Here is a 144,179-nt window from a genome sequence, read left to right as displayed (position 1 = left end):
CAGAATGGGAAAGACAAGAGATCTCTTCAAGAAAATTAGAGATATCAAGGGAATATTTCATGCAAAGATGGGCATAAGAAAGGACAGAAATGGTATGGACCTAACAGAAGCAGAAGATATTAACAAGGGTGGCAAGAATACAGAGAACTATACAAAAAAGGTCTTCACGACCCAGATAATCACAATGGTATGATCACTTACCTAGAGCCAGACAATCTGGAATGTGAAGTCAAGTGGGCCTTAGGAAGTATCACTAAGAGCAAAGCTAGTGGAGGCAATGGAATTCCAGTTGAGCTATTTCAAATCCTAAAAGATTATGCTGTGAAAGTGCTGCACTCAATATGCCAGGAATTTGGAAAATTCAGCAGTGGCCACAGGACTGGAAAAGGTCAGTTTTCATTCCAATCCCAAAGAAAGGCAATGACAAAGAATGCTGAAACCACCACACAATTGCACACATTTCACATGCTAGTAATCTCAAAATTCTCCCAGCCAGGCTTCAACTGTATGTGAACCGTGAACTTCCAGATGTTCAAGCTGGATTTAGAAAAGGCAGAGAAACCAAAGATCAAATTGCCACATCCGCTGGATCATTGAAAAAGCAAGAGAGTTCCAGAAAAACATCTACTTCTGCTTTATTGACTATGCCAAAGTCTTTGACTGTGTGGATGACAGCAAACTGGAAAATTCTGAACGAGATGGGCATACCAGACAACCTGACTTGCCTCTTGAGAAATCTGTATGCAGGTCAAGAAGCAACAGTTAGAACTGGACATGGAACAACAGACTGGTTCCAAATAGGGAAAGGAGTATGTCAAGGCTGTATATTGTCACCCTGCTTATTTAACTTGTATGCAGAGTACATCATGAGAAATGCTGGGCTGGAGGAAGCACAAGCTGGAAACAAGATTGCCCAGAGAAATATCAGTAACCTCAGACATGCAGATGACATGACCCGTATGGCAGAAAGTGAAGAAGAACTAAAGAGCCACTTGATGAAAGTGAAAGAGGACAGTGAAAAAGTTGGCTTAAAACTCAGCATTCAGAAAACTAAGATCATGGCATCTGGTCCTATCAATTCATGTCAAATAGATGGGGAAGCAGTGAAGAGAATGAGACTTTATTTTTGGGGGCTCCAAAATCATTGCAGATGGTGATTGCACCCATGAAATTAAGAGACACCTGCTCCTTGGAAGAAAAGTTATGACCAATCTAGGCATCATATTAAAAAGCAGAGACATTACTTTGCCAACTAAGGTCCATCTAGTCAAAGCTATGGTTTTTCCAGTAGTCATGAATGGATGTGAGTTTGATTATAAAGAAAGCTGAGTGCCGAAGAATCAATGCTTTTGATCTGTGGTGTTGGAGAAGACTCTTGAGAGTCCCTTGGCTGCAAGGAGATCAAACCAGTCCATCCTGAAGGAAATCAGTCCTGAATATTCATTGGAAGGACCGATGCTGAAGCTGAAATTCCAATACTTTGGCCACCTGATATGAAGAACTGACTCATTTGAAAAGACCCTGATGCTGGGAAAGATTGAAGGAGAAGGGGACCACAGAGGATGAGATGGCTGGAAGGCATCTTCGACTCAATGGACATGAGTTTGAGTAAACCCTGGGAGTTGGTGATGGACAGGGAGGCCTGGAGTGCTGCAGTCCATGCAAAGAGTTGGGACACGACTAAGCGACTGAACTGAACTGAAGTGAAACAGATTCTTTAATATCCGACCCAATCCCAGATGATAGTCCTGGCAGACCACTTATGGGACTTGACCAAAGCAAATCCTTTAGGCAGCTACACCACTGCCTTCCACTGTGGCTTCAAAATGATCCTGTCTAGTCACTGGTGCATTGTCTCAGAAATTAACATCGTTACTATTAAGATATTCAAAATCAGTTCTCTTGACAGGAAAGATAAGTAGATGGAATTGTAAAATATAGTGCTTCCAACATGAGATGACATTCTTCTCATTGCTGTCTCTTTGAAATTAACTGTGAGCTGAACACTTTGAAGATAACGTGATAATCAACTGGGCAAAGATAACATGATAGGCTACAATAAAACTGATTTCAATAAAGAGAGATAATGCCACTGCATTCATTTCCCAAGGAGTTAGTGGGGTAAAATGCATACTTCATGCTGTTCTTTCATAATTCACTGCAAGTTAAAAAATCAACTCATATGTACAAATGTACTCATATGTAACAAATTAACTCATACCATAAAAAGGGTATTTTTCTCACTACAGGCATTTGCTTTTTCATAAAAATATACAGCTATCATGGGCAATCTTACCTAATGTCCATCTATTTCACCGGGTAAGTACATTGATAGCATGATACATGTGCTATGTTATTAGCTTTCCCTAAGTATATTTTAATGAAATATTTAAAATTTAATAAAAATTAGGAAACAGTTTGATTTGGCCTAGAGTGTCTGAGACAGAAAAATATCAACATGGTAAGAGCTTAGAGAGCACAGGAGAGCATCGTAAGAGGTTAAATCTAAAAAGAAATAAAAAGCAAATTCAGTACCGTTTAAAATATTTGAATTTGTCGCCTAAGAAAAAAATTATCTACCATGAGAATGAGTGAAAGAAAGCTGAGTAAGATGTCTTTTGATACACAGACGGGATTGAGCCAAGAACCTCTGACGATGGTAAGCACCAAAGTCACCTGTACAAAAAACAGAGGATGAAAAAGCTCGTATCTGTGGAGCAGCAGAGAATCATCAGAAGCCGTAGCTCATATTCAATACAAAAAGAAAGGGGGAAATCTAGTGTGTCTCCATTTTAAATGTAAAATGTGGTAAAACATTCCAGAAAAATGGAGATTAAAAAGTTAACTAAGGGATCACCACTTTTCCCATCATTTTGTAATACATTTATCATTTTAATATTCACAGGCGTAGGTTTTTATCTAGCTATGGTTGAACCTGTATATAAGTCTGTACCCTGTTTTATCCAAGAAACATTACAGCATAGGCATTTTTATTACAATCCTCATACTTACTTTTAATGATTACATGTTGTCCTCAAATACACATGTCTAAGGGTGTTATTGGGCATTTGAGTTGCTTCTGAGTTTTCTATTTCACAAAATATATCCATCGACATCTTCAAATATATGGCCTTTTCCATATTTTATACTATTTTCTTAGGAGAGATTCCCAGAAGTAATATTAGTGGGTAAGACAATATTTTTATAGTTTTTACCCCAATATACTGCCAAATTGCTTTTCAAAAGGGCTGTGCCAATCTTAACTGCAACAGTTTCTGAAAGCACCAGATTCACTGCATCCTTGCCAACACAGGACATGATTATTTTTAATAGTATCATTTAGTAGATGAAGAACAAGTCCTCCCATTGCTCATATAATTGGCTTAGTCTAGTAGACCAAAGGATAGGAAAGGAGATTCTCTGAAATTAAGGAATAACTTGACAAAGTCTGCCTATTCTAGTGACTATTATTGTGGTCAAGATGGTTGAGCAGATGCTGGAAGATCAGCAAGCAAGTAAGCTCACAGTAAATTGCATAAACACACTGGCAGATGGTGGCAAACCTGGGTGAGGGGTCTCTAGGAAAATTTCATGAATCCTCGTTTTTGGTCTAGTTCAATTCAGCACTATTAATCATGGGACAAAAAATAAGGAAAGCAAGGTAATCAAATGTAAAATAAACAAAGACCCATACATTTTCAAAGTAAATAAATACACATACATTTTAATCCAGAGACTCCACTTCTATGTCTTAAAGATTCTTGCACATATGAAATAATGCTTACAAGATTTTGCATGACAGTATTGGTTGCATTGGCTAAAAGATCTGAAAACCACAATCGTTCATCAGGAGGCGACTGTCCGATAATAAATTATGGTAAACTTTCAACAAATGTAATACCATGAAGTTTAAAAATGAATGAAGAAACAATCAACTCTGACAGTCCTTCCAACATTGCTGAGCTTATAAAGCAGGAAGCAAAACACATATACATACACACACAACAATGTTAGCATCTGTATAAGAATTGGAAGAAAAAAGAAAATGTTGGAAAGCTTAATGTTCATTCGCATGCACTAGGCAAGCTCTGAAAAGACACCAAGAAACTAGTAAGAGTAACCACCTCTTTGGGAAAGATGAATCCTGGGTGTACGGAGAAGTGATATGAAATGGAGAATTTTTACCATGTGTTTTCTGCCATATGTGTACTATCCATTCAAAAAGTACATGCATTAACGAAGGAAAATGACAACGAAATTATCCTAGCCTGTGCCCTGGAAGGGTACCAGCTGCTAGACTGCCCATCCCCATGAGCTACAGGGCAGCAGTGATTATTAGAGGAAACCAAACACCAACCAATTTTCTTTTTCTTCTGTTCTTTTCCAGTAATTGCATTATTTGTTCAAGTATAACTCACAAGATCATCCCATACTTTAAAGCTCCGCCAATACACCACAGTAAACTGCCAGGGGAAAAATGTATGACAATAGAAACACCTTGTTCTTCTAGGACAATTCCACCCATTATTATATCCAGACCCCTCTGTTCTTCTTTGGAAATTATAATCTCTGAGCTGTAGGTATGAACAAGAGGAAAATAATATTCAAAATATTCAGCTATGCTGGTTTTCTGATTTATATAAGGAAGCATGGGTTTCTGTTTTATTACCATCAAATTGTATAGTATATTTAATTTTATTGAATAAACAACCGAGCCAAACTATAGTTTATCTTAAGATGTAATGTCTCAATTTAAGCATGAGCTTATGGGAATGAGCAAGGTAAACAATGAAATACACATATCAATAAAAGTAATTATTTTTATTCTACCTTCCTATGCTAGTAAGAATTCTTCATTTGAATCATAAAATGAGAACACATTTTAAATTCTGTTACATTGAGCTAAAGATTTAAAAAGCAAAGTCCATGATGGCTCCTGAGAAATCACTCAGATAGGAATCTAGCCAAATTTCACTTGATATAGTAACTAACTTAATGTGGAAAAGGGAATGTTGTATTATGCAAAGCTCTTTTCCTTCCAAAATTAAGAATATCAGTCCAATGTTTTGCTTCCAATACAGCTGTCGAGAAGCTCAAAGTCACTGTCATTTCTCCAGTTATTTTTTATCTTTTTGTTTTAGTATTGATTTTCATACGATTATTGAAGCAGTGCTTGTTCCTGCCAAAACTATTTTCATAGGCTTAAACACAAAATCCCCGTAATCTTAATACCCCCCAAAACAAACATTAATATTTAAGCCTTTTTGTATATGTGAATGCATATATTGCATATATGCATAATATTCATATTAAATTTTGTATTCTTTTCCACTATGATTTCATCAGCATTTTCCAATGTTATTACCAGGCTTTCAAAACCATAATTTAATAATATATGCCATAATTTCATTACTCTGATGTTATTGGCCAAGTCGATTATATTTTACTACCAAACTACTACAAATGGCATTTTAATGAAACTGTGTGTTATTTCTGATTACATGGAATTAACTGCTAGAAGTGGTATTACTGAAACAAAGCCGATCCCTTGAGGGCTTTTGATACACACAATATGGATACCTGTTGTTTTTACACAACCAGCTCCTCAGTTAAGAGTCCCTTGATTTTCTTTTGAATGTGGTCGTGACAGCAGGGCAATCAAGGTGTCCGCTGACCTGCTGAGCAAAGCATAGGTATGAAACTTGAGCTAGGTCAGTCATGTTTCTCATTCCAGGAATTTGGGCTTGGAGCAAATTGACACATGGACAGAAAAGGACTGATGCTGATTCATCCCAGTGATGGTTCCTGGCAAAGGTTTCTGCAGTTTCTCCCATTATCTCCGCAGCTATTGTATTTCCTCTCCTTTTGATTCTATAAGCTACAAAATACCTCTTTTCGTTGTGAATCTTATTCCTTAAGTTAGTCATAATTAATTTCTGTAGCATGCAACAAAAGATTTCTGTAAACACCAATGAAAAGCCTTACCAAAAATTTAGGGGAATCTGCAGTTTGCCCCATCTTCATGTCCATCAAATCTGTAAATGAATCAACCTTCACTTAAGGTCTTTGCTACTTTGATAAGCTAAAAAATGTATCTAATTTTTTTCCTTTACTTTTTAATCATAAAAATTTTAGATGTTTATTGGTCTTAAATATTTCCAACTTTTATAGATTATCAATTTATTTCTTAGTTCATTTTTCTGTTGGTATACTTGGAAAACTCTTAGTAGTCAATGACAATGTCTATTTTCCCTGATTATGTTGGAAGCACTAGGGATAAAATGATGATAATCACTTTCTCTAAGAGGTTTTCAATCTAGTGAGTAAGATGGATATAAGCTGTGAATCACAATATTTTGAGGTAAGTCCTTTAACAGAAAAACACTGAAAGGTTATTATTAGAGTAATAAACTGTTATTCATAATGTGCTAAAAATATTCTCTTGACTCACTTATGGCACTTTTAAGTCTGTTAAAATTTATGAGGTCAAATCTCTATATTTTCCCCATTATACTGTGTTTATGAAGTCTATTTTCTTCTAAATTGATTTAGAGTTTCTTCATCTGACATTTATTTCGAAATGCAACGTGACATACAGAGTGTACCTTTTTTCCAAATAATTACTCAATTTTCCCAGAACCACATATTGATCATTTTTTGTTTTCCAACAGATTTGTGATTATTGCATATTATGCTTTATTTTCGGAGAAGGCAATGGCACCCGACTCCAGTACTCTTGCCTGGAAAATCCCACGGACAGAGGAGTGTAGTAGGCTACAGTCCATGGGGTCACTGAGAGTCGGACACGACTGAGTGACTTCACTTTCACTTTTCACTTTCATGCATTGGAGAAGGAAAGGGCAACCCACTCCAGTGTTCTTGCCTGGAGAATCCCAGGGACGGGGGAGCCTGGTGGGCTGCCGTCTATGGGGTCGCACAGAGTCGGACACGACTGAAGCGACTTAGCAGCAGCAGCATGCTTTATTTTCCGTATTTTTAGAGTTTGTATATTGAAGCTCTTTTCATTTCTTCTTCAGGTCTGTCTGCATGTTAATATACTGTGTTAATTACAGCCATTTTTTTATATCATTAGTTGACAGTGCAACTTTGTCTCAATGTTGTGCATTTTTTTAAATTTAAACATTCTTTTGCAATTAAAACTTATTTGCTGGGACTTCCCTGGTGGTTCAGTGGCTAGAACTCTATGCTTCAAATGCAGGGGCCTAGGTTTAATCCCTGGTCCAGGAACTAGATTCCACATGCCACATGTAGAAGTTCTCATGCCACAACTAAAGACCCCAAGTGCTACAACTAAGACTTGTCACAGCCAAATAAAATTTTTTTAATATTCAAAAAAACTTATTTGCTATTCTGTGTGAAATTTCACATCTCTAAATTTCACAACAATCTCTTTGTATTTTAATTTGGATTGCCTACATATGTATGTGTGTATATACACACACATACACATTCAATATTTCTATTTTAGAAAACCCTCTATCTTTTCTCATTTATTGTCAATATCCACCAGTAAAGGTTTGAGTTTTAATTTCCTCTGAGTCTTGACTTACTATAACAAAAAGTCAGTAGAAAATTTCAGGCAGTTCTGAAATAACTCCTTGCAACATTTAGAATATAAAATATCTATCTGTCGAGACAGACAAAGGGACAGAGAGACAAAGAGAAGAAACCAATAAAGATGGAGAAAAATAAATGACTACTTCAGCTGCCTTCAAGACATTTCAGGATTGGCCTATTTTTTTTTTAATTTTAATCAGCATGGTTAGAAACTAAAGATCATCTTTTTCTTCGAATAAAGAATTAGGCCAAAATCACCACTTAAAATGACTTTATCAGTGTAGTTCATTATTTTTTAGTCTTGCTTATCAAATATAGCACTTCTCCTGTCTGTAATTAAATGGCTGTGTTCACTCAGAGAAATCAATGTGTATTACTCACATTCAATTCATCTAACTCCTCAAAAATCGCAATTCAAGTAATCAGCAATGCTATTGTCATTTAATAGACACAGAAATAAAGAAGTGATAGACTGTGGTGAGAACCACCAGCAACGGAGGGAGTTTATATTAGTTCATGTGCCATATCCATGCAGCCACAGTGCAAACGTGCACCTTTAGTGCAATTCTTGTCTAGTAGCACTTCAATGTATAGCCACTTGTATCCAACCCAACTACACCTCTGACAATTGTCTTTGATTGAGTACTAGGGCCCTAGTGGTCACCCACAAATTTTGTTGTTCAGTGAGGAATTGATTCAGCTCTGGTGTCATCTATATAGGTCATGAAAACATTTCTTAGTCAAAGAAGAAACAAAATGCTAACTGCAGAAACTCAGAACCAAGTGCAGTGTATCAGTAACAGGCCATCTGATCAGTTGCAAATCTGCATCTTAGAAATTTGCAACACAGTGTCTCTTCAAACCACTGCCCTGGTTGTTTTCTGATAAAATGTAGCAATAGGGTTTTTTTTGTTTTTTGTTTTTTCCCTTTTCCTTGAGTAATAAGAGAGGTACTAGTCCTTTAAAATCCTCTCCTTATCCACACATGTTCCCTCCCTCTGCTGTGTTCTGTTTCCCTTTATGCTAACTTAGAACAGTAGCTTTTAAGGTTTTCTTAACCATTTCCCCTTAATCTGGAACATTCATGAATGGAAAAAACTTGCAAACCATGGTTATCTCCTGAAGTCCCTGAACTCACCTATTGATCACTTTAAAGTCTACAGATCTCTGGAAGAAAGAAATCCTGTTTTAGAAATACTGGTAAATATTTTAAAGGAATCTGTAGACAAAATGACTGTATTAAATACAAATATTTTACATGCAGACACACCTCTAGCCCTATAAATCTTAGATGACACCTCTAAATGCCTCCCAATTTTTCATTTCCTTGATCCAACATAATACTGCGATATATTATTTCAGATATTATTAGAAAATATTCAGATGTACAAATTGGTAGATGTAGTCATTTCTGCTTAGGTTACTGTTAGGTAGGAAGTTAGGTATGAGCAAGGATGGGTGGCTTAGCAAAAAGGTTGCAAGCTGATCTCTAAACCCCATATCAGACACATCCAGGAGAGCTCACAGATATGCTACAAAATAACCACAGGGGCTTTTCCAACTCCTATACACTGCACCCTAGGCACACAAGTAGATACAAACTAACCACAGGGGCTTCCTCAAGGAATCCCAGATAGCTAGGAGCCAGTCAAGGGTTCATAAATATTCTATACATATATACATTTGATTATAACAGACTGAATTATGGGAAGACAAGTACAACAGTTCTGTAACTTGCAACTGTCAACTGGCATTGGATATATACCTATTTGCATTCCCTTTCTTGATTGGTGGTGGGTACAAGCCCTATTTTGCACAGGGCACACCAGGAGGAGGAGTGTGACCCAAGCTAAGTCCCTTTAGTCATGTCCGACTCTGTGCAATCCAATGAACTGTAGCCCCCCAGCTCTCTGTCCATGGGATTCTCCAGGCAAGAATACTGGAGTGGGTTGCATGCCCTCCTCCAGGGGATCTTCCTGACCCAGGGATCAAACCCATATCTCTTATGTCTCCTGCATCAGCTGTAACTTGTCTGTTGTTTTAAACCCTTTAGTCCACTGTTCCAAATTTATGTTGCTATAAGAACTGAGGGAGAAAAATAAACCAATCTGATGTTACCACATTGTAAATGCAAGGTTGTATTAACAGGCAACAGACATGGAGTCAACTTGCATACTTAGTAGTTGACAAACAATGTTTCTAAACCTGGCTCTACTTTTAGTTGACCTTGGGCAATTATTAACTCCCTGAAGTTCTTTCTTACACATAGGGGATGTTAGACTAATGACCTGAGTTTTTCCTGGGTCTAAATACCTGACTTCTGGTAAGTTTTCATCTGTTTCATAATCAGCCAGAGCTGACTTTGTGTAGTAGGTACAACAACTGTTGGTTGCTTTACTTGCATTTTAAAAACACTGTTTTCCTAAAGTTTTGTATTTGGGCAAAATGGAGAAAAGCCAGGGCAATAAAAGGTAAAGGCTTATGTGGGTGGTACATGGATTTTTGAAACTGAGCATATACTGAAATGGCAGTATCAGAAGACATTTCCTCATCTCCTAAAAATGAATTGCAGAGCAGTAATCTCAAAGATTTTCCTTGAATGATGGAAATCAATTCAGAAATGACCATTATTAATATTGTTGCCCTGCACTAATATATGGTCATAATAAAACTTGTGAATAAGATGGCATTAATTCATTATGTAATGTGGCTTCTTGAGACTACAATTTCAGTTTTCCTCTAATATAAAAATACTGTTCACAAACTAACTTTTGCAAGTCAAGCTAGGGCCCATTCTTTACACAAAGGTAAACACACACACATTTATTTTGAGATGTAAGCTAAAGACTAAAGAAAATAATGAAACAAAAAGCACAGACAGTGAAACTGAAATCGTAACTGCACACTTTCATGCGCAAGAGTAGAGAAAATACTGCAAGGTTTTATCTGTAACTGGACTGACTGGATAACCAAATCAATTTTGAATTAAAGACAAACAATTTTGAAATTTTTGAAGTGTTTTGTCATTTATTATTAGATGATCAGATTGTGAGGGTTTTTTTTGGGGGGGGATGCATAAACTTTAGGAGAACTTTGACCTCAAACTCTAGGGGTTCTGACTGACTTTCACAGAGGTACATGAATACATCACTTTCAATGTGGAAGAAGTAGAACGTTTCTCATTAAAATTATGTATCTGGGTGCTTTATTTCTACTTCTAATTCACTCATCTCCTTTAAATGAGGTTATGTAGATGGACCGTGGATAGTCATAAACACCCTTTAAAATGTTGTTAGTTTGAATGCAATATGTTAAAAGATAGTATTTCCCACTTCAGTTCCTCTGAAAAAATATTATTTGATTCTAAAGAATTTTTAAGGGCAGATATCCTGTCATATTTTGCTTAATCATCTTTAAATTGTTAACCATCTTTAAAGGTTTTTAAATTGTCTTAAGTGAAGTTGCTCAGTCGTGTCCGACTCTTTGCGACCCCGTGGACTACAGCCCGCCAGGCTCCTCCATCCGTGGAATTTTCCAGGCAAGAGTACTGGAGTGGGTTGCCATTTCCTTCTCCAAATCATCTTAAACCATCTTTAAATCATTAATCATCTTTAAACCATCTTTAACTATCAGCATATGCAGTGTTTTCAGTTACACAGCTTCAGAAGTAACATGTATCAGATATTCACCATGATCACTTTTCTGTTCTTAGATTAATGTGAGTATATTTGTGTGGGTGTGTGGGTAGATGTGTACTGACTGAAGACAAAATGAGATGGAAAGAATCTGAGCCATGGACAGTGGGTAGGCTGGTAGGCGATAAATCATTTATATACATATATAAATAAGTTATGAAATATATAGAAAGCGTTACCTACTTATATTTTTTGTTTATGATCTATTTTACCCCAAGAAAATATAAGCTTTATGAGGGCAAGGGTCTTTGATTTACTCCCTAATATAGTCAAAGCCAACTAGAACAATGTTTTGCACACAGCTGGAACATAGTTCAATTTGTTACAATTTACTTGTATCATTATCAATCAGTAAGATAGTACCCAAAAGGATGAGAATTATGCCTTATGATGTATATTCATCACTTAGGATGGGTTGGTGAATTTATTTCAAATTCAGGAGTGGTTACAGTTTTCCTAAGAGCCTTCAGTATGTGTGCATGTGTGTGTGGGTATGTGAGAGAGAGAGAAAGAGAGACAGACTACGAGAGAATGCAAATGAATTTCAGATTTACTGAACTGCTTGAGGTTTTTAATTCCCTGAAACATGTTAGTTTTCAAAAAACAAAATTATTTCACCATTAATTAAATGCATATAAATTACTATTAATTAAAATAAACCACTGTCTTACTTAACAATTAATAAAATTAATCATGACTACTTGACTAATTATGTTTCAAGAAGATCATGGTGTTTATTGTATTGCTATTCACAGTAAATGTGATCTTTTTACAAAAGTTATGCAGTATTGAAATTAAACTCCAGTATAGGTCAGAAAGTGAATTTAGTGGCCTGGAGTCTTGACAACTTGACTTTTATTTGAGTTACTAAATTCCATCTAGAAAATACGGCAGTCTGAGCTCATGGGCTGCCCTTCAACAAAACAAGTCAAAGCTAAAGTGAATTTGCAGAATAGGTATTACTTGAATTGCTTGTATAAATTAAGTTGCTAACTTTATCTATTACTTCCCCGCTAAACCTGAGTGCCCCCCTTCCCACCCTCAGTGACACATAGACATTGCTGTTTATCCTAATATTTCTGCTCATTGACACATTTCTCTGCACTTTGTTACATTTCTGTATGGTGGTTTTGTAAAAGTTTCAAAACTGCAATTACCTGAAAAATACTCCCAAATAAAAGTCTGTCCCCCCCCCAAAAAAACTCAAAACCCCTTAAAATGAATACAAAAGCTCTGTTTCTGCTTAGAAAGTTATGACTTGCCCCAATATATAATGCAGTGGATTTACAAGATGTTATTTGTTTGTAAAGTGAAAAACCACATTCTTAGCCAAGTATTTGAAAATTTCCTTAAAAGTTCCACTTTGATAACTGGATGCTTTTAGTAAGTGGTTTTAAGCTTATTTTAAAACTATTGATTAGTAATGCAACAACGCGTTTATTGTGTTTAATCATCTTAATAAAATCCTAAAAGTTACAACCAAATATTGTAATATTATAGTACTCACCTGGCAACAGGTAAATTTTGTATTGAAATGTAACAGTTACAAGCTATACTCTCTTTAATGATATCTAAAAACTAGCCTTTTAAACCAGATGTGATGACTACTAAGGGGAAAACACTTGCTACCGATTTTGTACTAACCCAAATGCAATTATAAATGTTCAAGTAAAATAGAACGAAAAATTCCACTTACAGTTCATGCATTAAGTGATGAAAAAAAATGTGTAACCATTCTCAGACATAAAATTAACATCATTCCTAGTTCACCAATAAATTATTCATCTGCTTCGTAATTATTTTAAATTTCTAAATTGGGAGGGGGGAGTAATCTTTAAAAAAAAAACTTGTAAAAAATGCTGACATTTTGGACAGCTCCCTTCTGATTTTTTTTTTTTTTTTTTTTCTACAGCATTTCTATGAGGTGTTTTTACTTTTTTTTTTTTTTAGCTTTGCCAAATCAGAAATGAGCCCCGCCAAAGTCGTTTCCGCCGCTGGGGTTTGGGTTTTATTTTTGTTGTGTTTTGCTGCGTTGTATTAAGGGGCAAAATATTCCTCCAGTGAAAGGGATTAAGGATCTACATAACTGGCGAAGTGCTGTTCTCAGCTTAATATCCGGCTCCCTGTACTGAGCTAATTTTTAAATGTTTTCCAAAGCTTCTAGCTGCTAAGAAGGGGGCTGCCCTCTCCACTCCCCTTCGCCGCTACAATTCATTCGCTTCGGTAAAGGACCACAGCCTCTCCATCTGTGCCAGGCAGGGCCAGTTTGTCAGTGCCGAGGTATTTCAAGAACTTTCCAAGCAAAGACTCCTAGGAGACAAAAGACCACGTACAAAGCAATCGCCAGGAATAACTTTGTGCGTCCCGAAGAGAGAGAGAGAAACCCCTGCCCTGAGCTCCGGAGATTTGGACTTAGCCCGGTAGCACCATCCATTTGCAGCAACGGGAAAAAAAAAAAAAAAAAAAAAAAAAAAAAACAGCCTTCTGCGGAAAGGTTTACATCGCGAGTGGAACTCCCAGTGGCTTTACAAAATAAGCTAATCTAATATATAAAATAAAATTTAAAAAAAAAAAAAAAAAAAAAAAAACAGTGTAGGTACTGGAGGAAGCTGGCTACGTAACCCTGGTTACACTTGGGAGGTTAACCTGCCTTAGGTCTACTTGCCCAGACCTCAGCGGGCTGGAACTTTCTCCGAGGGCGGAGCCACCCTACAGTTCGCAGCGGCCACGCGCGCGCCGGGCCGTGTCCGGATCCCCAAGGTATCCACCAAGGGAGCTTGATGAGGTAGGGGCCCCACCTGAACCGGCACTCGAGCCCCGCCCCGTTCCAGTGACACGCGTGCCCCACGCTGGCGCGGGCCAGGAACACCCTCAATCAGCCCCTCAAAGCTGGACTCTCTCCCTCCCCAAATCTGCATCCCCGAAAAGTGTGGCGAGCTTCCTACGTGGGGCGTCCGACACAAAAAAAGTCGCCACTCTCCAAGCCTAGCTCCATTCCCCAACCCTCGTTCCTCTCCCCCTCGCCGTCATCCCTTTTTCTAGCGAAGCGGACCAACCTCTACTTTCCTCTCTCATCTCCTCCCCTCCAAAGTCCCCGGCGCAAAGTGGGACTTTGGGGAGCCTCGGTGAATGTGCCTGTCCCCTGGCGCACTGACAGTTCTCTCTTTTCATCAAGGCAATAAACTTCAATTTGCCAGGCTCTTAAATGAGCCACTGAGGACTTTCCCCGTGCGTTCTCGTGCGCTCTCCCTCCAGCTGAGCCAAGTGCATTCAATTCACTCTATCCCAGCCTGGAGCCCTGAAGGACGTAGGTTCACGCGAGAGGGGACCCACCGCGCTCCCCGCAAAGTGCCCTAAACCGCGCGCTCACACACGCAAATGCACACACAATACCATCCCCGCGCTATCAAAGTCAGCCGGCGCAGAGGGGAAAACGCACGAGCAGGAGTGGCACCCGGGCGATCATCCCCCTAGACGCGCGTCCGGACTCGCTGCCCAGGTCCCAAACACCTTTGTCTGAATGCCCCCGGAACAATGAGCCTCGAAACCCCCGAAGATAACACCAGTGATGCCGGGGGCGGCGCGCGCACCGCCGGGCCAGACCTTACCCGTGGGGCGCGTTGTCTCCCGCCGTTTGGCTGGCCCGCGGGCCACAGGGACGCTGCAGCCGGTGTCCCGTAGATGCTGCTGCTCCGCTGCCGCTGCCCCATCCCCGACGGCAGCATCACTTCGCCGCCGCCTCCGCCTCCTGGTGCTCCGTTCTCTCGGCCGCCCCTCCCCGGCGTCCGCCTGCAGGACCGCCAGCGCCTGCGGCGCGGCGGGGTGGGCAGCAGCGGAGGCGGTGGCGCCCGCGCGAGCTCGCCCAGCTGTACCGGCTAGAGCAGACGCGGCGGCAGCCGGAGCACCGGAGCCCGGCTGCGCTTCCCCGGCGAAGGCTCTGGCCTCGGCGACTGACAACGCTCGGTAGCCAATCGCTGCCTCGCCCCGCACGGCGGGGGGAGACCAATCAGAGCGGAAGGCCCAAGGTTTTCCTCCGCCTTTGCTCAGCAGGCTCGTTTCCGGGAGAGGCGGCGAGGCTGCTCGCGTTTGGGATGGGGGAGGCGAGGGAGGCGCGCGCGGCGGGACTCCTGGCTGGCGAGCCTTAGGTGCGGCCGGACGACCGGGCCCACTGGGGGGGGCCTGGCGTGTCTTTTGGCGGTCCGGAGCCCGCGGCTTGGCAGAAAAGGGCGTGCTGGGGTGACTCAGTCCCCAGAGCGCCGGCTTGGAGGGTCAGCGGCTTGGCATCCCTGTCCCCCGGCCATGGGACCCGAGTGGGACACGAACGGCAGCGCGGGAGAGCGCATCCCTGGAGGTGGTCGCCGCCGTGGAGGAATCTTGCCAACAGTCATCAGACAGCGCCCCCGTCCTTCTCCCTTTGGTAGCTTTGGCATCTGAAGAGTGGTACTTCTGAGCCTCCGAACTGCTCCTTGTCACAGTAGTCAGCCCCGAAGATTGTCCGAGCTATGAAAGAGGCATCTGGAGAAATGTTCCTCAAAGTTGTAGGTGGAGGGACCCTCCAGACGTTCCTTCCAAATGAACTTCCCCACCTTCACCCAGCAAAACAAACAGCTCAGGTAGCAAGAAAAAAAAAAAAAAGCTACTTTAAACACCCCCCCCTTTTTAACCCTTGGGGGATCACTTCTGAATGATTATATGGGTGCTTTACATGGGTGCCTTTTTGTTCGTGTGTGTGTGCGTGCGCGCGCGCTTGACACAAACACGAGAGAAATGATGTTATTTAACAAGGAAAGGAAAAGAGAAAATGGCAAACTTTCCCCACATGACCATCTCCCCAAATTAATGATCTTTCCTTATGCAGCATTATAAGTCCCTTCAGTGCAAATACGACTGAAAGGTCCAGAGTTCTAATAAGTCTATAATCGATTGCAGTAAATTATTGTTGCAGTAAGACAAACTTAAGTTCTGCAGGAAGACGTTAATGTGTGGGTCATTCTTCGAGTAACCTTCTCTATCTTACAAAGTTGTTGCGAAAGTCAAGAATCATGTGTATAAATTAGCAAAATAGTTGTCTGATTATTTGGAATTCAGAATGCTGCTGCTGCTAGTTCTAATTATGTTTAAGTGATCTTTGTCTTCTTGCAACAATCACCTTTCTTCATTTGCCTTCCAAGACAATTCCATGTAACCCATGATACCTCAAACAAACCCTGCCGAAATTTTGTGAGCACTCTAAGAAAAATTTGATTACAGAATAGACTTGTATGTTGCCGTCTTCTAGTACTATATAAAGTGTATGTGTACATATCAGTACCATTCTTCCAAATTTTCTTGTACTCCTTTCACTCCCTCATGAGTCATTTGTCCAGTCTAATTTGGGAGATAGACCATGTCTGATTACGAAAACAGCAGTGCAAATAAAACATATTTATTTTTAAGCCTGAAAACATATATGCACCAGATCACTTTGAATTTTTAATCTAGAGAAGGTTTCTTTTTTTTTTTTTGGTTGTTTGTTTAGCATTTAAAATTTTTTTGTAACTGTGTAACTTAAAATTAACACCCTCACTAACTACATGAAGTAATCAGTAGAGGAATGGAATTTAAGTCTGGGAGAGAAAGGGGAAAAAAGATGCTTTATTCAAACTGGGGGGAAAGGGGAGTTATTTGCAATAACTAGAAATATTAAAAAGTATATCTTAAAATTGTAAAATTTAAATGCAATAACAGTTTAGAAATATTTGTGATAAAAGATAAAATTAAAATAAATTTTTAATGCTGACTGACGAAAGCATGTGTAATATGAAAATGCTACCAAACTTGAGAATGCTAAAAATTTTTAGAGGGGTGCATACAAATATCTACATAATTTTTCTAACTACCCCTCTGTGCCCTAATATAACCTTTTCTAGTATCGTGTAATCTTTTCTATGACATCTGGTATTTTGCAACAGTTAATCCTGAAAATATTTGGGTCCTAATGTATAATATTTAGTAGTGATTAAGATGACCAAACAACTTCTTACAGAGGCAAAAATTAAATTACCTCTGTAAAAAAAAAATTGTTAAAAAAAATTAACAACATGCATACAGATATAACACTAATATTGCCTACCACTAGTGCTATGCATAGCAGCTTTGAGCAAAAGAAACCTGTACACCATTAACAACTTACTAAGAATGAAAACCATTAACTATTTAAAATCATTGAAGATTGAAAATTGTAAAAAAAAAAAAAAAGATAGCTGAAAAGATTGCATGCTGATGCTAGTTTTGTGCATGGCTGTGAATTTCATCATCTATATTGGGCAGAAAGTCCAGTGTTATTTAAATATGAGTATTTAATGAGCTAATTCCTCTTTGTATGTGTGTGTGTTTTTAAGGTTTTTTTCTCCCCATGCGATGAGAGAACTCACTTGTTAGAGGAGGAAGAAATTTGCTTGTGTGCATATGTGCTAAGTCGCTTCAGTCATGCCTGACTCTGAGATGCTATGGACTACAGCCCGCCAGGCTCCTCTGTCCAAAGGATTCTCCAGGAAAGAATACTAGAGTTCGTTGCCACACCCTCCTCCAGTGGATCTTCCTGACCCAGGGATCAAATTTGTGTCTCTTGCATTGGCCAGTGGGCTCTTTATTGTTATTGCCATCTGGGAAGCCCAAACTTGAATATATATATATATAATAATTTTATATTAATTGATGCAAAAATCTATATTTATCAAGAATATAAACTGAATATTTAATCGAAATCAATTCTAAATAAAAGCTACAGTCAGCAGACACAAAACTGAATAAAAAGGAAAGAAATCAGTCTAGTTCCAGCTCTGCTTATGACCGGGTGAAAAATCACAGATCAGTCACTTAAACTTACCAGCATTTCTTATCTGTAAAATAGAGATTAAAAACAAAGTAAACCCGTAGCTGACTTTCTCAGATGTGAGGATTAACTTATAATTGGAACTATAAGCCATGACAGGCTTTTTGCTGAAAAGATCTTCCAGAAAGGTAGCACATTGGAATTTAATGATATTACCCTATTTCGAATGTGACTTAATATAAATCTCACAACAGCCCTGTTCATTGTGGATATGTATTGATAATACCTGTTTCTACAGATGAATGTAAGTTGAAAGAGGCTTTTTTTTTTTTTTTTTTTTACCAATTTTACAGTAAATTGACTGTCAGATACATTTTATTTGTTGTCATCCAGAGACTGTTTTTCTCATGATTCCTTCACTATGCCATTTCCAATATGGTTGAAATATGCATGTTTAAAGGCTGGTTCCTTCATTTAAATAAGAGTCAACCCATTTCATTTAGTATTGGATGTCAGTTGCACCTGGAATAAAGGAATTTCACCCAGTAATGTAATTAATTAGATAACTTCAAATACACAAGTCTTCTTTTTTCATATTTAGAACTCTGAAACATCTATAACAATGGATGCCATGCTCATGTTAAAAGATTACTATGTAAGTTTCTTGTGTTAAAAGATTAAAGAAAAATCAAGACAAGAAAACAAAACCAGCAGAAAGGAATTGTATTCTATTCAGGTCATCATAAGTAGTGTGTGTGTTTTTTTTTTTTTTTTTACAAACTTTATACCAGCACCCCCATGAACACACATGGATACAATAAAGTCACTCATCAAAATTTAATAGGGAACAGGTCTCCAAACCAAGCAAATATTACAACACCTAGCTTTATACTATTCCCCCCATCATACTTTTCTCCTGAGACTTGGGAGTTGTCAAGAGAAAGGGAATCACTGAAACTAAGAGAATGTAAAAGATATCCAAGGACAATGTACAGACAGAGCAATAAACATAGGAAATCATTCTAGGTTTAGTATTTTGAAATAAAGGTGGAGTTATGATTTATACAGAAGGCCATATAAGAATTTTAATTGACACAAAATCTCACAAAGTCTTAAAGTATGAACAGTCTTTATTGTTATCATTGAAACAAAACATTTGCAAAAATACACACTCCTTCAATGAGTGTCTGTGTTATGGAAACCAAGCCATTACCAAAATTGAAGAAAAAAATCTTTCTTTACCCTTTAGTTATCTTCAAGTTTTATAATCTCGAATTAGGTTATTTGCTTGACTAAAATAATCCAATCTCTTGTAATAATGTTTCTTTTTTTCCTGTAACTTTAATCACTAAAGTTAATCTACTTTTCTCTTTCATGCTGAACCTGCATGTTGCATTGATCCAGCCTCAAGTAGAAAAGTGGAAAGGAGATGAGGGGGCTTGTGTTGAGGGAAGGCTAGGCAAGTGAAGGAAAAGAAGTGAGGGATGGAAAGAGTAGGAAGGAAAGGTGTAGAGGTTTTTCTTGGTTATTTGTGAAGCAGTTTTCCAAGGCTTCATAAATCAATACTTCTCTCAGAAGCCACTTAAAGCAAAGGACACTAAAAAGTTAATTTTAAAAAATTAATGACTTCTGTATTACCACAGTAGAATGCTGTTTAAGTGCCTAGCATAGTGCTAGGAGCTCAATAAATGTTTGATCAAGGAAAAAGGAATTGATAAATATTGCATGGGTTTTTGCGGGGGGAAGGGGCAGGCTGCTGCTAAAAGTTAAAATCAACTGATAATATTTAACATGTCTTGTAATTATGACTATTTTACCTTTACATAAATAAAATCTTAATATGTAATTTTACTTTCCAGGTTTCCCCAAAATTGCTGGGCAGATCACATAATGGTATACATTCTCTCCTCAGTCTGAATCTTTCTTTTTCCTTAGCTTCCCAGCCCCTCACCCAGTCAGGTGTAATTCATTCTCCAGGTGATTTTGGATGATTAGGAAGTACGCCTGGAGAATGATCCTTCTTGCTAGGGAGAAAAGTGCTGTTAAAAGGTCAAAGCTGAGTTCCTAGGGACTGGGCAGCTGAAGCTAATAACATGAATCATCATTAGCTTTTACTGATGCCAAGTCATGCAAGTCGGTGGAGTTCATACAGAAAGAGAAATTTGGATCAATAGGACTTTATGCTACCATGCAGCTTGATAATTACTTTCTAGAAATTAAGTTTCTAGAGGTTTTTTCTTCCTTAAAATTTTTTTCTGTTCTGAAAGCCTGCCTTAGTTTCTGTACCTGTAGATAAACCCATATTATTTTCTTTCAGCCCCCTTTTAAATTTTTTTGATGATGCATTACTTTGGAGGTAGGCTGGATATGTCCTTTATATTCAGTAACCTTTGGTGTCTGTTTCACTGTACTGATAATTCACAAGAGGATTGACTTTTAAATTCCACTTCTCTGAATGTTTACAAAACCAAGTCACAAACACAGTCAGCCCTTGTTCTGTCATCGGCTAGTATTATGGCTGTTGACCTGGCAATGCTAGGGCTAGGAAGGCTACATCTAGTTGGTAAATGAAGTGTGCAAGCCACTGCTATGCTGCGCTTAGTTGCTAGGTCATGTCCAACTCTGTGTGAGCCCATGGCCTGTATGTAGCCAGCCAGGCCCCTCTGTCCATGGTTATTCTTCAGGCAAGAATACTGGAGTGGGTTTCCATGCCTCCAGGGGATCTTCCCAACCCAGGGACTGAACCAGGTCTCCCACACTGCATGCAGATTCTTTACCATCTAGCCACCAGGGAAGCCCGCACGCCATTGCTGCTTCTGTTTTATTGCGAGTTGACTGACAAAACCCAGTGAACACCATGAAACGCTTTTACATTCACAGGGAAAACTATACAGACTTGCTCATCTCAGTGTTGAAGGCCTTAAAGAAAAATAGTCAACTAAATCTTTTATGCCCTCACAATGTCAAGAATTTTTGAGGCTTTAAAATAAACTGAAGACTTGAGAGCATGCGTTTATAAGCATAATACCACAGAAAGTGAGCTTCTTTGCACAGACTCATTCAAGCCCATTTCCTTTAGCTGCTAGTGGAGAGGACTTTTAGATATGGTTAGAGAGAAAATTACTCAGTTCAGTTCAGTCGCTCAGTTGTGTCTGACTCTTTGTGACCCCATGGACTGCAGCACGCTAGGCCTCCCTGTCCATCACTGACTCCCAGAGTTTACTCAAACTCATGTCCATTAAGTCAGTGATGCAATCCAACCATCTCATCCTCTGTCATCCCTATCTTCTCTCACCTTCAATCATTCCCAGCATCAGGGGCTTTTCAAATGAGTCACTTTTTCATATCAGATGGCCAAAGTGTTGGACCTTTTGCTTCAGCATCAGTCCTTCTAATGAATATTCAGGACTGATTTCCTTTAGGATGGACTGGTTGGATCTCCTTGCAGTCCAAGGAACTCTCAAGAGTCTTCTCCAACACCACAGTTCAAAAGCATCAATTCTTCAGCCCTCAGCTTTTATAGTCCAACCTCACATCCATACATGACCACTGGAAAAACCATAGCTTTGACTAGATGGACATTTGTTGGTAAAGTAATCGCTCTGCTTTTTAATATGCTGTCTAGGTCAGTCATAACTTTTCTTCCAAGGAGTAAGCATCTTTTAATTTCATGGCTGCAGTCACCATCTGCAGTGATTTTGGAGCCCAGAAAAATAAAGTCTGTCACTGTTTCCGCATCTATTTGGCATGAATTGATGGGACCAGATTCCATGATCTTAGTTTTCTGAATGTTAAGCTTTAAGCCAACTTTTTCACTCTGCTCTTTCACTTTCATCAAGAGGCTCTTGAGTTCCTCTTCAATTTCTGCCGTAAGGGTGGTGTCATCTGCATATCTGCATATTGATTTTCTCCTGACAATCTTGATTCCAGCTTGTAATTCATCCAGCTCAGGTTTTCTCGTGCTGTACTCTGCATATAAGTTAAATAAGCAGGGTGACAATATATGGCCTTGATGTACTCCTTTTCCTATTTGGACCCAATCTGTTGTTCCATGACCAGTTCTAACTGTTGCTTCCTGACCTGCATACAGATTTCTCAAGAGGCAGGTCAGGTGGTCTGGCATTCCCATCTCTTTAAGAATTTTCCACAGTTTGTGGTGATCCACACAGTCAAAGGCTGTGGCATAGTCAATAATGCAGAAATAGATGTTTTTCTGGAACTCTCTTGCTTTTTCGATGATCCAGCGGATGTTGGCAATTTGATCTCTGGTTCCTCTGCCTTTTCTAAAATCAGCTTGAACATCTGAAAGTTCACGGTTCATGTACTGTTGAAGCCTGGCTGGGAGAATTTTGAGCATTTCTTTACTAACATATGAGATGTGTGCAATTGTGCAGTAGTGTGAGCATTCTTTGCCATTACCTTTCTTTGGGATTGGAATGAAAACTGAACTTTTCCAGTCTTGAAGGCACTGCTGAGTTTTCCAAATTTGCTGGCATATTGAGTGCAGCATTTTCACAGCATCATCTTTTAGGATTTGAAATAGCTCAATTGGAATTCTATCACCTCCACTAGCTTTGTTCGTAGTGATGGTTTCTAAGGTCCACTTGACTTCACATTCTAGGATGTCTGGCTCTAGGTGAGTGATCATACCATCATGATTATCTGGATCATGAACATCTTTTTAAATAGTTCTTCTGTGTATTCTTGCCACATCTTCTTAATATCTTCTGTTTCTGTTAGGTTCATACCATTTCTGTCCTTTATTGAGCCTATCTTTTCCTGATAGTTCCCTTGGTATGTCTAATTTTCTTGAAGAGATCTCTAGTCTTTTCCATTCTATTGTTTTCCTCTATTTCTTTGCACTGATCACTGAGGAAGGCTTTCTTATCTCTCCTTGCTATTCTTTGGAACTCTGCATTCAAATGGGAATATCTTTCCTTTACTCCTTTGCTTTTCACTTCACTTCTTTTCACAGCTATTTGTAAGACCTCCTCAGATGGCCATTTGGCTTTTTTGCATTTGTTTTTCTTGGGGATGGTCTTGCACTCTGTCTCCTATACAATGTCATGAACCTCCATCCATAGTTCATTGGGCACTCTATCAGATCTAGTCCCTTAAATTTATTTCTCACTTCCACTGTATAATTGTAAAGGTATAGCTGAATGGTCTAGTGGTTTTCTCTACTTTCTTCACTTTAAGTCTGAATTTGGCAATAAGGAGTTCATGATCTGAGCCATAGTCAGCTCCTGGTCTTGTTTTTTGCTGACTGTATAGAGCTTCTCCATCTTTGGCTGCAAAGAATATAATCAATCTGATTTCAGTGTTGACCATCTGGTGATGTCCAAGTGTAGAGTCTTCTCTTGTGTTCGGAAGAGGGATTTGCTATGACCAGTGTGTTCTCTTGGCAAAATTCTATTAACCTTTGCCCTGCTTCATTCTATACTCAAAGGCCAAATTTGCCTGTTACTCCAGGTGTTTCTTGACTTCCTACTTTTGCATTCCAGTCCCCTAAATGAAAAGGACGTCTTTGTTGTGTTTTAGTTCTAGAAGGTCTTGCAGGTCTTCACAGAACCATTCAACTTCAGCTTCTTCAGCATCACTGGTCAGTGCATAGACTTGGATTGCCGTGATATTGAATGGTTTGTCTTGGAAACGAACAGAGATCATTCTGTCGTTGTTGAGATTGCATCCAAGTACTGCGTTTCAGACTCTTTTGTTGACTATGATGGCTCCTCCGTTTCTTCGAAGGGATTCTTGCCCACAGTAGTAGGTATAATGGTCATCTGAGTTAAATTCACCCATTCTAGTCCATTTTAGTCTGCTGATTCCCAAAATGTTGACGTTCAATCTTGCCATCTCCTGTTTGACCACTTCCAATTTGCCTTGATTCATAGACCTAACATTCTAGGTTCCTATGCAATATTGCTCTTTACAGCTTTGGACCTTGCTTCCATCACCAGTCACATCCACAACTGGGATGCTTTGACTCCGTCTCTTCATTCTTTCTGGAGTTAGTTCTCCACTGATCGCCAGTAGCATATGGGGCACCTACCGACCTGGGGAGTTCATCTTTCAGTGTCCCATCTTTTTGCCTTTTCATGTTGTTCATGGGGTTCTCAAGGCAAGAATACTGAAGTGGTTGCCAGTCTCTTCTCTAGCGGACCACGTTTTGTCAGACCTCTCTACCATGACCTGTCTGTCTTGGGTGGCCCTACCTGACATGGGTCATAGTTTCACTGAGTTAGACAAGGCTGTGGTCCATGTGATCAGATTGGTTAGTTTTCTGTGATTGTGATTTTCAGTCTGACTGCCCTCTGATGGAGAAGGAAGAGAATCTGAGGTTATTGATTTTCCCCGGACAATCTTGATTCCAGCTTGTGGAAGCTTCCTGATGGGAGAGACTGACTGAGGCAGAAACTGGGTCTTGTTCTGATGGGCAGGGCCATGCTCAGTAAATCTTTAATCCAATTTTCTGTGATTGTTGGAGCTATGTTCCCTCCTGCTATTTACCTGCCAAACAATGGTGGAGGTAATGAAGATAATAATGACCTCCTTCAAAAGATCCCAGACACTCAGTGTAGCACTCAGTAAATGTCTTAAAGAGGTAGAAAAACCTACCTTTCTTATTAGCATTATTTTAATCACAAAGTGAAAATCTGGCTTCACATTTCAGAATCTTCTTAAAATGCAGCTTAGGTAAACTAGAATGTTAAAAATCTTATAGTCTATATATTTATTTCCCTGGCTTATAATCCTTTCTAAATTCTTATAACTCTATTCCTGTACTGACTTTTCTTTCCCAAAAGATGTGAATTCCTAACAGTTTATGTGAATATCTCTGAAAAAAACAACTCATTATTTCATTTAATTTTAAAGACTTGTAATAATAATGGATTCTAGGTTTTTTTGTATCCTTCAGTGTTTGCTTGAGATTTTACATGTATACAGTGAATTCAGGTGTGTGTTTTTTTTTCCTTAATTATACTCACCAGTTAGAGCTATATAGTACTTGACTTGAGTACCTCATTCTTAGAGAAGAAATCCTGATTATTATCAAGTGCTTTTCAATTGAAATGTTAATTATAAATATTTATAACAAGGACATTGCAAAACATAACTGCACATAGTTAGATAAGTCAGATTCCCTACACATTTGTAACATCTCTACCAGGTTTTAGGTACTCTATAAATATTCAAAATAGCATTAATATGTATAAGGAAGATAGATGACAAGGTATTTTACCTTTTATTTAAATACCACCCCCTACTGCTTCCTGGATGGTCAATTCTCATATAGCCACTTCCCTGTGGATTTTAACTCTTTGGTGTAAATCTTCCTGAATCTACCCAGTCCTCAGTCACATGTCATCTCAGACCCCTCTAACAGCATCCCAGGATTATATCCCCTAGTCCAGTACACCAAAAATATTCTACAGTACAACCCATTAGACATTGTATATAGTCTCAAGCTGTTGTAGCAACTTGGAAATCCCTTAACAGAACATTTAGATCAGGTACTTTAATGTAACTAATTAGTGTCTTTTTAATCTTTGAAATAAATGTTGTTTCTGGGGATTGAACAGGAGACCCTGAAATCTAAAAGCAACAGATAGAATTTGAGCTGGAACGTAATTTCCAACAACTGGCTCTGACACCAGAATATAGATCCTCTTTGTTAGGCTTTTGCCTCTGGGGGCAAGAGCATCATCATTTTCTGAAGGGTAATAGGATAATTACATGAAGCACAATTGTGAATCAACCACAAGAAGAAAATAAATGCAAGACCCCAAAATGTGCAAGTATTCTTTTTTTTGCTTGACTTTTAATGAGAAGGTAATGAAAAGCAACCACTAACTCATTAATGTGTAATGTCTATATTCATATAATGGAGAGGCTAGTATTCAGTGATACAAACACAAGAGAGGTATTATTTTATGGGATTTTCTGGGCATTGACTGAGTGACAGTGGAACAATAAGATGAGTGCTGGTTTTGGTGATCAACTGAAAATGTACTTAAGAGAGACACAGTTTGAGTCACTTTGGAAAACCCTACCATGAAACCTCAGTCATCCCAGGCATATTATTTTTATTTACATGGAATGGGTAAAGCAGGGAAGTTTTAAAGTGCTTTGCTTTCTATGACATATAAAGAAGTAATTCATAATGGGGAGTGTGGGGATAAACCAGTCTGAGTTAAAATTCTAGGTCTACCTCTTATGAGTCAGTTACTTATAACTCAGTGCCTCAGTTTCCTCACTTGTGTAATGTAAAGATAATAATGTCTAGTTCTCAGGGGGACTTTGAAATTTAAATGGGATAATATGTTCTAAGTGCTTAGGTTAGTACCTGGAAGATAATTGCTTAATATGTAGTAGCTATGTAGATCATTTTCATTATTATTGATCAATATATTAGAGTAGGAGTAATCAAAGTTGGGGTGGATGACTTGCCCCAACTTTCAACTATTCTTTTAAAGATCAATCTAGTCTTATAGTTTTTGCTCATACTTTTCCCACTAAAGAGATGTGTGTCTTCATTGCAAGTAAATTTCAGAGGCCATTTCACTTTTCTTTTTTTCTGGAAAACCTTTCCTAAAGCAGTTGCTGGGATACTACCCTGCAATGGATAAACCCCAATATATTGATGGCTTAACACAATAGACCTTTCTTTCTTACTCATTCTTGTTCTATTGGTGTAGTGAGAAGGACAAGCAAAGGGGTTTGCTCCACAGGATTGTTCAGATGCTTTCATCATCAACATAGTCTTCAGAATGATTCAGGGAATCAACATCCCTGAAGTAGATGACATATGAGACCAGAAGGATTGTTCAGGTGCCACATGTCACTTCTGCTGACATGTTACCGTTCAAAGCTCAATGAAATGGCTATATCAACTTCAAGGGGGGCTGGGAATGCCAGTCTAACTGTTCACCAGTAGTAAAGAGACTCAAGTTTTTAGTGAACAGCTCCTCCATTTCTACCACAGGCTACCTTTTGGGGGGAAGGAGAAGGTAAGATGAATTAAGAAAGTAGCATTGACATATATGCACTATAGTGTGTAAAACAGATAACTAGTGGGAAGCTGCTATATAACACAGGGAAAGCACCCTGGTTTTCTCTGAAGACCTAGAGGGGTGGGGCGGGAGCTAGGAGGAAGGCTCAAGAGGGAAATAAATATACATATATATGTGTGTATATATATATGTGTGTGTGTGTGTCCATCACTTGGTCGTGTTTCACTCTTTGTGACCCCATGGTCTGAGCCCATCAGGCTCTTCTATCCATGGAATTCTCCAGGCAAGAATACTGAAGTGGGTAGCCACTCCCTTTCTCCAGGGGATCTTCCCAATGCAGGCAGATTCTTTACCATCTGAGTCACCAGCAAAGCATAGCATATATATATATCACATATAATTATGGCTGATATGCATTGTTGTACAGCAGAAACCAATACAACATTTTAAAACGATTATCCTCCAATTACAAAATAGAAAAAATAAATAAAATTTCATTTAACCACTACTACGGTCAGAGAGATAAAACAGTTCCCAGCTATTGACAGACGCTATATCTGGCTCACCCCTTTTCGCCATCTGGCATGCGTCCTCATAAACTATAAACTAAAAGACTAGTTATCTACACCTTCTTCCCAATGAACAATGGTAAATACAGTAGCAATTAAAAGCTATCTTCTTAGGAATGAGACTACTGGGAAATGTCAAGCAGATTCTGGTCCACAGTAAACAAGAAAACATTATTGTGGGCTTCTTGAAAGCCCCCAGTCTGCATGATAAAAGTTTCTTAGTGAGGCCCTGTTTCTAGTTTCTGGGAGGACGTCTCTTGTGCATATTTCTCTTTGGCCCTGCTTTTACCTGCAGGAAGGATTCTCTCTTGTAAATTATTCTCCATGATTCCATTTGAAGCTGGTGATGGGACACATACTCTCCTTCTGCCGTCTGCTTCTTGCTGGTTCAAGTTCAGAAACATGATGGTTGCTTTATACCCTGGAGAGTTCAAGTTTTGTTGTTGCTGCCGTTGTTTTTAAATTCTGGACTTCTGATGCCTTTGACAATACAATTCATCAAAAATTTAAAAGGTTCCATCCTTTTTGTTTCCAGATAGTACTGTATGCTCATAATCACATATTCACAAGTTCTTTCTTGACATAATTCTCAAGCCTAATGTATTTGTTTTTATCCTTGTCTCTTGCCCTTCAACTCAATGTAAGCATCTTTGAGATAAATCAACAAAACTGATGGGGTGGATATACTCATAAACCAGCTTAATTGAGCAGGTTTCTCAATGTATTTTTAAATTGACTTTCCTAATATGCAATGGCCAGAGTCAAGTTTGTCAAAACTTTAAGTCACCAATTTTTTAGCCTTCTGCTTTTCATTTCTACTTATAAAACAGTCAATTCTTAACTAATTTTAGTACTTTGCTAAGTTTAGCTATAAGCAAATAATATACACCATTAAAACTGCATTTTCCAAATCCTCTGAGTTCTAAAGAAAACCTCAGTGGATGTTTGGTATTGTTTACTTGATTAATTACCAACAATAATTTTCCCAAACATTTTGTCTGCAAAAGGCATCATTCTACATATTCAAACTCATAGTATTACTTTTTTTTGTAGCCTACCACCCAACTCTTGGAGGGCACAAACAAAACCTTGTACACACCAGGACCCAGGAGACTGAGCCAAATGTCCCTGTGAGTGTCCAGGAGTCTCCGGCAGAGGCATGGGTTGACAGTGGCCTGCCATGGGGTCAGGGGCACTGACCATAAGAGTCTGGGCATAAGTCCTTTTGAAGAAGGTCACCATTACCACCATTGCCCCTACCATAGTTTGGTTTCAGGTCAAACTACAGGGAGGGAACACAGCCCTACTCATCAACAGAAAATTGGATTAAAGATTTACTGAGCATGGCCCAGCCCATCAGAATAAGATCCAGATTCCCCCACAGACAGTCCCTCCCATGACGAAGTTTCCACAAGCCTCTTAGCCTTATCCATCAGAGGGCAGACAGAGTGCAAACCACAATTAGAGGAAACCAGCCAAACTGATCACTTGGATCACAGACTTGTCTAACTCAGTGAAAATATGAGCCATGCCGTGTAGGGTCACCCAAGACAGATGGGTCATGGTAGAGAGTACTGACAAAACGTGGTCTACTGGAGAAGGGAATGGCAAGCCACTTCAGTAGTCTTGCCTTGAGAACCCCATGAACAGTGTGAAAGGGCCAAAAGATCTGAAACTGAAAGATGAACTCCCCAGGTCAAACAGGAGCTGGCAAGAGTGAACATCAACATTTTAGTAATCAGTGAACTAAAATGGACCAGAATGGGCAAATTTAATTCAGATGACCATTATATCTACTACTGTAGGTAAGAATCTCTTAGAAGAAATGGAGTTGCCCTCACAGTCAACAGGAGTCCAAAATGCAGTACTTGGCTGCAATCTCAAAAATGACAGAAAGATCTCTGTTCGTTTCCAAGGAAAACCATTCAATATCACAGTAATCCAAGTCTATGCCTCAACCACTAATGCTGAAGAAGCTGAAGTTGAGTGGTACTATGAAGACCTCTAAGACTTTCTAGAACTAACACCAAAAAAAAAAAAAAAAAAACCCAAAAAACAAAAACCACACACACACAAAGATGTCCTTTTCATCATAGGGGACTTGAATGCAAAAGTAAGAAGTCAAGAAATACGTGGAGTAACAGGCAAGTTTGGCCTTGGAGTACAAAATGAAACAGGGGAAAGGCTAACAGTTTTGCCAAGAGAAGGCACTGGTTATAGCAAACACCCTCTTCCAACAACACAAGAGAGGACTCTACACATGGACATCACCAGATGGTCAATACCAAAATTAGATTAATTTTATTCTTTGAAGCAAAAGATGGAGAAGTTCTACAGTCAGCAAAGACAAGATCAGGAGCTGACTGGCTCAGATCATGAAGTCCTTATTGCAAAATTCAGAGTTAAATTGAAGAGACTAAATTAAATCCCTTACGATTACACAGTAGAAGTGACAAATAGATTCAAGAGATTAGATCTGATAGACAGAGTGCCTAAAGAACTATAGATGGAGGTTTATAACATTGTACAAGAGGCGGTGATGAAAATCATCCCTAAGAAGAAGAAATGCAAAAAGGCAGAATGTTTGTCTGAGTAGGCCTTACAAATAGAGAAAAGAAGAGAAGCTACGGGCAAAGGAGAAAAGGAAAGATATACCCATTTGAATGTAGAGTTCCAAAGGATAGTAAGGAGAGATAAGAAAGGCTTCCTCAGTTATCAGTGCAAAGAAATAGAGGAAAACAATAGAATGGAAAAGACTAGAGATCTCTTCAGGAAAATTGGAGATACCAAGGGAATATTTCAAGCAAAGATGGGCTCAATAAAGGACAGAAATGGTATGGACCTAAGAGAAGCAGAAGATATTAAGAGACGTGGCAAGAATACAGAGAACTATACAAAAAAGATCTTCATGAACCAGATAACCACAGATCAGTCACCCGGAGCCAGACATCCTGGAGTACAAAGTCAAGTGGGCCTTAGGAAGTATCACTACAAACAAAGCTAGTGGAGGTGATGGAATTCCAGTTGAGCTATTTCAAATCCTAAAAGATGATGCTGTGAAAGTGCTGCACTCAATATGCCAGCAAATTTGAAAAACTCAGCAGTGGCCACAGGACTGGAAAAGGTAAGTTTTCATTCCAATCCCAAAGAAAAGCAGTGCCAAAGAATGTTGTAACTGTACAATTGTACTCATCTCACACACTAGCAAAGTAATGCTCAAAATTCTCCAAGTGAGGCTTCAACAGTATATGAACTGAGAACTTCCAGATGTTCAAGATGGATTTAGAAAAGACAGAGGAACCAAAGATCGAATTGCCATCATCCGTTGGATCATAGAAGAAGCAAGAGAATTCCAGAAAAAACATCGCCTTCTGCTTCTCTAACTATGCTGAAGCCTTTGACTGTGTGGATCACAACAAACTGTGTAAAATTCTGAAAGAGATGGGAATACCAGATTGCCTTACCTGCTTCCTGAGAAATGTGTATGCAAGTAGAGAAGCAATAATTAGAACCGGACATGGATCAACGGACTAGTTCCAAGTTGGGAAAGGAGTACATCAAGGCTATGTATTGCCACCTGCTTATTTAACTTGTATGCAAAAGTTAACTTATTTAACTTGTCATGTGAAATACTGGACTGGATGAATCTAAGTTGGAATCAAGATTGCAGGGAGAAATATCAACAACCTGAGATATGTAGATGACACCACCCTTAGAGCAGAAAGCTAAGAGGAACTAAAGAGCTTCTTGATGAAAGTGAAAAAGCTGACTTAAAACTCGATGTTCAAAAAACTAAGATGATGGTATCTGGTCCCATCACTTCATGGCAAATATATGGGGAAACAATGGAAACAGTGACAGGCTTTATTTTCTTGGGCTCCAAAATTACTTCAGATGGTGACTGCAGTCATGAAATTAAAACATGCTTGCCCCTTGGAAGAGAAGCTATGACAAACCTAGATACCATATTAAAAAGCAGAGACATTACTTTACTGGCAGAGGTCTGGGTAATCAAAGCTATGATTTTTCCAGTAGTCATGTATGGGTGTAAGAGTTGAACCATAAAGAAAGCTGATCATTAAAGAACTGATGTTTTTGAACTGTGGTATTGGAAAAGATTCTTGAGAGTCCCTTGGACTGCAAGGAGATCAAATCAGTCAATCCTAAAAGAAATCAATCCTGAATATTCATTGGAAGGTCTGATGAAGAAACAAGTTCCAATACTTGGCCACCTGCTGTGAAAAACTGACTCATTGGAAAAGACCCTGATTCTAGGAAAGATTGAAGGCAGGAGGAGAAGGGGATGAAAAAGGAAGAGATGGTGGATGGCATCACCAACTCGATGGACATGAGTTTGAGCAAACTCTGGGACAAGGTAATGGGCAGGGAAGCCTGGCATGCTGCAGTCCATGGAGTTTTAGAGTCAAACACATCTCTTTAAAGAGTTGGCTGAGTGATTGGACTGAACTGAACCGCCCAGCTGCTAAGCCAGTGCCACGTATTTTAAGTTTTTGCTTTGTAGCATCCCATTTCTGACAGCAATTCTGTGTTAGTCAAGGTAACACCTGTTGCTATGACAGAAAAATCTAGAAATATCATTGGCTTAAATTAGTGGATGTACATGTCCTGCTCATGTAAAGTTAATTAGGTGTGGGAAAAGGGCTGAGAAGGAAAGGAGTATATTAGAAAGGATATAGATGAGGCACTGGGTGCTGTTGAACATGGGAACTCCTAAGAAGAAACCAGCCAGCTCCCTTGCAAAGAGGGCCAGGGTGACTGAGAGTGCTGCCACCAGCCTGCAGAAAGGAACGAAGTTGGCAATACTGAATCTCTTCAAGAATTCAGACTGTTAGAAACCCAGGGGAAAAAAGGGAAGGAGATTACATAGCTGATGTTTATGAGCAAAGCTTGGAGGTAATATGTAGTCATGGCCTATTAACTGTAAGGTAGGCTGAGAAAGAACTTCCCTGGTAGTTCAGTTGGTAAAGAATCTGCCTGCAATGCAGGAGACCCTGGTTTGATTCCTGAGCTGGGAAGATCTCCTGGAGAAGTGATGGATACCCACTCCAGCATTCTTAGACTTCCATAGTGGCTCAGATGGTAAAGAATCCACCTGCAATGCAGGAGACCTGGGTTCGATCCCTGGATTGGGAAGATTCCCTGGAGGAGGGCATGGCAACCCACTCCAGTATCCTTGCCTGGAGAATCCCCCTGGACAGAGGAGACTGCAGGCTACATACGGTCCTTGGGGGTGCAAAGAGTCGGACACAACTGAGCAACTAAGCACAGCACAGTCTGAGAAATGTGGTCCATCTGCCCAGAGGAAAGGGAGGCGGGTTTCCTGAACAGCTTTCTAGTTCCTCACCAGTTTACTTCAGTTCTTACTGATTTTTTATTACACTCACTGTGAGTTTTCATCACACCAGGATCTATATTTGTGTCAGTTCTTCCTCATCTCCATCCCAATGAGAACTGTTTATACACAAACATAAACCATATAGTTGGTTCCTATTTCTGTATTGATAGTTGAGAAAGCTTAGGCTTTTGAATCGCTTAGTCCTGTGTTCAAAATCCAGCTACACCATAAGTTAGCTGTGCCATTGGGTTACTGAACTTCCCAGAGTATCAGTTCTCATTTATAAAATGGGAATAATAATAGCTACTTTGTAAGGAAATTGGGAAGATTAAAGGATATAATGGCAAAAGATAAGGTATTTTCCCCCCCTAGGTACAGAAAGTGAAAGTGAAATGGTTACTCTCTCAGTCATATCCAACTCTTTGCGACCCCATGGACTCTAGCCCACCAGGCTCCTCTGTCCTTGGAATTCTCCAGGCAAGAATACTGGAGTGGGTAGCCAGTCCATTCTCCAGGGATCTTCCCAACCCAGGGATCAAACCTGGGTCTCCTGCACTGTAGGTGGATTCTTTACTATCTGAGCCACCAGGGAAGGTACAGAGTACATATTAATTTACTTGATTAAATTATAAGGATTGAAAGGTAGTTTGTGTATGCAATCTAAAATGGAATAATAAATGTAAGCCTTTAATTTACAGTATATCTTTGCCCTGACTATTATCAATCAAGGGTAATCTAAGGGACTCAAAAACCCATAACCTTGATCTTGCTTGTAAATTTTACCTTTTAAAGATAAAAATAATTCAGTGATGGATGATTCAAATTCATCCCCAAGTTTGTTTTTTTTTTCTCTCTGAAGTTCCATTCTTAGATTTTTAAGCCTTCTGTTTTATACCTCAAAGAACTAGGCTATACTTTTAGAAGCATAACCAAAGACATGTTGACATTCTGATAATCTTTAAGCATCCAGCTTGTCGGTTCCATAGTGGTAGCAGCGGAATAGAAATTAAATTAAGAAGAGATAATAAGGAAAATACAGAGACTATAATGGGAGTTGTGTCAGATGACACACTCATTTATTCATAAAACCAAAAACAATTTTTTGCACTGATTTTCTGTTTAATGATCTTAGAAAACATTTCTTTAACACTCCTTTCTCTGTCTGAAAATGTTTTGCTTTTTTTTCTAGATTTTCAAACTATAAGAGTATATTTATTAGCAAGGAATATGCTCAAAATGTATTGTTAAGTGGAAACAGCAGGTCAAAAACAAGCTTGATCCATGAAAGAGAAAAATTGATGTTGGACTGCATTAAAATTAAAAACTCTGCTCTGTGAACCACCCAGGAAAAAGAATGAAAAGATAAGCCATACACTGGGAGAAAACATTTGTCAAACACATATCTGATAAAAGACTTTTGTATGCAAAATATACAAAGAACTCTTGAACCTCAGCAATAAATTGATATCCCAATTTTTAAATGGACAAAAGTTCTGAACAGATACCTCACAGAAGATATACAAATAGCAAATAAACATTTGGAAATACCCTGAAATCATTTGTAACTAAGGAATTGTAAATTAAATTGATAAGGAGATGCCAGTACACACATGTTACAAGTGACTAAAATCCAGAAACCAACTGCTGGTGAAGATGCGGAGCAACAGGAAGTCTCATTCATTGCTGCTGGGAATGTAAAATAGTGCAACCACTTTGGAAGACAGTTTGGCAGTCTCTTACCAAACCCAACATAGCTGTGCTTTGTTTGATGGTGTGGTAAACCCCCATAAAATGTTTATGCTTACATACTGTGCAGATGTTGATGGTGACTTTATTCATAATCACAAACACTGAAAGCAACCAAGATGTCCTGCAATAGGCAAGTGGATAAACAAACTGTGGTAATCCATAAATGGAATATTATTCAGAGGGGAAAAGTAAAAATGATGAACGATGAAGATACACAAAGACAAATGAATAATGCTAAGTAGAAAAATACCCAGCCTGCAAAGGTTACACACTGTGTTATTCCACTTATGTGACTTTCTAGAAAAGGCAAAACAGTAGAGACAGTAGACAGATGAGTGTTGCCTGGGGTTCAAGGTGGAGGGTGCTGAATAGTTGAGATACAGGGGAATTTGGGGGATGGTGAAACTATTCTGTATGATTTTATAATGATGGATATATGACATGATGCATTTCTCAAAACTCATAGAACTTTGTAGCAGAAAGAGTGAATATACTAAACTAGAAAAAACGAAAATTACTTTGTGGGTTGCAGATCCTAGGAAAGGCATTTAAATATTTACCTAGAAATAGCTATGGTTATCTCGACGTTGACTTTTAAAGAAAGTTATTTTAATTATATCAAATGGGAGGAATGGACACCATTATAAAATTTTCAAATCTTGCTTGAGGCATTCCTTGGCTTACACAACTTCTACCACTCAGAATGCAGACTTGAGGAGACTTCCCCAGCCCCCCATCCTTAGGCAAGTGTAACACATTTTATACCTTCCTCACCAAGAACAACATGCTCCAGGTGAGTTTCCACAGTCAGAGCCACTGCACTCATTTCTGTCCACATCTTCAAAAACAGTAAAACAGGAAAAGGTCCTCCCCCTCATTGTTGCCAACTCTCACCACCTGGGGTCATTGTCACCCAGTAAGTTCTGTCTAGGCTGCCAGATCTCTTCTGCTGCCTGGCAGCAAACAGCAGTTGCCAAGGTCATCCTTGCTTTCCTTGGTGTCTGAGCTGCTGGACTGCTCCCTACTCCGATCCATCCTGACTGCCCTGCTGCTTCGGGCAGGAAGTCCTCACTTCATTCAACATGTCCTCTTTACTCAAAGTGTACAGAATTTTCTTGACTTTTTCAGTTTCACTCTTATCTCTTAAAAATGACAGAGTTTTGGGGTTGGAATGATAGAATACACTCCCACTATTACTGAGAGTTCTTTGGCTCCGGAATTGTTCATCACATCTTTAAGACTAAAACCTTTTTTGGTGATTCTGTCAATTTTTTGGTATGTGAATGTATTTTTAGAAAACTCTCAAGGAAAACTTACGGAATAGTGGAGAGAAAGATTTATAGTTAGAAAACATGGTATTATATTTTAAATCTCAAATTCACTAGCTGTGTGCCTTGCAGCAAGCCACTAAACTCTTACGAACACATGCATAAACTCATCTATAAAATGGACATAATATCTCTCCTATCTCTTTCACAAGGCTATTTTAAGGCTCAAGTATGATCATGAGAAAATGCTATAAAGAACATGAAACTGTTAATGTAAGGGATTGTTTTTAAATGGAAAATAGACTCTTAAATGTTAATAAAGGAATGAAATTCAGGTATTTGCCTAATTTTTATGGTCTTTCTACTATCTATATTAGACAGAATAATGTCCCTCCAAAGATATAAACATCTTCATCATCAGACCCTATGAATATGTTATTTACATAGCTAAATACTATTTCCATTTACATTTGCAGATGAGATGAAATTAAAGATACTGAGATGGTGTGCTTATCCTGGATTGCTGGCATACATGAGCCAATGAGTACCAGAGGGCCCCAGAGGCTGGGAAAGGCAAGGAAACTGCCTCCCAAAGTCGCTGGAAGGAACACAGTCCTGTTCATATCTTGATTTGGGGACTGGTGTCTTCCCGAAAGGAAAGATTATAAATTGGTATTGTTTTAAGCCACTAAGTCTGCAATTATTTATTATAGCAGTGATAAGAAACTAACACATCCTCACTCATTCAAAGTCAAAGCTTAGAAAGTGAAAGGGAATCATCCCACAAACATTATACACCTTATTGTAGTATTTGGAAATTTGATGACTGTTGTTTTAATCCTAGTCCCACATGTTTTAGACACACTTATTTCAATACACTTATTCTTTATCTGATTATCCTACTCTGATTTTCGTAATCAGTATCCTATTGTTGGCACTCCCCACTCCAGTATCTTATCCAAGTCTCCTCTTCTCGGTTTATCCAACTATTTCCTCACACCTTGCTTCATATTTTGTCAGAGTGAAACCAGAGTAGTAATCTCTACAAGACTTCGGGTGACTCTCATTCTTTATGACTTATGTTACTCATTGAGCATGTGTATTTTCACGCTCCTGTTTTATTTGGTTGTGGTTTATTAGTCTGTCAACATCCAGTGTTGTTTGTCTTAAATCTTGAGCTCATAGGTACTACACATAAAGCTCAATCATTTATTTTTGCACACAAAAGATATTGTCATGCTCATGCACGATTCTAATGTTTTCAATTCATCAGTCTGCCGAGGCAATTTCATCCATATCCATATCCATTTTATGTGGATGAATCCCAATTTGATGCCTCTAGTTTTCAAGCCCTGACTTACTTTATTCCTATTCACTGAGAATACAGACAGGATAAAGACACATTTTTCCAACCTCAAGAGGTTTGACAGTTTGTTTTAATTCCACACACAAAAACAACAGTGTACAGAGGATAGGCACCTAAGTCAGTCTAGGGTGGTAAGGATGTTTTCAAAATGAAATGACGCTTGAATTAATCTTGAGAGACGTGTTTGAGATATGAGTTAACCTAGCGAAAGGCAGAGAAAGGGCCTCCATGGGGAAAGAGCATGAGGAAGACAGAGAGAGGGAGGCAGACAGACAGACCAACAAGACAGAGAGACAAAGAGAGGAGGAAACAAAGAATGATCACCAGCTTGCTCTGTTGACGGCTAGCCATGGTCATCTCCCCCAGTTAACACACCGTGGAACACAGACATATAATCACATACACTAGAGGTCAATGTCTGGGCAGAACATACCAACCTACTGTGTTGAAGGTCTTTGTGGAAGACCAACCAATTAGAAACAAGGAGCCAGAACTCAGGAGGAAGGTCCGGTCTCAAGAGCTAGAGACACAGCTGTAGGATTTACTCATGCAAGGTAAACCTGGATGTGGATAGACTGGTCTGGGCAGGATGTATAATGGAGAAAGCTGAAAAGTCAAGTCTGGAGAATACACATTCAAGTGAGAAATAGAGGAGGAGCTGGGGAAAAGGCAAAGGATGAACACCAAGAGATTGGGAACAGAACCAGGAGAGATGTGTGTTAGGGGAGCTAAAGTAGATGGTGGTTTCAAAGAGGGAGCCGTATTCTTGCCTGGAAAACCCCATGGACAGAGGGGCCTGGTGGGCTACAGTCCAAGGGGTTGCAAAGAGTCAGACATGATTGAGTGAGCTTGATCAGAACAGGACGAAGATTAGGTAGAAGTTCTGGGCAATAGGAAGTACCATTGATAGAACAAGATCCCTGAAGAGGCAGGAGGATGAAAACCAGAAGAGAGAAGGAAAGTTTAACCATAAATTAGCTTTTGAGATTTTTGATATGGGGCAAAAGAGAAAAGCTTCATTTCTTCCATTTTTCCAGAACAATGTTGAAATTAAGGAAAATATAAAAGCATAGTGTGAGAGCCTTGTCACAACCCTTAGAGAAGTTTATGCACAATACATTTATACCTGTAGATACAGTACAGTATTTTTTCAAAAATCTAAGCTGATTCTGTTTGATAGATCAACAGTTTTAAAATCAGCACAAAGTCAGCTCTCTAATAAATTGACACCCGAATCTATTAATTATATTCGATTTCATGCATCCTGTCACTTATTTATTTTATGGGGAAAAATAAGCAACTCTTCTTTCATAAGTGAATTTATTCCTTTGTTCTTCCTAGATCCTTTCAACCTATTAACTCACAGTGGGTGCAAGTAATTTCATATCCAGTAGAACTGAATGGACATGAGTTTGAGTAAACTCCAGGAGTTGGTGATGGACAGGGAGGCCTGGCGTGCTGTGGTTCATGGGGTGGCAAAGATTTGGACATGACTGAGTGACTGAACTGAACTGAACTTGTTAGTTAACATGTTTGAAGGGTATTTCAGCAATGAGAATTCAAATAAACTTTAGAAAACACCTGTGGCCTACTAAATATGAAAGTCAAGGATCTCTATAAACGTAACTGCATTTAATACTTGAAAGGAAAGATAATATATCCATATACCTGTACACAAGCACATACATACCCATATATATATAAGAAGGGTGTGAATCTTTATTTGACACACACGAGGACCCGGATGGAAAGAAAAGACTACCCCTGCCAAATTCCCAGGTTTTTGCATCCATGAAGCGTAACTAGGCACTGATTTGAATAACTGCCAGAAAAAAAAATTATGATGAAACAGGCAAAACACAGAGGGAGAATTACATTGTAGGACTAAACTAAACTGCCTCAGATGGCCAAATACCAAGAGGTACCCAGGCAGAAGGAGGAGGCAACAGCGGTAACCTGGTCTGTGATCCAGGGGCCTGTCATTTGCCATTGACCGTGTTCCAAAAGTGTGGAATTACCCGTCATCTACTCCAGCAAAAATGCGGAGGTCAAGAAAATGCAAAGTAGTAGATAATGCCATTTTGGGATTTAGAATGCCTTCTCCCTAGCACATCTATCTAAAACCACTAATGATTGACTTTGGAAACTCTCCCTTTTTCCCCCAGAGATTGGAGCTGGCGCTGTATCTTTGCCAACCCATCTATTATCTTTAGTCTCATCAATTTTTTGCCTCTTCCATTCTTGAAGGTTTAGCAGCAATCCTCCAGTCTCTGGCAGGGCATCTTGAAAAATGCCTGCAAGCAAGGCTGAGGGCAGTAGTCAGTCCTTTCCCAGGGCTCACTCCTGGGCTCTCAGGTTGTTCTGCGTGAGTGATATTCTGCTTTGTATCTTGGCCCTCAGAGCTGAGTTGCTATTGTAGCACCTGCCATGTGCCTCCCGCCTTTGCAGCTTCTTAACTTTTCTATACTTGGCAGTGCTTTGAACCCTCAGGTCTTCCAAAGACCCATGGTTGTTTGAAATGGCCCCAGCCTGCATTCCTGCTTGAAGTTCTGTGCTGTAACTTTCCTGCCTGCCTGGTCTCCACTTTGCCTGCTCTTAACTCCTGAACCTGTGCGCTGCAAGCCTTTGGAGATGGCCCCGAGCCCAGTACTCGACCTCTCAAAGGTGGTCTTCTTGCCTGTTTTGACTTAGATTTATCCGCCCATATCATTACTCAGCCATTAAAAAGAATACATTTGAATTAGTTCTAATCAGGTGGATGAAACTGGAGCCTACTATACAGAGTGAAGTAAGTCAGAAAGAAAACACCAATACAGTATACTAATGCATATATATAGAATTTAGAAAGATGGTAACGATGACCCTATATGCAAGACAGCAAAAGAGACACAGATGTATAGAACAGTCTTTTGGACTCTGTGGGAGAAGGCAAGGGTGTGATGATTTGAGAGAATAGCATTGAAACATGTATATTATCATATGTGCAACAGATTGCCAGTCTAAGTTTGATGCATGAGACAGGGTGCTCCAGACTGGTGCACTGGGATGACCCTGAGGGATGGGATGGGGAGGGAAGTGGGAGGGGGGTTCAGGATGGGGAACACATGTACACCCATGGCTGATTCATGTCAATGTTTGGCAAAACCACCACAGTATTGTAAAGTAATTAGCCTCCAATTAAAATAAATAAATTAAAAAAACAAAACAAAACCAAAAAAAAACCCCCAAAATATTTATGGTGAATTTCTAAATGAAAGGCTATAACCCATACAGGTGCAAATTTTAAAGAATAACATTTAGTACAAAGGTCTGAAAAATAGATGTGGCTGGGTGTCTGAAAGTCTGGACTTACTTTTATCTCTTTGGGGCAGACATTCAGATATAAGCATGTTTTTATTTTCTTCCTGGGCCCAAAGCTGAGTACATTTCCTAGGCTCCCTTACTGGCAGGTGTGGCTACAGCGTGGAGTTCTGGAAAATGAAACGCAGGCAAAAGTGATGCGGCCCACTTCCAGGCCTGGCTCATAGAAGCCTCCCACTGCCGAACCGCACTCTCCCTTACCTCTCCGCCTGCCAGTTCACGGCGCTCCAGGGCTGCAGGAGGGCAGAGCCAGGACACTAGGTTCCTGAAGGCCTGTTTAGAGCAGAGTTTCGTCCTCACCAACTCACAGTGGATTGTGATAGAAGCAAGAATTAAACCGTTCTTACCTTACACCACTGAGATTTCAGGGTCTATCTGTTACACCTGGAGTCACTGACAGTAACCAATATGTTCCTCTAACTGCCTTCCCGGCTTCTGGGGTTTGAGTCCTAGAATCTGAGCCAATCTGTTTTTACTGACTGAACCCCAGTTTTGCTGCTAAACCCATTATTTTTCTGTCATCTGCTCATGATCACTCACATTTAAGTGCAAAACAAATAAAAACATATATTTTTAAATTTATTTGTTTATTGAAGGATAATTGCTTCACAGAATTTTGTTGCCTTCTGTCAAACCCAACATGAATCAGCCATAGATATACATATATCCCCTCCTTTTTGAAACTCCCTCTTATCTCCCTCCCCATCTCACCCAATCCAGGTTGATACAGAACCGCTATTTGAGTTTCATGGCCCAAATTTCCGTTGACTGTCTATTTTACATTTGGTAATGTAAGTTTCCATGTTACTCATTCCATACATCTTACACACCCTGAGGAAACTAAAAAACACATATTTTAAGCTATTCCCCTGGGTAAGTTTCTGTTTTACTACATACCTCTACTCTCAGCTCTCCCAAATTAGGTTTAGGAATACTAATTTTTGGCCAGTGTTCCCACGGTCTTTCATCATTTGCTGTGATCTGCCACTTTCTAGATGGGTGACCTTGAGAAAATAGTTTAATTTTCTTCAAGAGGTAAGTTCTTTACACAGAGATAATAATTTCATCTCAGAAGTATGTTGTTAAAACTAAATGAACCTCAAGTGGTTACCTCAATTATAAAAACATGATACTAAAATATATGCCAGACATTTTAACATACGTATCACATGGATATTAACAGATATTTACTTTGGAAAAACTGAACTTTGGCAAAATGTAGGCACCACCTGAGCTTCTTCCCTCCTTTTCTTCTTCCTGCTGCCTTCACTCTCCATTATTAGCTATTTTGGGGAACAAAGATCTGAAGGTGCTTTTGCAACGTGCTACCATTTGCTGTCCACAGGAACATATACCATTCATTCATTCATTCATTCTATCAAGTATTCACTGAGCACTCATTCTGTGTTAGTATTAAGGGAGACAGAGATAGGATGCCATGGTTAATGATAAAAAGGCAGAAAAGTGGTGTGGGAGTAAATGGCTGCATGCCCTGGGGGCAGGAGAAAGAGGGAAAGGAAGCCCACGGGGACTGTCTTCAGCAGGATCTTGTGCAAGATTGCCATTGGAAGCAGAAGCAACAGAAATCCAGCCTGTGTCATTTATGCTCACAATTCCCTTCCTTCTGCCTTGGAATAAAAATATCAGAGGAAATTATTCTGTAAATGTGGCCATTATGTTTTACTCCTGCTGATATTGAAGTGCGTTCTTATTCCCTGAGGACACAAGTGAAGGTGGAAGGGAGCCAGTGGTCTGGGTAGGTTGGAGACGCCAGCCTGGAACTGAACATTTTCTGTAGGCAATCTCTTCATGGGTAATTGAAAGTGGGCTCTTTGAAATGCTAGTGATTTAATAACTTTCTTATGAATTAAAAAATAGGCACCTGCTCTTCCTTTCTTCTTTATAAAGTAGCCATTTACACATCCTCCTGTGTTGGAAATATTTCTAGCTTAAGTATTTCAGAACTCTGAAAATTAAAAGGTTTGGTTGTTAGGGTGAACAGTTCCTGTCTATTTCACATAGCCGAGGCGGAACCTTTCGCGTCCTGATATTTCCTGGCACAGGAGCAAACACCGCCGTGTTTTACAGCCACACGGAGAGTGAGGTAATCAGTAGCAGCAGAGGCCTTGATGTCTTCCGCTAAGTTATTCACAGTCTTCAGGTCCCACGTGTGCTGATTCCTACCTGACATCTCCTCTCTGCCACATGCAATTGCTTTTGTTAATTTCATCGATTTAAAAAGAGCAGTTCTGCGTGCTGCTCGCCTTTAAGGTAGGCGGGCGAACTGATGTATTTCCTCCACTTTCATTCCCTGAGGTTGATGACATTTTCAGTAAGTAATCTTTTTTTCTCTACTTTGCATTATAAATGTGTCTTTGGAATGAACGGGCATAAGTACCTGGTAGTAGTCATGTAATAATACATGTGTGTGTGTACAAACACACAATTGCATGTAGATAACATTTACACAAAAAAATGCAATGAGTATATGTATAGCACATATGTATATTCATTGTAATATCTAAATATAGTTATAAACATAGTAGTTAGTTGTGCTCATAAATATGTATGAGAACGTTTGGTGCATATGTTTTACACACACAGTGAAGGGTTGAAAGGCCAGAAGAAGGCGACAAGCATAGTTAATGGACTTTTTAGTCAGTTAGGACTAATTTCAACCTGTGCCTCTGTACTCACAAGCTGGATAACTTGGTAAAACTCAGTCCAGAAACTGAACCGCCTTAAGCCACAGACCCTTATTTCATGTCATAATCATGAAACCTTATTTCATGTCATACCCATGGAACACTTGTGAGAATTAAATGAGATCAGGGACCACGGTGCTTGTCCTTGCTGCAAGGTTGGAACACAGCAAAAGATGAATACTATCTGCGACTAATTTATATTATTTTTGTATGGACAAGCATAGCCATTTATTTTCTAATTAATGGCAATTGCTTCTCTGCCTATCTGTAATTTCTGGTTAAATAATGGTTCATCCAGACACTTTTCTTTTCAATTCTTGTTAAAATCTTCCAAAACAAATGTACTTCACAGATTATCTGAGTTCATTAAAATGATCAGCACATGAAATTTCTAAATATGTTGAAATTATGAGTGTTTATATAAAAGCTAATACTTTTCAGCCAAATCACGTGTAGGACCTTGTTTGAGCAACAGATGCTTCAGATTTGGTTCTAGAACATTAGTATGTGTGCATACACATGCATATGCACACATAGGTATACATGTATGCACAAGTCACACACACACACACACACATATACATATATCACCAATTATATACAAAGATAAATGAAAGGGCAAAAAACAAAGTCAGAGAATAAAAATTAAATGTTGGGTAGCAAAATCATCAGACTTTCAGAGACTGTTCCAATGGAAGAAAGGGTATGGAACTTCAAACAATAACCTTTTTCATGTCCTTAATGTAATGTAATGAAAGTTGCTCAGTCATGTCTAACTCTTTGCGACCCCAAGGACTATACAGTCCATGGAATTCTTCAGGCCAGAATACTGGAGTGAGTAGGCATTCTCTTCTCTAGGGGATCTTCCCAACACCAGGAATCAAACCCAGATCTTCCAGATTGTAGGCGGATTCTTACCAGCCCAGCCACCAGGGAAGCCCTTTCACGTCCTTACATTACAGTATTGAACGTGTAATCTTAGGTGACTCGATATCTCTAAATCTTGTTTTTCTCAAATATAAATTAGGAATACTAAAATCTCTGTCTCTTCTAATTTACTGGGTTGAGTGCTAAGTCACTTCAGTCATGTCCAACTCTTTCTGAGCCTATGGACTGTAACCCCCCAGGCGCCTCTGTCCACAGGGTTCTCTAGGCCTGAATACTGGAGTGAGTTGCCATGCCCCACTCCAGGGGATCTACCCAACCCAGGGATAGAACCTGGGTCTCCTGCATCTCTTGCATTCACAGATGAATTATTTGCCACTGAACCACATGGGAAGCCCTGAGTTATTTGGGGAGAAATATGTAAACTCTCTGAGTCCCAGTTTCTTTATATGTCAAATGAAATAAAGATTTACATACAGTGTAGGATTTTTGTGAAAATTGAGATAAATCATATTGACATGATTTACAAGTTACAAGGAACTATATAAACTTCTATAGTCAGTCAAAATAATAGAGATATTACCATATGCATTCTTATAGTTTAAATGTTTTTTAAAATTCCATCTTTAACAGCATTTTATTTATATGTGGGTATTTTTTTGAAATGTGACTTTCAGATCAAGGACTTACCATCATTCCAGCCTTTAACTATCCAACCAGTATGTTCTATACAAGTTATTGTACAAAGTTAACTAGTAATATGTGGGAAAATTCATGCTTTAAAGCTAATGTAATAAATATTAATACAGATTTTAAGTATATGTATGTATTTATATGAATGATTTTATCTATCCTTAGGTATTGGATTAATTTTGTCAGTCTTTAAGAAAATAAACATGTTTTCCTGTTAAAAAAAATCAGCCTAGCCTTATTTGCAATAATAAAGTTTACCCATTCAGTTATTCTAGTAACCTGCCCAGTGGTGCCACTAACATTTGGATATACAGTCTGGGAGTACAACTGCAGTTCTCTCGCAGGTATTGCTTTTACATATTATCAACAAGGTCTGTGGTTGATACTTTGTGTTTAATCCAAAAGTGATCCCAGAAAATATCTTTATCCATTTCCATATGTTATTCTAAAACATTATGTATAGTGTCTCAAGTTTTAAATTTAGATTGGCTCTTCACATGTTTTTTCTTCAAAATTTATTAAATGCCTACCATATGCCTAATTTATTGCTGGAATTTGAGGAAATGTGGAGAGTAAAATTAGACCTAGTCCTGTCTTCGTAAAGCTTCCAGTCAGTGTGGGAGGGATGAGTGGAATGCAACCTGCATTCATCAAATAATTTATTAAAAACATGGAAAATGACAATACAAATGTGATTTGTGCTAGGAAGAATAGACAAGTTTCCTAAGCAGTAAAAACCAATTGGATTTGGTGAAAGATTTTAATTGTGAATGGATGAAAAAATAAGAATATAAACTATGAGTCCTAGGTTTTTTTTTTTTTAAGTAACTGGATGTTATAACAGAGTCTGAGATAGGAAATAGCAAAAGAGACCCAAGTTTAAGGCTGGGGGTATGGAGTGGGTAATGTTCTAATTTGGACATGCTGGATTTAATGTGCCGTTGAAATACCCAAGAGAAACCGTCAAACTGGCAGTTGTCTATGGTTCCAGCATTCAGAGGAAAACTCAGGTAAGGTAATATGAATGTGGGATTCACTGATACTGAGAAGATAATCGAAGCTTTGGGCATGGATAAAATTGCTAGGAATCATACAGGTGAAGAAATAAAAGAAATTAGTAAAACATTTTGAGTAGTTATAGCATGGTTATAAGAATTATGTTAATAGACACACACTTGCTTACAAGTACTATATCTACATTAACAACAAACCAATGAAGGTATTAACAAAGAAGAGAAAAGTAAAATGCATAGTCTAAAAGTTAAAATTGGTAACATAAATGTTATCCAAGTGATAAATATTTATCCAAATAATGTTGTTATTAACTTCTAACAATGATGTATTCAGAGTTGGTGATTTTGACAGCATTAAGACTGAATGTTCTGGCTTGCTAAAAACAGGCTGAAGAGCATAGTAAAGGGCTTGATGTTTTTGAAATTTGGATATTAACTATTAAACACATATTCAGAGAAATCTTGCAACATTTTGGTTACATCAGCCAACTTATCTCCAACCATGTTCTGGATTCCATTTTTTCCCAAACAAGTCCGTGACCTCAGCAAAACTTTAATTTTCCATAGGGCCCGGCTACTCTTACAATTATCTACATTTAGCCTTTAAGTGTTGAATGATAATTTAAGGTTTTTGTTAATCCCTCCACAGAGTGACAGTGTTTAATAGTGGCCACTCCATTTCATTTTCATTGTAGTGGTTGCTATTTTTCCTACACATCTCAAATATCTGACATATGGTACCAGTTAAGCACCTACTTCAATTAGTACAGCCATTCTAGATCAGCGATGCTGGGATTTGTAACAATTGCACTGCCATCTTGTATCCAGTGTCAGGCAGCAAATATTTCGCTCCAAAATATCATGCCAGTGTCTGTGTTCTGGGCTCATTCCTAGTACCAGCTGGTCTAGGTGGGTTCTCAGAGACATCGATTCTGAGACAGAGACTGATGTGGTGATGGTTTATCAGGGTGTGCTCTTGGTACCAAGAGAAGGGAAGGGATGGGGAAGAATGGAGATTGGATAGAAGTTGAGTTGTGATGCAGGCTCAGCGGAGAGACCCTTCAGAGTTGTGCCAAGTTGTCCTTGAATTCACCACTTATTGAACACAGTCTGTGTTGAGGGAAGTGACTTTCTTTAGCTAAAGCAGTCCTGGCATGGGACTAAAAGTGGAGGACTTGCTGTGGGCAGTATTTCCAGCTTTGGGGAAAGTAAGTCCCTCTTCCTGTAGGGGGAATCTTGGCTGTACATTGTAGAGTCCACAACCATATAATTTCATCAAAATAAACTGTGATAATGGCAATAGGAAGATAGTTTACCTTTCAAAGTCCCAAATTTCTCACATGTTTATTTACTATTATTCTGAAGTACTCTAATTTAAGAGGCTCTTTGTGGTTATACATTTTCCTGGGTTGGTTCCCTCTACATCTATAAACATCAGCTCTAATTAGTGTTTTTTTGTTTTTTAATTCAAGTCTGAGACGTTATATGGAAGATATCATGAGTTATTCTTTAAAAAATCACTCTGCCACCATATACTGAGTCTGCTTAGTCACTCAGTCATCTCTGACAGCCCGCCAGGCTCCTCTGTCCATGGGGATTCTTCAGGGAAGAATACTGGAGTGGGTTGCCATGCCCTCTTCTGGGGATCTTCTCAATCCAGGGATGGAACCCAGGTCTCCTGCACTGCAGGCAGATTCTTTACCAGCTGAGCTACCAGGGAAGTCCCAATGAATACTGAGGGTTCTATAATATTTGCAGAGTGGCTGTTGACTGGGTCCTGCCACAGTATGTACTTGTCAGGCTTCCTATCCATCAGTTTACATTTACAAAGAAGTACTATATGAAAAGGTAATGACCACATTGCAGACATTCTATGACTATTACTTTCCCTCTGTAACTTCATTTGCAAATAAATACTTACAGTTTTAGTTTTAAAATTTCTCATAATATTTTAGGGAGGAAACATCCATGATAAACCAACCTTGTTAAGGAGCTTAAATTAGCCTTTCCAAAGTACTTTGTCAAAGCTGAGATTAAATTACCTGTGGCTCAGATGGTAGAGTCTGCCTACCAATGTACGGATCCAGGTTCGATCTCTGGGTCAGAAAGATCCCCTGGAGGAGGGCATGGTAACCCACTCCAGTATTCTTGCCTAGAAAATCCCATGGACAGAGGAGCCTGGAGGGCTACAGTCCACAGGGTTGCAAAGAGTTGGACATGACTGAGTGACTAACACATACACAAAGTACTCTATCAAAGTTGAGATGAAATTACTTTTAGATTACATTTATCCAAAAATATTTCTTGTCTTTTATTAAAGGTAATTTCCAGGACATTGAGACTGAACTCTTCAGCACTCTCATATACTCTCGTGGCTCTTGTTTTGAATCTGAGTATTACATTCATGGTCTATTTGTGATCTCCATGTAAATGTGATTTTTCTAAAGTAAGATTTTATATTACTGTTAATATATGCAGATTTAAAAATTTTACCAGATGTGGCAATAACTCTTGGTTCTCAATAGCATTTCCAGAGAGAAAAAAATGCATTGGACTTTTCTTTCACTACAACATCTGTGATTATCTTTCTATAAGTTCATTTTCTTAGATATGGGGAAAGTTTTCTCCTCCTTCATTGCCTTATAACTAATAGTTATTAAAACATAGCAGAGAAGGTATACTTTTTCTGTCCTCAAGTTTCTAAAAAAATTAATATCCCTTTAGAAATTACTCTAGAGATGTTTATAGAAAACTGTTAATCTAGGGGAACCTATGGTGGATGCACAAGATTGTCGCACATCAGAGATGGGGTAGTGGGTGTACATTCTGAAGTTTCATTCCACTGTGGGAAAATCATTGTCCCAAACCAAAGAATGTGCTGCCCAGAATTCCAAATATGTCACAAGGATTGATTGAGTGAAAGTTGCAAAAGATAGTTCAGCACAGTTTTCTGGGTAACATTACATTTTTATAAGATTCATTGGGAGGTCCAATCTTGAAAAAATAATGCAAAACCCCTTATATGATAAGCTCTACTATTGTATAGACTCCTTTGGTAAAGCACTCGTATATCATAAACCCATTTTGATTCTTTTGAAAGAGAATTATGTTCCTTGAAATATTAATTTTTATAGCATAAATCTATGAATGGTTCTATGAAGACCTACAAGACATTTTAGAACTAACACCCCCCAAAAAATGTCCTTTTTGTTTTAGGGGACTGGAATGCTAAAGTAGGAAGTCAAGAAACATCTGGAGTAACAGGCAAATTTGGCCTTGGAGTACAGAATGAAGCAGGGCAAAGGCTAACAGAGTTCTGCCAAGACAACTCACTGGTCATAGCAAACACCCTCTTCCAACAGCACAAGAGAAGACTCTAAACATGGACATAACCAGATGGCCAACACCGAAATCAGATTGATTATACTCTTTGCAGCCAAAGAGAAGCTCTATACAGTCAGCAAAAACAAGACCAGGAGCTGACTGTGGCTCAGATCATGAACTCCTTATTGCTAAATTCAGACTTAAATTGAAGAAAGTGGGGAAAACCACTAGATCATTCAGGTATGATCTAAACCAAATCCCTTATGATTATACAGTGGAAGTGAGAAAAGATCTAAGGGACTAGATCTGATAGAGAGAGTGCCTGATGAACTATGGATGGAGATTAGTGACATTGTACAGGAGACAGGTATCAAGACCATCCTCAAGAAAAAGAAATGCAAAAAAAGCCAAATGGCTGTCTGAGGAGGTCTTACAAATAACTGTGAAAAGAAGAGAGGTGAAAAACAAAGGAGAAGATATACCCATTTGAATGCAGAGTTCCAAAGAATAGCAAGGAGAGATAAGAAAGTCTTCCTCAGTGATCAGTGCAAAGAAGTAGAGGAAAATAATAGATTGGGAAAGACTGAAGATCTCTTCAAGAATATTAGAGATACCAAGGGAACATTTCATGCAAAGATGGGCTCAATAAAGGACAGAAATGGTAGGGACCTAACAGAAGCAAAAGATATTAAGAAGAGGTGGCAAGAATACACAGAAGAGCTGTACAAAATAGATCTTCATGACCTGGATAATCGTGATGGTGTGATCACTCACCTAAAGCCAGACATCCTGGAATGTGAAGTCAAATGGGCCTTAGAAAGCATCACTATGAACAAAGCTACTATAGGTGATGGAATTCCAGTTGAACTATTTCAAAATCCTCAAAGATAATGCTGTGAAAGAGCTGCACTCAATATGCCAGCAAATTTGGAAAACTCAACAGTGGCCTCAGGACTGGAAAAGGTCAGTTATCATTCCAATCTCAAAGAAAGGCAATGCCAAAGAATGCTCAAACTACTGCACAATTGCACGCATCTCACACGGTAGCAAATTAATGCTCAAAATTCTCCAAGCCAGGATTCAGCAATAGGTGAATCATGAACTTCTAGATGGTCAAACTGATTTTAGAAAAGGCAGAGGAACCAGAGATCAAATTGCCAACATCCGCTGGATCATCAAAAAAGCAAGAGAGTTCCAGAAAAACATCTATTTCTGCTTTATTGACTATGCCAAAGCCTTTGACTTTGTGGCTCACAATAAGCTGTGGAAAACTCTGAAAGAGATGGAAAAGAAATCTGTATGCAGGTCAGGAAGCAACAGTTAGAACTGGACAGGAACAACAGACTAGTTCCAAATAGGAAAAGGAGTAGGTCAAGGCTGTATATTGTTACCCTGCTTATTTAACTTATATGCAGAGTACATCATGAGAAACGCTGGGCTGGATGAAGCACAAGCTGGAATCAAGATTGCTGGGAGAAATATCAATAGCCTCAGATATGCAGATGACAGCACCCTTATGGCAGAAAGTGAAGAAGAACTGAAGAGCCTCTTGATGAAAATGAAAGAGGAGAGTGAAAAAGTTGGCTTAAAGCTCAGCATTCAGAGAACTAAGATCATGGCATCTGGTCCCATTTCTTCATGCCAAATAGATGGGGAAACATTGTAAACAGTGGCTGACTTTATTTTTTGGGCTCCAAAATCACTGGGGATGGTGATTGCAGCCATGAAATTAAAAGACGCTTACTCCTTGGAAGGAAAGTTATGACCAACCTAGATAGCATATTAAAAAGCAAAGACTTTACTTTGCCAACAAAGGTCCGTCTAGTGAAGACTATGGTTTTTCCAGTAGTCATGTATGGATATAAGAATTGGACTGTAAAGAAAGCTGAATGCCAAAGTATTGATACTTTTGAACTGTGGTGTTGGAGAAGACTCTTGAGAGTCCCTTGGACTGCAAGGAGATCCAACAAATCCATCCTAAAGGAGATCAGTTCTGGGTGTTCATTGGAAGGACTGATGTTGAAGCTGAAACTGCAACACTTTGGTCACCTGATGGGAAGAGCTGACTCATTTGCAAATACCCTGATGATGGGAAGGATTGAAGGCAGGAGGAGAAGGCGACGACAGAGGATAAGATGGTTGGATGGCATCACTGACTCAATGGACATGAGTTTGGGTAAACTCCAGGAGTTGGTGGTGGACAGGGAGGCATGCTGTGCTATAGTCCACGGTGTTGCAAAGAGTTGGGACACAACTGAGTGACTGAACTTAACTGAACTGATAGCATAAATATATATGTGATGTAATTCTGTGATATAAATTAGAAAAAATTATTGGGAATTTTCAGGGAAAATGGAATGAAAAAATTACTGGGAATTCATAATATTCAGAGACATATTTTAAAAAATAAAGGTAAACTATAATTATTGCTGTTATGGGCTGAGTTGTGTACCCCTAAAACAATATGTTGAAGTCCTCACACTCATTATCTGGAAAAGTGACTATATTTGGATGTTGAATCTTTGAAGTGGTAATTAATGTAAAATAGGTCATCAAGATGAACCCTAATCCTGTATAAATCGTGTCATTAAAAGAGGAAGAAATCTGGGCAAAGATCTATACAAAACAAAGACCATGACAGAGAGAAGATAACCATTTAAAACTAAATAGGGAGGCCTCAGACAAAAAATTGTTTGCAACTTTATCTTGGACTTCAGCCTCCAGAACTGTGAGATTTCTGTTATTTAAACGATTCCATTCTGTGGTAATTAGTAATGGCAGCCCTAGCAAACTAATACCCTGTTGCAAAAACAAGAAAATTTGTTGAATTTGGATTTGTGTGTTTATCTGTACTTTAGGTCCTAAAGCTTGCTATTTATTTAGCTGAAAGATTTTGTCATAATTAGAGTGAACCAATACTCATTACTAAATAAAACAATACTTGGACTTCTTAAATATATCTGAATTTTAAAAAAAAATTTTTGGCATGTGTGTCTTTTCTTTTTTATTGAAGGATAATTGCTTTACAGAATTTTGTTGTTTTATGTCAAACCTCAACATGAATCAGCCACAGGTATACATATATCCCCCCCCATCCCCCCACCCCCACTTTTGAAACTTCCTCCCATCTCCCACCCCATCCCACCCCCTCTAGGGTTTCCTGAGACATACAGCAAATTTCTGTTGCCTATCTATTTTACATATGGTAATGGTTACTCTTTACATACATCTCACCCTCTCCTCCTGTCTCTCCATGTTCATAAGTGTATTCTCTGTGTCTGTTTCTCCATTTCTGCCCTGTAAATAAGTTCTTCAGTACCATTGTTCTAGATTTCATATATGTGCATTAGAATACGATAATTATCTTTCTCTTTCTGACTCATTTCACTCTGTATAATAGGTTCTAGGTTCATCCACTTCATCAAAACTGACTCAAATGCTTTCCTTTTTATGGCTGAGTAATATTCCCCCATGTATATGTACCACAACTTCTTTATCCATTCATTTATCGATGGACACTGAGGTTGCTTCCATGTTCTAGCTATTGTTAATAGTGCTACAATGAACAATGGGATACATGTGTCTTTTTCAGTTTTGGTTTCCTCAGGGTGTATGCCTAGGAGTGGGATTGCTGGGTCATATGGTGGTTTTATTCCTAGTTTTTAAAGGAATCTCCATATCGTCTTTCATAGAGGCTGTATCAATTTACATTCCCACCAACAGTGCCAGAGCATTCCTTTTTCTCCTCACCCTCTCCAGCATTTATTGTTTCTAGACTTTTTCATGATGGCCATTCTGACCGGTGTGAGGTGATATCTCATGGTAGTTTTGACCTGCTTTTCTCTAATAATGAGTAAACTCTGGGAGTTGGTGATGGACAGGGAGGCCTGGTGTGCTGTGATTCATGGGGTTACAAAGAGTTGGACATGACTGAGCGACTGAACTGAACTAAAGTGAATAATGAGCAGTGTTGAGTATCTTTTCATGTGTTTGCTAGCCATCTGTATGTCTTCTATGGAGAAAAGTCTGTTTAGGTCTTTTCCCCACTTTTTGATTGCATTGTTTGTTTTTCTGGCATTGAGTTGTATGAGCTGCTTGTATACTTTGGAAATTAATCCTTTGTCAGTTGTTTCATTTGCTATTATTTTCTCCCATTCTGAGGCTTTTCTTTTCACCTTGCTTATAGTTTCCTTTGCTGTGCAAAAGCTTTTAAGTTTAATCAGGCCCCATTTTTTTTTACTTTTGTTTTTATTTCCATTACTCTAGGAGGTGGGTCATAGAGGATCTTGCTTTGATTTATGTCATCAAATGTTCTGCCTAAGTTTTCCTCTAAGAGTTTTATAGTTTCTAGTCTTACATTTAGGTCTTTAAACCATTCTGAGTTTATCTTTGTGTATGGTATTAGGAAGTGTTCTAATTTCATTCTTTTACATGTAGCTGTCCAGTTTTCCCAACTCCATTTATTGAAGAGGCTCTCTTTGCCCCACTTTATATTCTTGCCACCTTTGTTAAAAATAAGGTACCCCTAGGTGCATGGGTTTATTTCTGGGCTTTCTATCTTGTTCCATTGGTCTATATTTCTGTTTTTGTGCCAGGACCATACTATCTTGATGACTGTAGTTTGTAATATAATCTAAAGTCAGGAAGGTTGATTCCTCCAGCTCCATTCTTCTTTCTCAAGACTGCTTTGACTTTTCAGGGAATTTTGCATTTCCATATGAATTGTGAATTTTTTTGTTCCAGTTCTGTGAAAAATGCCGTTGGTAATTTGATGGGGATTGCATTGAATCTGGAGAAGGAAATGGCAACCCACTTCAGTGTCCTTGCCTGGAGAATTCTGTGGACAGAGGAGCCTGGGGACTGCTGTCCATGGGGTTGCACAGAGTCAGACACGACTGAAGAGACTTAGCATTCATGCATGCATTGGAGAAGGAAATGGCAACCCACTCCAGTATTATTGCCTGGAGAATCCCAGGGACGGGGGAGCCTGGTGGGCTGCCATATATGAGGTCGCACAGAGTCAGACACAACTGAATTGACTTAGCAGCAGCAGCATTGAATCTGTAGATTGCGTTTGGTAGTATAGTCATTTTCACAATATTGATTCTTCCTACCCAGAAACATGAAATATCTCTCCATCTGTTTATGTTGTGTTTGATTTCTTTCATTAGTGTCTTATAATTGTACAGTTATAATTGTATAAGTGTACAGTTCTTTTGTCTCCTTATGTACATTTATTCCTAGATATTTAATTCTTTTTGTTGCAATGGTGAATGGGATTGATTCTGTAAGTTCTTTTTTTGATTTTTCATTGTTAGTATGTAGGAATGCAAGTGATTTCTGTGTATTGATTTTGTATCCTGCAACTTTGCTAAGTTCACTGATTTATTAGAGCTCACGTAATTTTCTGATACTACCTTTAGTATTTTCTATGTACAGTATCATGTCATCTGCAAACAGTGAGAGCTTTACTTCTTTTTCTATCTGGATTCCTTTTATTTCTTTTTCTTCTCTGATTGCTGTAGCTAGGACTTACAAAACTATGTTGAATAACAGTGGTGAAAGTGGACACCCTTGTTTTGCTCCTGATCTTAGGGGGAATGTTTTCAGTTTTTACCTTTGAGGATAATGTTTATTTAGGCTTATCATATGTGACCTTTACTATGTTAAGGTAAGTTCCTTCTATGACCATTTTTTTTTTTGAAGAGTTTTAATCACAAAGGGATGCTGAATTTTGTCAAAAGTTTTTTTCTGCATCTATTGAGATTATCATATGATTTGTATCTTTCAGTTTGTTAATGTGGTGTACCACATTGATTGATTTGCATATATTTAAGAATCCTTGCATTCCAGGAATAAACCCAACTTGATCATGGTATATGACCTTTTTGATGTGTTGCTGAATTCTGTTTGCTGAAATTTTGTTGAGGATTTTTGCATCTATGTTCATCAATGATATTGGCCTGTAGTTTTCTTTTTTTGTGTTATCTTTGTCTGGTTTTGGTATTAGGGTGATGGTGGCCCTGTAGAATAAGTTTGGGAGTGTTTCTTCCTCTGCAATTTTTTGAAAGAGTTTTAGAAGGTTAGAAACTAGCTCTTCTCTTCTCTAAATGTTTGATAGTATTCTCCTGTGAAACCATCTGGTCCTGGGCTTTTGTTTTTTGGGAAATTTTTTATCACAGTTTCAATAATTTAATTCTTCTCTCTTTTTTCTTGATAAGTCTGGCTAAAGGTTTGTCAATTTTGTTTGTCTTCTCAAAGAACCAGCTTTTAGTTTTTATTAATCTTTACTATTGTTTCTTTCATTTCTTTTTGATTTATTTCTGCTCAGATCTTTATGACTTCTTTTCTTCTACTAATTTTTTTTTGTTCTTTTTCCAGTCATTTTAGGTGTAAAGTTAGGTTGTTTATTTGATGTTTTTCTTGTTTCTTGAGCTAGGATTATATTGTTATAAACTTCCCTCTTAGAACTGCTTTAGCTGCATCCCATAGGTTTTGAGTTGTCATGTTTTCATTGTCATTTGTTTCTTGAAATTTTTTTATTTTCCTTTTGATTTCTTCAGTAACCTGTTGGGTATTTAGAAATGTGTTGTTTAATCTCCATGGATTTGTGTTTTTTACAGTTTTCTTCTTGTAATTGTTATCTAGTCTCATAGCATTGTTGTTGGAGATTTTACTGAGGTTTGATTTGTGGCCCAAGATGTGGTCATTCCTGGAGAATGTTACACGTGCACTTGAGAAGAAGATGTATTCTTCTGAATTTGCATGGCATGTCCTGAATATATCAATGAGATCCATCTAATTTAATATATCATTAAAGACATGTTTCCTTATTAATTTTCTGTTTTGATGATCATCCATTGGTGTGAGTGGGGTGTTAAAGTCTCCTACTATTATTGTGTTGCTTTCAATTTCTCCTTTTATGTCTGTTGTGTTTGTCTTGTGTATTGAGGTGCTCCTATGTTGGGTGCATAGATATTTACAGTTGTTATATCACCCTCTTGGATTGATCCCTTGATCATTATTTAGTCTCCTTCCTTATCTCTTGTAATCTTTATTTTAAGGTCTATTTTGTTTGATATGAGGGTTGCTACTCCAGCTCTCTTTTGCTTCCCATTTGCATGGAATATATTTTTCCATCCTCTCCCTGTTAGTCTATATGTGTGTTTAGGTCTGAAGTGGGCTTCTTGTAGACAGCATATACATGGGTCTTGTTTCTGTATCCATTCAGCCAGTCTGTGTCTTTTGGTTGGAGCATTTAATCAATTTACATTTAAAGCAATTATTGATATATATATTTCTATTGCCATTTTCTTAATTGTTTGGGGTTGATTTTGTAGATCTTTTTTCTTCTCTTGTATTGTTGACTATATAAGTCCCTTTAACATTTTTTGTAAAGCTGGTTTGAAGGCTCTGAATTCAACTTTTGCTTGTCTGAAAAGGTTTTTATTTCTCTATCAATTTTGGATGAGATCCTTGCTGGGTACAGTAATCTTGGTTTAGATTTTTCCTTTTCAGTACTTCAAATATATCCTGCCAATCCCTTCTGGCCAGCAGAGTTTCTGCTGAAAGATCAGCTGTTAAGCATATGGGGTTTCCCTTGTATGTTACTTGTTGCTTCTCCCTTGCTGCTTTTAATATTTTTTCTTTGTGTTTAGTCTTTGTTAGTTTAATTAGTATGTGTCTTGGCGTGTTTCTCCTTGGGTTTATCCTGTATGGAACTCTGTGCCTCTTGGACTTGATGGCTATTTCCCTTTCCAGGTTGACAAAATTTTCAACTATAATCTCTTCAAAAATTTTCTCTTATAGGATCCCTATAATTCGAATGTTGGTGCATTGACATTGTTCCAGAGGTCTCTGAGACTATCCTCAGTTCTTTTCCTTCCTTTTACTTTAGTCTGCCCTTCAGAAGTTATTTCCACCATTTTATCTTTCACCTCACTGATTCGTTCTTCTAATTCAGATATTCTGCTATTGATTCTATCTAGAATATTTTTAATTTCAGTAATTGTGTTGTTTGTCTTGGTGTGTTTTCTTCTTTTATTCTTCTAGGTCTTTGTTAATTGATTCCTGCATTTTCTCCATTTTGTTTTCAAGGCTTTTGATCATCTTTACTATCATTATTCTGAATTGTTTTTCAGGTAGTTTGCCTATTTCCTCTTCATTTATTTGGACTTCTGTGTTTCTAGCTTGCTCCTTCATTTGTGTAGTATTTCTCTTCCTTTTCATTATTTTTTTTTAAACTTATTGTGTTTGAGGTCTCCTTTTCCCAGGCTTCAAGGTTGAATTCTTTCTTCCTTTTGGTTTCTGCCCTCCTAAGTTTGGCTCAGTGGTTTGTGTAAGCTTTGTATAGGGTGAAAATTGTCCTGAGTTCTTGTTTGTTTGTCTGTTTTTCCTCTGATGGAAAGACTGAGTGAGGTGGTAATCCTGTCTATTGATGATTGGGTTTATACTTTTGGTTTGTTGTTTAGATGAGGGGTCCTGCATAGAGTACTACTGGTCGTTGGATGATGCTGAGTCTTGTATTAAAATGGGTTCCTTTGTTTGTGTTCTCAATATTTGATACTCCCTAGGATTCGTTCTCTGGTAGTCTAGGGCCTTGGAGTCAGTGCTTCCACTCCAAAGGCTCAGGGCTTGATCTCTGGTCAGGGACAAAGATTCCACAAGTAGTTTTTTTTATGGCATTAAGTGAGATTAAAACAAATATCCAAAAATGAGAAACCAAAGATGAACTCCAGACAAATCGCAGTTACAAAATCAGCAAATAATAATTAAAATAATGGAATATACACATATACATATACATCCATGAGCAAAGTCAAACAGTCCAACAAAAATAAAGTACAGTAGATCGGCCTGGTGAATAGAGGAAATCAGAAATTATATTTACCAGTTAAGAACAAAACTAACTAAAGCACAAACTAGAAAACAAAGCTAATGCAAGGTGCCAAGTAGGGAATAAAGCAATGAAAACAAACCCAACAAATATGTTGAGAGGAAAATAAAGAAAGAAAAGAAGGAAAGAATGATATGCAAAGTTAAATAAATGTAGATGAAGAAGATTTATATACATTAAAGATTAACTACAAGGGGTAAAGAACAGTAGGAAAGGAAAGCAAAGGAATAAATGTAGAAAAAATATAATAGGTTTTAAAAAGTTAAAATTATAAAAAAGAGAAAAGAAGAAAAAAAAAATAAAAGAAGAAAGAAAAAAAGGGAAATAAAAGGAAAATTTCACAGAACTGCCAAAGCCCAATGTAGAGGCAGAAGTTTATAACAACAGTAAAAAGTGTGACTGAATATACACATATACCTATACATCTATAAGCAAAATCAAAACAGTCCAACAGAAATAATACAATAGATTGACCTGGCAAACAAAGGAGACCAAAAATTATATCTATCAGAACAAAACTAACTAAAGCACAAACTGGAAAACAAAACTAAAGCAAGGTGCCAATTGGGGAATAAAGCAATGAAAATAAAAACTAACAAATATGTTGAGAGGAAAGGAAAGAAAGAATAGATATGCAAAGTTAAATAGAGATAGATGAAGAAGATTTATATACATTAAAGATTAACTGCAAGGGGAAAATAACCGTAGGAAAAGCAAACAAATGAATAAGTGTAGAGAAAATAATAATAGTTTAAAAAATTAAAAATTAAAATTAGAAAAAGAGAAAAGAACAATTAAAATAAAAAGGAAAACTCTACAGAACTGCAGATGCTCAATATAGAGGCAGAGGTTTATAACAATAACAAATGTGACTGAGGTGAAAAAAAATTCAAAAGCTTAATTAGATTTCATAGTGCCAATAAAATCAACTACTACAATGGGGGGGGGGGATGAAAAAATCCATAAGAATCTACAGAACAAGCCAAAACATAAGAAAAATAGTTTTCCTTGGGTTGCTGCTTCAGAGTCCTTTCTCTGGGTGAGAGTCACAGTCCACCTCACCTCCCTAAGATGCCCTTCAACACTGTGCTCATCTCTGGACCTGTTGTGGGGGCAGCTCAGATTCTAATCTGGTCCTATTCCTCTGCGTTCTTGCCTCCAGTGTCCACAGCTATCAGAACTAGTGTGTTTTCTTTTGTGGGAGCTCTCAATGTCCTTTTACATACTCCATAGACACAGAGTCTGCCTAGTTGATCGTGTGGATTTAATCTGTAGCTTGTACAGCTGGTGGGAAGGTTTTGGGTCTTCTTCCTTAGCCACACTGCCCCTGAGTTTTCAACTGTGGTTTTATTTCACCTCTGCATGTGGGTCGTCCCCTGGGGTTTGCTCCTGAGGCTGCCCTGGAGGATTTGGGTTTGCCCTGGTGAGGGCCAGGTGTGGAGGCGGTGCAGCTGCTTGGGCTGCAGGGGTTCTGGGAGCATCAAGTACTCAGGGGAGTTTGTGGCTAGGGAAGCAGGAAATATAGTGCTTTAGAAGGGTATGGGAACCAGTATTGGCCAATATGCTCCAGTTTTCTTGCCTGGAGAACCCCCTCCCTGACAGAGAAGCCTGGCAGGCCACAGTCTACAGGGTCACAAAGAGTAGGACACGACCAACGTGATCCTGTTCGCATAGATGCAAGAACTTTTTTGTCTGTGGCAGCTCTGCCCCAGTGAGAGTTGAGCATGAAGGTGGCGCAGCTTCTTGACTTGTGGGGACCCTGGCAGTGCCAAGTGTGCGGGGACACAGACTGCCTCAGCCACAGGAGTTATGGCCCTATCAGAGTCTGTTTTCCAGCCTCTTGTATAGTTGGCAATCAGAAGGCCCCTTTGGCCAATCTTTCTCCATAGTTCTCTCCGTCCTGGAACTTAGAGGGCTCCCTTGCCTGGGGTCCGTCTCTGTTGTTCTGCATGTCAGGCACATAGAGGGCCCCCCCGGCTGGGGTCCTACTCTGTAGATCAGTGCGTCAGGCGTTTAATGGGCCAGCCTCTCTACTGTTCAGCTGCCGATGCTGGCGTGTGGGGAGAGAGAGGCTATGGTGATGGCCTCACCCCCTATGCATGACTCAGCAGTATCACTTTGCTTCTATGGCTGCCAGACTTTCCTCCACAGGTATTTCCCACCACAGTCTCCTCCCTCACATCCCATTGATCTGTCTCTCCACAGTCAACAGCACACTCGCACTGGGATTGCTCCACAATCCCTAAACTCTAGCTCCAAGCTGCTATGCCTTCCAGCGGACCTGTTTCCCTGTCTGGGGTATGTATGGTTGTGGCAAGGTCTGTCTGATTCTCATTTCATTTAGGCTGCCACAGATCAGCTGTTTCACTCTTGGCCTTAAATGTTTCTCCTCTGACTCAGATAGTTGCCCCGATGTGGGGACTGGATCTCTGTTTCAGTTCCTCCACTGACCGGGGGCAGATCCAGTCATACTAACGCTCCTATTTTTCCCCTTAGTTCCTTTCTCCTACTGAGTTTTGGGTGGTTCTATATATTCTTTTCCACTGGTCAGGTACTCCTGTCCACTCCCAGCTGGTGTTCGGCATGCACTTCTGTGTCTGAAGGTGTCTTCCTGATTTATCCATGGAGAGAGATGTACTGCACGTCCACCTACTCCTCTGCCATCTTGTTCTCTCCCCAAATATATCTGAATTTTTAAAAAATCTTACATGTTACCCAAGGAAGGTGAGGCAGTCATAATTATTTCTGATAAAGAAGGTTTTAAAACAATATGTTGTTGTTGAATGAAGGTTAAACAAAAGAACAATTCATATTTTTCTATTGTCTTCCCTGATATCTACATTAGCTAATTTTAATCCCAAGTTTTAACATAACTGACAGTTATGTGGACTGGGATACCAAAATTAAATGAGAAGAATCCCAAGGTAGAAACTTTATAAAGCAAACCACTTTTGTAAAAGTGCAACTGACATTAAGAAACTAAATCTCAAGATATTGCCATCATCATTTATAAATTATTTTTTCTCTATGGAAACTTCTGTGTAATCTTAGCATATATTATCTCACAAGACGTAATTAAAGGTTATGTGTGGCACAACTAGAATCCCAGATGCCACAACTAAAGATGCTGCATGATGCAACAAAGATGGAAGATCCCACATGCCACCACTAAGACCCAGTGCAGCCAAGAGAATAACGTGTGCATGCTCAGTGGCTCAGTCATGTCCAATTCTTTATGACCCCATGGACTGGAGCTCACCAGGCTCCTCTGTCCATGGGATCTCTCAGGCAAGAATACTGGAGTGGGTTGTCATTCCGTCTCTAGTGGATCTTCTCAACTCAGGCATTAAACTTGCATCTCCTGTGTCTCCTGTATTGCCAGGTAGATTTTTACCACTGAGCCAACAGGAAGCCAATAAATAAATAATAAAGATTCAAAGAGTAGATCAAAAGTGGAATAATTCAATTTAAACAATAATTTTGCTACTGTAGTACCACAGTTAACTGTTTTCTTTGAAGATTTCCACAGTACTCCATTAAACTGGGTAAATATACTCCCACAAAGTGTATATGTTGAAGCCGTATTCCCAATGTGACTATATATGGAGGTAGGGTTTGTATTAGAGGTGATTAAGGTTAAATGAAGTTACTGGAGTGGGGCCCTGATCCAATAGGCCTAATATCTTTACAGGAAGAGGAAGAGACATCAGCAGTACACCTGCATAGAGAAGAGGCCATGTGAGGACGCGCTGAGAGGGCAGCTGTCTGCAAGTCAAGGAGAGAGGCCTTAGGAGAAACCAAACCTACAGACACCTTGATCTTGAACATCCAGTCATCAGAACTGTGAGAAAGTAAATTTCTGTTGTCTAAGCCATCTAGTATGTGGTACTTTATATGGCAACCCAGGCAAATAAATAATGTCTTAGGAACCTGTTGAGAACATACTAAGACAGAATTGTTATAATTTCTAAAAAGAATGAGTTTTCAACATTACATTTTGGTTTCATACTTGATAGAAAGGCAATGGTTTGTGCTCATATAGAAAAAAACAGGATAAGGCCTATTTCATATATGTACATTTTACGTCAACATGCCTTTTCATATTCTTGACGACAAAGGACCTTTGCCAACAGAGGTCTGTCTAGTCAAAGCTATGGTTTTTCCAGCAGTCGTGTATGGATGTGGGAGTTGGACTATAAAGAAAGCTAAGTGCCAAATAATTGATGCTTTTAAACTGTGGTGTTGGAGAAGATTCTTGAGAGTTCCTTGGACTGCAAGGAGATCCAACCAGTCCATCCTAAAGGAAATCAGTCCTGAATATTCATTGGAAGGACTGATGCTGAAGCTGAAACTCCAATACTTTGGCCACCTAATATGAAGAATTGACTTATTGGAAAAGACCTCGATGCCTGGGAATGATTGAAGGCAGGAGGAGAAGGGGATGACAGAGGATGAGATGGTTGGATGGTGTCACACTCGATGGACACGAGTTTTAGTAAGCTCCTGGAGTTAGTGATGGATAGGGCAGCATGGCGTGCTGCAGTTCGTGGGGTCTCAAAGAGTTGGACACAACTGAGCGACTGAACTGAACTGAAGTCAACATGCAGTGGCTCACTTATATTAACATTATTTTTCTTCTCAGAATTATCACATGTATTTGAGGAAAGGAAAATTCAGAAGTGAAATTTTCAAAAGACAGTGTTTTGTAACAAAAGTTGATATCCATTAAATAGGGTAAGAAAAAAATCTGACAAAATGTAGTGATATTATTTATATGTTCACCAATTGCATATATAGTAAGCATTAAAAATGTGTGCCATAATTTTTTTAAAGTAACTTCTAAAACCTTTCGCATTCAGTTAACTTCTGAGTATGAACTTCACGTTATTTTGATGAAAAGTGATATGTTTTCATTAAATGTTTATAGGCATGTTCCATGATAGTTTAACAAAGGTAAATAAACAACCATAATAGTTCTTGTATCTTTATAAAAAGAGCAAAAAAGAGAAGAATATTTTATATTTTCTAATAATACTGTGGCTCTGGCTTAGTATTTAATTTTTCCAGGAGTGTGTGTTTGTGTATTAAATACTTGTCGCAAGATAGATATTTCCTAAATCATGAAAACATACATGCTGAATGAAAATAAACATGGAGAAAAGAGACACAAATGTTTTAGTTTGCACCCCAGGTGATTCAATTTTATTTCAGCAGAAATTATAGAGGAAGTGTAAGAATTGGTGATAAATATCAGAGTACAGAATGTCACCATGATGTTATCTGGCATGTTGAAAAAACAGAGCAATACACTTAAGTACCATTTGACAAGAAAACATTCAAGAATGTTTCATCTCTTGATTCCATTCAGACTAAAAGTAGATTCAAACCAATTATGAAAAACATCTTCTAGTGTAATACAAGGAATTATTATATCCATTGTGGATCCAATGGATATATTATATCCATTGTGATAGACATGAGATTTCTGAATGTTTACAAATTTGACAAAAGGTTATCAAAACCCCCAAAGTCTTCTTTCAGAATATTGATATTTCTCAGTGCCTGAGTGTGACTGCAAGTGGCCAGAGACATTCTACTCAGTGTCACTGTAGTGTCTATTCCTTTTAATTTGCTCTTCCACTGTGAGTTGTTCAGACTGGACTTCCACTCTGGGAAATGGAGGCTTGCCTGTAAATTCACAGCTCGGAGCATCAAAATCTGTGTCTCCTTTGACGTGTGCTGCTCCTATTGTTTGCCCATGCCAGTGTTTGATGTCCTTCCCCAATGCTCTTAAATATGAACATGGCATATTTTTAATATGATCTACAGAACCTAATAAATTATGCTTAAAAATGTTCTCATTCCTTTTGGAAAAAGCAGCAATTTTCACAGTGTTCGAAAAGAAGAAATGTAGGTTTTTATTATTTGAGTGGTTTCCTTTGATGTTGAAAACATTTGTCTCGGAAGAGGGCATTGACCTTTTCCCATCATTGAGGCCTGACCTGGGGACAGACTGCACAGGCCTGCCAGCAGTAGCTCTGTCAGTCTGCGTACCGAGAGTCATAGCCAGCACATTTCCTGAGTAAGTCTTTTCAGATTCAAATATACCAAGTAACTCCGAGAGTTTAGAAGCATTTTCTAAGTTTTCAATTTGATATTCATTTGCAGTGTAGTATGATTCAGTTGACAGTGGCAATAGATTAGGAAATTCTAAAATAGATGTCTTCTGCCTGCAATTATTCAGATATGACGCTGCTACATAATTGTTATTATTATTCTTATTCAAATTCTCTTTATGATTTTCTGGTACCACCTCATCATCAGTGTTAGTAACCTGTAAAGCTTCTGCACCATCAGCTTCATTAGCTTTTTCATTTTTCTCTTTCTCAGCACTCTGCACAACCGCATTATTGTTGTCATTAAGATCCATTTCACTTTCCCTCTTATTCTTTGTATCTTCGGCCTCATTCACTTTATCTTGTACATCCTTATTTCCTTCCTTCTTCTCTTTTCTTGCTTCATATGTTTCCATTTCTTTGATTCCCGTAAAATCTTCTTTCTGACACATGTGGATGGATTGCAGGCATGGCTGAAGGAAAGAAATGTTATCTCGTTCTTGTCCTTTATTTTCCACAGTTTTCATGTGTTCTATCAGTGGTCCACTTTTAAAATTCAGCAGATGTAGGGGATGTCATTTCCGGTGGCCATTTAGGTTTACTTATTTTGAACTCTTCCTCAAGGGGGAAGGTTTTCTTAGGTATCTCCCTGGAAGGAGGCCAAATGATTTTTAATTTTCCCCTCTTTCTACATTTTTTCAAATCATCCCTTTGCCCTTCACTGTTACCAGCATCGAAATGTTTATTAAGTTCTTCAAGCATGGGGGTATTTTCCACATTGTTTTTACACATATTTGGTTCTTCATTAGGAGTAAAGTCAATTGAGCTGCTTTGATTTTTGCAGTTCCATCGATCTTTATGTTGTTTGTGTCCAAAACCTTCATCATAATTTCCTTTTGATTTGAAAAGTTGTTTAAAGTGAGGTTTACAATATATTTGTCCATGAAGTGAGGCATAATTTCCCAAACTGTCAAAAAGAAAAAACATTTTTTAACATTTTATATATACACTGCAAATTCATACAGAGTTAGGGAATTGATTATTTCAAGCAATGAATCAGAGATTGAGTACAATTAACTTACTGGCAATAGGAATGTGCCTATTAATTGAACACTCCTGTTAGATAATATTCACCACTAATGCCCTCTATAATACTTGTCTTGCAGTAGTCAGAATTTCATGCTGTATGTCAGGTACTGGTACAAAAGGTGCTATAGTGTAATGCATATGTAGTTAAGGATGATGTAAAATGGTAGGACTAAAGCTTTGCTAACTTGGAGAATTGTGAGGTGTTGCAGTTTTCAACAAATCCTGAATAGCATACAAAAATTAACTATTTGAACTTCCTAGTTAACTGGATTTTGAATGAATGAATTGGAAAGCTTGTCCATGCAATTTTTTATCTTGTCTCTTTGGAAATATTAACAAATAGAAATGTCTGTTAAAATTAACATCACATTTAGTCAAAGGCAGCAGCATCATTTTTTAATATTTCTGAATCGCTACATAAAAATGGAGAGAAAAACTAAAAACCCAAGGACAAAATTACAACAAAACTAAGTGACAAGGTATCCTCATCAACCTCAAAATACAAGGAGGTAAGGACAATCCAACATCAGCTACAAGACTAGCATAATAGTCACATGTGTATGGATGACAACAGAGGGAGAAAAGAAGGTGTCTGATGGACCTGAAGGTATGAGACTACGAAATAGTCAATCACTATTTCCTGGAAAGTATCACATGCCAATCAGAGAACAGCAGCTCAAATTGGGAGAGGTTTTGGCATTTCAATAGCCAGTGAGAGTGCAAAAGCCCTGTGGCAGGAAAGTCTGAAGAGGCTGGAGAAATTAAACTCAAAACTGACCCACTTGGATCCTTTAGACCCTATACTGTGAAAAGCAAACATGGGAATGGAATCAAAAGTGAGGTGAACAACGATGACAGAAATCAAAAGGTCCCAGTCAACATGAGTGAGAGAATTCAAGACAGGAAATCCCAGGAATCAAGGCACTATAGTTTTTTGAAGAGTATAAGAAAACCGGAAAACCATCCTGAATTTTGCTTCCTTCCAAGATTTGTGTAAATTAGCTTCATATAAAAATTAGCAACAGCAAAGTATCAAGGCCAAACAGTATATAAACTTATTATAAGAAGTGAAAGAATAAGAATAAGGAGCATTATCATTGTAGGCAATGAAAACATGGTAGAAAAACATGTTCTTGAAGCATCAAACTTTTAACCTACTATTTCAAAATGAGCTAAAAGACATTAAGAAGATGATAAAAGACCCAAAAGAACAGCATGAATTGTAATTAGAAAAAGTAATAAAGAATGTGTCAGGTATCAAGAAGAAAACAGAAATAAAAGGAAAAAGTCAAACATGTCAGCAATAAAAACCAAACTAAAAGAAAAACAAGAGCAAATCAATAGGAAACATCTTAAGAAAAATACGGCTTTCCTGGTGGCTCAGATGGCAAATAATCTGCCTTCAATGTGGGAGACCTGGTTTCAGTCCTTGGGTTGGGAAGATCCCCTGGAGAAGGGAATGGCAACCCACTCCAAGTATTCTTGCCTGGAGAATTCCATGGACAGTGGAGCCAGGTGGGTACAGCTCATGCGGTCTCAGCATTGGACACGACTGAGCAACTAACACTTTCACTAAAGAAAAACAGGAAAATTAAAAGATAAAAAATGTATAATCATAAGTGAAAAATATACAGTAGGAGTTCCTGAATAAGAAAATAAAATTATGAAACAAGTTAAATACTAAAAAGCTATCATTTAAGGAGCATTTCCCAATATAAAAAAGAATGAAATTACATACTGAAAGATCACAAATTGTTATCTGTATGTAAGAACTAAAGGAATAAACTTCCCATGAGCCTTTTCTAAGGAATCTACTTGAAAATAAGCTTGAGCAACCATAAGGACTAAAGAAATGTCAAGATAAGGATTGTGGGTTAGATTAAATACATTGTTATATAACAGCTACATACAACGACACCAAAGACCCAGTACAACTATTTAAAAAACTGGGGTGTGAGTGATCAGTGGAGCAAATACATTTCTTAATGCTTTGATAATCAAATTAGTGGTGCTGATAGTTTTGTTTTTCTAAAACTGTTGTTCAAATGAATATGGAATAGTCTAACTCTGTTATCTGCTTTATCTTTGAGAACCAGAAGCCCTGAAGTAGAAGATACAGCTGTCACAGAGAAGAGGCTAAGCAAAAGCCATGAAATTCTGAATTCAGCTTGAAAACATCACTATGAATTCCTAATTTTTTCTGTATATGTAAATATTTACTAGATCTTAACACTGAAAAGTTTAGAAATAGTGATCAACTCAGTAGAAAGGGCGTCAAAATTATAGTCTTGAAATATTTTACATTTCTCACTAGAAGAAACTAAGGCTCAGAGAAATGACTGATTCTGCATCTGGGCCAGTAAATGTATAAGATGAGCATGGGATATCTAGTCCTATCAGATAAAGAGGAAGTTATCACAAACAACTTGGGTTCTGTCAAAAGGACTCAGGAGACAACTTGAAGTAGCTTCCATGGGCCAGGTATAGAATAACTGGAGTTTCAGTAATGATGATAATTGTTTGTGTAAACATGTGTAAATCTGTGAGTTTATGAAGACATTAAAATACCTTTCTTATCTCTAGGAGATAAGAAACTATTATATTAAATTGTTAAATAAATAATTGAAACATTGACAAAACTGATAAATAAAGGAAAAGAATTATGGACTTCTCCCTTTTTAAAAATTAACTGTATCACCGTGTAACCAAATACCAAATACAGGGAAGCAGCTTCTGTGAAAGTATTCTAATAATAAAAAATAAAGAACAAAATTTGAGTATCGGCATTTTGCAGACATCATTGAATGGATACAGGTATTACAAGCTTCAACATCTGCTATGTCACAAAAGGAGAGAAAAGCTGACATAATGTGTTAAGTATATTCTTGTCTATACTTCCTATATTCTTCCAAAAGGAATCAAATCTTGTTTTAAACTAGAATTAATCTAGAACCTGGATTCAGCTGACAGTTTTTGAAATTACAGAGGATAACGGAGCATATGAACTACAGTATGAGTGTGCAGTCAGCAGTTCCAGACTGTGCAAAACTCCACAGGTCAAACGTCCTGGGTCTTTCACAAGTGAACAGTAAGGAATGAAAGGATTGGATGGAGAGCCTATAGATTGTTTAAAAAAAAAAAGACTTGAAAGATATTTTTAAAAAAGGATAAAACCAGAGTACAGAATTTAAGAAAGCATATTTGGGTAAATAAAACTGTAAAGTGCAAGGAAACAATTACTACAAAGGATGCTATTTATTCACAGGCAAAAGACTGGCTATGTTTGCATAGGGCAAAGGAAAGGCTAGCAAGGTTGTATTTCTTGATCTTGATAGTGTTTATGAAGCGTTCACTTTATAATTCAGTGAGCCACATATTTGCTTTTCTTGGTTTTCTGTATCTGTGGGTTTTATATGTACTGTACTGTGTTTAATTGCTCAGTTGTGTCTGACTCTTTCTGACCCCAAGAACTAGGGGTAGCCAACTAGGTTACCCTACTCCATGGGGATTCCCCAGGCAAGAATAGTGGAGTGGGTTGCCATGCCCTCCTCCAGGAGATCTTCCTGACCCAGGGATCGAACCCAGGTCTCCCACATTACAGACAGATTCTTTACCATCTGAGCCAGCAGGGAAGCCTGGGTTTTATATAGTGCTTTTAAAAAATAACAGTCATTGAATAAATACTTTTGAGTCCTTATTGTATGTTTGGGTTTACTTGGTATTTACAAACATTGACACATTTCCTACAGCCAGGGACAATTACACTAGACTATGTTAGAATGGGATGAGCACAGGAGATGCTGTGATCCATACACAGGGGTAAAAGCAGGTCACTTCAAAGACATAAAGTCTCAGTTGAGGTCTGAGTAATGATCTGGGGGTGAGGCATGGGAAAACTCCTCCAAGGAGCAGCAACAACATTTGGAATCAGCTAGATGTGAGAGAAAAAAATGACTTTGAGGAACTGAAATTCAGTCTTCATGAAAAGCAACATACAACAGGAGGAAGGGGTGTTGGGAGATGAGAAGGGAGGAGATGCTGAATTGCTTTCTAATTCATATTTATATGTTAATTTGGGGGAATAGAAGAAGCCATTATATGTTGAAAACTAGGAAGTGATCCCAGATTTGCATTTTTAGAAAGATCATTCTGCTCACGCAATGGAGCATGGCATTGGGAGAGGCTGGTGGTGGTGAGAGTTACTTCTCTTATCTATGTGATTTTCATGCTTGGACTAAAGGGACCCTTCTGAATTTTAAGAAAGCAAAACCTCAAAAGGAAAAAGTTAACAGCCACCCTGAGCAACATAGAAAATGACCACATTTCCATTTGTTGTTTTAACTGATGGCAACAGGATTTGGAAAAACTGACGTCTTTGTAGAGACATGATGTTATAAGTATACTGCAAGCTCTTTGAATATTTGTGCCCCAGGCCACAAAACAGTTTTACCTCAGTTTACTGTTGCAGTGGTGGCAGCGGAAACAGGATTTATGAAAACTCTGCCTGTCTGCTACTAGGCACTCCATTGGATAAACCGTCTTTTGACAAAGTATACATACTTCCTGGTCTTGGAGTTGCAGTTTCTAAAAATAAAAATGTATAAGAGCTTATGTAATACTGTTTTCAGTCACATTGTAAAAACAAAACAAACAGTAACAGCATATTAACTGGCCATGCAATTAGTGCAGAAAGCTCTAACACAACTGGTCTCGATGTTCCTTCTCTGGATGTGGGGCATCTGCCATTAGGCTTAAGGTTCTGGTACAATCAACCTTATTCTGGTTTCTCTACTATTTATACATGGTACAAATTAATTTTTATTATTTTCAAAAATATACATGAGTAAAATGTGCTCATTAACTTTAATACACTGAAAAGAATATATAGGAAAATCGGCCATGAGGAGACCTCCTGAGACCACTTATCATTCTAAATGACTGAACTTTCCATATATATAAAAGTTTATACCTAACTTGGTCTAAAGTTTTAGTCTTTAAAGTATTCTGCAGAGATTTTCTAAAATATATACATATATTTTTTCAGCTGATATTTTATTTGTTTAGGTATTTTCTTGATGACTTACTGTTGACTCTGTGACACCAATTCTTAACAATAAGAGGAGACTCCTAAATACACTGAACTATTCAGGGCCATCTGTCCTCAGTCTAAATAGCTTAAGATTTCAGGGCTTTGGGGATTCTTGTGTCAGCCTCTTACGATTTCCCTACCTCTACCAAAGTCACATGAGAATGCCAGTTCCTATGAGTAATCATAGTTAAATTACCAAGTGTTTGCATAGTTATATTAGCAGTGTTTGCATAGTGGTTCAAAACTAACACAACTTTTGCCAGAGTATTGTTTTGATTCTCACAACTATTCTGTAAGAATAAGCTTTTGTAGTAGTTTTATATATGAGCATATATGTGCACTGTTCTTTATATAAATAAATATTATATACACACACTTTAATGTTTTGATGCTCAATTTGGGCTACTAAGAAATCTCCTTTGTTTATTTTGTTCTAATAGGAGACACACTTCTATATTTAACACCAGTTTCCTGGTATTTTTTATGTCTTTAGTTAACAGAAACTAAAATTGAAATTTGAAATTAGACAGCTTTGCTTAATTATGCCAGAAGCCAGTACATTAAGAAATCATATTAACCTGATAAAGTAGACACATATGTTGCAAATATGATAAGGGCAGAATTATTAGTTTCAGAAGTTTTTATTTTTAGGCTTGCTATTTCTTTCAATCTATTCATAATAATGGGCTACATTAATTATGTCAAATCTTTTTATTGTGAAGCCTCATTAATTGTAAAAAGGAGGAAAATATAAAGAAATGAGCTGTTCTCTGATGTTAAAAAATCTGTACTAAGTTCATGTGTTTTAAATCTCTCTTCTTCCAAATATGATTATATTTTAAAATTATTGTTCATGTTTATCTGTGAATGAGGCCAACTGAGCAATACTTTGGGGTTTAAAAAAGGCAAAAGAAAATCAATTACAGGGGGAAAGTAGCAGTGGCATTAGAGAGCCAATTCCACCCAACTCAGCAACAATAATTACATATACAAAAGGTCTAATTTCGTACCTACACTTTTGTCAGAGATCCCAATCAATGAATATCCTTAAAGCACATATGCCGAGTGTAAATTGTTTCTTGGATTATTACCAGGTTGTATTGAATGCAAACTCAAATACCACTTAAGTCTGGCAGTTAAAAATCTATCAATTATAGGTCAAGAAATATTATCTCATATTGCCTTTAACAAGTGCATAAAATAATATTTTAATAAGAAACACTCATAATGTACTAATGGTATACAATAATTAATACATATATAATTCCATATAAATAATTAATGCTATCACAATAACAATTATTATTATACCTGCTGCTTTATCCAAAGCCTTATTTACCTTGACAAACGCAGGTCTCAATAACCTATTTAGTAGTGTTTGTTAGTCTCACACAGGGCTGGTGAATCATACTAAATGCTTTTGTAAAGAGAAAGTAGTAAAAGCAGGCATGGTAAAGGGAAGGATAGCAACAACCAGAGAAAGCTGTTAGTTTTAGATTCTGTTGTTTAGTTCTTTCCATGTACTCTTTTAATTGCAAGTCGTCTTAGTTCTGTGCCTTTAAAGGGTTAATCTTACTTCACTCTTTGCAAGGTCATTTACCACGTATAAATGCAGATTCCTCTTGGAAGGTGGTTTCCATCTCAGTTGCAGAAGCATCTGAGGTTGCATATCCCAGGTTTTCAAAAACTCTTTCACTCTCCTGCCACGTCTGTTGAAAATTCCTCCTGAGTTCTTTAGGTGAATCAGAAACATCTAAAATGTGGCCAGCGATGACATCCTCGTAGGTGGGTGGGGCGTGCTTGAAGTCAAAGCGAGATCTGCCAGCTTCCGAGCCATGTGACGAAGAGACTGTCGTCTTCGACCCAACAACCTGACTCTCAAATGCATCCACGTCTGAGAAATGTTCACTGCGAGACCTTGTTTCAGAGCGTATGCTGGGCAGCTTGACGGGCATCATTTCTTGCAGCTCTCCAGGACGACTGTGAGAAAAACCCGTAAAGCTAGCGCTTTCTGAGGATGTTAATCCAAATTCCTCCTTACAAAATGAACGGCTTTCTTGTTTTATATTACGATTTGCTTCTCCATTTACATACACTCTTCTATTTGACTGTGTGTCAAAACTTAGGCCATCCTCAAATCCCCTGAACCACCTGTTTATTTCATTTGCACGGTCACTCATGAAGTTTTCAGCCGTTTCAACAGTCCTGTTGGCGGCTTCGTATCTCTGCGTGTGCTCTGACAGGCGCGGTCCTTCGACTTTGCGGATGATTTCCACTGCGTCAAAACTCTCAGTGTCTGGCACTACGTCTTTAGCGGAATTTACTCCATCTTTGTGAACGTAAGTCGACCTTTTCTCTACTGTCCTTACTTCCTCTTGAGCTTCCATGGATTCTTTGAAAGAACCACTATCAGCATGATTTACAGTTATAGGTATTGTGATTGTAGGTGGAGAGTCCCTACCACGAGCCTCTATCTTAATTTGACGGCGAAGTGTTGCAGGAGACTTGACGATCTCAGACCTCTTCTCCACGATGGGAACCGGGGTTATCGACGAACAAGGGATGATCCCTCTGGATAACTTCGCAGTGGTGTCTTTGAGCTTCACAAGTTGTTCAGAGCGACTCTTGGGTGGAGAAGGGGAGGTATTTGCTCTGAGGATTCTAGTTGGTTGTGATGGTCTTGGTGACGGTTCAGCAGAACTGTCCTTTATCGGGGACTGGGAAAGCTCATCCTTAGGAGAGGTTTCTGTTCGCCGGGCGGTAGACTCGATTGTTATGAAAGTTGGTGACGGTGGGCGTGTTTTTAAAGACGGAGGAGGAACCTTGGCATCATCTAGTTTAATTTCCTGATGGGTTTTCACTTGATGAGCAGTAGTTTCTTGATGCGTTGCTATTTGGTGGTGCTCTGCTTTTTCCACAATTGTATTTTCTTTCTGCTGGATATTTTTATTGTAACTTACATTAGCATTGGACACTTTACATAATGTTTCATTAAGACTGGTAGCTTTATTTCTCTGCTTTCCTGCTTTAGACGATATCATGGCCGTTTGAATTGTATTTTCACAGGACACAAGCATATCCTCTGTCTGAGTCTTAATGTGTGTTATTTCTTCTTTGATTTTTTCTATGTTATTCTCCATAGCAATGCGAACTCCATATTCTCTTTTTTCTTCACTTAATAGCCATACTGGAATAATATTTAACAGCGTCTGAAATGTCTTAAGGCCATTTTTATCTGGCTCTGCTTCAAACTCTTTTACCCTGGACAGAATCTGTTGTAGTTCTTCACGTTTTCTCAAGAATTCCAATACATTTACAGCACGTTTTCCATCATCCTGCTGGGATTCTTTCACAGAGGAAAATAAAGATTTGTTCTGTGTAATCTCTTGCTTTGACTCTTTAGTATTAGAAAAGACTTGTTTCTGTTGTATGCCCTTGACGCCAAGATATTTTTCTTCCTGCAGATTATTATTTGGCTGGGGCAATTTTTTATGTTCAGCTTGACTTTCAAAAGACTGTGTATGTGTTTGCTGGAAATTCTGAGTCTCAGAATCAAGATGTGCCTCAGCAACCTTTTGTTCAACTACCTTCTGAGCTGATTTATTCAAATGTTCTTGTTTTGTTTCAACTATTAGACTTTCTTTCTTTGGACCAATCATTGGTGGTCCCTGAATTGTTTCTTCACTTCTTAAAAGCTTCCCACTCTCAGATTCTCTAAATTCTCTTTGCTTCTCATGAGCTATATTGAGCTTGCTTTCGTGGCTTTTCCCTGTGGTTTCTGTAGGTAATTGTATTGTTACTCTCTTCTCCTTTGCAGGTAATTGATAATATTTTTCAGTCACTGATTGCTTATTGCTACTGCCTTCAATCCTTGCTTCTGTTCTCTTGGTTTCCTGGTACTGTTGTTTGGTAATGGTTTGAGTATCAACTTCAGATTGCTTTTTATGACTTTCATAGCTGTGGTTTGTTTCATTTAACTTATGACCTAGAATTGGAACCTTGATGGTTTTAACTTTGAGACTGGGGGAAACTGGTTTGCTTGCGGGCAAGTGCAACTGCTCCAGATGCTTCTGTTGTGTTTGCTGTGTCCTACATTCTTGCTTCCTCTGTTGAATTTCACAAGCTGATTTAGATTGGACCATATCCTTGGAGCTCTGCAAAACTTCCTTTTTCATGGTATCTTTGCCTCCCAAGGTTGCTGGAACATGCTGGAACCCCTTGACAGGCAATGTCACTGCTGGTGTTGTGGAAAGCTGGTTATCAGTACAGACCCCTAGTTCTTGAGGAAGACTTTGAGAGTCTGTGTTGGTTTGGGCCACAGTGACCTCTGAATCCATTCCAGCGAGGGGGACCCCCTCCTTCGGTCTTTGTAACAGCATTTCCTTTTTCAACTCTGACACGTTTTGATTTTGGCTTTCTGTTCTAACTATGTGGTAGCCTGAACTCCCCTGTCTCTGTTTTTCAAGCTCCTCTCTTTGTTGTCTGTATTTTTCTTCAGCAATCATTAAAGGTGTTTTAAATTTTCTCATATAAGGTTTTGGACTTTGCTGTCCTGAGCCTGCTGGAAATGAATGAGATTTTATGAGAGGTGCTATAGGCTTTTTGTTGGGTGGTGAACTTTCTGGAACTGCCTGTGAGAAAGACCTTGTAGAGTTCATAGATAGTTGTTTTCTTTTATCAAGACTTTTGCTAGATACGTTCTGCTTTGTCTCTATGTGTTCACTGCTAGTTGCCATTATTACTCTTTTCTGATCCTTTGAGGGAGTCATTTTACATTCTGTAGCTGGCAGAGAATTTTCCAAATCAACTTTTGGGGAACTATGATTCTTTATATCTTCTACCTTCTTGGGAAACTTGGGTTTGGGGAGTGTGGGAGGTGGCAAACGTCCTCCAGGTTTTCCTGTTATGACTTTAGCCTGAGAACTTGAGGCTTCCTCTTGGGAATGTTGTATAAATGTTCCATTATGCTTTTCTTGAACAGAAGAAGAAAGGAGATGTGCTGGTTTTAGAGTTGGAGCTGGAGGAGGAGGGGGTGGTGGTGGAAACATGGATAGACATTCTCTTTCAAATTTCTCATCTTCTGGTGGTGGAGGAAGAGGGAGCCCTGGAAAATTTTCAAATTCAGCCTGTATCTTCTCAGTGGACAGTGAAGGAGGAAACACATTTTTTTCAGGCAACATCGTTAAAGGAGGTGGAGGAGGAAGAGGAAATTCAATTTCAGATGATGCATTGGAAGGTAGAGGAGGTGGAGATGGAGGTGGAAGAGGGAACTCATTTTCCTTCGCATTATTTTCAGGGTTAAATTTGACTGGATTAAAGGACATTTCCATTGCCATTTTTAAGTCTTTGGCGGTATTTGTCTTCATTAGAAAGTCCTGGTTCTTCAGATGACTATCAGTCTGCTTTTTGTCAGTTGCCTTAAGTTGATTGTGGCTTTTTTGGGAGACTTTCACTTCTGTTACATTTGACATGTCTTGATTCACAGGCAAAGTCTGCCACTCTGGTTGAGGGGTCACATTCTTTCTCATTATATCTTTATTAGAATATTGCTTTTCTTGCTTTAACAGAGTCTGCTTTTGAAAGTCCTCTGAAACCTCATGTGTTTCTCCAACCATCTTGTAGACTGGACCCTGGGTTAAGCCAGGCCTAGAGCTTTGTGTATCTGTTGATGTTTTAGTGTTTTTGGTATTTTTAGGACTCTTGACAGGGAAAACCTCAATCTTCTGGCGGTCATTCCTCAGTTCGCAAGTGTCAGTCTGTTGCTTTCCAAATGTTTTATCAGTAGATTGCCAAAAGACAGCCTCCTTCTGTTCTCTCGCTGTCTCTGATCCCTTGGTTTTTCGATGTTCCCTAACTGACAGGGTTGAAGTCAACTGTCCGCTTGCGTGTTCATCCCTAAGATGTTGCTCTGTCGTGTTATCAGTCCAGATACCCGCTTGGTGTGAATTAGATAGTTTTCTAAGGTTTTTCTCAAGAGCATCATTGTTTTGTTCGCGATCTACGACAATCTTTACGGTGCCTTTGGGGGCTTTTGGAAGATTAACCTCAGTTCTTTCTTTCATTAAATCTCCATGACAAGATTTGTCTGTAGCTTGATTGAGAACGTCTGTTCCCTCCTGCCACCTGGCTGCTGGCTGAAAGGGTCCTGGTCTTGGCTGAAGAATGCTTTTTTTGTCCCTCTGGACAGTCACCTGATGAACCCCTGCTTCCTGCTCTTCTTTGGATCCTGCCATCACCGTCTGCACATCATCTTTGACTGAACTTTTATTTACCTCTTTGAAAGCTCTTTGTGTTTCTTTTAGATTCCTTAATGATGCCTCAAGGTCATCTAGGATAAGTTCCTTTTTCAGTATTTCCGTCCTCGTCTGTGCAGTCTTTTCAAGGCATTCAATAGCTTTCTCAATATCCCCAGGGATGACATCAGGCTGTTTAGAGTTCTTCCATTTTTGACTTGATTCCTTAAGTGACTTGAGGGTGGTCAGCATGTCACCTTTTATAATTTCTTCTGTTTTAGCCACTGTTTTCTGACTTACGGCCTGGCTGAGGGAGTTTAGGGTTGACTTCACATCACCTTTAATAATTTCTTCTTTGGGTAACTTACAAGGTGTATTCTGAGGCTCTGTCAGAAAAACCTTAACTGTATTATGCACATCTCCTGGGATGATGTCAGTTTCATTAACAGTACGTTCAACCTGAGATCGTCTTTTCTTTAATAACAGTTTTGTGCCTTCTACATCACCACCAATTATTTCTTCCTCTTTTTCTTGTTTCCTAACTGTTAGTGTTTCATTTGAGCCTGTCTGAAGTTGTTTGAGATAATCCAAAGCTCCAGTTTCTATGCATGTTGTAAAAAACTGAACGTTTCCTCTCTCAGAGGCATCAATTTTAACCCTTTCAGATATTTTATTGTTTGAAATGGAAGATAGCAAATTATGAATCGTACGTTTTACATCACCCGCTACTACTTCTTCACGCTTAATTGTGTCACCAGCGTTTTCATGAAGAAGACAATAGATAGTCATGTTAATATCACCTCTTTCATCTTCCTGAATCAAAATCCCTTTCTTTACAGATCTTTCCTCAGAGAACAGGTTTTTTATTGCTTGTTGGACATCACCACTCACTATCTCTTCTTTTTCAGCATGAAATTCTGTTGATCTGTTTAATAACTGAGTTTTGGTCAGATTAACATTTCCCTTCTCTTCTTCACTGACCAAAATCTCTCTTTTCTTACAGTCTCTTTTGGAAAGAAGGTTCACCATTATATTTCTGAGGTCAACCTTGACAATTTCTTCTTTCTGTATCTCAGGTGATGCTTGATTCATTAGCTTGTATTTTGCCATTCGAACATCCCCAACCTCATCAGCTTCAATGATGATTCCAGGAGCCTCGATAACTTTTTGAGAGTACAGCTCTCCTAAGGTTTCTTTAATGCTCTTGCCAATAATTTCCACCTTCTCTACCGTACTTTCAGTAAATTTGTGAAGGGGTGTGGTTTCAAAGAGCCATGTAGTTGTCTTGACATCAGCAGGAGGGATTTCTTCCTTGGTGATTTTTGTGATGCTTTCATCTGCTTCCTTAATAGAATCCAAAGTTTGATTTTCAAAGAGCCACACTGCCTGCTTCACATCACCTTTCTGCATGTCTTCCTGGGTGACTGTTCTGATACTTTCATATTCTGACCCTTCTCCTCTCAGTTCATCTAGAGTATGGGTCTCAAATAGCCAAGTGGATGTTTTAACATTGCCCTTCTGTATTTCATTGACACTTACTGTTCTTACATAAGTATTCTTATCCAAATTTTCAGACTCAAAGAATTGTTTACTTGTCCTTACATCCCCACCTTGAATACAGTCCACAGTGGGCACAATATCACATGATTCTTTTGCAATCTGATCCAGTGGCTGGGTTTCAAATCTATATCTAACAGAACTAACAGCTCCCTTCTGAATGTCTTCTTGTGTGACAGATTTAATCACATACACAGTCTCAGATTCATTAATTGAGTCTAATGGTTTTGTTTCAAAAAGCCACCTTGTCCCTCGTACATCTCCGTGAATTACCTCTTCCTTTTTAACTGTAGTCACTTCATGATAAAACCCTTCTCGATCTTGAATGGCATAAAGTGGCTGGGTTTCAAAGAGCATTCTATAGCTTTTTACATCGCCCTTTATTACTTCTTCAGTAATTGTTTTCTTGGTGCTAATATAGTCCGATTCTTCTTTAATCTCATCTAAAGAAAAAGTCTCAAAAATAAAGCACCCCTTTCTTACATTTCCACCTTGTATGTCTGTCACTGTCTTAACTAATTCATTACCTTCTTGACTTTCTTTTATCATATCAATTGGTTGGTTTTCAAAGAGCCACCTACAATTTAAAACATTGCCTTTCTGAATATCTTCAGTCTTTAGGGTTTTGATCTTTCTCAAAACCTCCTCTGAACCAGAACTTATAGAATCTAAGGACTGACTTTCAAATTTATGCCGCATGCTGGAGACATCCCCAGCTTGGATATCCATTTCCATGGCTTTGATCTCCTTTCCTTCTTCTCCTTGTATGCTGTCCAGATTTTCTGTCTCAAAAAGGAAACATGTCGTACGAACATCCCCACCATGGATTTCCTCTTGTTTCACAGTTTGCAATTTGACTGTTGCTTCGGAGTCATCTTTTATGGTATCAAGTGGCTGATTTTCAAAGAGCCAGGTACAGGCTTTGACATCTCCCTTATGAATTTCTTCACTGCCAGTCATTAATGAAACTTTTTCATAGAGAGATTCCATTGGCTGGGTTTCAAAAAGCCATCTACAGGTTTTGACATCCCCTTTAACAATATCAGTGACTTGTTCAGTTTTATTTTCTACTTCTTCCGTATTGCTAAAATGTTTAATCGAATCAAGTGGTTGGGTTTCAAATAGCCACTTTGCGGATTTTACATTCCCAGTCTGTATTTCTTGAGCAGATATTCCTCTAATTATCTGATATTTATGAATGCTTTCATCAAACTGATCAATGGGCCTTGTTTCAAAAAGCCACCTACAGCTTCTTACATCACCTCTTAGGATTTCTTCTTGCTGGACTGTCTTTACTTGATGGTATTTTCCAAGGTGATCTTGAATGGCATATAATGGTGTTGTTTCAAAGAGTGATTTATTTAACTCTACAGCACCTCTGGTGACTCCTTCCACCTCTATTTTATGTGATGCATCAAATTTAATCAAGTTGTTTGATTCAAAGATATGTGTATAATTCCTTACATCGCCTCTGTCAACTTCTTCAAGTTTCACTGTTCGTATGTACTCTTTTTTATCTTCTCTAATCTCTTCCAGAGGTTGGGTTTCGAAAATCCATTTTTGGTGCCTGACATCCCCCTTTTCTTCTTCAGAAGCAGTGATTTTTTGAAGTTTTCCTACATCAGGGCTATCTTTTAAAGCCTCTATTGGAAGTGTTTCAAATAGTTGCTTAGTAGTTTGTACATCACCCCCTATTATCTCTTCAGACTTTAGATGGTCTGCATCAGGAACTTCTTTCAGAATATCTAATGGCTGTGTTTCAAACATCCAACACTTTTTCGAGACATCTGTACCTATTACTGTTTCCTTTTCAACGATGACCTCTTCTGTCTCTTCTTTGATTTTCTCCAAAGGTTGAGTTTCAAACAACCACTTGGCCCTACTCACCCCACCTTTGACATTTTCTTCCATGGATATTCCTCTGACGACTTTAATTTCTGTTATATCTTTGTTAATTGTGTCTAGGGGCTGTGTTTCAAACATCCAACGTGCTGTTCTCACATCTCCCTTTTCAACATCTTCTCTGTGAACAGTTTTAATTTCTAGCATTTGACCTGAGCCATCTCTAATAACATATAACGGTTGCGTTTCAAAACATTTTATACTTCTCTTAACATTCCCCTTAATTTCTTTGAGCTCAGATCTGAGTTGCAATAGGTGCATCTCATCTACTGAGTGAAGTTGTCCAAGTTGATCCAGATGTTGAGTTTCAAACATGTATCTCACAGTCTTGACATCCCCCCCAGTTATGTCCTTTATGGCAGTTGCTATTGATTCTTCTTGACTTTGATGCAATTTATTCATTGAGTCTAACGGCTTTGTTTCAAACATCCACCGGGCTGTGTGGACATCTCCTCTGGCCAACTCAGGAATTTTCTCAGCATGTTCCTCGGTGCCAGAAGAATGATCCCCCAGAGTATCGATGGGTTGGGTTTCAAACATCCATGTGGTATATTTCACATCACCACCAGCGATGATTTCTTGATCAGCAATGCCCTTGGAGATGTTGTCTTCATCTGGAGAGCCATTGTTGATGGAATCTAATGGCTGATTCTCGAAGATCCATCTCATGGACTGCACCTCCCCCTTCAGAATTTCATCCCACTCCAAGTGTTCTCTTTCTGCGTTCAGACCTTTTTGAGAACTGTCATTCGTATTTTCAAAAACATACCGGGCTTGTTGCACATCTGCTGAAGCTGAGCTCCCCGCATTCACTTGACGAGAAACAATCTCAGAAACCTCACTGATATAATCTTTTTCTAAGTTTTTCCTTAACTCAGGATGGATGTGTTTATATAAACGGTTTAATTCATACAAATTTCTTTGTTTGGAGTATAATTCTTTGGGGACTGGTGGTATTCTAGGAGGGCTGGGGAGTTCAGGGGACTGGGAAAACGCTGTCACATCTACTGGAGGTTGAAGCATGTCGGGTGGGGGAGGAGGAAATTCTTCTGTCTTTTCCGAAGGAGTGGCATTGATTTGTGCCAGAGTTGAGGAAGTGGTACTGTGGTCACGGTATCTGGTGGTTGATGTTTCCTTCCTCTGGCTGGTTGAAGTGTAAGAAGTAGAAGAGGTACCCACAATTGATGATGGCTTTAAAGTCTCTTCAGATTCACTTTCAATCTTTAAGGGAGAGAAAATCAAATCTTATAAAGATGAGTATAGTGGTGGAGACTTTCTGAGCACTGCCTTTTACCTACCCATGCTATGATATCTCCATTGGGAACAACAGGTGATAGACTCCATCTAGAGACCTACTTCAAAGTAATATTCAGTGTATGTTATTATCTTTCCTATAATCCATTTGCACTTTTTAGAATTATATTCCCTATTCAATACATCAGGAACTCAGTATTTTAACATTTACCCATAATCTTGACTGTCTTTCCTTCTTTACTTAATGTGCTATGCAGAGTAATCTAGAGGGAGACAATTAAAATCTTAAAGTACTTTTGAGGGTTGTTTTGTGTTCCTTGGAATTTTAAACACAACAGAGTAAGCAGATGACATTTAAAAACTGGCTTTATTACTTTATCTAATGTTAATTATTAAACTTAAGTGCATACATAATTTTTTCTCCCCTAATTTGCTTTAGTGAGAAAAGTTTTAATTCTCTCTGCTGCTTTTCTCATGTAGAATAATATTCTTCTTATGGAACAGAATAAGTACTGGTTCAGGATATTTTGTGCTATTGAAAAACCTCTTCATTCAATAATTTGAAAATGTTATGTGGTTTTATACTTAACATGCCTCTGTGCAGAGAAATTATTATCTTACCTTAGTCTGCTTGGCTGGGGTCAATTCTTTGTCAGAATAAAGGACCTTTTCCTGGACAGACTTTTCAAATTGTTCTTTTAAAAACTTAGTTGAAACCTTTGGAATCTCTTCATCTTCAGGTGTATCTATGACTATAAACAGAAAAGAACACCATGGATATTATGTAACTAACAAACATGATGTTTGAGAAGTCATTATAATACTATGGAAAACTTCTTATAATGTAAGTTAAATAAAAGTATTCAGGATATAAGTGTATACATATGGCACTACTTCATTAGGTAAGTTAGTGATGTAGGAAATATAGGAAGAAAAATGATGGTGGTTACTGGATGGAAAGTCATAAGTTATGAAGTTGTTATTTATTTTAATATATATATTTTCCAAATTTTCCACAAGCATGCTTTGCTGTTGTGCTCACATAATAATAAAAGTTATAAAACAAGAAAAGAACAGCAGCAGAACAGAAAAGGATCTACTTCCTTAAGCAAAACTACAATAAAACCAAATTCAGATATAGTTAAGTAATACTTGGGTCACAGTTGACTTAAATCTTCCCTTTTAGCACTTAGGAACAGCAAAACTCATTTTCCTTTTACAGGCAAGACACTCTGTACCCATTTTATGCAGCTACACAAGTTTGCCTGGAATCTAATCTCATTTCTGTAGGTTGGAGAATTAGACTTAAACATGCTTGAATCTATCATTAAAGGTAATACAATCTAGATAACTTTTCTGTTCCCAAGGAGCTTGATAAACATCAAGTTTATTCTAGATCCCCAAGGCAAAAACAATTCAGAGGTGACTGGCTTATCACCTTCTAGGCTTTTTGGATAATCATAAGGTTGAAGGGCAATGAAATATTTTAGAAGCTTGTTGCATCTCTTAGCATAGACAGAACCTAATTATAAATAGAAATACTGCCCTGTCTCTGTTAGGATCATGAGTAATAGTTACTAACTTTATTTAGCGGGAAGGCTTGTGCTTTGGAAGTCCTCTATTCAAACACAGAAGCATCAACCGTAAAAAGATATATTCAAATCAAATAATATCAGATTCTTACCTGTTTCTTGAACATATTGATGGAGCTGAGAAGCTTGGTTTATTTCCTCAGTGTGCTTTTCAAGATGAGAGGCCTGTGTTTAAAGATAATTTTAAATAAATAATTGTTTTTAAGAAATCAGTTATTTCAGGATTGCACATGTATTCTACATTGCAGACTGATTTTCATCCAAGACTTCAGTACACATAGAGAGATGTGAATTAAACACTGACCATTTATTTTAATGCATGAGCTCATGCTGTAACAGAACATATACGAATGGACACCTAAAAGTACCCTTATATTTTTATGGTGCTCACTTTATATTTCAAAGACTTCAAAGTGGGGAAGGATGTATATTGGTATTAAATACATAAAGGATAATAAAAACAATTGTTTATAACAAGATCAGAATGTCCACACAGTTCTGGAAACTGTGTGGAAACTGTTTTTTCTAAGTAGTTACCATTTCTGTTCCAAGAACATCAATTTTGTGTGCTTCGGAAATTTCTGGTTCATTTCTTTCCATTTCCTGGCTGCTTCTTGAAATGTCGACCTGGCTGCTACGGATTACCTCCTGAAAATGAATGAATGGACAATGCCTTAAGAAAATTCTGAAATTTTTAACTTTTATTTTATTAATGCAATTTCAGTGAAACAGACTTCTGAAAAAAATTGTTTCCTCAGTATATTGCTTTGCTTGACTGCTGTAACAAATGACCACAAGCTTAGTATTTTACAGTTGTTTAGGTCAGAAATGCTGAGTGAATCTTGCTGGGTGTTGGCAGGTGTCATTCCTTTCTCCAGGCTCTAGGGGAGGATCCATTCTCTTGCCTCCAGCAGTTCTAGAGGCTGCTCACTTTCACTGGCTCATGGCCTGCTTCCTCTAGTTAAACTTTTTCTCACTCTGCCATCTTGCTGATTTTCTCTTCTGATCCCCCTTTCACTTTTATGGACCCTTGTGATTACATTGGACTAATCCACAGAATCCAGGATTATCTCCCTGTCAAAAGGTCAGCTACTTAGCAGCTGTAATTCTATCTTCAACCTTAATTCGTCTTTGTCACATAACTTAACATATTCACAAATTCTGAGAATTAAGATACAGGTATCTTCAGGAGCCAATATTCTGTTTACCATCCTTAGAAAGCAACAAATGTTAATGAGGCAACTCATACCCCATATGACAAAGAGGAATTTCAAAAAGAAAATGAAAATCCTTGATGAAAAAGAAATATATTAATATTGTTGTTTATAAGCCAGATTTTCATTTACAGAAAGGCATTCCTGTGTTCAAGTTGATCTTCTGGTTTTGGTAGCAGATCTAGAGTCTAATTTAAGAGTACAACCATTATATAAAACCAATATAAACAGGCTATATTATGCTAGCATATCTCCATCATCACACATCAGGCTACTTTTGATTCTAGTTAGCATAGGTGATCCTGACTGAATTGGATGGTTGAAACTGCTACTAACTTTGGTGATCCATCCCTGCTGTTACTATGGGATGGGATCTGACACAAATATATGATTGACTGATTGATATGAAGCGTTTGGCATACTGCTAAAAATCTTACCATCAAAAAATAGAATGTAGACAGATGACTCCCCAAGAACACATCTATTTGAACACCTTTGAAGTTGGGATTTCACTTTACTTTTGATAATCTACATGACTGGCAAGTACTGTTTTTGATGTGGGATTTTATTAATAAAATTTTTGTCTTACTAAAGAATAGTCAAGTGAGCAAAGGTGAATTATTATTATTAATCGAATAGAAGCACTAAAGTTTTTCTTTTTAAACATGGAGTTAAATAGTCTTAAGTGATTAAGTTCTAAACCTTTAAAGCAAGAATAAGTTTATATTAAAGTTAATTCATGAGATCTTGACTTGTGATTTTTTTTTCTTGCTAGTATACTTGCAGTGTTTGGCTTTTCCCCCCCAAGTCTATTTGGTATATAGGGTCAAAGTTAATAAAGTGGCAGTCATATATTTGCATATATATATGTGGTTTAGTTGCTAAACTGTGTCCAACTCTTGTGACCCTTTGGACTGTAGCCTGAAAGGCTCCTCTCTCCATGGAATTTTCCAGGCCAGAATACTGGAGTGGGTTGCCATTTCCTTCTCCAGCAAATCTTCCTGACCCGGGGATCAAACTCTGGTCTCTTGCATTGCAGGTGGTCTCCGGCATTGCAGGCAGATTCTTTACCAACTGAGCCACCAGGGAAGTTGTATATGTATATATACATAAAACATGACTTGATCTTATTACACTTCTCTGGGAAGGAGAATTAAAACAAAAAAATTGATCACCTCTCAAAAGTCCTACAGAGAATTGAAGCCAAAATTTAGGTTTGCAGTTTAAAATGTAGATTATATTCCATTAGGTGTGTTAATTAACTAGATGGGAGGACTCCTTTCACAGTGTATAAGTATACCAATTATCACTGTGTATGCTTTAAATATCTTATAATTTTTTCAATTATACTTCAATAAAGGTATAACTGAATATCTGAAAAAGGCATTTGAAAAGGTACCTGAAAAAATTTTAATTATAGCTCATTAAATTAAAGACCAGTGTAATATTTTCCTAGGCAGAATGTGCTTCCAGCTGTAGTCATTTATCAAATGATATTTATTAACATGCTTGGTGCATAGTTTATGCTAAGGAAAGGTTTACTTAATGAATGAATGAATAAAACAAAATAAAACTTCCATTAATAAATTAATTTCATTCAACCTTCTATTTGCCTGAGAATGTCCTAGGACCTGGGGTTAGAACAATGAACAAATATGTACTTTACTTTCTCAAGAGGGAGTATAGAAAAGAAATAATCCATATTCTTTCCTTTAAGTTTAAAGAATCATAATTCTATATAATAAGAAGTTGTGCATAATCAAGTTTTATGTAAGGTTATTAATAACATTAGGCTAGAGGAAATAATAGAAGTATTATCTTCTATTGTCATCACCTAGGTTTCCCAGGTGGTGCTAGTGGTAAGAAACCTGCCTACCCAATTCAGGAGACATAAGAACCTCAGGTTCAATTCCTGGGTCAGGAAGATCCCCTGGAGGGGGGCATGGCAACCCACTCTAGTATTGCTTGGAGAACAAGCCCATGGAGAGAGGAGCCTGGCAGGCTGCAGTCCATGGGGTTGCAAAGAGTCAGACACGACGGAAGCGACTTAGCATGCACGGAGAGAATAATAACTGTCATTGAAGACCACAGAGAGAAAGCAATGCATGGGTACAAATAACATTTCTTTGTGTAAAAACTGTTAGCAACTATGGCAGATCTTTCTATCTATCGACATATAATGGGGATATTCTATGGGTTTCTTTTCACACACTCAAAAATAGGAAGTACTGATTAAACAGTGAAGGAGCAGAGGGCATGGGAACTTGATCAGTGGCAAGATCCTTATTGAAGGGCACTCTGATCATCACTACAGAATCACATCTCTGCCTAGAGGCGCATATAACAAGCTGTGACCCAGAGACACATTTATTTGACTCACTCAATGATTTTAAGGTTTTGAACTAGTTAACACCTACAAAAAAAATCAAGATTCCTGCTTATGTTTGAAATTTTGAAGATCTGGCAACACTGGATTCACATTCCAACACGGCAGTGACTTTCTGGACAAAGTAGTGGCCACCTGTCTTAGTTGGGACGCATACTTTTCAGTTGGTCACTGTTCCTATCACTCACTCACGTTTAATACCAAACCTGCCTGGAACCATAGAAATTTGAGCTTCTGATACTTGCTGCTAATTGTCAGGCTGAAAGAATAAAGTCAATAAGTTAACTTGGTGTGTTGAGAAAGATAAATGCAAAATGCTGGGAGTAGAAAAAACAGTAAATAAATATATTTTGACACTTTTTTAAAAAAAAATCATCATTTTCTGGGGCAAACACTTTATACTTAATGTGTATCTACTTGGTTTAAAACAACCCAGGCCTATCATCTCTAAATATACTTTCTTTGGGAGATGACACAACATAAACACATAAACAGTACAAGGATACATAAATTTAGTTTAGAGTTATAAGTTTCTACTTCAGCACTTATGTGCTATTATGATACAGAACTATAATTGTTACACTACTTCGGTATGTTAGTGTCAATGCATCAATTTTACTGCCCCCTGTTTTCTGTAATTTACATAAAGCCTATCTTAAAATATTCCAAGATTTTGTTTTCATTATTTACTGTGTTTCATATTTTGTAACTAGTGGAGTTAGATTTTAAATCTGACTTTCTGTCTTCCCAAGTGTTGGTGTCTGTAGACTGAAGGGTTAGATAAAAGGATGGATCATCATAATAATCAGGAAGAAATCAAATTACACAAATAAATGCAATAAAGAATTCTGGCCAGAACACTATACATAAATTCACATGAAACAATTCATGAAATTGGTATTAATACTTAAAAATTAAATTCAAATATAGATTGGTTGCAGCAGCAGCAAGAAGAAAAATACAATTTTGGGTTCATAGGTGGATTAACCAAAATCAGTACTCATGCCCTCCTTTATACTAGGTATGTTGTAAGTTTGGGTAAGTTACTAAATCACACTTGACTTAAAAAAAAAAATCTCATTCATCCCTGAAAAGAAACATATGCTATACGTGCTCTAATTTTGGAACCTAGAGAACATCGGGCAAAATCATGTTATAATGTTTGCATAACTCATGCCAATCTGATATCAGCTCATAGATTAGTCAAGTATATTACAAAGTTTCCATGGATGTACGTTTCTCCAAAGGGGATTTCTCCAGCACAGGAAAGATTCCACACTTTGCCTGCTTAATTTGCCATTGTTCTTATCACTGTAAGAAAAGGCACTGTACATTTCCACTGATAAAAATGCAAACTCATGCTACCATAATGAGTAAGGGAAGAAAAAAGACAGTCTTTTTATGATGACTCACTATTATTGTGGCTCTTAGAAGCACATCCATTAAAACAAAGTGTGATGTAAGACTGGCAGAAGAGTAGATGATAACTGCCTCACTAAAGTGGAAAAAATAGCTCATTCTCAATGCTAGTAATTCAGCAATTTTACCCATCACTAACCTCATTCTTAATAAAACCAGGAAGGGTTTGTATCATTGTCAAACAGGCAGAAATAATACAAAAATGTGCTTTTTATGTTAACAAAAATGTCAGTTGATTCAAGACTTGAAAGAATAATCAGTTCTTTAAGTGATGAATGTAAAAATTTGCGGTTGATATATTGTGTTTGTCTAGATTTGGATATATTTGAATTCAAACATGTTTTCTTTTTGCCCTGAGTTTTCTCTCTTCACTTTTAAAAAAATTTATTTTAAAATTTTACAGCATAAAATTTGATCTCCCTATAGTTTGAGCTTCAGGTTAGGGTTTTTCCTCATCCACTACACACTTTTGAATCTTGGCTCAAAAATTGCTTTTTCCTTGAAACCTTTCCTGACTTTTCTATACAGAGTTACCTGCTTTTATTATCATATTCCTATATGGTCAGTACATATCTGTACTACCTGCCTATCACATTTCATAGTCATTAGTTAATAATATGACATTCTCCTTTAACTGAACTCATGTATCTTCAAATCTTGATGTTTATCTTCCTGGTAGAGAGTAGATCCTCCCTTCTAAATGTCAAGAAGTGAATGCATGGATAAAAATCACTTTTTTCTTAGGAATGTGAAAACTTTATGATTTTATAAGAATCTGGTTTAAAAATTAAAGTTCTATAAAATCCTACGATTTTATTTTTTGATATTTCAGTTGATAATCTTTGATACTGAACATTTCATAATTGGTAGACAGGGTTACTGAAGCTGATGCATATAGCAATAATCTGTCAATCACTGACAAAGTATACTTAGCAGAGTTCTCCTGGTAACACTACAAATGGTTGGAACGTTTATGGAAGAACATAAGCAGTGCTGTTACGCTCTAAAGAGCAATTGAAATCATTAGAGGGAAGAGAGCCTGTATCAAGAAACCAAAAGATACACAAAGGCAGCAAACACATACAAAAAGTAAAGAACCTTTCAAAATAGGGAAATTTATCTTCAAATGTTCTTTTTATAAAAGATCTTATTGGTGATAAACTAATTTGTATGTTCTTTTTTTGTAAATTGTTATTATTCATTGAGTTGGTAGACCAATGCATTGTCAAGCATTATGAAGAAACAGCAGTAGAATGCATTGGGCAGAATTACTATGACATCAACAAATCAGGTTGAGATATTTGTGATGACAGTAAAAGATAATATTTTATCCTTATTTGCACTATAAAGGGGAAAGAAGAGTCAAGGCAAATGTAAGTCGTGATCCTTTGCATAACTGTATATACTTGGAAGTGAAAACTCCAGTTTTACTTCATTTAGTAATAGTGCTGCCCGAAGCTATGATTGCTCCCTGAAGCTGGTTGGACTATTGGATCCCAAGAGACTGATAATGCAAAACATTTGTAAAAAAAATTAAAGTAGCAACATTTTCCCTTTGAAATTACTGCATCTGTAAATGTGAGTGACCTCATATCACTTCATCTATATATTTATTTATTCTAACAACAGCTACTGAGCACCATCTATCTCTATAGCATTTTGCTAGGCATTGTAAGTATTGTTTTAATAAAAGTTTTATCTACCAACCTATCTACAGATCAATAATCTGTCTATCTCTATATCTGTGCAATATATAAAATATGTACATATATATCTAATGGAATAAAAATGGCTCACTTAACTTGAAATTATCTTAAGACAAGATCTGTAATATATAGACATGCACAAATTATGTAGGTTTGTTGTATAAGTCTCTGAGAGAATTGAATTCATACTTTATTGAATTCATACTAATTCATACTTTAATTGAATGCTATCATTCAATTAATATCAACTATTTCCTGACTCAAAACAAATATGCTTTGGTCACATCTAGCTATAAAGAGTAAAACTTATCATTTTTAATAAAAATACTTAATTTAAAAGTAGAAATATTTGACTTCAAAGAGAGGTTTCTGAATAAGTAACGCCAGCTTTCACTGCTAAAATTCTGTCCTCTTCTTTCCCCAAAGCGTTATTTATAGAGTCATATCTCAGAATCTAAAATGCTAAAGATTCATATAAAGAACTTGTAAAAGATGTACTCTCAACTGAGCCATCAAACATATTAGTTATATAAATAGCAATACTTATTTGACAAACTTAAAAAAAAAACCAGGATACATAAAACATTTGATTTTCAGTAAAAGACACCTAGAAGTTTTATGTAGAAGTATAATATCTATATTATATATTAACACACACACACACATATATCCATATATACAACAACTCAGTCTAACATAGAAGTAAGGCATCTTAAAACCAAAAGGGCATTTGGATATAAATAAACATAAAAGTACAATAAAAGAGGTTAAAACATGAAGTCTCAAGGAGTAGTGAAATTGCAAGTAAAAAGCTTGCAAAAAGAATGAAAATAACTTAAAGAAAAAGAAAAACAGGGGTAATATGTATATTAATACAAACCAAAATAGAGAAACAGAAGAATTCTACCTTTTCATTACACAACTCATCTTCACCAATATTCAGTTGATTTGTCAGTAAAAGCCCTGCCAATTCTACCTTTAATTATCTTTTGAGTCAATGTCCCCTTTATTCTAGAATTTTTGACCCATTTAAGCTCTCATATATTTAATCTGCTATATCAGTAGTCTCTTAACTTACCTTCTTCAATCTAACTTTGACACCCTTTACATCAATCCTATACAGCTAGGAAAAACATTACTTAAATGCATATCTATTCATCTTACTCCCTTGTTTGTTTCTTCAATGGTTTTTGATTGCCTTAGAATAAAATAAAAATTATAATTTTTTTTCTCTTATGCAGGCTTTGGCTATATTTCCAGCCCCATGGCTCAATTATGTTTCACTATATTCATGAATATACTATTTTACCTGTGGCATAAGCTGTTTCTTTCAGCTACAGTGTAATTCTACATTTATAAAAAAAATATTTTAAGTCTCAGCTGAAGCATTCTCCACTCTCAGATTCCCCTCCTCAATCATCCCTCATCCAGAGTAAAGTTTATTACAACCTTTGTGTCCTAACAAACCTCATTTATATTTTCTATCATAGAATCTACCATATTGCACTTGTAATCATTTGTTATATGTCTGTCTCTCTGATAAAGAGAGTTTCTTGAGGGCAAAGTAATATCACACTCATCACTGAATCTTTTGTGCTTGATATATGGTACATGCTTAATGACTATCAGCAGAATAAAAAAATGACAAGGTAGAGACTCTGGAATTAGCCTTCTTGAGTTTGGATCACATTTGCTCACTTTCTTTGGGCAAATTACTTAGCTCTTCCATGAGTTCATTTCTTGTCCAAAAAAAGTGTGCGTGTGTGTGTGTGTGTGTGTGTGTGTGTGTGTGTAGGGGGGCAGATGAAATAGTGCCTATCTTGGAAGGTTACTGCAAGGAGAATCTGAGTAACATATGTGAAAACCTGGCTTATAAGTGCTACATTAATATTTGCTATCTTTGCTTAACAAATATTCATTGTACACTTACTCTGAATCAGCTATTTCCACAGTAATTCAAGATACACAGTAAATAAGGCAAAAGAAAAAAAAGATTGAATGAAAGTAGATTGTCTCTGGTTATGTCAATATATTTTGCCATGAATTTTTTCATTATAGAAATAAGTCCAGAAACAAAAGAAAAAACAAGTTTCAATATGTATATTCTTTTCCCCACCAGAGAAGAAGTGGATTTGTGAGGTTTATTGAAAGAGAAGCAAAAAGGTGCCTATGCATATTACAACCCTTCTAAATCATTCTGGCCCCTAGGACATGGAAATTTCTATAGAGGCATGGCCAGAGAGTAGCTTTCAGATCACTGATTTGGTTTTTCTCCGATTCATCTTTCATGAACTGATATCCAATGAAGAGTCAGTTCACAGTGATTCACTCTACTATTATACAGTTCTTTTCACACTTAACTCTTCATTAAAAGGTCCTGTTTTGTGCCTCTCATGCAAATAACAAATTGAATGTTAAGATTTGTGATTTTCCCTCATAGCTCAGTTGGTAAAGAATCTGCCTGCAATGAAGGAGACCCGGGTTCGATTCCTGGGTCAGAAAGATCCCCTGGAGAAGGAAATGGCAACCCACTCCAGTATTCTTGCCTGGAGAATCCCATGGACAGAGGAGCCTGGTAGACTGCAGTCCATGGGGTCGCAAGAGTCAGACATGACTTAGTGACTAAACCACCATATATGTATGTATATTATCAGTCACAGCTCCCACTGTCAAGCATCAGAGTCTAACTGATATAAATAGGAAAGGTACTTTGTTAAAGAAACAATTCACAGTAGAAGTGTATTTCACAGAATCTCCAGGAATAAGATTCCCGAAATATTCTCAAAGAATGAGACTTGGAGGTTTTATAGGGAGAAATCATGTTGAATAATGCTGCAGAACCTTCTGGTGAATCCACCCTTGAGGTTGACACTGGACACACCCACTGCCAAAGCCACTGATACTATATCATGAATACTGTTTTTACAATGACTATTTCTTGAAACTTGATGTAGCTAATCTCCTGTTACCAGCCATCACCAAAACTGATTCTGCATAGTTCTTGTTTCTCATGTCATTTCATTACTTCCTTATGCAAAGCTTGAATTGGAGGTGTCTGATTGGTGCAGTCTAGTTTGACAAGCTTGAGTCCTAGATACCAGGAAGGCCAGGTGAGTAAGTGTATGGTATTTGCAGTTTCTACTAGTGGAGACTGGTTCTGCCTCATGGGATGGTGAAGTCCCCAGGGGTAGACGGAGGTGCAGATGTCCAAAAGAATGAAAATAGGACATTATCTCTCCTAAGAAAGTGTTATTTATCAACACTGTAGTCTTATTTATCAAACAGAAACCAGTTAAAAATGCAAGAAAAGGGATGCCACTCATAGGAAAAGTGGATTATGAGCTGGAGTTTGTCATCAATTCAAGTGAGAAATCAGGTGGGTAAATGACAGTTAATTTCAGTCACAGTTAGAATCCTGATTCGTAATCTGCTGGGGTAGAGTGTAGGGAAGCACTGAAGGAAGCAGAAAGAAAGACCTACCACTGATTGAGTGTTGTATATGTCAGGAAATACACAAGGCCCTTCACACTTTATAACATCTGATTTGTTAAGACTTTTACCATTTTTAAATTCTACATGTTGATTACCCATGGACTTAATCAGTAAAAGGAGTTGAAGGGAAAATGCTGCACAAGATTTGAAAATTACAAACATATACCATGGTACAGAGGTTCACAAGAATTCCATCAATGTAGAATCACTGCTTTTAACACCTAAAAGCAGCAAGTTATGTGCTCAACATGCACTTGTGATGTAGCTAAAGTGTGTTTAAACTAGGAACAAGAAAGAAGAGACATTATCCTCAAGTAGCTAAATATGCTGAAGAACTGCACTGAAACACCTTCAAAGAATTAAAAAATTAAGTCATGTGCTATAATTTTTATTGCACATTGATTTAAAAAATCACTGAGTCTTTTCCTCCAATATGGTTTTCACTAGTTTATCAGGTAACTGCACAGTTTTCTTTATTTCTTTTAAGGTTAGTGGTTCAGTGAAACATCTTTTCTATCAATATAATACTGGTAATCACATGCAAAGATTTAAAAAATACAAAAGGGGTCTCAAATTTGGGTTAAAGGGGCTAAAGGGCTAGAGGGGTCTCAAAATTGAAAAGAGATTCTTATGAAAAAAGGACAGAGAACTATTTGCTTTATGTAGATGTTTAAATAGTTTCATTTTGCCTAAAAGTATACATCTATAGCTTTTAAAAATTGAGCCATTTAACTCCTATACATATATATAAACAAATCAGATGAAATGAAATTTAAGGACATAGCCTTTGATCTGTATTGGATTTTCTTCCAGTTATACTTATCAATTCCAGAGCAATGTAAAGGGTAGAACACCCACACACTTGCTGGAGATTCATGACTGAAGATCAAATTAGTTCTGTAAGGAGGGGTCAGAGCAGATGAGATTCAAATAGACTTTGCTAAGAAGGGGTGATAGTCTTTAAAACTACAAGTATAGTGGTCTAGGAAACAGTAAAAGATAAATACTTGATTACATATCTCAGAATTATAAGAGAAATTATACTGAGCATAAGTGCTAAACACAGAGACAATGATCATTATATTTAAATAAGTTAAGGTGTATTTTGTCTGAAATGATATTGTTTGTCTCACCACTATTTTTACAGGAGGAAATCAACACATTTGCAGCTGATTCTGATATAGAAAAAGTAGTTGTGTATCTAAGTATCTCTAATTCTCTCACCCATATTTCTTTACATTCCCTCATCCCCATAAATTACTGCTTTTTCTTTCTCTATTTTCTGTACCCAGACTTGATGGTACACTTTGTCATTGCCATAATCCCCTCTTTAGTAATGAAAGGGCTGGAAACAATAAAGACAGGAAACAAAAGAAATTGAGGGGAAGAAAGGAATACTCCTTTTTTAGATCCTCTAAGAAAGGGCATGAGTTTGAGTAAACTCCGGGAGCTGGTGATGGACAGGGAGGCCTGGCATGCTGCGATTCATGGGGTCGCAAAGAGTCAGACACGACTGAGCGACTGAATTGAACTGAAGAAAAATAAAACAAATCAACGAAAATATGATTGGGGGAATTTGTTGTTGATACTTTTAGAATAATGACAAAAAATGCTTATGATAACAGGTTCACAAACTGGACCCCAGCCTAAAGTCTTGACTTCACTGAAGCCTCACAAATCTTCCCCAAACATATTTCTATACACTGTGCCATATGATGAATTGCAGAATCCAGTGGAGGGATTTCAAATACCAAAGCAGAATGATGTCTCTAGAAGACCATGGCGTATACCCAAGGATAAGGAAGATGAATTGAGTACTTGGCTCCCCCTTTTGGTGTCCATCTAGTGGCTGGTACCTGAAGTGCTCTACCCTCCGGAAAGGGTTGAAAATGAAGGCTCTTCGGGAGTTGGTGATGGACAGGGAAGCCTGGCGTGCTGCAGTCCACGGGGTCACAAAGAGTCGGACACGACTGAGCAACTGAACTGAACTGAACTGAACTGAAAGAACTATTTATTGGACCATGCTGAGTAGATCACTCAGGACAGAGAGGGATAAAGAAGAAGCAGAAGAAAAGGCTGTTGAAAGGAGATGTAATCTTAACTTTTGGGTTCTGTGATGTTGGGATTTACCAAGAAACTGGAAAAAAATGAAGAATTTCCTAAACATATCTCTGCAGAAACATTTCCTCTAAGCACAGAATCTCTTTATGCTTCTTCTTCTTTGCTCATGCCTTGTGTCCTTCCAGTTTTGTTTTTTTTTTAGCATGATAATTCATTTGTAATTATGCAAACTAATAAATAAATGAACATTCAAAAGAACAGACAGGCTTGACTCAATCCAATCATTTTCAGATACCCAAGAGAACAGGTTTATTTTGAGAAATACCAGATCCAGAAGCAGCAGAAAGAGCTAATAATATATCCTCTGATGTCAAGTGCTTATAGAAAACACCCATTTTCATAAAAGTAATTATATGAAAAAAAAATTTTGCAGATTTTACTAAGTTATGAAAACATAATGATTGTATAATGTTAATGATTTCTATTGTTATTATAATTTTCCTTGCTCTTCACAAACTAGCAAAATCTCAGAACTTAAAATTCTTTATCTTGCCATTCTATTATTAAATTTAAAAGGAAAGTATATTTAGTAAATATATTATAGTATATTTACATACTTGAGAAGCTTTTTAGGTGTAATTACACAAAGAGCACAGTTATAATTCTAAACTAATAGGACACTTCAGATTGAAGAAGGGGCTATACAAATACATATTTTTTTTTTCTATTCCAACTTTCCCTAAATGTCTACTCTCTTCCATAAAAGAAGACATACAACTTGATTATGTCTAAATAATCTGTACATCTTTATCAACATCAAAAGCTTTTTGAGATCATGTGTTGAAGCACTGAGAATATGAAATTCTGCTGTGATTTTGTGTCTTTGTGGAAAGGGTCCAGGTGACACTCCCTCAACAACCACAAGCCCCGTGATAAGCACAACGCCACTCCTTTCCTCCTGAGCAATCCTAACTCCTTTTACTTGAAAGAAGTGAAGGGTATATCTGTAAGCACACTTGTCTTTTGTAAAAGAAATTGAAAATGGGTTCTATAAGAACAAATAGGTCACAGAAATGGAAAACTCACAGTACCATTCACAAGAAGAGGAACTATGGTCATAATACCGAAATAACTGGAATAAATCTTGTTCCTACAAATTTTGTTTTGGAGAATCAGTGAGATGATCATAGAAAGAAAAGCAACCAATTCAAGATATTTTGAAAGTGTTGGATCTATGCTTGTACCTTAGTCTGATTTATGAGTATTCGTACTATCCCCTGAGGTCCTGACTGCCTGAGAACCAAGGGGGTCGGGGTGGGGCTTCATACGGTAATGCTTCTAAATCCCTCTAAGCCACCAGGCAGATTAGTTTCTTTGCTCATTTTCAGCAAAGTAAAGGTTAACAGAGAATTGTCAAGAGAACACACTGATCATAACAAACACCCTCTTCCAACAAACCAGAGGATGACTCTACACATGGACATCATCTGATGGTCAATACTGAAACCAGATTGATTATATTCTTTGCAGCTGAAGATGGAGAAGCTCTATACAGTCAGCAAAAACAAGACCGGGAGCTGACTGTGGCTTAGATCATGAACTCCTTATTGCATAATTCAGACTTAAATTGGAGAAAGTAGAGAAAACCACTAGACCATTGAGGTGTGACCTAAATCAAAGTCAGGAATAGATTCAAGGGAAAAGATCTGGTAGACAGAGTGCCTGAAGAACTATGGATGAAGGTTCATAACACTGTTAGGAGGTGGTAATCAAAACCAAGTGAAGTCGCTCAGTCGTGTCCAACTCTTTGCAACCCCATGGACTGTAGCTCGCCAGGCTCCTCTGTCCATTGGATTTTCCAGGCAAGAGTACTGGAGTGGGTTGCCATTTCCTTCTCCAGAGGATCTTCCCGACCCAGGGATCGAACTCAGGTCTCCCACATTATAGGCAGACGCTTTACCATCTGAGCTACCAGGGAAGATAATCAAAATCATCCTAAAGAAAAATAAATATAAGAAGTCAAAGTGGTTGTCTGAGGAGGCTTTACAAATAGCTGAGAAAAGAAGAGAGGCAAAGGCAAAAGGGAAAGACATACCCAACTGAATGCAGAGTTCAAGAAAACAGCAAGGAGAGATAAGACTTCTTAAGTGAATAATGCAAAGAAATAGAGGAAAACAATAGAATGGGAAAGACCAGATCTCTTCAAGAAAATTGGAGATACAAAGGGAACATTTCATGCAAAGATGGGCTCAATAAAGCACAGAAATGGCAAGGACCTAACAGAAGCAAGAGAGATTGAGAAGAGGTAGTAAGGATACACAGAACTCTGCAAAAAAAGGCCTTAATGACCTGGATAGCCACAATGATGTGGTCACTCACCTAGAGCCAAACATTCTGGAGTGTGAAGTCAAGTGGGCCTTAGGAAGCATTATTATGAATAAAGCAATTGGAGGTGATAGAATTCTAGCTGAGTTATTTCAAATCCAAAATGATGCTGTTAAAGTGCTGCATGCAATATGCCAGCAAATTTGGAAAACTCAGTAGTAGCCAAAGGACTAGAAAAAGTCAGTTTTCATTCTGATCCCAAAGAAGGGCAATGCCAAACAATGTTCAGACTACCACACAATTGCACTCATTTCACATGCTAGCAAGGTAATGCTCAAAATCCTTTAAGCTAGGCTTCAAAAGTATGTGAACCAAGAAACTTCAGATGTACAAGCTGGGTTTGGAAAAGGCAGAGGAACCAGAGATCAAATTGCCAACATTCACTGGATCATAGAGAAAGCAAAAGAATTCCGGAAAGACATCTACTTCTGTTTTACTCACTATGCCAAAGCTTTGACTGTGTGGATCACAACAAACTGAATAATTCTTAAAGAGATGGGAATACCAGACCACCCTACCTGTCTTTGGAGAAACCTGTGTGCAGGTCAAAAAGCAACAGTTAGAACCGGACATGGTTTCACCAAGATGTACAGAGCTATAGGAAGGTGGACATGAATAGGAAGAGAGGAGACAGATGGAGACTGGGTTGCAGGAGGCTACCAGTTGCAAAGCATATTCAGGGATATTAATTTTAAACTAATCTTTAATTGCCTAATGAGCTTCTAGGAAATGATTCTGTCACCCCAGGCCAAAAAGGCAAAAAGAAAGGTAAGGTGTGAGGCACAGAACAATGCCATCCTTCTTTGGCATTTTACTTATAAATAAAATAAGTTTATGAATCGTATTCTACTTTGAATGGCAAAGTAGTGGCAATACTACTACTGATAGTAGCTGGTGTTTACTGAACTGGTCATATCTGCTGGTCAATTCTGGTAAGAATTTTACATGAACCATCTCATTTTATTCCTAACACACATGCTACTTAATCCTCACTTTATAGAGCAGGTTCTGTGGTTAACTCAGCAGACTATAACCTGGGCTGTCTGATTCTGGAACTGATAGGGTTAACTATTCCTCTTAAACTGCCTCAGTTTGATTGGGTTACTTTAGTTACAACATTCATTTAAAAACCATGCACACAACTTAAAAAAAAAACATTTCAAGACATACTTTTGGTCACAATCCTGTGTGCTGATAGAGATATAGGTTAGGTTGGAGTTGTTAATAGCAATCCAGGCCCTTGAAAAATTATGTATGTGGCTTAAAACATGTGGGTATGTGGCTTAAAACACTTTTTATGAGAAATGCTTTGCAATGTGGACATACAATTAATAAAAATATGTTTAGCTTGCTAGAAAATAATTATGGGTCACCTTTAAAGAATCTAAAACACACAGATGTTAGATATGTCACAAGCTGTCAAAAATGTTTTCTATCAACCTAAAATTGTCTAGAGATTGTTTCAAATCCACATAATCTTAATAGAGTGGGACTGTTTATGTGAGGCTTTTTGCAACAGCAGATGTGTGTGGAAAGATACACCCTGTCTTGCAGCTCCCTACTGGTCCACATCAGACTTGGCAGCAGGGAGTGGAGGTCAGGCATGCTTTAGACTCTTGACATAGATTCAGTGCAGCCGTTCCCATGTGAAAGCAATGACCTAAGCACAGCATCACACTGATTACTTACCAGATTTTTGGAGCTCCATCTGTTCTTCCCTATGTAAACCACTCAAAATGGGGAAAAAAGAAGCAACTCCAGAAAAGAGCTGCTAGGACTTCACAATTAATATGCAAACAGCTAATCAGTACTGTGTAAATACAAGAGAAAAAAAATGAAGAGGAAATAAGCATGAGAGGATGAAGATCAAACCCTGAATGTGAGAATAGGGCACAAAGAAGGAAGGTCCTAAGATTGCTAATGGGTCCAAGGTTTGGTTTTTGGAGGAATGGGAAAGTTCTAAAATTAGATTTTGGCGACACTGCACAACTTTGTAAATGTATTAAACAGCCATTGGACTGTACACTTACAATGGGTGAATTTTATGGTATGCAAATTATCTCAATAAAGCTGTTGAAAATGAAGAAAGAGAGGATGAAAGTCTTTAAAAAGAGCAACAACCCAGAACCCATACAAAGGGTGAGTGAAAATAAACTCTGACAAAAATGGCATTTTCCTACCAACAACACATTTATCCTAATATCTGCTCCATGTACTTCAAGATCTCTTTTTAAAGATAAGGGGATGGGTTATTCAGAATGTTTTCCCAAATGGAGCCTGTTTTAGTGAGTGGATTAAAAATATCCCTCTCAAGTGGTCCTTTCCACTCTAGTATTAAGAACCCACTGCTTTTCACTGACTTAGAATTCTGAGAATTCAGTCCTAAAGACAAAATGAGAAACAATGCTAATGTGATATTTCTAACCTAAATATCAACAGGACACATGCTGAATGGCTCATAATCCCTTAAAGAGGGTTGGATTTCATTCTTATCTACAGGAATCAGTAATGGATGCTTTGAAAAACAGACTCTAAATGGGTGATATTAAAAACAGTACTAACTACCAGAACCACCGATAACAATAACGTTTTCCCCAACACATTCTTCTAAGAAGCTGAACTCCATACCTCTGTTACCCAGAGACCATGACTGTCCAGAGGGACTTCTTTTTCTAATTTACATAAGGATATTCCCACAGACTAGCAGTGCTGTTGCTAACTGTTAGACAGGCAGGACCATAAAGTGGAAGTCTAGAATACATAAATAGGATATTATTCCAAGTTTAAAATGTTTGGCATAGTGAGTGTTCCTGTACCTTGTACCTGCTTTCCCCCCACTATTTAGAACCTCTCTTTCAATAGGTATAATCAATTAAAAAAAAAAAAAAAAAGAGGGAAATTTACCCTCAGAGATAGCTTAATTTTCAAAACTTGTTTAGTCCTATTGCCTGTCTTCTAGACAAACTGCTTCCAAATAGCTAATTACCTTGAAACATCTGACTTCAATACATTAGGAAGAAAAGAGGCAGATTGGAATTCATATTACATCTTATGAAATTATTAGAGGAGGAAATGGCAACCCACTCCAGTATTCTTGCCTGGAGAATTCCATGGACAGAGGAACCTGGCAGGCTACAAGTCCATGGGGTCGCAAAGAGTTGGACAGGACTGAGCGACTAACATTTTCACTTCACTGTGAAATTATTACTAATTGTGATGTTAGATATTGTCAGAAATCCAAAACAAATGTTCTTTCTTTTAACTCTAATTAAACTTTATTTCCAAGTTAATTTATATATGTTAGCAAACTAGATATTTTTCTGGCCATGGGCAGAACTTAGCAGAGAGATAAATCTCAAGTACTTTAAACAAAGAGACAGAAAATACTCTCAGGCATGACAACAATTTGGATAAAACAGAATTAACTGTTCGTTGACCAATAAATCTTTTGTCCTCAATCCCTGCTGATAAAAGAGGACATTTTTAGAATGCATTCAGAATGCTTTAAACATTTAAGTGAATATCTAAGACATGATTTTTCTACATTTTCTGCTCTATAAACAAATTTGATAGATATCTCAAATTTCCATTAAGGATTATAAGTCAGGAATTTGATTTTTTAAGGACAGATGACTTGTTTCTTTTATTTCCCTACAGATTTCTGTGTAAGGTTCAATAAATGGTATTTACTTGTTTATTCTCCCATGTTTCCTCTATAATTTATTTATATTGCATTGCATTATGACTTAGATTTAGTAATTCCTCATGGAATTACAGGGTATTACTAGTATGTCTAAAGGTAGATAATGAAACTGAAGTTCGGAGAGGTCATTACAGGTCTAGAATCATGCAGCTATTCAGATTTTTAGTGCATTTTTTTTTTTTTTTACTCTTACATACTTTAGTATTTCATGTTCACAGAGCAGGGATTATAGCTTATAATAGTACGCTATACTTGCAAGGAGAAAAATGCATCTGCAATACACACACACACATATATTGTTTGATTGCTTTGATTTTTTGATTGCTTTTTAATTTGATTTTTTTTACTCAGGTTTGATTTGTTTTTGATTGGTTGATTGTTTTGGTTTGATAGTTTTTATCCAGCCTCTATTTATTGTTTGTTCCTAAGGGGATGCTGAGGACATGCACAGAGGCTGCTCAGCCAATCAGCATCCTCTGGCTATAGCACTTTAGTTCTAGAGGAAGCGCGTGTATTCTATTTAGAGCCAATTAGATGTTATAAGGCTTTTTCCTGGGGCTTCTGGGAAAAGGATTCTCCTTTTTCTCCATCATTTTTAGTCTTTTCTGGGGAAAATTTGAGTGAAAATGGGGCCAACTCAGAGGAAGTAAGGCTGAGAGGTTAAAAAAGAAAAGAAATATGATCAAGGAGATATTCAGTTTTTAAAGCAAACACTTGGAAAGTGCTTATAAGGTCCAAGAACAATCTTAAGTACTTTACAAAAACAGCTTTTTTTAATGCTCTTAACAAACCTATGAGGTGGCTGCTATTCTAATCTTGGCTTTATAATTGAGGAAATTGAGACACAGAGAAATTAAGAAATTTGCCTAATGTCACCAGCTAATAAATAAAAGAGGGCTTCCTTGGCGGCTCAGCAGTAAAGAATCCGCTTGCCAAAGTAGGAAATGTGGGTTTGATCCCGGGGTCGGGAAGATCCCCTGGAGGAGGAAATGGCAGCCCACTCCAGGATTCTTGCCTGGCAATCCCATGGACAGAGGAGCCTGGTGGGCTACGGTCCATGGGATCCCAAAGAGTTGGACACAAATGAATGACTAAATGACAACAAAGAGTTAAGGAGCAGGGGTATGGGCCCAAGTGATCCTGCTCCATCCAAGTGCTCCTGGCTGCTGTGCTGGAGACATACTGCGAATCCTTGGTTAAGTCAATGGTCATGTAATACATGCCTAACAATGGGTTCTCAAAGAAGAGACAGAAAGAGGAAAGGGAGGAAGAATAGAAGGGAAGGAAAGAAGGAAGGAAGGGAGGAAAACTATTCCTGATTTGTTGCCAATTCCCTTGGTATTAATATTCATGATATGGCTGATTTCAAGCTATTAGCATGATATTATCTGGTTTTCAAAATTCCTAAACATTTAATAATGAAAGGGTTGGCACAGGCAAGCTGCTCTAGTATACCTCTGGAAGTTACATCACATCTCCCTTCTACAAGACTGCATTTTTATGAATCTGTAATATTCTTTTTAGTTTAAGACGTTTGTGGTTGGGTTTTTAGTCTTTTGCAAAATAAAGCATCCTAATTGATACCAAATTTTACAGATGATGACATGCTTTCATGGGAATGCCCTTTGTCATCTTTGCCCGCCACAATCACTCATCGGTTTCTCCATCTTAACAGAAACTAAGACTTGAGGGGGTTATGAATTTGGACTACGTAGTACTGGCAACATAATTTGACATATTCAGTGTGCAGTGAAAATGTAATGTTCCTTGTTCAAAAATCACTAAGAATTTCAAGATAATAGCAGAGTATGAAACTAAGTGTAGGGCCCTTCCATCCAAGGGGTCCCGTGTAACTGCTCCCTGTGAAGGTGGCCCTGGGTCTATGTGACTCAGCTGAGACATGTCAGAGGTGGTGCATGAACTCATATCTACAAGTCTCATAGTTCTTACACTCATCACACCGCTTTCCTGTAAATTAAAGGCTCTGTAAAAACCTATACTTCTGCATAGGATTTATTTAAATTATTAATAATGACTATATATCATGTAGTTGATCAATTTCAAGTAAACACACATGCTTGATTCACTTAGATTCCTATGTTGCAAAAGCTATATTTTAGATTACAAGTATATCCAATCCCAGGTTTCCTTGGTGGCTCAGTGGTAAAGAATCCACCTGCAAGTTTGATCCCTAGGTCGGGAAGATACTCCTGGAGAAGGAAATGTCAACCTGCTCCAATAATCTTGTCTGAAAAACTCCATGGCAGTCCATGAGGTCACAAAGGAGTTGGACATGTCTTAGTGACCAAACAGCAACAATATCCAATCTTAATTTATTTACATTACATTTCCTTTAGGCAAAATTAAAAGAAACCTTGCCCTAAACTTGAGCTACTTATATTGCACCTTAAAAATTTTTTTCAAACAAAGCCAGAAAAAGAAAACAAATACTATTTCACATATCAAACTTAATTAATCTATCTGATATACTTTCCCTGCCACCCTACCACCATACACACTCAACTACCTTAATATTCAAAACCTAGACAACTTTAAATATCCTAGGACTTTTTCCGAAAAAACAAAAACAAAAACTTTTATCTCCTATGACAACATTTCAGAACTATCCCAGTTACTTTCTTCCTCGTAGAAAGGCTAGTTACAGTGCAATTATTATTTTTCACAGTGCCAGGCTCAATCTAATGAGTTTTATTACTAATATTTTCACATTCAAAAATCATTATAATCCGTGACAATATTTGGTGATATAAGACAATGGAGTAATGAAATGGGGAAAAAAAAAACTTTAAGATCGCATTTAGAGGTTGCATTATTAACTTTTGTATAACATCTGGGTTCCACTACTCAATTTTTGATGATTTTAAGAAAACAGAAAACTCCTCAGAATAAGCAGCTGAATAATGCTTCAAATTTAATCTATGCAAACAAATAACAAGTAGTTTATCATGAGATATAATGCAAAGGCAGAGGTTCAATGTAAATATTGTTCTCAACATTTCTGTTTACCTGTTGACTAACTTAGACTATTTAATTTTCATTTTTGAGACATTACAAGCTGAGAAAAAAAATATACCAGTGTGATTTTCTAGAAACATGTCAAAATGCTCCAATAAGTCAATAAATACACTGATATGCTTTCAGGATGATTTTCAAGACATTTAAAAATTACCATTCTTGAATAATGAAAACAAATATACCATCAAAGCAGGCGCGGGGGTGTGTGTTTTATATTAGCACTGAAATAAGAGCATTTCTGCCAGACAGGATTTATTCTTTACTGATAGTAGTATTACCTGCTCAGATCTGTTCTGGCGTTGGTACTGGTACTGAGTGAAGGTATTAGAGGAAGAAGCAGTTTTGTCCTTCTCAAATTGTTTCTTCACTCTGGCCAAACCACCGGGCACTGTGCACATTTCTGATTCTTCCAGCATCTAAGACAAGTTAAGAAAAAGGAAAATTCAACTTTATATCATCTCAGGGCGGGATTCTCAAGCTATTTTAAAAACAATCATTGACAGTTATTAATGGGCGGTATAATAAAAAGATAGTAACATAAACAATTATTTCAGGAGGCCTTTATTACAGAAAACCTTCATAAAAATAATCTATCCATATTGATTTTTCATGTCTCAGTCTTCTGATATAAAGTTAGAAGAATCTTCAAAGTATCGAGTTAATTTTCTTTATCTCAGATTTTGATATCTGGAGATTATACTTATTAGAATGTATTTCTCTCATACTATACAAACTAGCCAGAAATTAGAATAATGGATTAAATTTTAATCCATAATAAAGTTGTCATTAAAATTCCAAATGTCTAGATAGGTAACACATTATTAAGAATATTAAAAAACATTTGACTTATTCCAAAATATACTTAAATCATTAAGGATGAACAAAATAGCTTTGGAGTTATTTTAGGGGAGCATATTTTTAATCATATGCAAAAATATTAAAGTTTATAAAAACAACCACTATTTAATACATAGTGCTGAGTGATTTTCTTCTATATATTTACATATATTTTTTCATTTGATACTTCTCCATATCCTGTGAGATATGAACATTTATCATCCTCACTTTAAAATGAGGAAATTGAGGTTTGGGGAAGTAAGACATCTTGTTAAATTCTCACAACTAGGGTGTGAGTGTGGGAGCTGGAGTTTGAATCCATATCTGCGTGTCTTAATCACAGCTGTCTGTCTTAACACCAGCCTTTAAAAATTAGGCAGAAAAACAGATACTCCGGGATGGATGTACCCTAGGACTCAGCTCTTAGCACTGGTGTATGAGACTCTGGGTTGCGGGGGAGGGTCTAAGTTTAGAAAGATCCAAGTCTATCACTGGCAGTTTACAGATGAGAAAGCTTATTCCAGTAGTAGTCACTTGGAACAGCCTGAACAACTTTGAGAAGTTGTGTCAGATACTCTGCCCTTGTGGGAAGCACAGTAACTCGAAGGCTGTGGTTTTGACGATTCAGCACATTCCCCAGCCCAGCAGGCACTCAAGCCCAGGTGGGAAGACAACTGTTAAGCAAACAGGCCCCAGGCCAACCCACTCTCCTCTAGGATGTGTCCCAGTGTGAGACTGGGAGGAGATTCAGTGACACTTCATGCACAGAAGGTCTCCTGAGGTCTGGCTCAGTCCTGGCATAACCCTGGAAGACTTGAGACCTGGGAGTAACTGGATACCTGTGAGCTGAGTTCCCTGGGCTGTGGACTCTTAACGATCCTGAAATCTTGACTGAAATAAGCAGTTTCTCAAACAAATACTAAAAGTGCAACACTATATTGAGGTTTTCCATACGCTAAAATGGGTTTCCAGAGGTGGCACAGTGGTAAAGAATCCACCTGCCAACGTAGGAGACACGAGATGTGGGTTTGATCCCTGGGTCGGGAAAATCCCCTGGTAGAGTAAATGGCAACCCACTCTAGTATTCTTGCCTGGGATATCCCATGGACAGAGTAGCCTGGCGGGCTACAGTCCATGGGGTCACAAAGAGTTGGACAGGACTGACTGTGCGTGCATGCACACATGCGTGCAATACTCTAAAATACTGGAGATGAAATTAATATTCAGGATTATCTGAATTACTGGCAGACACTCAAGTGGTTGCTTTATCAAGTTTATAACCTTCCCCCCGTTACAGGGCCTGCCAAATATTTAAGAAGAGCACATTAGCTCAATGGAAAGAAGGGATACATTCTGTCAAACTGTAACAAACTTCACACATAAATCCTGGTTAATTACTATCACTTGGTACATGTTAAAATCATAAGAAATTATGGCGTCTCTTTTGAAATTTAAGATAAAGAAAGGGAAGGGTACCCCTCCATCATTTAATTTACATAAATGACCTTCTTCAATTGATCATGTATAGATAATACATAAATATCAAATTACGGAAATCAAGCCAAATTTTGTTAAGAAGAAAGTTACCTTTCCCAACAACTATAAACAATGTGCAAATGATATGCAAGTTAATCTGGTATGTCTGATTAATTATGCTAATGAATGGATATTTTCCTAGTATGTGTGTTTGCACAAAAATATCAGTTCTTACACTGAATAGATCGCCTCTTATCTACTAATTAGAAAAAAATGAATATATCCATTCACTTCCTTTAGCATCGTGCTTTGGAATTAGACTGTGTTACACATGCAACAATGCATACAGTTTGTTCATATTTTCTAGTAATACAATCATGACCCAGTACTCCTGATGCCACTTGCTGGCCTAAGGGAGAAAGCCCTTTGATCTATAGTTTAGTTAGTGGAAGTGAAAAGGTTTTCTTGTTTAGTTCAGCTTGTAAGTGCAAGTTTACCTATGTAAGATGGCAGGACTTTAGCCTGTGGCTATAAGCTGGAGTGATGTTTCTTTGCTTAGACTGAAATCATTTTGCCTTGGTTAGCACCATGTACTGACATCCCAACTACTCCGTGTAATTGTCAATGATCATATAACTTAGATTGCTTTGCATTGAACCTTTAAAAAAATGTTTATCCTTATTCTATATTTTCTATTCTTGGACACAGCAATAAGATTTGGAATTTAATGGGTACACCAATAATAATTATTCTACTTAACAAGTCAATTTAAATACCTAACACAAAATCTACCTAATGTTATTTTAATAGTAAGTTAATTTAAATACATAACACTTAAACCTAGGCAAGTATATTACATAGAGAATCAGCAATTTTGTTTACAAAGAACTGTTCTTGGTTTCTAGAGCATAATAGAAATAACATAATTTGGGGAGTAGGACAGTGATTCTAATCCCATGTGTGAGCCTTAAAACCTGGGGCTAGAGTTCCTTAACCTCAGGTTTCTTTCTTATAAACTAGGGGGAATAGCAAGATATTTCTCACAGATTTCTTGCAAGTGTTAAAAAAGAAGGTAAAGGAAATAAAATTGCACAGTACAAAACGTGTTGTTTTGTTGCTTAATGAATGTTACTCCTCCTTTCTCCTCTAGGGGGCTTCTGTGCACTGATGCTATTTCATAGGCAGGCCTTTCCTTTGGTGGTGGTCTAGTCCCCAAGTTGTGTCGGACTCTTGCGACCCCACGGACTTCAGCCTGCCAGGGTCCTCTGCCCATGGGACTCTCCAGGCAAGAATACTGCAGTGGGTTGCCATTTCCTTCTCCAGGGGATCTTCCTGACCCAGGGATTGAACCCCAGTCTTCTGCATTGCAGGCAGATCCTTTACCAACTGAGCTCCGAGGGAAGCCCCAGCCTTTCATGTTCAACAAAATCTGGCTGATTCTAGGACAAAGAGAAACTGATCTAGGACAAAGAAACTATCTCAGTGTGATTCAAATATAATGGATTCAGTTTGGGGTCAAATCAATGACTTCCAAAACATAAAATAAAATATTTGGTTTATTTGTGTAGACAAAACTTGGCTATAAGTAGTTTTCACGCTTTTTTGATTAAACAATCATTTGATGCAATTGACCAAATGAGGCAGTTATTTTGCTTTATCTTAGATGTTGATCAGCATTTCTCTGAGATAATGTATGTGCTCATTTTTCTCAAAATAATAGCTTAGGGGCAAACCAAACAATAGGGCATTTTTTGGACCAAAGATGCTTTCCTGTATAAGAAGAGGCAGTTTAATATAGTTAAAAGAGTACTAAAGTCAAGAGACTTTGAATCTAGTCTGACTGTGTTGCTATGTAATTACATGACCGCCCATAAATCGCTGTCCCTCAGTTTGTCTTATCTATATATGGGCAGGAAAGACAGGGACTATTAAATTCCTTTTACATAGATTTTCTTCAGAATAGCACTGAAATTAAAATTTTTTATATTAAATAGTGAGAAATTTAGTTTCCCATGTGCCCTATTTAAATGTTTTCCTTTTAACATACTATAAATACAAATCATGCGTTTGTTTTATGGCATATTATCCTCGTGCCTAGTAAGATAAAAGTCTTCCTAGATAAAAGATAGCTTAGTAAATAACTAGTCTTTAGGTATTTTCAAACTCAGCTTGTTTCCCCAAGAAACATTTTTCCAATTTATTATCTAACTTGTGGTGAAGTTGCTTAATGATCCAGCAGGGGGTGCTATGTAAGAAGACTGGCGGGAGGCGCTGGAGGGATACTATTTGTTTAGGAAGTTATTTAGATACTTATTTCTCTACATTCATTCAACATCTATGCTGTGTCTAAAATGTATTTTAATTACGATGTAAAATCTTAAGTGTCATCTAGAATTGCAATATTGTTAATGAGTTTGGCACAGTCATTCTTGTCTCTGAATAATTTGTAAAGAAAAACGCAACTTCACAGTAGCTATTTTAGAATACCACCCTTCTTAGCTATTCTCTCTCTCTTTCGGATAAATGAACATCTTTGCTAATTTGGAGATTATAATTATAAAAGAATATCCTTACATTCCATTAAACTGTAAAGCTTCTACTAATAAAACGACTTCTCAAATCCTGTGGATTGAAGGCCACAGAATACGGAGCCCAACAAACTCTTTTGAATATGACTTTATTATGCATTGGCTCTAAAAATCGGTGGTCTTACTGGATCCTGCTGTTTCCTATAATCATAATTGGTTTAGCAGAGTGCCTACATTGCTAATCTCCCTCATTTCTATGTTGATTAAGCTACTTGTAATGGATTTAGTGCATACAGAGAAATGAAAAATGCAAAAGAAATTATATTGCCAGTGAATTTAAATTAACTATACATGTGAACAAGGAGGGTGGGAGGCAGACCCACATTATTAAGGTTTTGAAATTAATTCCCAACCTTCCTGAGGAGAATAGCTATAGGTTAAATGATAATTGTGGCAATAATAACACATTTATACAGTGCCTTACGGCTCATATGTAAATTATCTCTTTGATTCTTCACAGAGACCCGCTGCAGCAGGTGGGTTTTCCCATTTTTCAGTTAAGGACTGAAGTTCAGAGAGGGGTTAAGATAGTAGCCCAAGTTTATACAAATGGTAAGTGGCAGCATGCATGCTAAGTGGCTTTAGTCATTTCTGACCTTTTGTGACCCTATGGGCTGTAGCCTGACAGGCTTCTCTGTCCATGAGATTCTTCATGCAAGAATACTGGAGTGGATTGCCATGCCGTCTTCCAGGGTATCTTCCTGACCCAGGGATTAAACCTTAGTCTCTTATGTCTCCTGCATTGGCAAGCAGGTTCTTTACCACTAGCGCCACCTAGGAAGCCCCAGTAAGTGGCAGAGCTGAGGCTTAATTTCAGATACCCTGAATTTAATACACATTATTTCTGTTTTCTCTACTTTATCCAATTGTCCAGTAGCAGTCTCATATTGCCATGTAAAGAGGGTATGTGAAAGGCAGACAATCAGCTGGTCTAATGCAGAAGCCCCAGGAGCAGCTTACATTGGCGGAGAAGCTGCGGCAGTCGCCCCTGGAAACAGCTGCCTGGTACCTCGCCATCCGTTCCTTCAAGGACACCACCTCTTGGAGGTCTGACACTCTCTTGCTCTGCGCAGCAGTGTCTTCTGCAAATCCACTCGCAGGCTTATTAGGGCCAGCAGTCACTAAAAACAAAGGTAGCATGCTCAGATATGATTCAGGTTTTGAAAAGAAAATATCATCTTAGGAACACTGAAGGCACTTAAAACATCTGGTTATGGAAAGCAGAGTGTCATATTCCACAGTATTTCCCAAGTTTCACAGTCACCTTCTTTTTTTTTTTTTTTTTTTAACTTTCAAGCAAAGCTACAAAATGCCAATAGAGAAGCATCTGCTTATGCAAACAGCAAATGAAAGTACTGACTGCCTCACTCCTGCCATTATTTCGATAAACAGTAAGTATTTATTAAGAGATACATAATGTTAATGAAACTGCTGAAGCACTATGTATTGGATTTATGCTAAATGCTATAAAAGCATAATCTCATTTACTTCTCTAACAACCTCATGAAGTATGTTCCATTATTTTCTAAAATTTATAGATAAAGAAAACGGAGAATCAGAGTAGTTAAAAGACTTTCCCATGATCACACAATTAGTAAGTGTCAGATTTGGTGGTTTGACTAAATCTTTAGCAAGTCTAAAAATTGCGCTTTGCCTTTCACCTTACCCTTCAACCCTCAAGGAGATAGATCTAGGAAGATCTATTTAGATAGATCTAAAATATGTGAATGCTATGAGAATTATAGACTGGATTTTTTCCTTTTATTTCATAGAGGCATGTGTTACATAAAACAGAATTAATAGTTCCCTTTAAAAAAAAGTTTTACCAGTCATTCCAGATCACCTGATATTTTCCCATGAAAGTCATCTACCTGACAAAAATATAGGGCGTTAGATATTACATATTTGCAAACAGAGCAAAAGGCTGATTGCATGACCACAGAGTAACAGATGTTAGAAGCAGAACAGTCTTAGAGATGCTGTAGTCTCATCTGGTCTAATCAGTTCCTTTTAGGTGTAAGGAAACACATCTAGATGTTTCCTGATGTGAAAGGAATATAAGGACCCTCCCTGGTTAGTGTGATTCTCCATGTCTATTTAAATTTAGGTGCCAGAGTTGGTTTCAAAACTAGTTTTTGTTATTTAATTCAGTGTTCTTTGCTGCTACCACTCTGTTTGTTGGTTTACTATTCACTCTTTAAAAATTGTAATTCCAAAATCATTTCAAGGGCTCCTTCTAGGACCAACCAGTGAATGGTGCGTGTGTGTGTTTTGATCGTTTATCACTCATTCATACACCCCCGCCTTTCTCCTTCGGGCTTGTTGTTTTCTGGACTCACAGGGTAGTGGTCTTTGGTGTACTTTGTTATTTGAATTGGTTTCCTAACACTGACTCAAAGCCCCAGACAACCCCAGTTAACAGACCACCGAGCGGTTTCCTCCCTGCCCTGCTCCCCTATCTTCCCACCTTTCCCCACACTGAACCATCTCATTACATTGTTTGTTTTTTCTACCAGCTACTTCAAAGTTTATGTACACACAGCAATTTGAGAATAATATGTGTGACCCAGCAGAGACTAAAAATCATTTGTAGTTTGACTCCGTGAGTATTTGACTTTCCTTAAGGACTTCTTATTATATTAAATTATAAATATGTTTTAAAGTTTTAATATTTTTTATGTTTTATTTCACACATATCAAAAAGCAACAAAATATAAGGCAACAAGACATTGTATCATATGCATGCTGTGATTATATAACCTGATATATTCACAATAAATGTGAATTATTTTTTAAAATTCATGTCTTCCGAAACCTCTATATATCCACACAAAAGTATAACTCCTCCAGATAATCCTGACAAAAAGAGATTCCCACAAACTACTGAAAGTCTTTCACATGCTGAAGAAAATATGTCTTTATTTTTCTCTGTGCATTGTCTATTTGCACAGATGAATTCTGATTATGTTCAGCCATACTCCTCTTGTTGTAAACAGTCACTATACAAATATTATTGAACATGAACCACTAAAGTTTTTCCACATTATGATATAAATTTCATTTTGCACATTATTCATAAAATATGTCATTCTTTTATCAATCTTAACAGAAAGTCAGTCGTTTATTTTTGCAAAAATTTACAGAGTATTTATTTACTTTCCAAATATTTTTATTTTATCAATTTTTATTCTACTTACTGGGAAATGCCTAAGATTATTAATGGTCAGGAAATCAGTTGTCTGAGAATTAAAGAGATTTGGCTTCCATTGCCTTGTGGCTGTTTATTCTGATCACAGAAAAGACATTACATTTTAATCTCTCTGTTTTTCTCTCTCTCTCCCCCTCTCTTTTCCCCATCAGTGACTTTGCCTACACAGGCAGGATAGTGGAGTAGAAAACCTACCTGGAGCAAATAAATTGTGTCCATGTTGTTTTTTAACATCCTAAGTCAATGTCTTTTAATTTCCTCATCTGAAAAACAAGCTGATGCTTCCTGTCAAATGTACTGTGAGGCAGCATACCTACCTGTTCCTATCCTGATGTTGATGACACCTGATGTAAATTTGTAAGCTTCACAAAACAGTCTCTTTTTTTCCTTTTAATTTATTTATTAATTAAAAGATAATTGCTTTACAGAATTTTGCTGTTTTCTGTCAAACCTCAACATGAATCAGCCATAGGTATACATGTATCCCCTCCCTGTTGAACCTCTCTCCCATCTCCCTCCTCATCCCACCCCTCTAGGTTTATACAGAGCCCCTGTCTGAGTTTTCTGAGCCAAACAGCAAATTCCTTTTGGCTATCTATTTTATGCACCCCACTCTAGTACTCTTTCCTGGAGAACCCCATGGACAGAGGAGCCAGGTGGGCTTCCGTCTATGGGGTCGCACAGAGTTGGACACAACCACAGTGACTTAGCAGCAGCAGCATCTATTTTACATACTGTAATGTAAGTTTCCATGTTACTCTGTCCATACATCTTACCCTCTCCTCCCCTCTCCCCATGTCCATTAGTCTATTCTCTATGTCTATTTCTCTATTGCTGCCCTGTAAATAAATTCTTCAGTACCATTTTTCTAGATTCTGTATATGTGCATTAGAATACAATATCCATCTTTCTCTTTCTGACTCACTTCACTCTGTATAATAGGTTCTAGATTCATCCACCACATCAGAAATGACGCAAATGCACTCCTTTTTATGGTCGAGTAATATTCCATTGTGTGTATGTACCACAGCTTCTTTATCCATTCATCTGTTGATGGACATCTAGGTTGCTTCCATGTTCTAGCTATTGTAAATAGTGCTGCAATGAACAATGGGATATGTGTGTCTTTTTCAGTTTTGGTTTCCTCAGGGTATATGCCTAGGGGTGGGATTGCTGGGTCATATGGTGGTTTTATTCCTAGTTTTTTAAGGAATCTCTATACCGTCTTCCATAGTGGCTGTATCAATTTACATTCCCACCAACAGTGCAAGAGGGTTCCCTTTTCTCCACACCCTCTCCAGCATTTATTGTCTGTAGACTTTTTGATGAGGGTCATTCTGACTGGTGTGAGGTGATATCTCATTGTAGTTTTGAATTGCATTTCTCTAATAATAAGCAATGTTGAGCATCTTTTCATGTATTCATTAGCCATCTGTAAGGACAGTCCCTTTCTTAGTGATGTGTGGCAAAGAAGATAGGAACATTGGTTGCCCGACCTCATGATATGCTCTTTCATAATATGACTGAGAATAGAAACAGTGTTAATGAGTTTAGGGTAACTTTAAAGAGAAAGGTAACACAGAACAAAGTGGGTGTAAGACAGACTCAAAGATAGCCTGTACAACACAGGGAATATAGCCAATATTTTGTAATAACTATAAATGGAAGATAACCTTTAAAAATTAAATAATTGTTAAAAATACTAATAATTGACTGAAAACTAAAGACGCTATTGTCATAAAATACTTGTAGAAAATAGGGAATAATAGAACCTGTAAGTATTCTAATGGAAAACAGAGTGTGGAGGAACATGCTATAAGGCTACAGTGGTCTGTGAAAAAGAGGAAGGGAAAATAAAATTTTAGATGACTATTTCTGATAGAAAGCATTATAAATACTTATATCACAAAACCATTGTACTAGAAGTTATTTGTCTCTGGGGTTTAGAGGTAATTCACTGTGGAGATGAGTAAATGAACTTTTTTAAAAGTTCAATGAATTCTCTCAAATATCCAGTTAATGAGTTCTCCAGCCCAGCCTAGAATCTATTGTAATCCTATATATAGAATGTTTTATTTGCTGATAAGAAAATAATTGCTAATCCACCCAAAAATTAATTCTTTGTGTAATAGAATATATCCTGTAAAGCAGAAAGAGCATATAGGGAAGCACTTGGAAAGAATATATATCACTAACAAATCTAAGCTGTTATCGTGAGACTATTAGAAACCAAGGGTAAGAATGCCTTTTCAAAGAATTCTGAGGTTCTTAGGGAAAAGATTTCTATTATTACCTTTTGTAATATAAGAAGTTATATATTCTGGTTAGACCCAATTTATGTTCACTTCCTATTTTCTTAAATCATGAGAGAGTGTGTGGCTATTTTTCATGTCTCTATTTTCCATAAGCCCCAAACATGTGCTTTTCTTCTGCAGTTTTTAAAAATGAAGAAACTGACTAAACCAATTGATCAATCAAGCAAATTTACCTAGGTTGCAAAATTTATTATGCTTCCTTGAATTTTACTTCCTGTGGAAAGTCCTTGTTTAAGGAATTTTTAAAAAAACAAAGTAGTACAAGGTAAGGCAGAATGCCCTGACTTTGTTGAGCAATTATTCATCTGCATGTAATCAGTCACAGAAGGGTGTGCATAGTCAGTCTTCTGTGTTTTCTTGGAGGTGATAATAGCTTTAAGATATCAGATATAGAAAATGATGAGGAATAGTCAATGTATTGAATACAATTTGAAATTTTCTCCTAATTTCACAATTTCAGTTATCAGTGAAAGAATCCTTAGAAATATGCAGAGACTAATATCAAGAGGCATTTCAAAAGGGTCACTGAGATATTTGCTATGAACTAGTCTTCTAATTAGCTGTTCAGAAATTTTCAAAGATGCAATTCAGTGTTTTTATTTTATAAATGATATGTTCCTAGAGCATTAAAAATTACAAATCTATCCTTATTTCTCATTTAACAAATGTCTAAAAGCTGAAATAACAAGTTATAAATATAATTCTAAGGTCTTTTTAGAGTAATGACTTGGAAATAAAGGTTAATGTCTAGATACATAGTGGTAGGCTCAGTGTATTGCTTCAAAATACTGTCAAAGTCATAAAAGTGTTTATTTAGAAAACACCTAATGTGGCAGGATTCACACGGCCAAGTGCTTTGTCATGATCTTATTTCTAAACCAAGATTCAATCTCAGCACATTTTCTAAATTTAAATATGTCTTCTTATTTTTAAAATATGAGAGGCCCATTCTCAAATCATAGTTGTGGGTTAAGTTTTATGGAAAAGATGATTATGTCAATGAATGTTATTGGATGAAAGACTGATATTGAACACCAGGAGCTTTAAAACTGGCTTACACAAGGATGGTGTGAATTTTTGTGAGTCACTTCTTTACTTCTCTCTTTTGCCTGCGCAATATGAGCTATGTGAAATGAAGTAAAAAAATACTTTGACCTCTTTATTTCACGAAGAGACTGTTTGCTAGAGTCTGAGTTGTGAAGCTGATATTTGGTCTCTCTGGTTTAGAGCACAGGTATAAGCAGAGGTGTGTCTGATTTCCCAGCTGTGGTGAAATCAGAAGCAAAGTCATCAAAGGTGGGAAAAGAACTAAAGGTATGAAAGATTTTTAGAAGAATTAAAAAGCACACATTGAAGGCAGTTAATATAGTCACTGTATGCTGCACAGGGCTCCCCAGCTAGTTCAGATGCTAAAAAATCTGCCTGCAATGCAGGAGACCTGGATTTGATCCCTGGGTCCAGAAGATCCCCTAGAGAAAGGAATGGCTTCCCACTCCAGTGTTCTTGCCTGGAGAATTCCATGGACAGAGAAGCCTGGCGAGCTATAGTACATGGTGTCACAAAGAGTTGGACACGACTGAGAGGCTAACACTTTCTTTTTCATATGCTGCAGAAGAGAAAAACCAATAGCATACTAACAACAACGTGAAAGAAGATGACAAAGATAGAGAAATGACAGCAAAATTCAAAATGCTACTACAAGATAGTAGCATTTCAGTGGGAAGGTGGAGGAATGAGCAGAACAAATGAAAAATGGAATTTTTGCTGAAAATAGAAGAAATATTTGCTGAAAATAAAAGTTGGGCATTGGTAGATTTAAAGTATCTACCATAATCCAGCATAAAAAGTAATTTTAAGACACCAATAGTAAATCCTGGTAAAACATTTGAGAATCAAGGAAAAGAAATTACCCAGACAGATTGAAGGGTTTCTGTGATGATGAGGCAAAATTCAGGATGAACACTAAAAGCAGTTAGAGAACTGATGACTAAAATTTTATTTTTGAGAACTAGAGTCTATGTGAATTCAAGTTGGTACTCATGTGAAAAGTCAATAAAAATCAAAGCACAATCCTTTTAAGTCAGCCCAAAAGAAAACAAAGTCTTAACAAAATCAAAAGGAATAGTGTAAAACCAAATGTAAATAAACGTGTGCCAAACTTCACCTAAAAGACAAAGACAAACAAGTCCAATCATATGCCACCTGCAAGACAAAATTTAAAAAGAAAATATTGGGCAAAAAATTGCCAGGCAAAAATAAATGAAGAGGAGTTATCATGGCTATATTCCTTTCATGCAGTAGCATTAAAAACAAAAATATGTTCAATGAAATAGAGAGCTATTCTATAAATAGAAGATGCCACCCCACTATGAAGCCATAGCAACAATGGGCTTCTGCATAGAACAGAAACATATAAAGGTCATCTGTAACAAAAAGGAGAATTTTTATATAATTTTTGTGAATATAATTGCTGTGGATGACCTTAATCTTTTTCCATCTTTGCCATATGAAACTTCAAAAATAAACTAGTTTAATTATACTTTAATAAGGTTTATTTTAATGTCATTTATGTATTCTTTATTATTAAACAAATGCTGATTATAATAAACATGACATATTCACTATGCTCCAGAACCTCCAGTCTAATTGGTAAGAGAGACAGGCAATTTTAGCCTAGAGAGTTTATGGTTTTCCATCAGGTTGAGTTGGGAGATCCTGGGGTGGGGAGAACCTAATCTACCTGGGTGTGTCATTGGTCAGGTGTCAGGAAGGCATCCTGAGAAGTGGAACTTCTGCACTGAAACAAGAAAGAGTTGTCATGTGACTATGTGGAAGAGAAGAAGATGCAGAAAAGGAAGGAAACAGCAGCATTACCAACAAATCTTGTTGGGAAAATTAGGCAATGCTTTGGAGGAAAACATTAAGAGTTTCTCACCATATGTCAAAGTCAGGAAAATATTTAGAAAATACCTAATTTGACCAGATTCACACCACCAAGTGCTTTGTCATGATCTTATTTCTAAAGCAAGACTTAACTGATTTTTAAAATGATGCAAATTCATTAGAGAGATATAACTAATTCATAAAATGAATTCAGTTGGACTTTCTCAGCATAAAAATTCAAAGTGACAAAATCTTTCAAAATATGTATGAGACAGAAGAAAACTGGAGGAGGGACAAGCATAATAAATAGGCTGAAGTGTTAATTTTCTAATTTTCTGTAAAGAACACTGGTCGGGAAAAAAAGCTAACATTGAAAAGACAAATAAATGACTCAAAAGAATGATTCACAAGCAAAAAAACAATAGTGAATATGTATAAAGTGCTTTCTACGTGTCAGACATTAGTCTTTTTAATGCTCTCCACTGCCTTATGAGGTAGAGACTATATTTATTTTTAATCTCCATTTTACAGATAAGGAATAGAGACACAGAAAGACTGTCAAACTTGCTCAAGGTCAGGTGGCTAGTAAACTTCGGAGCTGGAAGGGAAGCTAGACAATCTGGCTCTGGGTTCTGTGACTTAAGTACAATTCTATGCTATATCTCAAGAAGTACAAGTGTCCAAAACCAAAAGACAAACCCAAACAATCACCTTCCCAAGGAAAGAGATGAAGTAAAATTCGAACAACAAAATGATGTCTATTTTTTTTCTAACTGACTCACTGCATATGCAATAAAAACATATAAAATAAACAAGTAGCCCTAGAAAACTGATCTGATGTATAATTATGACTCAAAAGAAAGTCTAAGGTTTAATAGTAATATGAACTCTCAGGCAGAAAAATAAGAATTTAAAGATTTTTTTTATTAGAAATTTTCTAAAATCAATTTAAGAAGCCTTTATTTAGTTCAGACTAAAAGCCAGGCAGAGAATGAGCTAGAGTGTCACATCAAAGTCCACAAAACTGATGCAAACACAGATGTCAGCTTCAAGAAGGCAAGTGTACTTTTGGAGATGTATCAATAGCCTCACTATTATATTCTGGATGGATTCTAAAGAAGTGAACTACTTAGTACTCAGAAAATTGACTCCGAACTAAATTGGGAGAATGATGAACTAAATTCCATAAAATCTAAATATATGATTTATAACCCAGCTCAAATTTGTGTACATCAGATCAAATCTATGGACTCAGAGCCATTAGCATGAATAAATTTTCTATAATTCTTAATATTTGCATATCCCTCAGCTAATAATAAAATTCATCTCTTTTAAGCATTCAGAATGCTGCTGCCAAGTCAAATTTGTACTCAATTTGAGTTTTATATATTTTACCCTCATTTGAATATTATAAAACCAAGAAATAGGTGGAGAATAAAATGAAAGAGCAAGTGTATAGCAAATTGCATTAATTTACAGTGTTTAAAAAAACATGGAGAAGAAGGGCAGAGAGTTAGCGGAGTAAAAGTGACGTGACGGCACAAAAGGCGTGCTGTGGCATAGGAACCCAGTAAACTAGATTCCGCCTTTTAAACTAACTCCCTTTGGCCCCTTTCCCCCAGAAGCATTGTGGTGTGTGTACTCTAGCCACCTCTCCAAATCCATTCATTCATGTGATTTGCACGATTTATACATTAACAAGAACAGATCATCTCTCAGGGTAATAAAAAGGATTAGTTCTTGCCTCCTTAGTAAATCTTCCCTAACCACTCTTCTCCTAATTCAGGTACTGGAAGAGATCCTACACACCCAGTGCCTTACAGAGTAGAAAGACAAGGTCTAGCAATGCGGTAAACAAAGTATAGGTTCTCAAAAGAGGCGTACAACCTTATCCCCAAAATCTGCCAGAGTGTGTGTGTGTGTGTGTGTGTGTGTGTGTGTGTGTGTGTGTGTGTGTTCAGTTATGTCTGACTCACTGAGACCCCATGGACTGTAGCCTGCCAGGCTCCTCTGTCCATGGGGTTCTCTAGGCATGAATACTGGAGTGGGTTGCCATTTCCTTCTTCAGGGGATCGAAGCTGATTCAGGGCTTGAACCTGTGTCTCTTGCTTTTCTTTCAATGGCAGGCGGGTTCTTCACCACTGAGAAGCCCCAGAATCTGTGAATATGATATTTTATTGGGTTGACCAAAAGTTCGTTCAGATTTTCCTGCAAGATCTCACAGAAAAACTTGAATGTACTTTCTGGTCAACCCAATACATGACAAAGAGGACTTTGCAGATGTGATTAAGAATTTTAAGGTGGGAAGATTATCCGGGATTGTCCAGGTGGGTTGAATGTAGTCACAAGGTTTCACATGAAGGAAAGAGAGGAAGGAGAGTCAGAGTCAAAAAGGAGAGGTAATGACAGAGGTGGAGAGGGGGAAGAAGGTGAAGAAGGAGAAGAAAAGGAGGAGGAAGAAGAGGGAGGGGAATGAGAGGGAGGGGAGGAGAATGAGTGGGGTGGGGGAGAGGGAGAGAGAGAGAGATGTAATACAAAATCTAAGCTACTGGCTTTGAAAGCAGAGGAGAGATTCCTTGAGTCAAGGAATGCAGGTAGATACTAAAAGCTTAAAAAGGTAAGCTCCCCCATAGAACTTCTAGGAGGAGGGGATTCCCAGCCAACACTGTGATGTTGATCCAGTGAAGCTTGTTTTGGACCTCCAGAACTGTAATAGGATGGATTTGTGCTATTGAGAGCACAACTGTATGTATTAATAACTGCATTGATTTGTTACAGCAGCAATAGAAAACTAATACAAGCATCCACTATACATATACATACACCTCACCAAGTCAGAAATCACTACACAGTAAACTCTTTTTATGGCATATTTCACTTCTAGCTGCCCCAAATTTCATAGATTTATATATACAAATCATGCTCTGATGGAAACATCTTTGAATTTCTTCATGCCTCAAAGAATAAATGTCCACCTACTTATAGATAAGACTTAGTATAAAAGTCCACTTAGATTCTAATCTCTCTGAGTAACAGAACTGCCATTTCTAACTGTAATAATAACTTGTATAGACTTGTCTTCTCTTTTCTGCAGCCCCTATCATCTCATAAGAAGACCGAGGGGAATCGGGTGGAGAGGGAGGTGGGAGGGGGGATCGGGATGGGTAATACATGTAAATCCATGGCTGATTCATGTCAATGTATGACAAAAACCACTACAATACTGTAAAGTAATCAGCCTCCAACTAATAAAAATAAATGAAGAAAAAAAGTTCTCCTGGTACAAGAGCAGTTATAAATGTATAGAATTTAGACAGAAATTAAATAATCATTAGTGCTTAATATTGCTAGTTTGGACATATTTGAAAATTCAATCATATTGCTATTAAATATTTTAAATTAATTTCTTAAAGTATTGGCCAGTTAAAAAATCAATAATTGAATTAAATTACTTAAATTTCTTTGAAATGGTCAAATAAATTGAAACTATTAAATGCCTATAGATGATGCATACTTTTACAAAATACATCTCGTTAGATATTTCCCTAACACAATGAGACTTATATTGCATTACAACAATAACTACTTGTTCAGTTCAGTTCAGTTCAGTTCAGTCGCTCAGTCGTGTCCGACTCTGAGACCCCATGAATTGCCGCACGCCAGGCCTCCCTGTCCATCACCAACTCCCGGAGTTTACGCAAACTCATGTCCATCGAGTTGGTGATGCCATCCAGCAATCTCATACTCTGTTGTCCCCTTCTCCTCCTGCTCCCAACCCCTCCCAACATCAGGGTCTTTTCCAATGAGTCAACTCTTCGCATAAGGTAGCCAAAATATTGGAGTTTCAGCTTCAGCATCAGTCCTTCCAATGAACACCCAGGACTGAGCTCCACATCAATTATGTGTTAGCCATTTTACATGTATATTCTTACAAGTCATTTTAAGTCTAATTCTTTTTTTTTTTTTTTTAATTTTTTTTTATTAGTTGGAGTCTGGTGGAGGGGGGGGGGGATCGGAATGGGGAATATGTCTAATTCTTATAGCAACTCTACCTGATGGATGGTATTATTTCCAGTTTACTAATGGCAAAAGTAACATTTAAAAAGATAAAATCATACAGTAAGTGGCTGAGTTTGAAAAAGTTCAGGTATTTCTGAGTACAAGGCTATTCAACTCTGCACAGTCTTTTATCTAAGTATTTTTCATTAACATATAACATTACAAAGTAAACTTTTAATGGAGTGTATGAATCTCCCTTTCTGCTTCCTAAACATCTACACACAAATCCTTTATTTCAGAGTATCTAGGGATAAATCAAAGGGAAACCAAGAAGTTGAATTTCTGTGCCTCCAAGTGAGTTCTTTTTTGTCCTTATAAGCTTGAGTTTAGAACTGGAAATCAAGCAAATATTTCATCTATATTTCTTTGGTCACCGTAGAGCTCAAACTTGAGATGGGGTTAGGTATTGATCCAAGCCAGCAGGGACAGAGTCAAGCTTTTCTGTAGGGGAAGGAAATGCAAAACCAGGACTGCTCTCATTGCTATTGATTTGTTTTGCCTCAGGGCATGGGAGGTGGTGGCAGGATTCCATCAAAGTTTCTTCTTGTTTAAATCTGTATCCCAGGTATACAATAAGGGTATTTGATAAACTCTCCCCTTAAGACTTTCAGCAGACATTTAGTAAACATTTACTACTCATCTACTGTTAACCTTAGAGAATGCTGAGCCTCGAAGAACTGATGCTTTTGAATTGCGGTGCTGGGGAAGACTCTTGAGAGTCCCTTGGACAGTAAGGAGATCAAGTCAATCCTAAAGGAAATCAATCCCGAATATTTATTGGAAGGACTGATACTGAAGCTGAAGCTCCAATATTTTGGCCACCTGATGCTAAGAGCTGACTCACTGGAAAAGACCTGATGCTGGAAAAGATTGAGGGCAGAGGAGAAGCGGGCAACAGAGGATGAGACGGTTGGATGGCATCGCCAACTGAATGGACATGAATTTGAGCAAACTCCAGGAGATAGTGAAGGGCAGGGAAGTCTGGTGTGCTGCAGTCCACGGGGTCACAGAGAGTCAGACATGACTTAGCAACTGAACAACAGCAACTGTTTGACCAAGCATAGTGCTCAGGGCAGGGCACACATTAATCACCGTTGTATTTAGTCCTGCTCTACTTGAAAAGAGAAGAAAAGAAAAATCCCAGAGGGATCCTCAAGAAACACAGTGTTCTAAGTGTTGATCTGGCCTTGTGTCTAAAAACAGAACTACAACAGCTTGCATCATTTCCACATGCTGACTTAGGAATAAAAATTTCCCATCTGGCTGGCCCTGCCAAGGAAGTTAGCTTTTGTGAAGATGCAGCAGATGGAGTCCTCCTGAGGTGGGGAATCCTAAAGGAACTTGGTGACACACACACCACATCCCTATCCCCTAAACCACATCCATTTATACTGAGATGAAACGGAATTAAAATAGATCAAGACTAATCATATTGATGGGGTTGAAAAGTTCCTCATATGTATCCTCATAATGGCTTAATTTCTCCTCAGATTTTTCCCACTTAACCCAAGCAATGAGTAGCTCTCTCTATTGTGCTCTCCCAATGTTTGACAACTAACTTCCGTTTGTATGATGTGTTACTTTTTATTGTATTGTTGAATCTCTCTGTCATCCCTACTTCTCTCCCCTCCCACCTGTATGCAAGTTCCTCCAGCACAGGGCTGGGTTAAGCTCATTTTGAAACCCATTTTATACCCCTTTCTGCCTGGGTTTCATCCTGCATGTAGCAAACCCAAGGGAGATTAACCATCTACTCTGGACCCAGAAAGCCTGATATTCATTCTGTCTCTGACACTTTTGACTTCAAGCAAATTTCTTAACCCCTGGAAGCCTCCTTCTTCTTACCTATAACATGAGAATGACACCAGAACCTCAATGCCTGTGAGGACTGAGGGATATCTGATTAAGGTGATGAGTTTTACATAGTATCTTGCACATAGTAAATAATGTATGTTCAGTAGCTTCCAGTATCCTTAGGTGGTGTTATATATCCTAGGTATTATTATCCAGATAATTTGAGATGATACAAGTCTGAGATTAATAAAAGTTACAAAGTTCCCCAAATCTCAAAGCTAGTAAGTAGAAAGGATAGCTCTTGACTGGTCCATATGAATCTCAAGGCTATTTCATTCCTCTCTAAAGCCAAGTATATATCATGTCACTTGAAACAAGGAGAATACAAAAGATCATGAAAGAGTAAATAATTACTGGGAGAGATTGGGGCAAAGAAGGTGTACAGTCGTGTTCATGTGGCCACAGGAATGGAGAAAGTATTTAAAAGAGAGGAATGTCAATGTATGTGATATCCAAAGTATTAGTCTGTCTGTGTTTTTGGCATTAGCCAATGAACCATCAATTTTTCACCAGGAAACAAGAGGGCAGTGCCCTAGAAAATGTGAAATGTGTGAAAATCACTCTAGGGTATCACACTGTGGGGATGGATCTACTCCTTTTCCCCCTGCAAATGGCTCCTCACATTTCCCCCTGCCCTCTATGTTTTAGGTAAAATCATGAAATCATCACTCAAAGTTAGTCACGTGTTTTATTTCCCTGTGGTGTCCCTGAGCAGTGGGCTTGGCACCATGAACCCTGGCCTGGACCAGTTAGGTAGTGATGACTAGGCTGCTCCTTAAGACTCTGCCGTCCTTGGTGCTGCCTTCCAAAGGCGAAGAAAGAGAAGGATCCTGGATTCCACGTTTAACGGTCCATTCCATTGCTGCTCTGGTAAGTACCTCTGTATTGCTAGGTATCTTTGCTAAGTATCTCTACATTTCTAGGTACTTCTGCTAAGTATCTCTTCTAAGTACCTTACTGAGATGTTTGATAACTGCTAAAGGAAGAGGGGTTTTTATATTTGGTTAGTTGGAATATAAGTATTCTTTCTATTTCATCTGTACATTCCATCACTTAAATTGACTTCCACCCCCTTTTTCCTCTAAGGTCTTGCTCTAGAAACTCTCCAAAGTTGATATGTTTCTGCATAATTCACCTCTCCCTAACTTATTTCCTCTTTGATGTAACTTAACTTTTCCTCACCCATTATTTCCTAACATATTCCTTTTATATTCCTACTGCATACTAGCTTAGAATTTGTTCTTTCCCTAAAACAATCCATTTTTATTTCTCAGGCTTGGAAAAATTTCATGCAAAGCCAGTTCGTGTGTACTGAACTACTTTATTTAGTTCCAAGTGTGCTGTTGTCACTCAACAGATCAAAAATAAGCAACAGTAATAAAATGCAGATGAACCTTTAATCATCTGCAGCTTTGAAAAACATCTTCCCAGTATGCCTACCTTTAAAACAAGCTTGGGCAGAGTAAGAAAGTTATTTACTACTTAAATCAGTTCTATGTTAGCTGCAATCTGGAAAAGCCAGACATTTCCAGATCCATTTTTAGGAATTCCTCAGTTCTTTACCCTCTCCCCTCTCCATTAAGATTAGCATCTGAGATTTATTCTGACAGAGGGCATTAAAAGAAAGCCTGAATCATTCAATTCTGATTCTCACTGACTTAGACAATTGATGCTCTGGCAGCTTCTCTCCTACTGACCATACTTTTCCTTTGAAAAACAAAATGCATTTAATTCAGTCTGCTTTTTGTCTTAGAGAAATTCAGTCTCTGAATTTACACAAACTCTTTTCAATGAACTTAAGTAAGTCTTTGTTTAAAATGCTTTCTCTGCCTAAGTCCACAAATAACAACATACTTTGATATGGTTTTCTTTTGAACTAAATGGTTAATAGACTTCATCAAAGAAAGGAAACCTCACTAATTCCCATAGTTTCCTTACTGAACATTATTTGGAAAGGCTAAGCAATCAAGGAGAAAAGTGACAATGCTTAAGTAATGCAACATTTTGCTTGCTAAATAACAGACTCCTCTGGAAGTAAATTCACTCTTTCAGAGCAGTGATATACTAGAAAAATTCTACCTAAAGAAACAAACACATTCCAAACAATGTGATCCTTAATCATTTAAACGTTTCCTGGGTAGGAAAATAAAATTTTGGATGTTAAGCAGAAATAGTAAGAATACATCCTGTCTGTGGGGTTGCAGAGTCGGACACGACTAAGCCACTAAGCACAGCATATAAGATACCATTTTTCTTACCAAAGTTCTAAGTTCTCCTAATATGCTTTAAAATGAAAGGTAACCAGCACTTGTCAAATGTTTGTACTGGCATGACTCCTTTCTGATTATTGTCCCCTATAATTGCAAGGGACACTTGATAATACTGTATACATTTTGAACAGTCTTTTAATTTAGGACAAGATGTTTATAAAGTAAAACTATAATAATTTTAATAACGTCAAAACTTTGAATCAGCCATGTGCTGGGTTACTCTCCCTGTCACCATTAACATGCCCTAAATACCTTTGGATATCAACGCAGCCTGTAATTTCAAAAGAAAGAGATGATGTCAGTTTCCTAATGATATCCTGGTCCTAGAACAGTCCAAAGAGTGGAAGTAATTTAATAGTCTTCCCTCTTAAGATACACATGGGACACATAGTCCGTCAGTCTCATCATCCCTTAATTTATTTATAGCTACTATCTTTAAAAATTTGGCATTGGCATTGGTTTCTTTTCTCTCAGATTCAAAATCTAATCCTATCAGGCCCCACAAGTGGTAGGGTTCAGTTTATTCTGCTAATTTCATGCTTATTTCACTCCTGTTTTTAAAGGGCGAAGTGTAAAAATCAGTCTCTAAGTGTTATTCGGATTGAAACTTACTCTTTTCTGTGGACAATAAGACAGTAACATCTGTGAACAATGAATTTAATTAAAACTTGCAAACAAAAGTTTTGGTAGACCAATTAAATTTAAACTCAGGTGTGGTGGTAGGTAAGGGGAGGAAAGTTGTGGCGGGGGAGCGGGAAAGAAAATTAAAAAGGAATTAAAAATTATATACTGTGCTTCTTGGTGAGATTCCACATGAAGCTAGGCTTTCACGGCTTTCAAACAGAATCACTTTCTGAGACTACTCCCTTTAGGCACCAGAAATCTTAGGCAGCTGGACAAATCACTTCAACTTAGTGCAACCTTCTAATGTTTGAAGACAACTTACCTGAAAAGGAACTTGGACTATAAAGTCAAGTATCTCCTTGTTTATTTGTAAAGATTATTTAAAAATCTAGACACTTCACTTACAACTACAGACGGGAACTATCAATCACTAGCCAGGGACTCAGCATCAGTCTTCATCTCTTAAGTCTTCTAGTAGCATACATCACCATGCTTACCATTATTTCAGTCAAAGAATCTCTTAGTCTCATCAGTTTACAAAGCGGTCATGCCCACACTGTGAATGTGAAAGTCTGGTCACCAAACAGTGGCCAGAAATGCTGCCCATAGTCCTTTATATGGGGATAGGAGAAATACAATCCATTTGCAAGAATGATATCTTGTGCTTTTCCTAACAAGGAGTGCCACAGCCTCTCCTAAAATTTTTTTGTTTTTGGAAGAACCTGTCATATGCAATTTTTATTATTACCAGGAACTAAAATTCCTAGATTGCCAAGAAGCAAATTGACAGTTGAGATGAATATGGCCAGCTTCATAGGTGTTTAACATATAACATTATAACTTGCCCAGTAAGCACTGATTGAAATTGCCTTGCAACAATACTGCAAAATTCAGTGCACATCTTTTTAGGGTTCCTGTTGACAGATTTTAATTTCTCTCTTGTAGTTCTTTTTAAAGAGTAGAAAACAAGTTCCAAATTCTGTAACAGAAGTTATTTAAGCAGAGCAGTGATGTGAAATTTGGGATTAGAGCTTCCAGAAGGGAGGAGAAATAAACTTCTTGCCTGTGAACCTGTGAGTCTCCCACAATGAAATCCAGCTCATCTCCCAAAATGCTCAGCAAGACACCACATGAGCAGGTGAAAATTAAAACTGCATAAAATCATGTGTTTGGAAAATGAAACAAGTCAACTTTGGGCTTTCTGCCCAGTTTCATTTCTGTCAGAAACTGTCTTGTTATTACATATCTGCAGAAAGAAATTGGAAAAGTGTTATAGCTAAAAAATTTCAGGTATATTCATATCTCCATCACAGTTTGGTCCAGAAGAAAATAACTAGCTTCCTCATTCCAGTGTGTAAGTACAGGACTACAAATAGAACATGCAAATAGTAACACACACACACACACACACACACACACACACTTTTCCTTGGGGGACTATTTAATCACAAGTGGTATCCTGTTTCTTTAAGAGATTGCGGAGGAAGACCTCCGGAGGTTTTCAGACTGTCCCAGTGCAGCTGAGTTGGAAGCCTGCCAAGGAAAACATATGGGGCAGAAATCCCCAGGCCCCATCCACCAGCCTGTAGGACCTGAGGAAAACGTCATGAAACTCTCTGAGCCTAACACTTGTCATGATAGGAAGTATCTCAGAAGAAGGAATTTAAAATGTTGATGCTTTGCAGCACTCTCTGCATTGTGTCTTTTAAAATCTTAAAACTGAGTGTGGAGTTGGTGAGGAGCTTAGACCAGACAGGCGTAATAGTCATCTGTCGTGACCAGTCTCCTGAAACACACACACACAATTCTTGACACCCAGTCATGTCCATTTTTCAGGGTTCCATCCCCAGTCTTCTGTTTTTGTCTGACCACACACATTCTATTAGCTCTCAGTTTCATCCATATTATATCAATGTATATCTTTAGTAACTATTTAAGACTTCATCTTAACCTTGCCATACTTTTGAAAATCCAATGTGGCTTTTAAAAAGAATATTACTCACAAATTTCATTTCATTTTCAAATTTCCCAGTTGTATATTACAATGGAGAACATCTGGGATTGTCAGGAAAAATGGTGAATGCAGTCAATTAAATTGACATTGACATGCAGTCAATTAAAAGGGAATAAAATGATTGTTGGGTACTAGCATATATGCAAAACCACAAACCTTTATATATATATATATATATATACATATATATATATATATGTATACACACACACAACTTGGGAATGGGGGCAAACATATCAGATGATGAGGAAAATGTTGAACTTTTGATTATGTTGGCTTTTGATAAGGTATATTTAGCTTAAGAATGTGGGGACAAATGAAATGGGAGATCAATGGAACCTCTAATCTTGCAGCTGACAGTGGGCCCAGGCTGAGTGGGCATTGGGTCTGGCATGGGTCTTTTAAGTTTTAGACCCACGCCTGAAGCCTGGAGTCAGCAGCGCTTAACACCAGGCCATCAACACTCCTGAACTGTTCTTGGCCTCAGTTGAAATGTGTGCCCTAATCCATCCTAGGCTCCATCCTGTCTTGTTCTTAGTTTTCCTTATTTCTGACCTAGTATTTATTTTTCTGTTTATAGCTTAGCTTCATCCATCAAACCTGATACATTGTACCATTTCACTGACTCATAAACTTTTGCTTTTTTCCATTATTGGATTCCTCTTGGCCTCTTCTGCTTTAGATACTCCTGATGAACAGGTGCCCACAGCTGCATCTTTCAGTGCCTTCCTCCCAAGTAAGAGTTCTCCCTCCATCTTTACTGAGACACTGTGAGTGGATTTAAAATACAGAGAGATGAGGCAAAAGAGCAGAGGGGCTGAGGGGCAGGATGTGTTGAGGATGGGAACACTATGCTGTGGGTCAAGGTTAGTTGCAGCTGAAAGAAAAAAGACTGTGATCTAAAAGAGTATTCTGAGAGTTAAGAACTAAGTAATGAGGGGGTCCAATGTGTGGCTATGAGCAGCTCCATCAGAAAGGAGACAGACTCATTATGGTTGAAGTGGTTGAAGAGTTCAGTTTCTTAAAGTAATGTGATATTGACGTCACTGAAGATAACCAAAAAGTTATTAGTTTCAAGTATTGGAATGATTATAATAGAAAAGTGATATTTAATAGCTTTTTACAACGCCAAAGAGGTCAGAAATTTAATTTGAGCTCAAGAATGCACCTTTGAAAAGGAAGGGTGCCTTTAAAAGAGAACAACTGATTAAATCAGGTAGATAATTTTCTCTCTTAAAAAGTTTTTATTTAGTATGGTGTTATTTTGAATTTGCAGCATCTAGGATAACTTGGTACTTCAAATTCTTAAGTTGTTCTCTGGGAAAGATATAAATGTTATTATATTAACCCCATATATTAGACAGTAATAATAATGATGATAATAATACCAAAAACTTACGTAACACTGTATACCAGGCACTACTGTTTTAGTCATTTTACAAATATGAATTTATTTAATCCTCAAAACAGTAATCTATGAGATAGATTCTATTAGTATCTCCATTTTCAGATGAGGAAATAGGTACAGACATGGATTAAGTAATTTGCCCAGGATCAACCAACTGGTTAGGTTTAAGAGCCAGAATTCAAACCCATACTGTCTTGTTTCAAAGTCTGTGCTCAACTAGTTAGAGTTTATGTGACACAGCTTTTTCTGGTTTCCTAGTAAAGTGTTATGTGGGTTTCCTTTGAGATCTCTCCTGGCTCTAGAAGGTGATGTTCTTGTGATTTTGGTAAACTGAGGACACTCCATAAATCTTAAGGATAGTGATAGCACTAGGGTTAAGTAATATATTCCACAGACCTTTAGGAGAAATGAAATAAAATAGAAGGAAGGAGAAAGGGAGAGAGAGAGAGAACAATGCACATCATTTGTGAAATCTAATTTTGAAAAATTTTCAAAAAACTTTCTAATTTCAAAGTATAAAGATGATTATCAATAATGAAAATTTATATATCAACTCTTAGAACTCCTTTTATATAGCTATCCCTGGGAGAATAATCTTATAGAAAATGTTTATTATTGTTATAGTTTTTATAAAAATGTAGTTTTGTACTTTATCAGTACAAATGTTTACAAAATGGTTAAGTTTTTAAAGCAATGTTACATAAAAGGTCAAGTGTCACTATACATGATATTGGGGTTATTGGTTATTGTTCGAAGACTACTCTTCTTTTTGGAACATCTAAATGGACTTTGAGAACATAAAGGGAAAACAATATGGAGACATAGGTAACCCTGTGCCTCGTATATAATAATGTATATATATACATGTATTCAGTTGCTCAGTCGTGTCTGACTCTTGGCAACCTCATGGACTGTAGCCCACCAGACTTCTCTGTCCATGGGACTTTCCAGGCAAGAATTCTGGAATGGGTTGTCATTTCCTCATCCAGGGGATATTCGTGACTCCGGGATCAAACTCACATCTCCTGCACCAGCAGGCTGGTTCTTTACCACTATGCCACTGGGGAGGCCCATACAGATACATACACATACATATGTATACACATATGAGTATATGTATGTATACATGATCATAATGGAACACAAATTAAAAGAGATGGTAACAGCATAACAGCATAACAAAACAGCATAGTAGAGAAGCTGGGACCAGTTGGGTTGAAATAATGACTTAAAAGAAAAGCGAAAATTGAAATTTGAGGTAATTTGTTGCTTCTAGTTAAAGGGTGGACTATTTTTGGACCATTATAGAAACTATAAATTGTAGTTTTGAGCCAACAATTGAAATAACTGAAATAGATCTTTACAGGAAAAAAAAAAGATTGCAACTTAAATACAAACACATGGCTTCCTTTCAAATTTCATTCCTCTGATACTTTCTAGAGTTAAACTTGTGGTTGTTGCCCAACTCTGGATGACGAAGGATGATGAATCCTGAAATGATTCCCATTCTAGAATGCGTCAGTGACTGAAGTGCACATGCACAATACAGTTATATTCCTCAAAATAAATACTTTGAAGTCCTCTGAGGTCCAGAGGGCTAGTACAGATTCCACTGAAGAAGTCAGGGCTGTAAAACAGGGTTCTGTTCTTACTCTGAGGGTCTGGGGTGGCACAGAGGACAGAGGGAGTGACCAAGTGGCTGACGCCACTCACGGCTCTTCCTCTGGCACCTCTAGCTTTAGCCGCTGTGTTCCAACTGGAAACTGGGCTGGCCTTCACCCTAGTTGCCACCGCAGACTTTTATCCTGTACAATACTCAGGAGCCAACGGAAGCAGAGGCAGTGAATCTAAACAGTTTGTAGCTGGAATTGACCACCCTTAAACACTGTGAATGAACTCATTTTATTTTTGTCTCTTTCCAGAATTTTCCAACTTGACAATAAGATGCTTGTGTCAACAATCAAAAACTCTAACTGATACGACAAATAAATAAGCTGATCCTTAGCTTTACAAAATGATTTCTCCCTGTTTCTCTGGAACACTTACTTACTGTAGTTACTTCTGAAGTCTAATTACTTGACAAAAAAGCTTAGTGGTTAGATAAGATAAAGCTGAATTGTTGTTATGACTGTATGGACTGAAAACAGTCAACAACAACAGAGATAGTGATAAAGCACCTGTGGATTTTAATGCAATTCAGTGGGGAAATGTGACTCTACTCATCAAAATTTCATATATATAGCTTTAAAAAAAACCCACCATTTTATAAAGTGAGATCTGCCTACATCTTACTTCAGTGCAATTAACTTCTTATGAATTAAGTAAGAAAATAAAGTAATTATTATCTGAACATTATTTTATATTTATAGTTCCTGTTTGTGAAAGTTTACATGAAAAGCATTGACATGTTTTGAAACGATTTATAACACTGGACTTAGCTTTTAAAATTAATAGTGATATGATTTTTTTTTCTTTTAGCTTTTCTATGTTGCTGACTACCAAGTAAATGCATTTAGAAACACACATGCTGATATATTCAGATTTGGGGAGAATTTGGTCTTTGATAAACAAAAATTTCCTAAAATAAATTATTTTAGTATTATATTCATTTTAAGTCATATGTATGCCTTGAGCAACTTGGCAGTTATTTACTTTTGAACAGTCAGACATATCTAAAGTGTTCAGCTCATCAGGCAACAGGATATATCCTGCATACAATTAGAAAAATGCAGAAGACACAAACCTACTTGAAGGTCTGCCAAAAAGAACAGTGAAGAATGATGTGTCCAATGATGAGGTGATGGTGGAGGGCAGGGGGCATGGGGCGGAAGTGCTGGGGAAGAGGGTAAGTGTTCATCTAGCACAGATGATAAGCAAATTTAGATGCTTAGTAAAGTTAAAAAATAAACCAAGCACCATTTACTAAGTTGTCAATAAATATGTGGATCAGGCCTCCTTTTCCATAAGTTACCCTAAATTTGAGAGAAATATGAAATGAAAAATAAAAATAATAACCTGGGGAAAAAAGACTTTATCAAGGTGTACTTTGAAATGTATTCCAAGTCATGGGGGTGGAGTGGGGTTGGAGTGATGGTTGCACAAAGCTTTGCAGAATAAAATACAGTCAAGAGAGTGTGTTTCTACTTCTCTTGGCCTACATCTTGTAAGTTACTAATTAATGTTCTGTGCCTCAGTTTTCTTATCTAGAACTTAAAAGTGTTAAGTCAAATAAGTCAGTGGGGTTCTTTGTGTTATCTATGTGACAAATTCCTTTTATCCTTTGTGACATTTTAAGAAGTACAGCCACTCTACCAGGAATTTGGATTACCTATTGCAGTGCTCACCGCCATATTATTTTTACGCCATCGTTTAGGCCCAAGGAGTCCCAGGAGTCATTAAATATAGCTATGCTGTCATTTGTTGTATCCAACTGACACAAATAACTCATTGAATTTGCTGACTCTCAACTCTTTTAAGAAAGCAAAATCTTTGTTCTTTACATTGACTGTCTGATAGTCACTGTTCTTTGTGCTTTTCTTGACTATATTGTACAAATAGAAAAATACTAAGGTTATAGTTAAATTCGCAAAAGAAAGATTTCAATGATTAGGAAAATAAATACTATGAATATTTCCCTCTGGAATTCATAGGTAGCATTTCACAGAGGAGTAATATTGTGGGACATATGTGAAATTAAAAAAAAAATATATTTGGCCTGTTTCCCTGATTCCTGGCATAGAGCTCCGAACACTCTTGGAATTTGATGGTGTCTTTGGTATGTGAGCTAATGAGGTAACTCCTGGCTTCATGTTGGTTGTGGGTCAGGACAGGGTTTGTCATCAGAAAATACAACTGAGTAATTAGAGAGTTGGAATATTCAGCTGTACTTACCACTTTAAGAAAGGGGGAGAGGGATTAGACACTGAATTCTATCACCAATGGCCATGATTCAGCCAATTTGTCCCACATAATGAAATCTCAAGCCTAAACAACAGCATTTAGTGAGCTTCCAGGCTGGTGGACGTGTTGATGGATGGTGAGCCCAGAGAGGGCATGGAAGTTTTGTGCACCATCTCCACACACACCCATTACTCTATGAATCTCTTCCATTTGACTGTTCTTGAGTTGTAACCCAAGTTAGAGGCTAACGTGGGGGCAACCCATGGGTTCTGCTCTAACTCTGGAAGTTAGTATGAGTATTGAAATGAATTGTTGTACACCCAGTTACTATCAGAGAACTGGAGAACTGGTTGGTGTTAGAAAACACCAGTCATTTGGTATCAGGGAAGAACACCAACGATATCATATCTTACACAGTCACATGAAGACCATTTACCTAGGGGAATTCCCTGGTGGTCCAGTGCAGGGTGTGTGGGTTTGATCCCTGGTCGGGAGCTAAGATCCTACATGTCTCACAGCCCAAAAACACAAAACATAAAACAGAAGCAATATTATAACAAATTCAATAAAGACTTTAGAAAATGGCCCACATTAAAAAAAAAATCTTAAAAAAAGATTGAATAAATCAATGTTCTAAAATAGTTATTCCTGAATCAGAAAAGTCTGAAGTTAACCACACTCTGCAAAGGATGAAACTGTAATTTGAATGAGCAAGTGGTTTCAGAAACAGCAAAAAGCAAATTACAATTTAATTAAATTTCAAAGTGTAACTTGAATGCTTTTAAAAGAGGAGGTAGAAAACAAACAAAAAGGACAACATATTGTCAATTAAGTACTGTTCCCCACAGATTGTTCAATCAAAAGTCTTGAAATTATACTGCCAGGCACTTATTAATTTGCTGCTCTGGTCTATAAATTACTGAATCTAGACATGACTTTGAGCTAACAAATAAGTGTTACAAAATGGTCTCTTACTGCCCAGAGTTGTGCATGTGTATGAGGAAGAAAGAGAGGAGAGAGATGGAGAGAAAGTGAGAGAAGAACCAAGTATCAATTCCCTGTCCCAAGGTTATCAGAGGAGTCCAACCCGAAATTGTCTCATCATAAGTAATATTTTACCGGACAAATAAAAAAGAATACTGATGTGCAGAAGCTTTTCAATTGTGGTAAATGTAAGAGGCAAAATGTTTGACTAGCAGACAGCTATCCATGGTAAACAACAGCAAATTATATATGAACTTTGTGGTTTTTTTACCCAAAAGTCAACTTAGAAGAAAGAGAACCAACCCTCTCTCCCTCTGTAATCACTGAAGACTTGAGGCCTGCCTGACATTTTCTAAAGCGATGCTCTCTGTGATTATTAAGCAGTGCCTCTTTTTATTTTTCAGGTGGTTGCAGGAAGTTTAATCAAAGATGCCCAGTACTTCATGCAGAAACATTCATGCCAAACTCCAGACTACATTTTCTCCACACAGCTGCCACTTTGCCATATTGTAGACATTTGAAATGCTGACTGACTTAAAAAAATAGGTCTAGTTGTTTGTTTATATATTAACAGTAATAAAGGTAAAAGAGTCAAAGATTAGGCAGAGAAGTAGAGAAATACTTAAGCATAGAGTTCAAGACTTTCCCATTTTTGATCTAGTATTTTTGCTTCTAAAACTCAATGGTAATAGCTTCTAAAACTCAAAACAGGTGCTTTTTCATATTAAAATTCATGGCTGTGACGGTAGCTGAGGTAAATATTTTACTCGTCCTTTGGCACTCTATACATAAAATTTTAAAATAATTCAAACAACCACCAACTTGTCAGTGACCAAATAGAGCTCTGATAAAAATAAAATATCTTTCAGTTCAGCACCAGCTGGCTAAATTTAAACCCTGTATTATGTAATCTTAAAGTGTCCTTGCTTTTAGTTGGTATCTTAATTTAAGAGAATCTGTTATAATGTCTCTTCCAAATCACTTTAGTCTCTAACATTCTAAACATTTAAGGCACAACAGGACCAAATTAAGGTGTTCACAGGCAACCGAAGACAGAAAAAATTCATTTGAAACAGTATATAGGGCATGCTACTTTTAAAGTAAAATCTGTCTTCTCTCTTTAAGTTTGTAGTTACTATAATTAGGGCTGGCAGATCCGACTGGCTGTGCTTTTCTTAATTCTGGAAAACATGTAAGAACCTGATTCTTTAATCCTTACTCCAGTAATACTCCCAGAGGAGAAGAGACTGTGGCTGGGGCAAGACATACAAAATCAAACTAATGCTGGATAAAGGATACATTTCATACATCTCTCTGAGTAAGCTGCAACAGTTGAGAATATTTTAAGTTCTCTTTTTCCCTCAGGAAATTTAAAGAAATATAGTTTAGAGTTTTAAACATATTCATTGTATAGATTATCAATTTATGCTCATAAAAGATGAACTAATTTTTTCAGTTTTCCCTTTTAGCTATAAATTGAAGTATAACTTCCACTCATGTCTGTTTATCAAATTTGGCTCATTATTCTTTAATACTAAAAATAAAAAAGGGCTAACTATTAATCTGTAAAAAGACTAATAGATGAAGCCCTAAATGTAATAATCTGAAGTAACACTAAATATTGTCATAAAAACAAAATCTGACTGAATATTTCCTCTGCTAACAAGTACAGTTTGACCTGTGGTCTTCATTGATCTTAAGCAATCACTAAGAACATATTACAGCTATGGAAGTAGATGTTTATCAATGACGACGTAGCACATACCTTCTGTAATATTTAGACTTAACCCCAAGTTCGTGGAAATGTCATATATCTTTACAGGTCTTCACAGACTAGTTTCCTCCTTTGTACAGCAAATTTCCCAGTCCCCTGAAAGCAGGCGTGGAGTGGAGGCCAGCTCCACTGAAGGGTCTATCCAGCAAGTAGATGGGACGGCTGAATTTATTTTAGCCCTGCGTCCAAAGGATGCAACTTAGCACCTATTTTTAGGAACTGAGCTCTGTCTAGGTGGAGCCTGAGTCAACTACTCTTTTCAGAAGTGTGTCTCTGAGGGCACTCTGCCTCGTAGTTCCTCAGTAATGTATGCATGGTATTAACACAAGTGCAGTCAATCAAACCTCCTCCTGCAGCCAGGACCATCGAGCCAACTCTCCACTTCCGAACAAAGCCTAAAAAATAACCAGCACCAATGAGGCAAAGGACTGACAGTCCTTGAATTAGTTTCATTTATTTTAATAATTTCAACCTTTTAAGAGTGAAGAATCTGAAAATAAAGCATAGAGGAAATGTTCTAATTGATGATGATGGAATTTGGGTTCTCAGGAAGCAGAGACACTGTTTTTATTTACAAACAGCTCTTAGGTATTGAAAATATTGGTTTGCTTTTTGAGGATTCACATACAAAGCAAAACACCGTTGTGGTATATTTGTAAGGAAGTGCTCTCTTGTTTAAAAAAGTGAGAGAGGAAGGAGTGATAAGGCATTCTAGAGAGAATAAAGGGCACTTGGCAGAAGGAACAGCAGGCCAGGGAAAGGAGTCACCTCACATGCTCCTGAAAGAATCATATTAAGTGTCCTTTGCTGCCACTCTCCTTACTCAGCACAACCTGGAGACCTGACCCGGAAGGAAGTAGGAGAACTCGCCTACAATTGCAATTTAGCTCCATATGCAAACATCTAATACCTTCTAAATAAACATAAAACAAGCAGCATCCTCTATCTTTCCTCTCTTCTATTATTTGCCTCTGAAAGATTTACTGTGTACACTAATGGCCTCACAGGAAGCCCAAATAAAGAGAAAAATCACCCTTTGACTTAAGGAAATCACTTGGCTTACATATTGTTTATTTCATACAAATGCTTACAAGTAAGCTAATCATATTATTTACTAATAAAGACTAGAACACACATTACATTTTCCCATATACAACATTCCATAAACATGTACTTTCTATTAAAAATAGGTCATGGAGTGATATTCCAACTGATTAAGAAAAAGCTTCTGAGACAGTGTTCCTGTACACCCCACAGATTTTTCAGGGCCAGGAGCCAATGCAAACTAATTATTTCAGAGTTGTGCTGCGCAGTGTGGGAGCTACTAGACATACGTGATCATTCAAAGTTTCAGTTTCAGTTCAGTTGCTCAGTTATGGCTGATTCCTTGTGACCCCATGGACTGCAGCACGCCAGGCCTCCCTGTCCATCACCAACTCCCGGAGTCTACTCAAACTCATGTCCATCGAGTCAGTGATGCCATCCAGCCATCTCGTCCTCTGTCATCCCCTTCTCCTCCTGCCCCCAATCCCTCCCAGCATCCGGGTCTTTTCCAATGAGTCAACTCTTCGCATGAGGTGGCCAAAGTACTGGAGTTTCAGCTTCAGCATCAGTCCATCCAATGAACACTCAGGACTGATCTCCTTTAGGATGGACTGGTTAGATCTCCTTGCAGTCCAAGGGACTCTCAAGAGTCTTCTCCAACACCACAGTTCAAAAGCATCAATTTTTTGGCACTCAGCTTTCTTCACAGTCCAGCTCTCACATCCATACATGACCACTGGAGAAAACATAACCTTGATCAGATGGACCTTTGTTGGCAAGTAATGTCTCTGCTTTTTACTATGCTATCTAGGTTGGTCATAACTTTCCTTCCAAGGAGGAAGCATCTTTTAATTTCATGGTTGCAATCACCATCTAGGGTGATTTTGGAGCCCCCCAAAAATAAAGTCTGACACTGTTTCCACTGTTTCCCCATCTATTTCCCATGAATTGATGGGACCAGATGCCATGATCTTAGTTTTCTGAATGTTAAGCTTTAAGTCAACTTTTTCACTCTCCTCTTTCACTTTCATCAAGAGATTTTTTAGTTCCTCTTCACTCTCTGCCATAAGGGTGGTGTCATCTGCATATCTGAGGTTATTGATATTTCTCCCGGCATTCTTGATTCCAGCTTGTGCTTCTTCCAGCCCAGCATTTCTCGTGATGTACTCTGCATATAAATTAAATAAGCAGGGTGACAATATACAGCCTTGACGTACTCCTTTTCCTATTTGGAACCAGTCTGTTGTTCCATGTCCAGTTCTAACTGTTGCTTCCTGACCTGCATACAGGTTTCTCAAGAGACAAGTCAGGTGGTCTGGTATTCCCATCTCTTTCAGAATTTTCCACAGTTTATTGTCATCCACACAGTCAAAGGCTTTGGCATAGTCAATAAAGCAGAAGTAGATGTTTTTCTGGAACTCTCTTGCTTTTTTGATGATCCAGCAGATGCTGGCAATTTGATCTCTGGTTCCTCTTCCTTTTCTAAAACCAGCTTAAACATCTGGAATTTCATAGTTCACGTATTGCTGAAACCTGGATTGGAGAATTTTGAGGATTACTTTACTAGCATGTGAGACGAGTGCAATTGTGTGGTAGTTTGAGCATTCTTTGGGATTGCCTTTCTTAGGAATTGGAATGAAAACTGACCTTTTCCAGTCCTGTGGCCACTGATGAATTTTCCAAATTTGCTGGCATATTGAGTGCAGCACTTTCACAGCATCATCTTTCAGGATTTGAAATAGCTCAACTGGAATTCCATCACCTCCACTAGCTTTGTTCATAGTGATGCTTTCCAAGGCCCACTTGACTTCACATTCCAGGATGTCTGGCTCTAGGTGAGTGATCACAACATTGTGATTATCTGGGTCGTGAAGATCTTTTTTGTACAGTTCTTCTGTGTATTCTTGCCACCTCTACTTAATATCTTCTGCTTCTGTTAGGTCCATACCATTTCTGTCCTTTATTGAGCCCATCTTTGTGTGAAATGTTCCCTTGGTATGTCTAATTTTCTTGAAGAGATCTCTAGTCTTTCCCATTCTGTTGTTTTCCTCTATTTCTTTGCATTGATCGCTGAGGAAGGTTTTCTTATCTCTCCTGGCTATTCTTTGGAACTCTGCATTCAAATGAGAATATTTTTCCTTTTCTCCTTTGCTTTTCACTTCTCTTTTCTCAGCTATTTTTAAGGCCTCCTCAGACAAACATTTTGCCTTTTTGCATTTCTTTTCCACGGGAATGGTCTTGGTCCCTGTCTCCTGTACAATGTCATGAACCTCCGTCCATAGTTCATCTGGCTCTCTATCAGATATAATCCCTTAAATCTATTTCTCACTTCCACTGTATAGTCGTAATGGATTTGATTTAGGTCATACCTGAATGGTCTAGTGGTTTTCCCTACTTTCTTCAGTTTAAGTCTGAATTTGGCAATAAGTCTGAGTTTGGCAAATAATTTCTCTTTACCTCTCTATAACTAAATGGAACTCAGTTTACCTACTTTAAATGGTGGTTGTGAAGATTAAATGACTCTGTGTATGTGTGTGTGTGTGTGTATAATACTCAGGAGCTCAGTGATAAAGAATTTGCCTACCAATGCAGGACAAGAGGATCCAATCCCTAGGTTGGGAAGATCCCCTGAAATAGGAAATGGCAACCCATCCAGTATTCTTGTACAGAAATCCCCATGGATAGAAGAGCCTGGTGGGCTACAGTCCACGGGGTCGCAAAACAGTTGCACACAACTTAGCAACTACATGACAACAATATACAATACGCATGAAAGTCTAAATCTAGGAAAAATATTTATTTAAAAATTATTATTATTATTATTATGACTTTATCTTCCTATATGGTTAAGAAAATGGCACTAGATCTAAAATCACAACAGTTTATTTAAGTCATGAGGAGATTGACCTACAAGATAAGTGTAGTAATCTTTACTTTTGAATTTGAATATAGAAGTTAATGATGTTTATCATGGTTTTAGTCTTTCAAAATATTATCAGTTACTCCAAGACAGGACTTGTAGCTTTGTATTTTCTCTTCTTACTCAAAACTGTCTGCTTTCTCATTCCATTGTAGTGATAGGTTTTTTTCACTTGTTTCTGTAAGTTTCATTCAAGATAATATTTCTTCAAACTTCCAGCTTTTGACCCTTCCAGGAAAGAAATATATTTGATTTAAATACACACAAAAAAATTATTTTTTTTCATATTTTCTAGTGTTTGTTGTTTTTGTTTAATTGCTAAGTCATGCCCGACTGTTTTGTAATCCAAAGGACTGTAGCCCTCTAGGCTCCTCTTTCCATGGGATTCTCCAGGCAAGAATACTGAAGTGGGTTGCCATATGCCTTCTCTAGGGGATCTTCCTGACCTAGAGATCAAACCTGCATCATCTGCATTAGCAGGTGGGTTCTTCACCACTGATTCACCTGGGAAGCCTTCCTTTGGGATACTTGCTTTCAATGTGGCTACCAGAAAAGCTGAATTTGGTTTTGCATCTCCTTGCTTCTGTCATTGTTGCCTGTTATTGAATACTTTTGAAATAACACTTACTAGTTGAGGAGGATTTGTGTCAACACAATCTGACTTCTACAATTTTTAGATCTCTGGGTCACTTTGCCTGATGAGAGTCATATTTATCATCATTACATTCTCAGGGACGTCCAGGTCTGTTTGCATGTAGCACCTATAAGCATGCTGTGGATCACAATGAACTGTGGAAAATTATTCAAGAGTTGGAAATACCAGAACACCTTACCTGCCTCCTGAGAAATCTGTATGCAAGTCAAGAAGCAACAGTTAGAACTGGACATGGAACAATGGACTGGTTCCAAGTTGGGAAAGGAGAACATCAAGATTGTATATTGTCACCTTGTTTATTTAACTTATATGCAGAGTATATCATGTGAAATGCCAGGCTGGATGAAGCACAAGTTGGAATCTAGATTGCCGGGAGAAATATCAATAACCTCAGATATGCAGATGACACCACCGTTATGGCAGAAAGCAAAGAGGAACTGAGGAACCTCTTGATGAAAGTGAAAGAGGAGAGTGAAAAAGTTGGCTTAAAACTCAACATTCAAAAGACTAAGATCATGACATCTGGCCCCATCATTTCATGGGAAATAGATGGGGAAACAGTGGAAACAGTGACAGACTTTATTTTCTTGGGTTTCAAAATCACTACAGATGGTGCCTGCAGCCATGAAATTAAGAGATGTTTACCCCTTGGAAGAAAAGTTATGACCAACCTAGACAGCATATTAAAAAGCAGAGACAACAACCTTTGCCAACAAAGGTCCGTCTAGTCAAGGCTATGGTTTTTCCATATGGTTGTGAGAGTAGGACCATAAAGAAAGCTGAGGGCTGAAGAATTGATACTTTTGAACTGTGGTGTTGGAGAAGACTCTTGAGAATCCCTTGGACTGCAAGGAGATCCAACCAGTCCATCCTAAAGGAGATCAGTCCTGAACATTCATTGGATGGACTGCTGCTGAAGCTGAAGCTCCAATACTTTGGCTACCTGATATGAAGAGCTGACCCATTGGAAAAGACCCTGCTGCTGGGAAAGATTGAAGGTGGGAGGAGAAGGGGACGACAGAGGGTGAGATTGTTGGATGGCATCACCGACTCAATGGACATGAGTTTGAGTAAGTTCCCGGATTTGGTGATGGACAGGGAAGACTGGTATGCTGCAGTGCATGGGGTCACAAAGAGTTGGACATGACTGAGTGACTGTACTGGACTGAACTGAACTGAGCTGAACTTAAAAGCTTGATAAATTCTTTCTAGAAACTCTGATGGATCCTCAGTTGGATTTTGTTTTGTCTCCTGAATTTTTTTAAGCTCCTTTTTCTATGTACCCTTTTGGGTTTTCTCTTCGACCTCCATACCATAATATGGTAGTCCTCTGACTCCTTTTCCTCCTGATGCAATAGCATAAATAGTCTATTTATGGACGGAGAGATGGAATCTCATCTTTTTTCTCTGCTCTTTTGCGAAACACTTTTGTGGGATTGTGTGATAGCTGAGTGGAGGTTGGGAAGATCCCCTGAAGAAGGAAATGGCCACCCACTCCTGTATTCATACCTGTAAAATCCAATGGACAGAGAAGCCTGGCGGGCTACAGTCCATAAGGGTCACAAAGAGTTGGACATGACTGAGCGATAGCATGCAATGTTCCCAGTGAGAACAATTAGAAAAGTTGAATCCATTACAAAAAAAGTATATTAAAGGCATCAAGGATCAGCCAAACAATAAGGACTAGATGGAGTACCTTTCAAGAAATATGATTTTTCAAATGTGAGCTAAGAATCTGAGGCTGTCCCTGGAGGTTATTTTTCATTTCTGGATGCAGATGAAGCTGACAATTCAGGCTCAACTCAGGAAGAGCACTGAGGCTGGGGGACAAAAGAACAAGAGTTTTGGCAGTTGCATGGGACTGGGATAGCAAAACTGGAGAGGAGCAGGACATCAGATTCATTTTGCACCTCAAGATATTGGCTAAAGTTTCAAAATTTCACAGGACAGCAGGCTCTAGGCATAAGCCCAAACACAGGAAAGTGGAATAGGCTACAATTTCATGATCTACTAGGAGGACAGGAGACAGCTCAAAGTCTTCAGAGGAAAGGGGAATTGACTTTTAAATAATCTTCAATAACTGCTTTGTCTCTGGGGGTGCTTGATAGTGCAGACTGAACTGGAGCTGAGTGAGGATCCTGCCTCAGCCCCTAGAAGAAGGAAGACAGATGAAACAGCAAAGGAGGGGCCTGTTGAGGCATGGGGTGATAAAATTGATGACTTGAGTAGACTTAACAAGAGCCGGCCTCTCTTCCTCAGTTTACCAAACTCAGAAGCTTCACAGGGTGTCACCACATATCCAAGCTGAAGACCTCTGAAAAGTAGGACAGAGATAGGATCTGACAGATTCTCAATAAGAACTTGAAGTAGTCAGCCTCTCAACTTCCTCAGCTCTGTCTGCCTAGCAGAGGAGAGGCTGACCTCTCTGATGAAAGTATATCATCTGGAGGTTTGTATACCTTTGTTTTTTCAAAACGCAAAGCTTGACTTTCAACTAAAAAAAAGTACTTGGCACGCGAAGAGACAGAACATTGTCTCTACATACGAAGGGGAAAAAAGCAGATATTAATAGGTGGTTAATTAGACGATAAGGACATTAAAACAACTACGATTTATATATTTAAGTGAGTGAAGTGAAGTCGCTCAGTTGTATACGATTCTACGACCCCATGGACTGTAGCCTACCAGGCTCCTCAGTCCCTGGGATTTTCCAGGCAAGAATACTGGAGTGGGTTGCCATTTCCTTCTCCAGAGGATCTTCCCGACCCAGGGATCGAACCTGGGTCTCCCGCATTGTAGGCAGACACTTTACCGTCCAAACCATATAGGAAATATCATAGGATGTAT

General features: G+C 37.8%; 1 protein-coding gene across 1 annotated transcript; it reads right to left on the bottom strand.

Moving 5' to 3' along the window:
• Positions 1–63,458: 63,458 nt before the first annotated feature.
• On the bottom strand, positions 63,459–136,843 carry XIRP2 (xin actin binding repeat containing 2). Its single transcript, XM_065931687.1, is given in 10 exon segments — positions 63,459–64,955; positions 64,957–65,368; positions 69,941–70,058; positions 72,180–81,492; positions 82,147–82,277; positions 83,210–83,282; positions 83,655–83,765; positions 104,798–104,935; positions 110,381–110,541; positions 136,705–136,843. Coding segments are annotated over 9 exon segments (11,430 nt in total). The 5' UTR covers positions 110,438–110,541; positions 136,705–136,843; the 3' UTR covers positions 63,459–63,878.
• Between the last annotated feature and the right edge of the window lie 7,336 nt (positions 136,844–144,179).

Source organism: Muntiacus reevesi, chromosome 3, assembly GCF_963930625.1.
Source record: "Muntiacus reevesi chromosome 3, mMunRee1.1, whole genome shotgun sequence".
In the NCBI taxonomy this organism is placed as follows: Eukaryota; Metazoa; Chordata; class Mammalia; order Artiodactyla; family Cervidae; genus Muntiacus; species Muntiacus reevesi.
The sequence above is the reverse complement of the archived record's forward strand: the minus strand, read 5'-3'. Positions and strand labels throughout refer to the sequence as shown.